We start from the raw sequence: 144,179 nt of genomic DNA on the forward strand, positions 1-144,179 counted from the left end.
AGGCATTTTATAGTTTGTTTCTTATAGAGATCTCTAAGTATAAATTAGTTAATTTATTGTTTAAAAAAGGCCATCCATATGCTAGCAGAAAATATATTTGTCTTCCTTTGAAAGTAAAAAAAAAAAATCCTACTCATTAAAGTAATTTGAAAAACTGGACTAAAGCTGATTTTCTCAACAGATTATGGCTTTTCTTATATTTTGATGAATTAAGTAGTCTTGGGGATTTTTAATCCACTTCTAGGAAGCCATGATGTCAGATATCACCCTTATTACATCACATTTGAAGATCTATATATAGAAGCAAGTATGGAAGGATTTTCTTTTTCTTTGTTGCCTCTTCCCATAATTCTGATGCTTTATCCTATTTTCTTGTATTTATGAGGATCTGCAGTTGTTACGATCTCATGCCAATGTTCTTCCTTTGTATTTGTAGGCTCTGACTCCATGAAAATGTATTGCATAATAAAACAGGAGAGATTTAGCTGTATAAATGACCACTTTGGGTAAATCTTCATCTAGGAAAGAATATTTTTGGCATTAAAATTTTCTGAAATATCCTTCACTGTGTCTGGATTCTGGTGACTTTTCATTTAGAAAGTGTTTCGTGGCTATCTTGCAACCATTAAATTAGAAGATAATAAGTAAATTTGTAGGAGCTTATCTCTTTTTTGTTTAAATTTGTTTAAATTTTACTATCTAGATAGTATTCTTACTTGGGGGGGGAGAAAAAAATTAATAATCTTTGACACATATCAGATATTCCTAGTGGAAAGGCAAATATTGCCTGCTGATCTTTGGTCCTTTCCAGCTGCTAATTTTTTTTCTTGTAGAGAAAAAATGAGGGATCTGTAGTAATTGGCCACTTTGTGTAAACTCTGCCTCCTAGATAGCCTATTATCTTGGCCAGGGCATGTTAGTTTAAGGCATAGAAACAAACACAAACTAGTGAGCTTTGTTATTTAATGGATAGAGAACAATATCTCAGTAAGATGCATCCAAGCTTATTAGAAACTGGTATTCAAGGAACCAGGAAGCTCAAGGATCAAAGCTCATGCCTTTATCTCATTTCTACTTTTTATAGATCTGTCAATCAGCCTAGTATTTATTGCATATTCATTCACTCATCCATTTACCAAATATTTGTAGGCCACCACTGTTGCTTCAATTGGGTGGTAGATGGGGAGTAAGTAATGAATAAGAAAGAATAAAAATATTAAATGACTCACTAAAGAGGTTATGTATATTTATAGGCACATAACCTTGATGAACACATAGCTTGGGAATTAGTACTAGTCTGGGTTACCAGAATTAGGCCAGCAGAGAACAGACCTTAGAGGGCCCTGTGAGCCAAGTTAAGGAGTTTAGCTTCTTTCTGGAGGCATATTGCCATTCCTTTGCTATTGATCATGAAAAACCACTTGGTTTCCAGTCTTTAAGATCTTCCTTTTCAAAAACCACAGCTTTCTATATTTTCCTGGGTTTTGTTAACATTCTCAAGAAAGAATATGACTGGTTATTGACAAACCAACAGATTGAATCTCCTTGTTTCAGATCAGATATGATTACCTTATGTTCAGGGGAAAAGATGGATTGCAAATATTCATGTAGAATATAAATGGCTACCCAAGTACCCAAGTACCCACGTCTGCCTCTTGTTTGCAGTGATGTGTGTGAAAGCCAGGTCTACGAGAATGGATTAGGACTGGGTAGGTACCATTACATACAACTACCAGATCTTCCTTAAAAGCTTCCACAGCTTTTTTCTCATCCATCGATGAAACCTTTGTGTTGAGGCATGTAGTCCTTTGCAAATAAATCATCAGCATATTTTAGCTCAGTGTTTTGGTATCTGAGGGCAATTACTTTAACACATTTCCTATGAAATTATTTCAAAGACTAGAAATGACGTTAAAAAACCTATTCCAGATGTTTCCCATGCATTCAGCTAGACATAGTGAAGACTCTACCAGCTTCATACCCCATCCTTGAAATTTAATAACCTGATTGCTTATTATAAGTGAGAGAGTAGGAGGAGGGCTGAAGAGTGGAACTTGACAAAATAGAGTAAGAGATTGCTTATAATGGTTAATTTTATGTGTCAGCTTGACTGGGCAGTGGGTTGCCCAGACATTTTGTCAGACATTATTCTGAGTGTGTCTCTAAGGGTATTTCTGGATGAGAATAACATTTGAATTACACTGAGTAAAGCAAATTGCCCTCCCTAAATTGAGTGGCTTCAGCCAATCAGTTTGAAGGACTGAATAGAACAAAAAGGCTGCCCTTCCCATGAGTAAGAGAGAACACCTCCTGCCATACTGCTTTCCACCTAGGATATTAGTTTGTTCCTGCCTTCAGACTCAAAACTGAAACATCAGTTATTCTTGGATCTTTCACTTGTCAGATTTCATAGTACAACTATACTGTTGGTTCTCCTGGGCCTCTAGCTTGCTGACTATAGATCTTGGAACTTCTTAGCTTCTATAATCACATGAGCTGATTCCTTATAAAAAGTCTTTCTTCCTCTCTCAGTAAACATGCACACATACTTCCCCTATTGTTTTTTTTTCTTTGTAGAACCCTAATACACGGCTTGACTGCTTGAACTTAAAGATTTGATTAATTCAAAGAGTGAACCCTTAAAGATGTATTTCTAACTTGAATAAAGTATATTGAGAGTAGTGTGAAAAATCTTAAGAAGTCAATGATCTTCAAAAAGCAATATTGACCAATAACCTTAAATAGTTGTAATGAGGTCACAAGCATTTTGTAAGCCCCACCTACTATTGTACTGTTTCCTTAGGAAGCTATATTTCCCCCAGTTTCCTCTCAGTCACACAGATCAGTCAGACTGAGATGAACTGACGTTATTATGTGAACTATTTTAGTCCAATTTTTAAAACCCAAGTACTCATGAAGGTTGGATCCTAACTCTGATGTGATCCACTAATGATACCTGCCTCTTAGATTTGTGGCATCATTGAGTGGTCTCCACACCTACCATATGGCAAGAAGCAAGGCTTTTTAAAGACAGACATTGTTTTTCTTCTCTGACTATATCCCTAGAATTTCAGATAGTGCCCGATGCCTAGTTCCCACTCAACAAACATTTGTCCAGTACATTTTTGTATGTTACGTACTGTCTGCATTGCCAGAAGGGAGGAGCGTTCAAAGGGACATGGTTTCTGCATATAGAGAAATGAGGAATGAGGAAAACTACAATATCTTAAATATTTACTGTATTTCTGGGACTACGCTAAGTGTTTTCATACAGTTTTACTTGATTCAGATGATAATTTTATGAGTTTTGACACTTAAGAAGAATAGTTGTTCCGGATGAACAGCAATGAGAAATAATTTAAATACTTCATTTAAAAAAAATACTTGCTATTCTATTGCTTTCATTTGTGACTTCAAAAGAGAAGGTGGTGTAATCTTCATTTGTCTCTACCAAATTACATATTACTGTTATATTTTAAACAGTATATAGTTACTGAATTTGGAGATCATTTAGAGTTTTACAAAGATAAGAGCATATTAGAAAAAAAAACTTTTAGTATCATTTAATGATACTATGTAATTATAGAGATAGGGCACCAAAATAAATACCAACTCAACAGGGAGTTTACTAGTTTATTACAATGTGAATATATCAACATTTGACACATTTTCTACAAACAACACACAAATAAATGGTAATTGTTCTGAAAAAATATTTTTTAAAAAAAGATTTTTATTTATTTATTCATGAGAGACACACAGAGAGAGGCAGAGACACAGGCAGAGGGAGAAGCAGGCTCCCCGTCCAGAGCCGGATGTGGGACTCAATCCCAGGACCCCGGGGTCACGCTCTGAGTGGAAGGCAGAGGCTCAACCACTGAGCCATCCAGGGGTCCCTGAAAGAAAGATATTTTTGATAAACTTCCCCCAGCTCCATCAATTCTAACCTTGCTTGTTTACTTTGTAAAATTAATGAGAAATCTAGATTGCACAAAATCGTTATCTTTAAAGGGAGAGAATAATTTTTTTCGACAAGTTATATTAATGGAAAATACTTTTTTCTTTTATTGCAAGATACCTTTTGGTAAGGGGATTCTAAGCACTAGCAACATGCTAGTTTTGTCTTTTTAACGTATAGAAAAAAAGTGACAAGAAAGTTGAAATTTAAGTAATTTCACTGAGGGAATTCATTTAAAGCTTTTCCCTTTGATGTGAATATTGTGATAATTTTCCTGTTAGAGAGTATCTAACTTCCACAGTGACATCTGATGTTTACAAATGCAGGAGATTTTAGTTAATCACATTTAAAAATTTTAATTACATCCTCTCAGGTATTTAAGATGTTGCATTATTCCAGCAAATCCTCCCAATGCTTATTTAAAAAACAGGAAACTTCCTCAGCTCTGTGAATTTTTCAAATTTTATTTTAAATTTGTTCTAGACCTTTGGGTTTTTAAATATATATATAAGCATAGTTTTTAACGAAGAATTCGTAGAGCACATAATTGAAGCAGTAGAGGTGGAATCCACTGTTGTGATGACATAGTGAATGGGTCCATCAAATTTCTTAGACTGTGTCTTGGAGCATTTGAATATCTCAAAAACATTCCTTTGAAACTATCAGATGACTATTTGATAGGGTTTTCTTATTTGTTAAGACTCACAAGTTCTATTTTTCTCAGCATGCAGTGTTGAGCATAATGTGCAATGTTGACTAGCCTTTATTTAGATAAGCTGGAAGAGCATTAGTTTTCCTTGGGAAGCCATGCACATGCAAAATTAATTGAGGAAACCAACTGATTTCTTCTTTCTCAGCAGCAATTCAAATGACCCAGGTGTAATACAGTGCAGTTGAGAAAAATCAAGCCACACAAAGCCCTGTATTAAACAGTTGCTACTCACAGAATGAGGTGTTGATTGTTAAGTCTCATTAACAAAATTAACAATTTCTAAATGGAGACAAAAAAAAATTTCCCTTTACTGTAGATTGCTGCTCAGCTAACATCTCTGAAGTCGAAGCCACCCATTTCAAAATTCTGCTTCATTTTCTTCTCAGTGTGAATTTGCTTTTAGGAAAGTTGTTTTCTCAGTAATAACATTGGTCATCCTAACAAGTTGAATAGCAGTTTTCAAGCACAAGTGTTTTCCAAACAATAGTTTCTTTGCTTTAAAGTGATATGAAGCAATAAATGTGTAAGGAACATGATATTTTGGATGGATTAGGTAAAGTTTTTTTCTCTTTCACGCATAGCCCATGCTCCACTAATCATCAAAAATGATGTTTTGTGAAAAACCATTGAACAATTCATTGAATCCTTTATTGTATTCAAAATAATCCCTTTTTGTGGAGTTATTCACATTGTTCATTGAGCTTCAAAATTGTTTTTAATCATCTGAAACATGGAAGGTCTATCTGTAATAATCACAGCTCTGCACTTAACCAAGATCCAAATGATAAGATCTGCTATTATCTCCCCTAACTTTGTTTTGTATGGTTTATTCTAACAGCAGATACTTGAATAATCTACTGCCTGAATTAGAGGTCAAACTTGTTCTTTCATTTCATTGAGTTTGCTCTTTAACACTGTTTAGTATCATACCACAGCTTTATTTTTCAAGTCCCTGAAGATAAAGCTAATTTTCCATTCAAAATGTTGTTTGTAAAAAAAAAAAAAAAAAAAAGTTGTTTTTGTCATAAAAAAACAGGCTGTGTTTATTTTGGCTTAAGGATAATACATTACAGGTGAATTTAACATGTGTTGAGATGGAAAATTTTTCTTTCTTTCCTTCTAGATTCTTTAGCTAGTCTAATACTTAAGTTGATACGAGACAGATTAACAGGAGAAAAACAAAAAATTAATAACATGTGTAACTCCTTTATATATGGGAGAGACTCAGGAGGAGAACTGAATAACTCTCCAAAATGACTGAAGCCATCACCTTAAATACCATCTAGTGGGGAGTCTGTTATGGGAGTGTACCAAGAAAAGCATGGCAAACAAGAATGAAGTTATTATGTCGGTTTAAGTCTATGACTTCTTCACTGATAATAGTTTCTAGAAACTTCTAGTTCTCTTTCTCTTCTTGGTACAGCCAGGGAGACACCCTTACAAATGAAGATTCCTGTATAAATCACTCTCACACAAGTATCATTTTTCTTTGGTTTTCAGAGCTTCTTCTGTATTTTTAAAAAAATAACCAGCTTAAAATAATCAGTATACCAAGAGGGATTCCTAGGGTGGCAAACTTTGCCCCCTTCACATTAACCCATTGTATTTAGATCAGCATCTGTAATTTCCTGACAATGCAGAAAACAGTTATTTTGCTTTGACTTACCTGAAGTTTGGTTAACTATGGTCATTTACTATGACTTTCTGTGACACATGATTCAGTACCAAAGAATTAAAAACCAAATGCTTCATCCTCAGAAATGACTCATCAACACATCTCAAGGACAGTTCAGAAACCACTGGGAGGATAATAATCTTTAAGGTAAGGACGTTAGGGCACAAATTAGAATCTGAGTTTGTTTCATTTTGGAGAGAATGGCCAAGGAAGTCCTCTGCCAGCAAGCTGGTTGTTTGTCTCTAAAATAACTTGATTTCTGGAGGGAAAATGAATAGAAAATTACATTGTTCAGAGAGTTGGTTAAAAGGTGAACCTCAGCACCACTCCACACTCCAAGGGAATGCTTTTAGTGTTGCTCCCTGAAGTCAACTAATGGATTGAAAAGGGACTGGGAAAAGTGGTCACCAGAGGAAACCCAATGATGGGCAGCCGCGGCTGAGCCGGTGCCAAGCACAAACCATTTAAGATGGAGAAGAAAATGTAAAGATATATCAGAGACAGCAAGAAGTGCCTCTTTCTTTCTCCTAAAGAAAAATGAAGAGAAAATGTGCAGGAGAATAGATGGGAAACATGTAAACACAGTAGAGAGAGAGATAGTATAGAATTCTTGTTCTAATACTGTAAGGTATTTCACAGAAGAAACCAAATCTCTGATAAAAATTTGAAAAATTAAGCCATTGTAGAAAAAAATCACACACGTGTATGTATCGACACATATACACATGTGGCAAGAAGGGCCAAGAGAGGAACTGGAGAAGACAAGACAGCAGTATGGAACTACTGATTGGATAATTTCCTGCGTGATTAAGATTTGATGGACACTAAGCATCTACTTATATGCTGTACTTGCAATATCTTTTGATTTAAGCTGTTTGGTTGATGCAGTGACAGTGTGTGCAATTTGCAATATTTCTTTTTTCAAAGATGAAAGGGACCAGATCTGCTCGATGTGTCCAAGTTAGTGAGGGCCTTACCCAGGTGCAGCTTGAGCCCTTGCCTCCTTGTTCAAACATTTTTTTTCTTTTTTTCAAACATTTTCTATACAGAATCAGTGCAGCACTGGACAAAGAATATGGGCTTTGGAGTGAGGCAGACCTATATTCTGCTATATATTTGCTATGTGACCTAAGGCAAGTTACTTAACCTTTCATAGCTTCAACTTTCCTTTCCTATAACATGAGGATTATAAACTCTGTTTTAGGGCATTGTGAGGATTACTGTAAATGACATATAAAATTCCAGTTGTCAAAGAAGCTCTAAAAAAGGAAAAAAAAAAAAAAACAGAAAAATGACCAACCAAACAAGGAAGCTTCTATTGTTACTGCTGTTGTTTTAGTTATTGTCTTAGTCCATTTGAGCTGTTACAACAAAATTCTTCAAACTGGGTAGCTTATAAACCACAGAAATCAATTTCTCCTTTCTGGAGGCTGGAGGTCCGAAATCAGAATGCCAGCGTGATTGGGTGAGGACCCTCTTCCAAGCTCCAGACTTTTCCTTGTATCCTCACATGGTTGAAGATGCTCTGTGGGGTCCCTTTTATAAGATCATAAATCCCATTCCTGGAGTCTCCATTTTTATGACTTGAGTACCTCCCAAAGGCCCCACCTCCAAATACCGTCACAGTGGGCATTTGGAGTTCAACATTGGAGTTTTGAGGGGATATAAACATCTAGACCATAGAAGTTACTGCTATAATTATTGAGAAGTAAGATTGTTCAATAATGTGATCATTTAGTGAGACTCCGAGGAAGCATGTGGAATATGAAATAGTCCTTAAATTATGGGTAGGATATAGACTCCTAGAGAAGAGGGAGAAAAAAAAAATCTAGCTAAAGGAAGAAGCATTGGAAAAGGCATCGAAGTGGAGTATGTATGGAAAATGTCAAGCAGTTTGGTTCCTTTGGCCATTTGGAGGCATGACCAAAGATCTCCCTCTGAAATGCATTATGCATATTTTACTTCTATATGGATTGCTGAACAGTCAATTTGATTGCAGTGCTTATGATAGGTCTGTGGTCTGCATGGTTTATATTCTTGTGGCGATTTTTCATTCTCAAGAATTTGCTGGAAGCGGTATGTAAATGCAACCTCTTTTGTATTGCCAAGGTCTGTCTGTTTCTTACAAGTCAGAGTGAAAATCTACATCAAAATATCACTTGACTTCAAAGAACAATCATTTTTCACTTGTTTGTATCAAGGGACAGTGAACATTCGTGAAGGCTTCTACATTTATTTCCAAAATACAGCTTATACCTAGTTGAAAGAGCTGCCCAAATCCTTTGCATATATTTGCAAAGCTGCAGATAGGCTTAGAACCTTCCGAAATGAAGGTCTTTAAATGAGCATGACTTCTGAATTTCAGGTGGAACGGATCCTCCAAAAAGAGACATGGTTTTTCACTAAGTGGGGCAAATTGGCTAAAAGCAAATCTTGGAATTGTGATGCTTTTGTAAATAGGCTGAACCGAAGCAAGGATTTTGAGATTAGATTAATGCCAGCCTTAGCTGGAATAATTTGTGCTCTTGAGCATCTGCAGCTGTGAAATCACTACAACATGCCCTAGTTGAGTATGTTTCTTCTGCCCTGATCCCTGCTACGTTTTAGCTCAAACAGAGATCCATATGTAGAAATGGGTCACTCAGGGGCATAATGAGCATTTTTGATACCCTCAAAGGACTTCAGATTTACACATTAGCAAATGACTTACAATGAGGCTGAGAGAAAACACAGTATTTCCATCTGTGGCATGAAGATTATTGACATTTAAGGGGAAATGGCACACATCTCCATTTTCAGCAACCCTTGAAAATAGAAAAACATAAGCGGTATCTCTAGTAAAGGCCAATATTTGGTCCATAATTTTTCTTGTCAGCTGGCTGCTAGGAGAGTGAAAGGTAAGAATATAGGCCCAAGGACATCTATTACCACTGTCTTAGTTCAGGCTTCCGCAATAGCATATGAAAGACAAGGCAGCTCATCAACAGCAGAAATGTATTTCTCATAGTTCTGGAGGCTGGAAGTTCAAGACTGGGGTGTCGGCACGGGCAGGTTCTTGATAATGGCCTGCTGCCTAATTTGTAGATGGCTGTCTTTACACTGCATGCTCACATGGTGGAAGGGCCAGGGAAGCTCTCTGTGGTTCTTTTATAGGTACCAATCCCATTCTACAGGGCTCCACCCTCATGACCTCCTCATCTCCAAGTCTACACCTTCTAATTCCATCACACTGTCAGGATTTCAACATACACATTTTCAGGGGACACCCAATGTTAAAAATCTTAGCATACACTGAAAAGAATATGCTTGTTTCAGATCGGCAAGGGCAGAAGGTACCAACCTATAGAGGGTGGGGGAAATGGTATAGCCTTTTCTTGACTGGAAAGAACCAACTGAGTTATGACGCTGAAATGAGTCTTCTGTAGAATCCTCATTTGCATTGTCAGATTTTAAGCTTTTAAGAATCCAGGGTGGTGAACTGGTGAACCACACCTATGTATGCACCAGTGCGTGGATTAATCTCACAATAGTGAGAGCACAAGAGCCTATGCATTATATATAAAGTTCAAAAAGGCAGAAACGAATCCAAGATGTGAGAAATCAGAATAGTGATTCCCCTTGAAGGGTAGAGAAGACTAGAAGAGTTTCCAAAGGTGGGGGTTGATGTTTACAAGGGGTGCAGATAAAAGTTCTGTTTTTGAACTGAGTTTTAGTTAACAGAGGTATGTTCACCTTATGAAATATCCATCGGGCTGTACCTCTATGGTCTGTGCACCTTTCTGGTGTTTGTTTTACTTCTTTTTTTTTTTAATTTTTATTTATTCATGATAGGCACACACACAGAGAGAGAGAGAGAGAGAGAGAGGCAGAGACACAGGCAGAGGGAGAAGCAGGCTCCATGCACCGGGAGCCCGACGTGGGATTCGATCCCGGGTCTCCAGGATCGCGCCCTGGGCCAAAGGCAGGCGCCAAACCGCTGCGCCACCCAGGGATCCCGGTGTTTGTTTTACTTCTATGAGACAGTTTTAAATTTTTTTTCATTTCTGTCAAACCCTCTCTTGAGAACTCCATCAGCATCCACTTTCATGGTGAGTCCTGTGGCTATGAAAACATATCGGTGGCAGTTGGGCACAGTGACTGCACCTCGCCACACGTCCTTATTATGCCAGATGCTTGCCTTTCAAAGGCTCAGCAGCTTCTTTAGTGGGAGTGAGCCAAATGTACAATGTTAACAGAGCAACTTAAAAGTAGAAAATCCAAAAAGTATCCAGGACCAAATAAAACAACCACAAGGCGAGTTAAGGGCTCACTTGGGAAATCTTACCACCTTTCTTTAAAGTCAGAATTTTATAATATTTTTGTTAAGATTTCCACTAGCAAGTCAGAAAATACACATCTGTATCAGGGGAAACATACAATTCCTTCCTAAAATAATGTAATTATAGTAAGAACGTTATTGGGAGGCAGTGTTTCATTCAATGCTATTTGTGGTATCAAAATGAAATGAAAACTTATTTTTAACCTAGAAACACCATATTCGGGGAACTAAATCTGTCCTTTGGAAGCATGGGGCATGATTTTATTTGTGGTCTGCCCATTTCTTTACCTAATGGGACCGCTTTCCAGCAGTCACTATTCACAAATGCTGAGGGAACTTATGTATAATTCACTGTTGTGTACATGCCCAGAGAGTCAAAACCAGACCTCTCATTTTACATTATGGGAGGATCATGCACAGTTTCACAGCATGAGATGGATGCTTTTCTACACATGAGGGCATTTCTCAGCATGATCAAGACGGCTGTCTTTAATATGGGTCACATCTGTGTCCAGGTGCTGCCACTCACCAACCGCAGAAAGTCTCTTCCATTTTTTCTGTAAGATGCGTATCTCCTGGGATTTTTCTGTTTTTTTAAGTAATTTGACAAATATGTTCCACTCCTTAGGTGTTTGGTAAATACACACCTATTGCAGGAGTAGCAGGTGTTATGCTACTAATGATAGTGGTGATGATGATGATGATGATGATGATCATAATAATAATTTAGTAGCAATAGCTAACATTTACATGTGGCACAACTGTCAGTGCTCCTTCTACATAGAAGTAGCAGTGGCAGTAATTGCAGGCAGATTAGAGTCCTACTCCAACTCCAGATTAGGAATCATTTAACTTAACAGCTTTTCCGTTTTTCACTCAGTTCCATTACTTTTAGATGGACAACTGTATATAAGACAGAACACAGTTTCATAATGTTTGGCTCTTTCTCAGACCTTTTGCGTATGGACGTCTCTTTTTTCCCATCAATACTGATATACAAGTTAAAATGTTAAGAAAGCATCTCCCATTTACTTCTCATTTTAGAACTCCTTCTCCACAGTTATGACGTGCCTGTTACATGCTGATCATAATTCTACATCATAGTGAGTAATGCAGTCAAGGCACCTGCCCTCGTGAGACTTACATTCCAGTATGGGGGAAGGGAAATAAATAAGCATGTACAATATTTGCTGATTTAATTTCTTTGAAAGGAGTACACAGGGAATTGGTGGGAAGCAGCAGTTGGTAAGCAGTCCTTCAGACACAGTTATGACAGGGCACCTCTGAGACGCTGACTCTTGAGTTAAAATTGGGAAAGAATATTTCAGAGAGAAGGAACAGGAAAAGCAAACGGGATTGCTGGGGATTGCTTGGCATGTCGCAGGAAAAACAAGGTCACCGGGCATGGTGCCAAGTGAAAGAAAGATGGGGAACAGTGAAGGAGATGAGGAGAGAGAGGTAGAAAGGACAAGGGGTGATGATACAAGACTTTTTTTTTTATTGGAGTTCAATTTGCCAATATATAGCATAACACCCAGTGCTCATCCCGCCAAGTGCCCTCCTCAGTGCCCATCACCCAGTCACCCCAAACCCCCACCACTTCCCCTTCCACTACGGCTTGTTCATTTCCCAGAGTTAGGTGTTTCTCATGTTTTGTCACCCTCACTGATATTTTCACTCATTTTCTCTCCTTTCCCTTTATTCCCTTTCACTAATTTTTATATTCCCCAAATGAATGAGACCACTTAATGTTTCTCCTTTTCTGATTGACTTATTTCACTCAGCATAATACCCTCCAGGTTCCTCCACGATGAAGCAAATAGTGGGTATTCGTCATTTCTAATGGCTGAGGAATATTCCATCGTGTACATAGACCACATCTTCTTTATTCATTCATCTTTCGATGGACACCGAGGCTCCTTCCACAGTTTGGCTATTGTGGACATTGCTGCTAGAAACATCGGGGTGCAGGTGTCCCGGCATTTCACTGCATCTTGATACGAGACTTCTAAAAGTATCACTGGAGTTTTGTGGGCAGAGGAGGGCATGCTAACTTAGTTTTGGGATTTTATTTTAAGATTTTATTTATTTATATGAGAGAAAAGAGAGAGAGAGAGCAGGAGGGAGAGGGAGAGAGAATCTGAAGCAGACTCTGTGCTGAGCTCAGAGCCTGACTCGGGGTTTGATTTCAGGACCATTGAGACCATGACCTGAGCCAAAACCAAGAGTCAGACGCTTAACCAACTGAGGCACCCGGGTGCCCCCTGACTTAGTTTTTGAAAACATCCTTCTGGATACCAGCAGGGAATGCCATGTAAGGCATAAGGATGAATTAGTACCTCATATGAGAGGTGGTAGGTGGTTGTAAGAGTTTGGACTTGGTTCAGAGAAGACTATTTTGATTACAAAATAGAAGCTATCCACCTTTTCATTAATGTGAGCAAGAGAGTAATAGCAATGCCAGTTTTCCTGTTTTTGTGGTTAGTAACTCTACCAGAAACTCAGCAGTAACTATAATTGCAAGTGACTAGCAACTGTCCACATAGATGATGTCACAGACGTCCTTCGTTAATCATGAGAGGGGCATGGATGAATCAGTCCAGGTCCTCTGGTGCACTGAAGAAAGAATCTCAAATTTATCCCCTGTTATGGAATGGAAACCATTTAGTAATGAGAAAAAAATGAAAGCTTGAGAAGCGTTAGGTAATAATAACATGTCAACTGTTAGTACAGTGCATGTGAGTTTAAAACACTTCACATGAGTTAATTCATTTGATGAACCCAGAATCCCCCAGAATCCCAGGAGCTAAATCCTAGGGCAAAGATTACTGGATGTTTCTCCCTACTTTGTAGATGAGAAAACCAAGACGCTAGGAGGATAAGTGCTTTTTCATGTTTCCACACCTAGAAAGTGACTGCAGTGGGATAGAAACATTATCTCCTGATTCCTGATCTATTTTTTAAAGATTTTATTTATTTATTTATTTATTTATTTATTTATTTATTTATTTATGAGAGAGAGCACACATGTGCACACGCACAGCAGGGGAAGGGCAGAGGGAGAGGGAGAAGCAGACTCCCCACTGAGCAGGGAGCCTGACCTGGGCTCCATCCCAGGACCCCAAGATCATGACCTGAGCTGAAGGCAGGTGCTTCACTGACTGAGCCACCCAAGCACCCCTCCTGATTCCTGATATTAAGAGTATTACTTCTAAATGATATGTAAACTGCTCCTTGTGGGGTTCTAGAATGATTCTAAAGGGATATTTGGAGAGTTAGGCTGGGCCTGCATTTGATCTTTTACTTTCTGTCCTGGGCGATTTCTATTCCCCATGGCCAAATCCAATTCTCTTCAGCCCATTATTGCTACCTTTGTTATCGATGAAAACATTTGGAAATATAAATATGCACTCATTATAAAGCAAGTTCTGATGACCTTTTAGTATTTGTTGTGTACGAACTGTAAGCAGCAGTTAAAGATGAAAAGGAATTGGCATTGAGCCTTCTTAATTATTGTTCCTGTTTCAGACCTTTATTATAGCTCTGGCTCTTGCTGACACATCTAAATGAGGTTTACAGAACCTGGAGCTGTGAATTCAGTGCTCATTAACAGAGGACTGACAGGACTGTGGTGTTTTCCTTTTTGCCCTTTTAGAAAGGAAATCATCTTAGATATCAGATTTAGATGTTTTATTTTACGTGTGGATTACCTACTGATTTGGAATTATTGTAAGTGCGTGCTTCTAAAGAAAAGCCTAAAATGAGATCATAGAAGCATGGTAAGAGAGAGAATGGAGGCTGTGCTTAGTTAGGCTTTCTGAATTCTAAGTCACAACCATTACAACGAGTATGAGGACTCAACGTGCCATTGTAAATAGTGCTATACAAGGAGCATTCAATGATGGAGGTTCCATGTCTGGTGAATTCCACCTCCGTGATACCATGACCAATGCCATCTTTTCTGGCTGCAGGTTGTTAGAATTCATCTTCTGACCTCTAGGGTCTTCTCATTTTGAACTCACCTATACCTCACTGCCAGATTTGACTTCTAAAAGGGGCAACTCTGGTCGTGTAATGTCTCCATATATCCTGTTGCTGGTGCCCTGTTTTATCGTGAATTATACATAAGTCCTTTTAGTAATTAACACCTTTAGGTTCTGGTGTACAAACAATTAAGTCAACTAGTGAACCTCAAAAGGCAAACTTCAAAATAGCGGATCTGCTTGGTCTGCTGTGGTTTGCATACTTCATGAGCATGAAATTCATTTAATACACTTTTACTAGAACTATTGTAGCATCCATGTTTTATAAATCTGGAATTTACATTTTCTGACAAAAACAACATGGCTTCCTGTCTCCTATGTGTATAGAGCACAGAACATGGGCATGAATAAAGAGGTTTATGAGAAGAAACACCTAGATAAGGAAGTGCGTTCCAGGGCAAAGCAAATGGAAAAAAAGATGCCATGACTAAGCTGAAAGTATCTGGTGGCAGGTACTTAGCATAATATACAAACTTTAAAAAATGTAATTAATGAAAAATATACACCAAAAGTCTTTAGTTTGAACAATGACTAAGAGAGTAAGAACTTCTTGTAATATGGAGTTTTCCATAAGTAAACAATTATCCCTGCACAAAACCATGTGAAATAAAGTGTGTGGAGCACTAGAGAAGGATCAATAAGACTTAAATTCTAAAAGAAGAACAATTGTAGGACATAGTAAAGGGAAATGATAATTTCTTGACCATGCCCACTTCTAATTAACCTGCTCTCTAGTAAGAAGACTCAGAGAAAGATATTGGAACTATGTAGTGTAGTCATTTTTGTATGTAACTGGTATTTATTTACATTTGCTCTATAGTTCTGATTTCAGCTGTTCTCAGCTCACTTTTCTCTAATCCATCTAAAATTCTGAAGATGAATACCCATATGGTTACAAATAGATACTGTCTTTATGCCCCTTAGCTTACCAGAGTTTATTCCTACGTGAGTGAGCTAGGTGTCACAAATGCATTCTCAATTCAACGTTCTGTTTCTGTCCTATATGATTGATCTTGTTAGGGGCTCCCTGTATCTCAATACTTTGCCATGGTCTCCTGACACATAGGCAACATTCTCGTGCCTTCATATTTTACTTTAGCCTAGTGGCCAAGAGAATTAGCAAATGGGAAAAATGCTAAAACAGAATATTCAGTTAGAGGAAGCAGTACTGAATGTAAATTTCCTCATTCTGAATCTAGAAGACCTCATGATGGCACAGGTCATTTGCTAATTTGTTCATTGAATAAACAGTTATTAGTGTCTCAAATACCATTTACTTTGCTTGGTCCTAGAGATATTTAGATGAATAAAATTGAATCACTGTCTCCAAAAAGTTCAGAGTCTAGTTAGCACCTAGATATGTAAATAAATAATATGATACAAGGTGTAAATGTCATAATGAAAAGATGTACAAGATATCCTGATGATAGATTTATTCAGGACAGATTGAGGAGGGATTAGTAACATCTTTGGGAAGTAAATGACTTTTGAGTCATAAAGGGTTAATTCAGGAAAGTCATTTGATAAGGTAGGAAAGCAACATCATAAAATATGGGTGTCTCAGCCCCCCCATCCTCTGCGTATGCACGCACACATTCATGTATATCTAATATCTGTATCTAATATCTAAAATTAGTTGGTCCTCAGGACATTTCCATCAGGATCATCTGTGACAATGTTAAACATGCAAAGTTTCAGACATCACTCAAACTTCCTATATCTAAGTTGCTGGGAATCAACTTGGAAATCTGCCATCGCAACCAGATTCCAGGTGATTTCAGTGCACGCTATAAGTGGAAAACTTATAAGAACTTAAGATAGTTCACTGTAACTTGTTCTTGTGGGGAATTTTACAAGTCATACGAACACTTTATCTTAGACATTTCATCCTGGCAGCCATATAGAAGGTATATTGGAAGTATCTTAAGTTTATGAAAGAATGATTATTATTTAATATAAACTGTGGATATGGATCTGGAAGAGAAAGAATAGACTTCAGAAACATCTAGAAAAGAAAATTATTAAAATTTATTGCTAGACTGCATTGGGTAGGAAGAATTAAGGGAGAAGATATATTCCACATTGTAGGAGGACTCACAGAACCTGAGTAACACAAATTATAAAAGGAAATTTAAGAGGAGATAATGTGACTGAGATGCTTATGGTATATACAGGTGAATACTAGCAGTGAGGAACTAGATTTCTTTTTTAAATTAATTTTTATTTATTTATTCATAAGAGAGAGAGAGAGAGAGAGAGGCAAAGACATAGGGAGAGGGAGAGCAGGCTCCCTGTGAGGAGCCTGAGCGGGACTTGATCCTAGGACCCCAGGATCATGACCTGCACCAAAGGCAGACGCTCAACTACTGAGCCACCCAGGTGCCCCAAGGAACTAGATTTCTAAACTTAGGAGAAAGACCTAGATATTTTTAAGCTACAGACTTACAGATGTCACTGCATTGATGAGATTTTAGAAGGCACACTTGTTAAGGTGTAAGAAGGTCAGTGGAGCTGTCCAGAGGACTACCATTCAAACTGTGCTCTGAAAAATCAAGAGGAGTTAATGGGGGCAGCTCAGAGGTCAAAGAGAAGTGGGAGAGAGGGGCTTTAGAGAGTAGGGAGCTCCAGCCCTGCCTGCAACTCCCCTCTCCACAAAAAATAACAGTAGCACATACCTAGGTAGGACTAGTTGTTGGATAAATATGATTCATGACTCAAAATACCATTTTATTTTTGTCTCTAACAGCCCCTTTACGATATCAAATGGATATTTCTTCTCTGGCCACCTTTTGAATGCTCCTACAGATGGTGACTTTTCTTCTTAGTTGTAGGTGACAAAGAGCTCTTGATTAATATTAAGTCATAAACAGAAGCTCAAGTATTTAATTAGAATGCTTATTCCTTCCTGTTTTTCAAAACTCCAAGCTTGTTATAGCATCAAGGTCTTCTCTCTTCTCTTGGCTGCACGTGTTTCAGGTTGAAAGCTTGTAGTGGGAAAGAGGGCTGTAAATTGGCTTCTTTGTATTTCATTGTTGGCTCCCAAAGCTGACATCTTGAGGTTTCATTCCTTCTGTGACTGGCACATGGGAAGGGAAGATGGGGGAAAAACTGGAAAGTACTTTGATGAAGCAATTCTTAGCAATCTGGCTTCTCACTCTGGTTCTAAGACATCGGGACTGGCTTCTTTCCTTGGTGGGACACTTTCATGATACCTTCATTAGTTCCCTCTTGGGACCTTCTATCTATAATGTTCTTAATCTCCATGGATGCAGCTTCGTTCCAGATGAGTCACCTCCTCTTCTGCCTCAGCCCCTCGGCTTATCTCCAGCTCCTTGTTTATGGGCTTCCTTTGGTGGTCCTCCTGAGTAGGACTCAGGGTCCCTTATGCTCACTCTTTCTCTCCTGTGTGTTCCATATATGGTCAGTGGGAAACGTACTCACCCTTTGCTCATATCCTCTGCAATTGCACAGTGACCCCAAGGCAGCAGAACTCTCTAGCTGTATACCTCTATCTTGTGCTAGATCCTTCAGTGGGACCTGGTCCTAGATCCTAAAGGATATGATAGAGTCAGTTTAGCTCAGGTAACCTTAGATGGGGGAATATACTAGACCTGGATTCCTATTCTGCTTCTTTGGACTCTGAAAGTCCTAAGAGGGGTTTAGCAAAGCTGCAGTTGGTCTGCACATTGAAGCCTCAGAAACCCGAGACTGGGGAGGCCAGGACAAAAAGACAAAATCATAGAGTTCCTTAGGAATCCTGAAACGTGTAGTGTTCATATAACTTGTAATTTAGTTTCGTTCACTGGTGTTTTCTTCTGTGTGTGCTGGAGAGTGATGAAGGATACAGTATAACACTTGCCAGAATAAGCATTGGCGGAAAGAAGAAAATCATGTGGGATGTATAGTCTTTCTTTTTAAGGACAGGTATACTTATTCCTACCTGTAGGCAACTCTAGAATATAGCATAATAATAGTTGTAAATGTATTTTAAGGACTTAATTGTTGTATTTTATGCTTAAGGAGAAAAAAAAATCTCAACTAAAAAATGAAGACTCTTTCTACTTCCTTCTTTGCTATTGATGCCCTGTGGGGGAGGTCAAATATACCATGGACTATTCGATTTTAAGAGACATTTAATTTTCATTTATCATTGGCATTTTGGAAGACTAGGTGTTTAATTTTAAACCGAGTTATGGATCCCAAGGTAATTATTCAGAGGGAATCTTGGACAGATAAAATAATTGTTCTGCTCAAGTATGAGTCTGAAACTATCCCTAGGTGTAGCTCTGTTAGGAGATATTTTCTTCATGTTTGAAAACTTTTGTTTTAAACATTAGATTAATTAATCAAGTTAGAGGAGTCTTAGTGTTGCTAATGATGTGTTATGGTGATGGTGATTCTAATGTTGACAACTATGACTCACTGAATTCCTAATATTTTCCTAACTTGTTCAAAGAAATTGAAATAAATATGTCTCTTCAACACTTATAACAACCCTATTAATATGCTAAGTCATAGAAGGGTGAAGTTTTGCTGTTGTTCTAGTAGGCTGTGAATAAGGGGTGAGGGCAAGTTACTAAGATAGTTGGATCCTGTGAGCCTAGACTCTGAACCTCTATCTTTATAGCTGGTTCTGAAGCTTCCAACTCTCTCATATTTTCCATCCAACATCATTATCTTAATTTAGCAAATCCTTCAACTTTCATGATTCTTATTTTGAGATTTGTGAAACAAAAAGGTGATGATTTTCTTCTGCTATATCTTAGATGAACAACAAAGGATCATCTCAAGCCTTCCCCATTCTCATTCAGGAGCACTATTAACTATCAATTAGTAGGTTATCCTTATCCCTTCTCTCAATGATATGCCTCTCTTTGGCGCAAGAGAAAATTATTCTTCTGGCAATTTGGCCAGTGAAGCTTCTTTTTAAAAAGATTTTATTTATTTATTCTTGAAAGACACACACACACACAGAGAGAGAGAGAGAGAGAGGCAGAGACACAGGCAGAGGGAGAAGCAGGCTCCATGCAGGGAGCCTGATGTGGGACTTGATCCTGGGTCTCCAGGATCAGGCCCTGAGCTGAAGGCAGTGCTTAAACCGTTGAGCCACCTGGGCTGCCCACCAGTGAAGCTTCTAGTTTAAATGATTTTTCATCCTTACTAATAACATGGGAGACTAAGCTTTGGATACACAGTCAGAGGTAAGTAATGCCAGTTTCTCCTACCATGTTCCTCTGAAGGGCATGAGATAGTTCTAAACCTAGGAAAAGCCATGCAGTTTCATAACCCACAAAATTAGGAAAGAAAAAGTAATTTCAAGTGCTTCATCAGATGACTCCTTCTTCTCCTTTTCCTTCTTTGAATGGTAAGTTGTATTTACAGAAAAATGTGCTTATTAACACTTCTGTAACAACCTTGCTCTATATCTTTAGCATTTCATAGTGTAGTATATAAACGTTCTCCTGGCTTTAATGAATATTCTAATACCATTCACATTGCTCAGTAATATTCTTTGGTATGTTATAAGACAATAATAATACATGCCTGTTTAAATACATTTATATCATCAGCTGTAATCATTCAGCTGGTACAAAAAGCTATATGTCAAGGCACATCTTTCCCTTCTTCTGATCCTCTTCCATGGCTTTGTGCTTCTGTGTTATAATAATAATGGCTAGGAAGAAAATGATCTCTCACTATTTAATACGCCATAAATTTTCTACAAAATTGAGGCTCTGTCATTCATAGATGACCTGCTTCTTGGCTAGGATCTGTTAGCAAAGTAGGCCCTTGTTGAGATTTTCTTCAGTTTAGTTTGTGACGAAACCTGCAGTCAGCACAAAGACTAATTTATCAATACGTATCTTCCAATTTAGACGTTCTTTTTGTTTCTTGGACAACTTGCCCCTCACTTTTATTCCCCACCACCACCCATGACCCAAAATACACAGATATAATCATTCATTAAATGATAGAAAATACCTAAAATTCATTTCAGGAAAAAGCCATTATTTTTAATCACAATAAAATAGAACTGAGTATTACTAGCAATATGAGAAATTAAAAGATAAAGCAATAAAACTCCAATCATTTGAAAGTTAAAAAAAACAAAATAGTTTTTTCCTGTATAACTATTTTGTTAAAGAGAAATATAAAATAACAATTAGGGACCATAAAAATAATACATGCTAGGTCTGTCAAGAATGACTGTGTGAGGATCTCAATGGTAATATTTAACATTTAAATAATTAAACAACAACAAAAAACATTTAAAGTCTCTGGAAAATGTCATAAGGACATACAGCAGATAGAGGCATTTATTTAAAAAAATGAACTAAATTTCTGTAGGAACAGTCAGGGTCTATTGTGATTGAGGAAGGGCATGTTCCCATTCTTCCTCCCACTCCCTCCACTCCCCATGTTATAGCAGCTCTACCGTGCAATGTGTGGCCAAGAAGATGGAGACTCTCTCTTCTCTAATTCTGAGTCTGGGTCTAAAGTTTAATCCTAGGAGGGATAGACCATTGGTATCAGTCATCTCTCTACCTTCACACCAGCTTCATGCTCTGAAAACTCTATTCCACACAGGCATGGCGAAGAAGACTGGGATCCCTTGTGCCACCCACCTAGCCCTTAGTGGTGGGGTGCAAGTCCATCCCACACATGGAGTTACAAATACTAAACTCCCATTGCCCCAGTCTAGTTTACTCATAAATTGGAGGTTCCAGTTTGGGAGGGATAAGCTGAGAAGACCAGCAGCTACTGTCTTCTTATTGATACAGACCATTTGCAGAGTGGAAGTCTCACCCTATGAGAATTTGGGTACTTTCTCTGACCCCAGCATGCCACAGTAGTGTCAGGGCTTTCCCCAGAGAAGGAGGCAGGCCATAAGGACTGAGATCTCCACAACTCTGCCTGAGGAGCTTTATTTATTTGGAACAGAGCTTAGACAAGTTCATGCCAAAAGGGCATTTTCAAAAGCAGTGAAGACTTCGGTGGTAAGCAATTAAGAGGGGCTTGGTAGCTCTATGATATTAGTAGCAAAAAGTAAACCAACCAGAAGATTAACAGAGAGAACCAGGTAGGTAAGAAGAGCCCTTTAGGACACCACACATCACCGTGGGTTCAGAAGGGTGTGTGCAGATGCCAGGCTGCAGTGAGGAATAATAAAAGTGAAAAGTGAGATATATTTGAAGGCCTTCTCTGAGTTACATACAGATCTGCTAGCAACGGGCCTGGAGCCTTATTGCCTCAAGGGGCTGAAAAACAACCTAACCAAACTCAGACTGAGAAATAAGCTACTCTGACCCATGGATGACTTCTAAGAAACCAGGCTTAAAAATAAAATCACACTCACTTCTAGTGATCTAGAATATTGTGTGCATGCCCAAGGCTACTCCGTCACACAGATGGCTATGGAGAGAATCTCCAAGCTACCAGTCCCTGGATAAAAATGAGTCAAAATCATAAAGTCTCTGAATTACAAAAGCAGTCTCCAAGCTACACACACACATGCAATGAGAAAGGGAAAGAACCTAACTAGCTCTGAGGACTTAAGCAGAAGTCAGACCAATAAGTGATTTATGTGGATACAGGGAGAAACTTACGAAGCCTGGCTAAAAGATAAAAGCAAAGAAAAAATAGTGAGCTATAACATTAGAGGCTGCATACTGCAGAGGAATGAATTTCACAGATTTATTCCTACCAGGTCATAAAGGTCATAAACACGCAAACAGTAACCAGAACAAGAAGTCTAAGAAGGAGAAGACTGATCAGGATTCAGAGTTGCTATACTATGTGTCGAAAGTGTCAGGTTTTCAACAAAAATTATGAGACATGAAAAGACATGAAAAGAAAAGAAAGTATGGTTCATATACAGGAAAAGAAAAAGCAGATGATAGAAACTGCCTTTGAGAGGCTCATATGTTGGACTTAGCAAGAACTTCAAAGCAACTATTGTATGTTCAAAGAACTAAAGGAAACCATGTTTAAAGAATTAGAGGCAGATATGATAAAAATTACTCATCATATAGTGAATATTAATAAAGACATAAGAATTATAAAAAAAGAAACAAGTGGCTATTCTGGAGTTGAAATGTACAAGAACTGAAATTAAAAAATCACTAGAAAATCTCATTATAGCTTTAAGGTAATAGAAGAAGGAATCAGCAAACCTAAAAAGACAATATAATCTGAAAAACAGAAGAAAAAAAAAAGAATGTAGAAAAACAGAAACTCAGAAAAATGCAGAACATCATTAAGACTACCAACATACACATAATGGGAATACCAGAAGCAGACGAGAGATAAAAAAAGAAGGATTCAAAAGTTATCTGAAGACATAATGATTGGAAACTTAAAAAAATTTATTAAGGAGGCACCTGGGTGGCTCAGTCAGTTGATCATCCAACTCTTGATTTCAGGTTGGGTTGTGATTTCAGGATGATTGGATTGGGCCCCGTGTTGAGTTCTGTGCTCTTGGGAGTCTCTCTCCCTCTTATTCTGCCCCTTCCTCCTGCTCTCTCTCTCTCTGAAATAAATCAATCAATCGATCAAATAAATAAATAAATAAATAAATAAATAAATTTTATTAAGAAACATTAATTTGCATACTAGGAAACTCAGCCAACTCTAATACATTTGACAGTAATACAATAGAGCAGGGTGGAATGAAGCCATACTGGAATAAGGAAATGACACCAGATGATAACTTGAACAAACAGGAATTGAATAAAAAGAAACAAATATGATAAATAAGAAAATTTACCTGTAAATATTTGTGTCCTCCTTTCTCCTCATAACTTCTGTAAAAGACATAATTTTGTGTGAATAAATAGTTAAAACAATGTATTATTGGGTTTATAACCTATATACACATAATATGCAAAACAATAAAAGTAAAAAAAAATAAAGGAAAGAAGAATAGCACTATCTAAGAGTAAGGTTTCTATACCCTACTGGGACATTTAAAGAATTAATACAAATTCAGTGGGGGAAAGAATAGCCTTTTTTACAAATGGTGCCAGAGCAACTAGATATATACAATTGAAAAGCATGGAATTAGACCTTTACTTCACACTGTACAAGAAATAACTCCTAATGAATCAAAGACCCTTAATGAATCAAAGACCCAAATGTAAGAATTAAAACTGTAAAAATTTGAGATAAAAACATAGAAGTAAATCTTTGTGACCCTAGATTAGGCAATGAATTTTTTTACATAGGTTTACATATGACACCATATAGATAAATTGCAGTTCATAAAAGTTAAAAACTTTTCTGCTTCAAAGCATATCATAAAAAACCCGAAAAGGTAACACACAGAATTGGATAAAATATTTGCAAATTATATATCTCTTAAGGGACTTGTTTTCAGGATATATAATGAACTCTGACAAATTCAACAATCAACAGATAAATAACTCAATTAAAAGTGGGCAAATGATTTTGAATAAACATTTTTCTAAAGAAGACATACAAAAGGCCAGTAAGTACATGAGAAGATGCTCAATATCGTTAATCATTAGGGAAATACAGCTTTATATCCCAATGATATTTCACTTCACATCCATTAGAATAGTTGTTAATGAAAAAGATAGACAGCAATAAATGTTGGCAAGGATGTGGAGAAATTGGAACCCTCACATATTGCTGGCAGGAATGTAAAATGGTACAACCACTTTTGAAAATAATTTGGCAATTCTTCAAAATGCTAAATATATAGTCATTGTATGACTCAGCAATCCCACTTTTAGAAATGTACTCAAGGTAAATGAAAACATATGTTCACATAAACACTTGCACATGAACACTCACAGCAGCATTATTCATAAGAGCCAAACGTCCTAGCAATGCAAATGTTGAATGGTGAATGGTCAATTGATGAACGTATTAAAAATGTGTCTTATTTCTACAATGCGCTATCATTCAGCCATTAAAATGGAATTCAATATTGGTACAGGCTACAACATGGATAAACCTTGAAAACACCGTGCTAAGTGAAAGAAGCCAGACATAGAAGAAGGCCACCTATTTTATGATTCTATTCATATGATATAGCCAGAATATGCAAAAAAACATATATATACATGGATATATGTAGAAAGAGAGCGAGAGTGAGTTTAGTGATTGTCTAGATTGTATGAGCTTAAAGGGATGGCATGTAGGAGGGAGGGGAAAAGAGGAGTGACTACACACTGGTACAGGTTTTTTTCTTCTCTTTATTTCTTTCCTTTTTTTAAAAAAATTTTTTGGAGTATAGTTGACATGTTATATTAGTTTCAGGTGTACAACATAGTGATTTGACAGATTTATACATTATGCTATATGTTCATCACCAGTGTAGCTACCATTTGTCCTGATACCATTTGTCCTGTACCATTTGTTATTACAGTATCATCAACTATATTCCTTATGCTGTGCCTTTATTTCCGGGACTTACTCATTCCATAACTGGAAGCCTGGATCTCCCACTCCACATCACCCATTTGCCTAACCCTCCACCACCCCTCCCCTCTGGCAACCATAAGTTTGTTCTCTGTATTTGTACTTCTGATTCTTCTTTTGAGATAATGAAAATGTTCTAATATTTAATTATGGAGATAGTTGTAAAATTCTGTGAACATGCTAGAAACCATTGAATTGTACATTTAAAATGAGTGAATTTTATGACATACAAATTATATTTTAAAGTTATTAGAATGCCAGCCACAAAATAGTAACTATGTTATGATTCTTACTATGTCATTGAGTATATTAATTAGAAACCTATCCAATCACATATAGTAATAGTTGTCATTGGGTGTTTCTGAGATAGAGTGGGGTTTTTTTCCCCATTTTTTTAAGTTTTCCACCATCTTCTCAATGAATATCAATTACATTAAAATAACTTTTTAAAAACTTTTATTTCAAGAGAATTAAAAAAATTAGCTTTCTTAGAGAACATAGACCTTGTTAAATTTTGTGGTTTTCTTTTAAATTGTAATAAATACATGATGTTGTTTTGTTTTAAATAATGCTTTTTATCTCTACTTTAGGAATAGAGATAGTGCCTCACTAGTGAGGTTAGGGAATTAGCCCTTGCTCTATACTCCCCCCTCTTGAGCTTAAAGGACAAGGTAATTTTATTGCCTGGTGCCCAAAATGAAGCAACAGGCAAGCCTCCTCCCTCAAGAAAACCTCCAACAAGATCTTATGTTTGGAATATATGGGTTTCATTGAATATATGGGTCTCAACTCCAGTTGAGAGAGCAGAGTAGTTGTCAGTACTTTTCATTTGAGTGCTGGTAAAGAAAGAAGACACTCAACTCCTATGGTTAAGGTAGGGAAAGATGAAGCTGGTGGCAGAAAAGGACAGACTCTACGTCCTGAGGGGTCTGAGTTCAGAATCATTCTGAGTACTTTTCAGTGTCTGCTGCCTTGCTAGAGTGGCTATGTGATCCCTAAATGGAAAGATGTGGGAATAAGGGAATGGTGCCTTGGAAATCAGGAAGAAGCATGTTTGAACAATTTGAGCTCAGAGGCCGAGCTCTTAGTTTCTGTTTAAATAATCAAGAGGTCTGAGCAGTGAGGCACCTTACATTATGGCCCTGGAACAGCTCTCTGTGTTGGGAAGCCCACCTTCACCAGCGATATTGGAGGCCATGTGAACTACAGCCAAAGAAGGTTAAGTAGACATCCATGTTCTTTCTCTAGACTATGAAAATCTTTCCTAAACTGGGCTGGATATAAGCTGGGAGTCTGTTTGGGGGGAAATACAGGAAGTGGAGTTGCTCATTAAAGAGATAGCAGGACCTGCCAGTTAGTTCTGTAGGCAGGAACTTCACAGTTTTTATTTAGAGAAATAAAAAACACTCATAAAACTGTCCCTGGTGTTCTGGGCAGTGCACTACAGTGCACATGATCCATGTATATTTTTAAATGTTATATTTCTCTTTTTATGATTGATATTTTATACCGTGTATTGACTGCAAGTTCAGTTGGGAAGAGGTGAAATGAAGCAGGGAAAATGGTGATGTGCGAATGTTATTTTATAATTAAATAATTTATATGCACCTCTTTTTTTCTTATGAAAAGTAATTATACTAAATGCAATGTGCTATGCTGGATCAGTTCCTAGAACAGAAGAACAGTGTTGTTGGAAGAAGTGGTGAAATCCAAACAAAGTCTGGAATTCAGTTAATAATGATATACCGGTGTTGGATTCTCAGTTTTGACAAATGTATTGTGGTAAGATGCTAGCAATGGAAGAAAATGGATGAAGGTATATACAGAAACTCTGTACTATCTTTGAAAGTTTTCTGTAAATTTAAAATAGTTCCAAAATAAAAATTTGATTCACAAAGTAATTATGAATCACATGTTATCTTCGGCGTGCTGTTCTTAAAAATTTCCAGCTGAGAATTATGAAAGTTTTAGCAAAGAGCCAATTCATGTGAAATTTTAACACTACAGGCTCAAGATGTTAGCACATGGTTTGTACAAGCGTTCCATCTAGTCGCTGCTTATTCTAAGGAAAACTCAGAATCGTTTCATATTTCCTGTAATTGATGAAGCAGGGAGTACAAAGGGACATAATTAAACCTACAAAGGAAGAGAAATCCACAGCTAACATTGTTAAATTTGACACACACTGTCAATTACAAATAAGCTACATATTCGTTCTTTGCAATTTACCTGGGATTCATTTCTCACCTGAAAATTTCTTCTTGTATTCTCTTTAGTGTATTATTAAGCAATATTAATTTAATGTGGCAGTAATTTTAGTGTAAGTTTTAGTTTAGTGGCCAGGGAAAACACACTTGGAGAAGAATACCTATGCACAGCACTGTCTCATGCACTCTAGCACTCTTTCTAAGTCATAACCCAGTTCCACCATTGGGATGGAATTTCTAACCTTCATTCTTCCAGTTTATCTACTCTGGAGGTGAACAAATGCCTCATAAAACAACCCAATGGTGCAATTATCACTTCAGTATTAGAGGGACACCAGAAAGTGCTAAAATTCTACATTTGATACAACATTTTATTATAACTATAAACGCACAGTGGCCTTTAGGTGTTTGCTACGGTGTTAGTAATGATTCATTCTTGGCATTTGCCAAGAAATGGAAGGATGTCTTACTGTCACTTTTGATAAAGCCAGTATAAGGAGATTAAGAGATGAGTTAAGGTAAATTGTGTGAAACATAATGGTACATCAAATATCCAGTGCAACACTTCAAGAAAGTGCTGGCAGTTTAGCATGTTTCATGGCAAAATGTGCTGTTCCAAGTTAAATATTACTATCTATGATCTTCAGAGTTTATAGTGATGCCCTGAGCAGTCTTCCTAATAGGTAAGAATATGCAGCAGGCCATCTTTCCATTTTTCTCCCTGTACAAATAGCTCACAAGATAATCCTAGGTTATATGATTGAATCGAACCTAAAAGAAAACACTGTACCTCTTACTTGATAGCGGGTAACCTTTACCTTTTGCTTACTTTAAATTACAAAATTCTTGTTTTGAATTAATTTTCCCTTTCTCTGGAATTTATGCTTCAAATGTTTTTCTTTACTTTTTGATAATGGAGACAATCACTGAAATAAAGGAATGTTTTGTGAAAAAATAAAATCCTTCCTCATCTTATTGCCTTAATCAAATGTGCTATTTATGTAGGATCCTCCTTCAAAATTCTTCCAGATAAAAAAACTAACATCATTATTGTGTGCTTTGCATTTTTTCAATTAACATCGATTAAAGTTTTCTATTTTCACATAGATTTTATAATTACAATGGATAAATGATATTACATCAAGTGAGCTACTGTGCCAGAATTGATTGAACTGTTCATCTGCCGTAGAACATTTCGATTTCCTTCAACATTGTGGATGATACTGCAATTGGCATCTTTATGCAGACTTTTTTGTGTAATTACTTTTGTAATATAAATTTCTCAGAAGCAAGATCATTGACTCAAAACAGCAGCTATGTTATAGTCCTCGAGATATATTTCCATATTGTTTTATCACTTTACTATACCAGTCGTATGCACAGAAATTTCATGATATATTCCTTATATGTTAACAGAACTCGTGTTTTCATTATAGGCCCCCAGAATACCATGTGGGTAGAGAATTTGGATACATTCACATATTTCTGTTATAAAAAGTGGTGTGCTTCTTTTATTTTTTTTTTAAAGAGAGAATACATCTGCCTAGGATATAAGCAATGTTTTCTTTTTGCTTTTCCAGATTTTAAGAATTGTCCTGTTATCAAGCTGCACATTTAGTATCAGTATTTGATAATAGTCAGTGTTGCTACTTGTTATGATGTTATATTGGCTTTTTTTTCCTGAGGTGAAATCAAATCTAGTTTCAGTGCTTACAGTACTCAGAGTTATCAGCTTAGTCAAATTTTTCACATCATTAAAAAAGTGGCTTATCAATGATTTTTCTGCTGAGTTTTTGCGTGCTTCTGTAAAGCTCCATAGTGACGTGCTGCTGAATAACAACAAACATTGTTACATAATTGGTTGTAAGGAATCAATTCAATTAAAGTCGCTTATAATCACCGAATATGCAAGACTACTACTCTTCTTAGGACTAGTGATAACAATTACAGAGACAGTTCGGTTGGTCTGATTCTAGAAAATTATAATGGTTAGATTTTCTTCCATTATTATTAGATAATAATACATTGTTGCTGATTAATGAGCTGTGAACAATACAATGATCTAGGAAAAGGTATGACAAGACCAGATAAACAAAAGGATCTATTTTAATTAGAATAATATAATCATTGATACACTCTCAAGACATACTTGCTTTCATTTAACTGACTTTCTTCTATCTCATCATTTCCCCATTAATTGGGATGATCTTATAGAGATTATAATATGTGAGGAGGAGGGTAGATTTCTGTCCTCACTCATCTATTATCAAGCTGGGTATTGTAAAGGATATCACCGAACCATTGATTTGTGTGAACATTGCCAACTCTAAAATTCCGGAATCATATGATGAAGAAAAAGTGGTACTCCTACAGTATAAGTTATGGGAAAAAATTGGAAATGGGTGAAAGTTCACTATTGTCTTGAGAGACACAGAAGAAATCAGTACAAAACAGTTTTCTCTGTGGAGCAGTTTTGAGGGTATGTTCGAGTGTAATTTGACCACTACCTGTGTTCTCAGGGGATTATTTTCTTATGGTTAGATATGCTGCATGGCTACCTATGCAATCACCAATTGTCTTCATTTTGCTTGTTAATGAGAGGAAAGACATTCATGTGTGAGTCCTAAGTCGATTGCTCCTCAACTGCTATGCAATGAACTGGATTTCTGGGGAGGGGATACAATCAAAGGTATTTCTCAGTAAAATTAAACCACTTCTTGCCTCCTAACTAATATAATGAGGGCCCTAATAAATCCACCTGGATTGAAATGTCCTTCATGTAAGGCAATTCTGTGCAATAAACAACCAAAACTTCGTAAGTCATTTGAGATTGAGCTGTCTGTGATAGAAATTGCCTGACGACTACTCCTTCCTGTGGAACCCCCTCATGGTATTTCTGCATAAGTCTGCCCCATGGACAGAAAAGAGAGATAGTCCCAGGAAAAAATGAGGCATGGATAAATTTGTTTCTAAAACACTTGCTTTTTCAGTAGTGACCTTAGTGTTAACTCCCTTTCAGCTTTTTGTATTTTCCAGAAATTTGAAGCCCACTTGTATTAATATATATTTGGTTAATTTTTTGTTTAGCATATATCTGTTGAGCAATTAATATATGTCCTATTGATGGTGGGGTGGGCAGGGTAGGGGGGTTAGACAGATTTGTATGAATTTTTCCTCAATGAAGCCAGAGGCTGTGGTAAGTTCCTATCAGAATTCCTGCCCACAAGCATGTCAATGCAGTGGGAAGTTGAGATTACAAGACCTTGTCTTGTTATAAATAGGCCTGAGAGAAACCCCATGAATTTTCCATGGACACCAAAGAGCATATCAGAGTTTCTGGGTCATTGAGAATGATTGTGAGAGTGTTTTGGTTTTCTCATCAGTGAAAGGGAGAAGTAATGTGAGAATTAAAGGAGTAAAAGACAGAGAATAGAGTTTCGAATAGTGTATACAGTAAATGATCATTATGTGTTATTATTATTATTACTACTATTATTAGTGTAGAATTGGAAAAAAATAGACTGAAATGTACCCTCACTCCACTTGACTATGGGCTTTGCAAATACCAAGATAGGAAAGATTATAGAAAAGATTATAAGCTAACAGCAATCCTGCATATTAATTATAAATACCTCTGTATATATTTTGTGTGCACACACCTACAGTTCATTTCAAAGATCAAGTGTAGTTCTTTGCCCATACTTTTTATAGAAATCCCTTATTTAGAGAATCTATTTAGTAATATTTAAATAAAAACACCTGAAATGGGTCTCCTCTGACACCACAGCCGCTAGTTTCATGTGGGTTCACCAGTTGGATATATCCATCACAGAGTCTTATTCAACTGACACTGTAGCAAAAAGAACAGAAGGGGACTTGATTGGAATTTATTTAATTGACCCTTCAATTGATTGGAGAATAATGCAGACTCACTGTGTTTATTTAATAGATTCCCTCTTCAAAGTAGAGGTCTGGATATTGGCCCCTAGCTATGCATCAAATATTCCCTGTAGATAATTGCATATTCCTATTAAATATCTGTTGAAACATACCCAAAAATCTCCAGATCTACAATTTTTTCATAGAAAGAAAAATGAGGCATGTATTTGGTCTGCAAGGTCAATTTAGTGGGTTTAAATACAGATACAATGGCAGAGAAAGAAAAATAATCTATGATTTCAAAACCCTATTCTGTCTTTTGCAAAGATCTTATATTAATGTTCCTCCTTTTTTTTGTGTATTTTTCAAAATGTTAAAACTCAATTACCAGACTGCCCCTTGTCTTTGCAAGGTGCTGTGTTTGGGGAATGTACATTACTCAGGATTTGGGATCAAGGCTCAGCTCCATTGCCATGTCCATAGGAATATTTCACTCAACATTGTGCAGGGAGGGCCAGTGTACTTTCAGGAGGAGACCTGTCCACAAGTAGTGGCAGAGGATGAAGAGTGGATGGTCATGTTGATGACAAAATAGATAATCCTGCTGTTCAAGAGCAGGAATTCCTAATTGTGGGGTGGGGGGGGGCCTGGGGTTTGGGTGGAAAGGAACTCTGTGGAGGGAGAAAACATTTTAATGCCAGGAAGGTGAGTGTGGACTTTCCTTGGCAGTAGTGGAGTATAGACTGTGATGGAAATCTTAAGACTTCGAGGAAGTAATTGATAGTATCGATCCAGATTTACTGGTTGGTCTCTCCTTGTGGCAGGTAGTTGAGAAGCTTTGAATGTGAGGGAAAGGTATTCTACATGAAATATGTAGCTATAGATTCAGGTGTTGAATTTGATGCTATTTAATGCAAAATCAAAAATGGAAATAAAAACAAAAACAAAACAAAAATCCTCAATGTATTAGCTCACAAACTAGTTGCATTCAAATCCCTCTGTATTAGCCAAAGAGATAGAGGAGCTTCAAGGGCAAATACCTAATGTGTTGCCCTCAAAGAACCATAATATATGTTGGCTTGTGTTATGCTCATAAATGAGAAAGAGAGCAGCCATTTGCAAAAATAAGATGTTATAAATATGCCACTGGTTGAAGAGGAGGAGAAGAATGCAGACCCACTTTTGTTACAGGCCTGTGGCTAACAACACATTTCTCCAAATCATGATGTGACATCACTTGTAAATTGATGACATTCATTTAATGGGCCCTTGCAAAAGTAAATTGCTGTTTCAGGTAATGCTACATGACTAAAATGAAAGAGAATGAACTTCCCCTTACTTAGTGACTTGCTGCTTCTTCTTCCTTCGTCATAATTCTAGAATTTCTCTGGTTCTTTTGGGTTTTGGAAACAAGAAAGTAGTAGATGGCTCTATAAACACTTAAATGCTAATAACTATATTGGTTCTCAGTCATACTAAAAAGCGATGAGGAACAAAATGGAGAACCAAAGAAAAGTGGGGAAGAATGTACATATTTCATAGCTCTAAGGAGTCATAAAATATGTGGATATAAATTATAAAGTTTTGAGGAAGTGCATTTTGATACATTTTCTATTTAAACAAATTTAGTGAAAGTATTCTAGAAAATTAGGAAAAGAAGAAAATAAAATTTATCCCTATTCCTATCACCTTTACATTATGTTTTGGTGTCTATAATTTGGTTTTCTTTTTCTTGTATATATGTGTATATTTACAGTGGAGTCATATGTTCTATAATTTGTTTTATAATTTGACTTTTTTGCACCACCTTGATTAATTACTTTTTTTAAAAATAGACTTTATTTTTAGAGTAGTTTTAGATTCACAGCAAAATTGAGTACTACCCTTATTGGCGTTCTATCTGCATCTCCTCTTTTAAATGATGGGTATTCAAATAATGAGGGCCTCATATTTCACACCAATTTACCCTTCCCTCAAACAATGTCTTCAAAAATACTCTGCTATATTCTATGTTCCCATTTTCTTTTAAGTAAATACAATGTATTAATCATGGTCCTCTGTTGTACCGAATTCCACCTGGAAGCTGTCATTCACCCTGCATCAACTGAAAATATTTGAGAGCCTTCTCTTGTGCTCTTCCCCTTCCCCAACAATTTCATGCATAATCTATGGGTAATTCTATAGTACTTTTTTTTTTTATGACTGAATGTATCCCTGATCAGGAAGTAGCAATCACAGAATAATAAGCGTAATCACATCAAGGAGGGCTTTGTTGTTGTGTCTGTGGAGCATGCCTATTGAAACCTGCACCTGCTCCAAATCAAGAAATGCTTTCAGGTTGTCAAATATCAATTGTCAATGACTTCCAATGGCACTGTACTGAAAACAGAGTTAATGTGTTTCCTTGAAAAGTTATCTGAATTGGCTTGTCCATAGTTATCTCTAATTGCTTTATGGGGAGGAAACGTACACCATATCACAGAAATAGAAAATGAACATGAGAACTTATGTTCATCTTTTGCTCCTTTTAAATTCTAAAGAACAGTTATTCTTTTGGTGGGTGGCTGTTTAAAGGAATAACATAAAAATATATGTGTTTGTATATATACATGCACACACACATATACATGCACACATACACTTTCCAAATCACTTAATCTCAAAATGCTAACAACTGTTGAAATTTGGAATCCTCATAGTACCTGTAAGACTAACTCCAGAGTGGATAAGTATTGACTTAATAGCTTTCGTTTGGCATTGTTAGAGAAGCCTTAAATCACCTAATTCAAGGTTATCTCCCCAAATATGTTATTGCTTTACAATGAAGTTACTGTCTTTCATGTCAAAATATAAGACATATTTCCTGTGAAAATTTGATAAAATAACTTCTCATTCCCTTCTAGGAAAAATGACTATAAAATTGTTTTCCAGTGTTATCTCTAAATCCTGTTTAATCAGTAATCTATGGGACATTTCCTTTTCATTCCCAAATATATAACCATTTTATAAGTCCCATTCACTTGATATATATTAACATTTACTATCAGTTACGAAAAGAAGATTTAAAATTTGTAAGATGGCTGACTCATATAAACAAATTGTGAATGAGGCAATGTTATAGGAATTTTAGAAAAAAGACCTGCTTACGGTCTAATATTTTTCATACTCTGATCGACCCTTTTCCCTCTTTTGCCGGCTCACATCTTGCTTAACAAAAGCTGGTGCTCAGATTGATGGGGACTCTCCCTACAGGAGACACATAGAGGGTGAAGAGCTCAATGAGAAAAGGGTGGATGATAGGCAATCAGAAAGCCTGCATAATTAAATGATGCTTTGCTGGCCTCAGCTGAGAGCTTTTAAAATGATTTTAATGGGCATTTGAGGTCCTTGATGAGATCCTAGTCGGCTGTGACATTATCCTTAAAGGAAGTCTTCTGTGATGTCTGGAGAAATACCATTTCAGAGATCAGACTTAGTCATAGCTATGATCATTTTTGTTAGCAGTCACTTCGAATGTTCTCTTTAGATAGCAAATTGGGGTTCTTCGACATAGGATTGCCTCTGTCTCATAATGGCCTCAGGCATTTGTCATTTTTCCAGGCAGATTTCTTGAGTTTAAGGGATCAGAAGTCAGGTTTTATGAGAGTCTTAGATTTTGACAATCATTTATTGGATGCTTATGATGAACCAATCATTGTTCATGGACTTACAGGGTCTACAAAAAATAGAAACATTACTACCTATAAATATTTCGTACTGTATTGATAATAAACAAATGCCAATAAAATAAACAATAACAAATTATATGAAAACTTGGAAATGGAATTTGTTTTCTAACTGTGTTAACTTGACTTGCTTGTCTACTAGTTGGCATTACTTTTCAATGGAAGAGTGTGCTGACCAAAAATGGGAGGCATCTAACTTTTTGTCTGTCTGTACATTTCTATCCTTTTATTATGAAAATTATGAAAATGCATGCTTCCCTTAAAAATATCATCGGTGCATGGAGCCTGCTTCTCCCTCCACCTGTGTCTCTGCCTCTCTCTCGATCTCTATGTGTGACTATCATGAATAAAAAAAAAAAAAAATCTTCTGTACATATATTATGTGTTTCAGCATCTTTACTGATAAACATTACATTTTAATGAATAACTATTATAATGAAATCTAGCAAAATAGGAGTAAAGTATAAAGCCTCCTGATATGTGTGTGTATATATATATGTATATATGTTAGTTTATTTAAGAAAATTGGGATGGAAATATACTTACAGAGCCAAACTTTGTTGTTTTAAAAACATCTTTACAGGGGCACCTGAGTGGCTCAGTGGTTGAGCATCTGCCTTTAGCTCAGGTCGTGATCCTGGTCCTGGGATCGAGTCCCTCATTGAGCTCCCTGCAGGAAGCCTACTTTTCCCTCTGCCTGTGTCTCTGGTTCTCTCTCTGTGTCTCTCATGAATAAATAAATAAAATCTTAAAAAAAAAAACAACAATCCATACTAAGCTAAGAAAAGGAGAAACCTCATTGCAATTTGATTTTCCCTTCTTTAATTACTCTGAGACTTACTTTAATATTTGTTGTTTCATGTTTGTTATTTATTTAATTTCTTTGGTGAGTTCTTTTTTAATTTTTTTAATTTTAATTTTTTTATTTGATTTTTTTTTTTTTTTGGTGAGTTTTTATTCTTGTTCTTTGCTTATTTTCCTGTTAGGATGAAGTAGTGTCTATTTTCCAATAGGAATGAAAATATGAAGACTAATCTGGCTTGTAGCTTAGACTGCTGTTTCTGCTATCTCCCATCACAACTCAGGTAGGAAAAGTACCTTCTCACTCATATCGCTATCACAAAAGTTAGGAACTCTGCTTTGAATGATGCTTGATGGATTTCCAAAAAAACACCTCCTTTAATTTAACTCTCTTGTCCTCTTGCTAGGACTCAGGAATAAGCCCTTCCTCTGTCTTTCTCATAATAATTTTTAATATCTGAAATGATGCTAGTTACTGATTTGTTTGCCTGTTTACCACTTATGTACTCCCTCATCTTCAACCGCAATAAGAGAACATTGTTTTGAAGATGGAGACTCTGTATTTCTTGGTCACTGATGTCGCTCTTGGTAACAACAGTATCTGGAACATAGTAGGGGTTCAATAGTTATTAATTGACTAATTAAGTGGCTGACTGGTCTAAAGAACATTCCAACTTACAATATTGAGTTTTGATTCAAATCTGTGCTCCTTGGTCATCTCTTCCATTGGAATTAGTTTTCCCCCTGAACAGTTTTCAGTTTGTCTGAAGAACAGAGCCCAAAGAGTGAGGAGGGCTGTGTTTTTCCAGGGTGGGGCTAACTGTTCTGCATCAGACCACAGAGTTAACCATGGCTGCAACCCATGTCAGTGGTCTAACCTTGGGCACTCTATTTAACGTCCTTAGTGTCTGCTTTCTCTCAACTACCTAACTTTCCTCAACTGAACGAACAAGAATGTCTGCCCCATAAGGTTAGTGTGAGGATTAATAGAGGTAATATATGTAAAGCACTTAGAGCAGCGCCTGACACATAGTAAGTGCTTGATAGATGTTGTTATTATTATATTAGTCTGGGCTCCTAGCGAGAGTTATGTGTCTGTCTCCCTCTCTTGAGGTTAACAAGGAATCTGCATATATAAAGGTGGTGGCCAAGGTAGATAGAGCTTGTTTGCAAATTTCTGCCCGGGAATTATTTTTTTCTAAAGCCATTTTATGTAAAATGCCAGACAGTTTTAATTCTGATTTTTTTTTCTACAAATGCCTGTGATGGGAATAAGTATTATCCTACTTCTTAGAAAAGTCTGAGGCACAGAAAGGTTAAATGATTTGCTCAAGGACGTAACAAATGAATGGTGGCTGGGAGATAGAAATTATATGACTTCTAGTCCACTGCCCCAGACCGGGCTCATTCTATTTAGATGTTATGTTCATACTTAATATTATAGATCCAAACGACCTGGACTCATCTCCCATTTCCTGTATCGTAGAAGTATGCAGATGGTGCACATAAAGGGAAGGTTACAAGTCAAATGTTGTATCATGGACAGAGAGGCTATAAAATTGAAACATGATCCTCTCTATTATTCCACTTTTATTTGAAGCCTATTCTTTCTTTTTATTCACTTGAAAATACTATTTATTTGCTTTGTGGAGAAGGCATATTCTAGTTTGAAATTATTTCTGTCAATTGCAAAATAAAGTTATCAACTATATAAAATAAAAGATCACCTTGGCAACTTCAAAAATAATAAAGTATGCTATTATAAGAGGTAAATTTTTACACTAGCAGCAATTTATAATAAAACATTAAATCCATATTTATTGCATGAAAAAATAAATTGGACCACATTTGTACCCACTACTTTATAGCCACATACTATATTAGAGAAGCAAGCTGTAATACAGAATGGAAATACACAAATAGAGAAATATTTCCTAGAGCTGTTTTAGTGACTGAGACTAAGGTAAGCTTCTTTTGTTAAAATTGCATATGGTATTTCATGGATTGAAACTAGAGTAGAGGCTTAGTGAAAATAGCACAGTGGGTTTTATCCAGGGGTATGGAGTGGAATTATTTAGTGTGGGGGTGGGGAACAGAACAGACTGGAACATCTGATTGTGGAACCAAAGCAGGGCAGCTGGAAACAGATGAGATGTGGCAAGGGTGATACTTCCAACAGCAGCAGGAAGGGCAATATCCAAACATCAAAAACAGCACTGAGGTCCAACAGATGAACAAGGTGAGTAATGGGTTACCAGCTTTGACCCAGGGGAAGAGAAGAGTCCAGTTGCCAGCACCATCCCTGAGAGGGCCACAGGGCCAGCGCAGAGCTGCCTGGTGGCAGCTGTGCAAGCAGGGACCAAAGCAAAGGAGCACTTGGAATGAAGCCTGGGTCCCAGCAGTGGGAGTGAGGAGCCAGCCAGCAGACTCAGGGGCTGGTGAGTGCACACAAGCCATATTCTTCAGGTCTCTCTCCATTCTAGATGAGGAAGGAAATACTAAAAGGGAAAAATACCAAATTGAAAAAAAAAAAAAGTCATGTGTAATTTATAACATAAAATACCCCAGGCTAGTAAAACCTGGGGCTGTTTCTGTTCACATGATGATTTTTTAAGGCAACACATGCACAAACACTGCTTTTTTAAATAAAAAGAAATATCATAATGTTCTGTGATCTGGTGAACACTTATTCTATGTGTTCACTTCTTATCTCATACAAGTCTTATAAAAACTCTGCCCAGGAGATGTTATAATGCTTATCATAGAGTTGATGAAAATGGGTTCAAAACACATTATATAAATCTCCCAAGGTCACCCTGTGAAAGCATCAGGATTCCAGCAGATATCATGAACTTGCTACCTGACCCTACTATCTCTGCCATTTAGAACCATGTCTCAGGAGTTTAAAATCCAGATGTGCTCATTAAAGCAATACAACCAATTGAAAAGGCCACACTTTCTGTAATACAGCCTTAAATTCTACACACATACACACTGAAGTTATATATATACCAGTCACAATGTGAAAGCACTGCTTTGCTTATACTTTTCTTTCTCCCAGGGATGGAAATTGCTTGGCAAATTCCTCCTATGACAAGGAGAGGTGCTTCCAGTTAAGGAAGTTTGTACAGCAAGTAAAATAAGACCAAACTCACACTGACTTAAATAGAAAACAGATTTGTTTATTCAGATAGTGAAGTGTCACTGAATAAGTCTGAAGCTTCAGAAACGGATTGAATCAGAGACTTCAGTTATGCCACCAGAGCCCCAGCCTCTTTCTGCACATTTTCCTGCTGTCTTCCTGTGTACGCCCAAGTATGCTAATGGCAAGGTAGCAAAATAAATGGAGTAGTTCCAGACCTTACATTCTTCACATTCAGGAGACAGTGGGTTTCTTGGTCCCATCATTCCCAGCCAGAGTGTTGGGACTCATGATTGGGTTGGCAAAAGTCATTGGCAGCCAAATGTGATTGTTTGCTGGTTCACCAGGGTTTGGGCATTGTCAACAATTCCTCAAACTGAAGTGGAACCCCACTCAGCTGTGAGCACTGAGACTATGAGAGTATGGGGTTCCTCTAGTTGGGAGGCAGCACTAGGTACTAGGACAACAAACATTGGATGGTGGGCAACAAAACATAAAACAGCCCTATAGGGGATAAGACACAAGAGAGGTAGAGTAAAAATCTGAAGTACAAAGTACCAGGTGTTTACCCTGGGCTCTGTGTGTACCCTGGAGGCCACCTCTAATACTCTAAAAGTGCAGATGGGATGAGTTTATATTTGTGGTAAATAAAAGACTTTAATTCCTCAACATTTTTTTCTTTAAGTTTTCGTGTAATATGTGAACATGATGAATAAACCAAACAGCTCGGAAAGATTACAATGAAAATAGAGGTCTCCTTCTCCCTTGTCATCACACTATTCTCTAAGTCTTTATCCTTCTTCCCCAGGGTAAGCACTATAATAGGTTTCCTGTGCAATTCCAGACATAAAAATTCATATAGTGATATATTTTTTTCCTCCAAATTTCCATAGTAGAAAAAGAAGAAAGCATTACCTAACTCATTCAAGAAGGCTAACACAACCCTCATCCCAAAACAACAACACAAGATTTATTAAAATAGAAAAGCTCAGCCTATTTTAATTTTTAAAATATAGATGCCAAAAATCCTAAATGAAATTGCAGATTAAATGCAAATATGTATACAAAAGATAATATACCATAAATAAATGAGTTTACCTCAGGTGCACGTGAACAATTTCTATCAGAACATCCATAAATATTACTCATCACATTAAAAAAACTAAAAGAGAAAAATCAAATAATCATCCCATTAAATGGAAAAGACATCTGATAAAATAACTATTAAACAAAAAACTTTTATTTCCCTAGAAATAGCCAGATGAATACTATCTATAATAAACAAGTGCAAGCATCGATCTCAATGTATGTGCCAAAGCATTACCTTTAAAATTAAGAATGAGAAAAAAATGTGCCTTTCATGACTTCTAATGGCAATCTTAGCATAGTGAGATAAGAAAAAGGGATTAGAGGAATAAGTGAAGTAGAGGAAATTAAAATACCACTTTTTACAGATGATAAGATTGTTTTCATGAAGACCCTAAAGATCCTATAAACACATCATTAGAAATCATAGAAAAAAAGTTTCCCAAGAGGAATAGATATAAAAATAAATTAAAAAGACAGTTTAATTTCTATATACCAGTAACAAAGTACTTGGAAACAATTAAAAAGAAGAAACAATTAAAGAAGACCTTTATTATGGTATCAGAGAATATAAAATATTCTTAGAATAAATATAACAAAAGGTGTGCAAGAAATCTATAGAAACATTATGAAACATACTTTAAACACAAAAAGCCCTAAATAGAGAATTACCATGATCATGCTCAGGAAAACTGAATAAAGGTATAGATCCTCATATTACAATAGACATTACATTTCCAGTACTTTTAAAATCAAAATCTAAATAGTTTATTGACTTAAGATGATATTAAAATTTTAATGAAAAAGCAAAGAGCCTAAACTAGGGATACTATTTTTGAAAAAGAGAATAGGAATTTACCCTATTAAATACTGGGATTTACTAAGAAGCTAATAAAAGCAAGTCAGTATATCTAGTACAGAGATAAATCAATTGACCAGTGGAACAGGGAATCTCGAAACAGACCTATACAACTATGGAACTTTGGAATATCATACATGAGGCATTTTAGATCAAAGGAGAAATGAGGGACAGTTCACTAAACAGAGCTGGAAAAAAAGTTATACATATGGAGAAAGATGATTTGAACCTCTATCTTATCTAATGTATAAGAAACTTCAGAAGGATTAAATACTTCAGTGTCAAACCCAAAATGTTTAAACTGTCAATAGAAGTTCTTTATGACTCTTTTAGATATACTGGAGTCTACTTAGAAACATAAAAACATAATGGGTTATTGTATAGTAGTCAAAAGTCATGAATTAGGCTGACACACAACAATATGAATGACCCTAAGCAATCTAACATTAACAGAAAAAGTAAGTCCTAAAAGATACCCACAACATAATGTCCTTTTTATAAAGTCAAAAAACGAATACATACATAAACAGAATATTTTTAGGAAATTATTTTTAGTTTTGCATTTTATACTTTAAGTCTGTGTTCCACTGAGGAGGGAGGGAGGGAGTGAGTTATTTATTTACGGAGATGTAAGTTCTGTGTCTTACATTGATTTGTTTGTGTGGGGGATGTTCAGTTGTTCCGGCACCATTTGTTGGAGAGTATCTTTGCTTCATTGCAACTTTGTCAAGGATCAGTCAACTCTATGTACATGGGTCTATTTCTAGGCTCTTTTCTTCTGTTTAGCTGACCTATTTGTCTGTTCTTTCGCCAGAACAACACTGTCTTGATTATTGCAGCTTTATAGTAAGTCTTGAAGTCAGGTGGTGTCAATCCTCCAACTTTGTTTCTCTCCTTCAGTATTGCGGTGGTTATCCTGGTCCTTTGCCTCTTCTTACAAACTTCAGAATCAGCTTGTCAGTATCCTCAAAATAACTTGCTAGGATTTTGATTGAGATTGCATTGACTAGATAGATCAAGTTAAGGGGAACTCACATCTTGATAACACTGAGTCTTCCTCTTCAACAATGTGGAATATCTCTTCATTTCTTTAGTTCTTAGATTTTGTTCATCAGAGTTTTGCAGCTTTCCTCATATAGATATTGAACACATTTTTGTCAAACTTATACCTAGGTACTTCATTTTAGGTGGTACTAATATAATTGGTATTGTGTTTTTAGTTTCAAATTTCACATGTTCATTTCTGCATAGAGGAAATCACTGGATTATGTATGTTAAACCTCTGTCTTACAACATTGCTATAACTCTTATTAGTTCCAGGAATTTTTGGTCAACTATTTTATTTTATTTTATTTTATTTTATTTTATTTTATTTTATTATTTTATTTTATTTTATTTTATTTTATTTTATTTTATTTATTTTCGTTCTTTTTATAAATTTATTTTTTATTGGTGTTCAATTTGCCAACATATAGAATAACACCCAGTGCTCATCCCGTCAAGTGCCCACCTCAGTGCCTGTCACCCAGTCACCCCCACCCCCCGCCCTGGTCAACTCTTTTAGAGTTTCTATGTAGATGATCATGATCATCTGTGAATAAAGGTGGTGTGTTTCTTCCTTCTTAGTCTGTATATCTTTTATTTCTCCTCCTCCTCCTCTTTTTTCTCTTTCTTCTCCTCCTCTTTTTCCTCCTCCTCCTCCTTCTTTTCCTCCTCCTCCTCCTTCTTTTCCTCCTCCTCCTTCTTCTCCTCCTTCTTTTTTTTCTATCTCATTGCACTGGCTAGGACTTCAGTATGATGTTGAAAAGGAGTGGTGAAAGGAGACATCTTTGCATTGTACCTAAACTTAGTGGGAAAGCTTTGCATTTCTCACTATTAAGTATGACAGTAGTTGTAGGTTTTTGTGGTTATTTCTTTTTTAGGTCGAGGAAATTTCCCTATATTCTTAGTCTACTGAGAGTTTTTGCCATGGATGGGTGTTGGATTTTGTTAAATGCTTTTTTTGCATCTATCGGTATGTTCATGTCACTTTCTTTTTTAACATATTGATGTGTTGGCTTACATTAATTGATTTTTGAATGTTGAACCAGGCTTGCCTACCTGGGATAAGTCCCACTTGGTCATCGTGTATATAGGCATACCTTGGAGATTTTGCAGTACCAGACCACTGCAATAAAGCAAATATCACAATAAAGCAAGTCGAATGATTTTTTTGATTCCCTAGTATATATAAAAGTTATATTTAAACTATAGGCTATTAAGCATGCACTCTGCACTAGCATTATGTATTTTAATATTTTGCCATGTTCACATTTGCCTTCATTCCCTAGGTGTGTATGTGTATGTATGTATATATGTGCATGTACATGGATATAAATACACACCACATGAAGGTATGCTGTGAGTCCCAGGATCAAGTTCCGCATTGGGCTCCCTGTATGGACCTGCTTCTCCCTCTGCCTATGTCTCTGCCTCTCTCTGTGTGTCTCTCATGAATAAATAAAATATTTTTTTAAAAAAAAAGCACAGAGGTAGATTATGCAGTGAGTTGTAATCTTTTTGCTCATGATGGTTCTTGCCTGGATGTTGATAGCTGCTGACCAGGGTGGTGGTTGCTGAGGATTGGTGGCTGTAGCGATTTTCCTAGTATAAGGCAACAATGAAGTTTGCTGCATCATTGGACTCTTCCTCTCACAAATGATTTTTCTGTAGCATGTAAAGCTGTTGGATAGCATTTACCCACAGTAGAACTTCTTTAAAAATTGGATTCAATCCTGTCAAAGCCTACTGCTGCTTTATCAACTAAGTTTAGGTAATATTCTAAATGCTTTGTTGTCAATTCAACAGTCTTCACAACATCTTCACCAGGAGTAGATTCCATTTCAAAATACCACTTTCTTTCTTTTTAATTTATTTATTCATGATAGACATAGAGAGAGAAAGAGGCAGAGACACAGGCAGAGGGAGAAGCAGGCTCCATGCAGAGAGCCTGATGCGGGACTCAATCCTGGGTCTCCAGGATCATGCCCTGGGCCAAAGGCAGGCGCTAAACCGCTGAGCCACCCAGGGATCCCCCAAAATACCACTTTCTTTGTTCATTTGTCAGAGTTTCTTTGCTAATTCATATGAAGCAGCTTCTCATCCCCTAAAGTTTTATCCTTAGATTGTGGCAATTCAGTTACATCTTTAGGCTGCACTTTTAAATTTAGTTCTCTTGCTATTTCCACCACATCTGCTCATACTTTCTTTACTAAAGTCTTGAACCCTCAGATCCATGACGGCTGGAATCAACTTCTTCCATACAACTATTGATGCTGATATTTTGACCTCTTCCTATGAATCACAGATGTTACACATGTTCTTAATGGGATTTAGAATGATGAGTACTTTGTAGAACATTTTTAATGTACTTTTCCCAGATGCATCAGAGGAATCACTATCTATAGCAGCTATAGCCTTATGAAATGTATTTCTTAAGTAATGAGACATGAAAGTCAAAATTATTTCTTGATCTGTTGATTGCAGAATGAATATTGTGTTAGCAGGCATGAAAACAACATTAATTTCATACATCCCTATCAGAGCTTTGGGTAACCAGGTGCATTGTCAGCGAACAGTAATATTTTGATAGGAATATTTTTTTTCTGAGTGGTAGCTCTCAACAGTGGGCTTAAAATACAAACCATATTGTAAACCATAATTCTTAAGGGCCCTAAGATTTTCAAAATGGCAAATGAACATTCTACTGGAAGTTACCAACTGCAACAGCCCCTAACAAGAGAGTCAGCCTGTCCTTGTGCTGTCCATAATTATAGTCAAATAACATGTGGTGGTCTGTATGATGGGCTGAGCCATTAATAAATGTCTTTAAGATTTGGAGAACATGGAAATTGCCATCATGAATGGAAATTGTCCAGATATTGATCAAGATGTACAAACTGAAATAAACTACCTGTGTAATGGAAGGATGAAAGAGTCTATATGGCAAGGCGGACTCTGAAGGAAGCCATCCAAAGGGTGAAAAGCATGACTTGCAAATGGAGTAGGAATCTTCCAGAGATGATTTGGTTTGTATATGTGCTTATACACAAGTTCTATGATGAAGGCCTCTATGAATCCAGTAGATCAGCATATTAGTGAAAAAGAGGAGGGGGAGTATACTAACAATGAGCCCAAACCAGCCACCTGGAAACTCTCCAGGGTCATCATATAGTTTGCTGTAATCTCTCAACTCTAGGAGAAACAATGAAACAGTGGGACTATTAAATTATGGCAGTAATTGGACAATAAATGTAATCTCTCTATAGACTTTATTTTTAAAAAATCATGGATGCTTCATTAATAAATGATCACAGACAAAATAATAACTCAGTGTTGCAAAGATGAAATAAAGTATATAAGCACCAAGATTTGTTACTTGATCTGGAGACTAATAGTTTATCAGAAGAGGTCATCCTCGGACCATCAGGCTGGATAGAGGTATGGCGTAAAAAAATAATAATCTGCAAAACTGAGCACAAGATCCATCTTAGCTCCTAGAGAGGGTCTGCAGATTCAGTCTCTGTGGGATTGTAGGATGCCCTTTTTCCTTAAACCTTATGATCCAACCTCTGCCAACTTTAGACTTTTCTTCTGCAGATTTCTCACTGGTCAGCCTTCACAGAAATGAAGAGAGTTAAGGCTTTGCTCTGGATTAGGCTTTGGCTTAAGGGAATGCTGTGGCTGGTTTGATCTTCTATCCAGACCACTAAAACTTTCTCCAAATCAGCGATAAGGCTGTTTTGCTTTCTTATCATTCACATGTTCACTGGAGTAGCACTTTAATTTTCTTCAAGAACTTTTCCCTTTTTTGGCTCACTGCTGGGTGTAAGAGGCCCAACTTACTGCCTGTGTCAGCTTTTGACATGCCTTCTTCACTAAGCTTAATTATTTCTAGCTTTTAAAGTGAGAGATGGGTGGTTCTTCCTTTTACTTGAACACTTAGAGGTTATTGTGGGGTTATTAATTGGCATAATTTTAATATTCTTGCGTCTCGGCAAGTAAGAAGGCCAGAGGAGAGGGAGAGAGATGGTGGGGGCGGGGGGGGGGAGGTCAGCCAGTAGAGCAGTCAAAACACATACAACATTTATCAATGAAGTTTGCTGTTTTATATGGCCACAATCGGCGGCACCCTACAATTGCTATAGTAACATCAAAGATTACTGATCACAGATCACCATAACAAATATAATAATAATGAAAATGTCTGAAATACTGCAAGAGTTACCAAAATGTGACACAGAGACATGAAATGAGCAAAATGCTGTTGGAAGAATAGCACTGACAGGCTTGCTCTGTGCAGTGGCCACAAACCTTCAATTTGTGAAAAACACAGTATCTGTGAAGAACAATAAAATAAAAGCATGTCTGTACTGTGTATATTTTATTGTACTTTCTCTCTCTCTCCCTTTTATGGGGAGAGGAATAGAAAGAGAGGGAGAGAGAGAGAGAGAGACTCTTAAGCAGGCTCCATGACCAGCACAGAGCCTGACACGGGGCTCGATCCCAGACCCAGAGATCATGAGCCAAAATGAAGGCTTGGGCATTTAACCTACTGAGCCACCCAGGCACCTCCTACTCTACTCTCTTCTTGCTTGCATGGTTTCTGGAGAAGTTGCATGTAATTCTTATTTTTGTTCCTCTGTAGGTAAGGTTTCCCTCCACCTCTTTTCAGGGCTTTTCAAGATTTTCTCTTTAATTTCAAAGTGATATGTCTGGGTGTAGTTTTTGGGGCAGTAATTCTGCTAGGTGTCCTCTGAGCTTCCTGAATCTGTGTTTTGGTGTCTGACTTACTTTAAGGTAATTCTCAATCATTATTGTTTGCACAGAATTTCTTCTATTCCTTTCTCTTCCTTCTCCATCCAATATTTCCACTATGCATAGGTTCTCTTTCATAGCTGTCTTACAGTCCTGAGATATTCTGTTATGGTGTTTTGTTTTCCATCTTTGTTCTCTTTGCTTTTCAGTTTTTTTTAATAATAAATTTATTTTTTATTGGTGTTCAATTTGCCAACATACAGAATAACACCCAGTGCTCATCCCGTCAAGTGCCCCCCTAAGTGCCCGTCACCCAATCACCCCCACCCCCCACCACCTCCCCTTCCACCACCCCTAGTTCGTTTCCCAGAGTTAGGAATCTCTCATGTTCTGTCTCCCTTTCTGATATTTCCTACCCATTTCTTCTCCCTTCCCCTCTATTCCCTTTCACTATTATTTATATTGCTTTTCAGTTTTGGAGGGTTTTGTTAAGGTATCCTTAAGTGCAGACTCTGTTCAGTCTACTAGCAATCCCATCAAAGGCATTCTTTATTTATGTTCTGGTGTTGTTGCTCTCTAGCACTTCCTTTTGGTTCCATCTGAGGATTTCCCTCTTTCTGCTTACATTACCTATCTGTTCTTACATGCTGTTTACTTTATCCATTAGAGCCCTTGGCATATTAATCATAACATTTTAAAGTCCTGGTCCAATAATTCTAACATCCGTGCCATATCTGGTTTTGATGCTTTCTCTGTCTTTTCAAATTGGCCTTTTGGCCTTTTGGTATGCTCTGATGATATACCAGCATATCAGACTCTGCTTAACTAGTTTCCACCGAGAGCAGGTTTGTTAAGAAGAACAGTATCTTCTGGTGTATTTCAAAATGATTCATCTTCTCAAACACCCCTTTTGGACACACAGGGGCATTTTTATTAGAGATTTACTGTAGGAACCTGTTCAGGCCCCTACCGGTAAATCCCATGAAGTTATGGGGCCTCCTGATGACTAGGTCTCCATAGGGCTTCTAACTCTCAGACTCATCTACACTGAGCCTCCAGCAACGTGTCAGTTACAGTTCAGGTTTTCCTTCCCCAAAACTGGCTCCTGAGGCAGGCAGTTTCTACTTGTTAGCCTCTATTTCAGGAAATTGTTATTCTCTATATTTGCTCTAGGTCTTTCCAATCACTGGGGTAGTGATTTGCTGTGTGTCCCTCACCTCTCTTATGTATCCTAGAATTTTGTTGATATATCCATTTGCTCAGCTTTTTGCTACTTTGCAGCTTCAAGTCTCCTTATGTGCAGAGCCAGAAACTGGAAGTGTAGTTGTATTCGTTTTTATTGCTGCTGTGACAAATTGCCATAGACTTAATGGCTTAAAAACAACACATATTTATTATCTTATAGGGTTGAAAGTCAGAAATCTAAAATGGCTCTCACTGGGTTAAAATCAAGGTATCAGCATAGCTGTGTTCCTTCTGGAGGCTCTAAGGACATCCCTTTGCTTACTTTTTCCAGCTTCTCGAGTCCACCTGCATTCCTTGGCTTGTGGCCTCTTCCATCTTCAAAGCCGGCCTTGACTGCTTGAGTCTCTCTCCCATCACTTCACTCTGATACTAACTCTTCTTACCTCTTCCACTTTTGATGACCGTGGTGATTTTGTTGGGCCCACACCAGGCCCTCTTGGGTAATCTTTCTATTTTTCAGTCTGGACATCAGCATCCTCACTTATATTTGCAACTTTAATTCTTCCTTGTCATATAACATAATATATTCCCATGTTCTGGGGATTAGAGCATGGGCATATTTAGAGTGCTATTACCTTGCTTACCACAGAAGTCACGTAGCTTGTGACTTTTAAGACAGCTTTTCAGATAACTAATGACTCATATAAACAAGTACTTGTAGTGGTGGAGATCATGCTTTGTTTCCTGTTGGCTGTTAATATTGGCATAAAAATGGCCATTCTATTTTAGTTCTTTAGCTTTCTGATTTGACTCCTATCAATTTTAATTTACAAAACCTAATCTACGTTGTGTTTTAATATATCTAGTATGGTACCTCTTTATTTTATTGAGGTCACCCAAATAGCTCAAATTAGTAAAGAAATCAGTGGACTTAATTATATTCATTGTTTTGGACACATTTGTCACATTGGTCCAATTTGTCAGATGAGCAACTTTTGTATATATGTCTAAGTTTCACGGTTACATGTTTTGATCAAAGATAAAGGAACAACTGCTAATATAAAAGTTTTTTAAAGAAATTATAAAAATTATATATGTTTTAAAATATAATTTATCTTACATAAGTTATAAAAGTCATATATTATATAAGCTTTTAAAATCATAAAACAAATTTTATAATTTAATTGGTATTCAAGTAAAGTAGATAAACAGTAAAATATTTTTTGTTTTTTAATGTAAATTTTTGCCCAAGTGGAATTTATATTTATACCCACCATGTGGGGAAAATGACTAATGATTAGATATTATATTCTGTCTATTTATACATAATTGAATATTTCAAGACATCCATCAGTTATTCCTAGAGGCAAAGTCAAGCACAAATACCTACATTAAAAACAATTCAAAAATTTTATTAGCTTTTACGGTGTTCTATCCTGGATACACTTAGGATTTTTTCTTTCAATAGCTTACCTATATTCTCAAAGAATGGTTGCCATTGACTTAATTTTTTAATTTAATTCAATTTTAACTTTACTGAAATTACATTTTAATAATTTACGATGATCTCTGTTTAACAAGCTGTAAACTTTATAGGCATATCTGTCTTTATCTTAGCAGCTACAGATGGCTGATCCCAACTGCTAGCAACTTTTACAAAATATAAATCATAAGTGGGTAGAAATGATCCTTTGGAGCCCCTTCTTATGTTAATCTACAGGTGTTTGCGTTATATATGTATGTTTCAATGTTGGAGTCTCAAGATCTCAAAAAGCCTTAGTGAAAGCATCTTTAGAACCAAATAGAAGTGTTCTGTATTTTAACTGTCTTCCATTTGAAAATCAAATCCAGAACAGGCTATTGCAGGACCTAAAAATTTATATAACGTAACCCTTGTTTCTGTCATGCTCCATTATTTATGTACTATATTCCGCCACCACTGGTTAATTAACTCCCTTTGTCCTTGGTATCCATGTGGGTGTTACTACCAGTCACATTTTACTCCTAGGCACCTTGGAAAAATGAGTATGTGAATGCTATGCCTACACACGTTCTGCATACAGATCAGGTTGCACGCCACTAAAGGAAAGCAGAATGTAAGGCAGAGCTTCCCTGATGAGACAAGAGAGGTAAGGAAATGTTTTAACCAGTGTTTTGAACCTAGTTTGTTGAATTTAATTGAATGAACCTGGGTTAGAAAAGCAAATATCGTAAGGTCTGTGGAGGATGCAAAGATAAATATGATGCAGCTCTACCTTTTGGGGTGGAAAATCCAGAGAGGCAGGTGGATTTGTAACTAACTCTAAGGCAGTCAAGATGTTATAATAGAAGTAAGGGAAGAAGAGATTGATTTCAGTTTTAATTTTGTTTTTGAGAAAGGTTGTGGGGTTTTGAGATGGGTTGTGTGGTATTTTTTGAAAATCTTTTTAGTATTATTAGTATTAAGTAATTACAGACTCATAAGTTGTAAAAATAGCATGGAGAGATCCAATGTACTCCTTGCCCAGCTTCTCTTAATGGTACCATGTTATAGAACTAGTACATTAATCAAAACTAGGAAATTGACACTGATACAATTCAATTAAGTAGACTACAGACTTCACTGAGTAATCTTTTAGTATGCAGAAATAAAAGAGGGAAGGAGAAAGGAACTCTAGGTTGAGGAAATAGCATTTGGTTGAGTATAGGTCATGAGAGACTTTGGATTATTCAAGAAACCTGCCGGAAGGGACTTTAACAAGTAAGCCATTCCCTTTCACTTTATAAATGAACTAATGAGGCCCAGAGAGATTAGACAACTTGCTTATTTCGTTTTCTTTCATTGGTTAGTGACTGAGTTTAGGTATATTTATACAGCATACACCGGAGTGCTGGTCTCCAAGATCTTAGTCTAGGAATATTCCTTCCCAAACTGTTTTCTTAGGTGGAATAAATAGATGGTTATTCTTTGAGAACCTCTGTTGAGATCCTCCCTTAGGCATAATTTTTCCTCCGAGTCCCTGGAGCCTAGTGCAATATCTGACACACAATAGATGCTCAGTAAATATCTATTGAATGAATGAACCACCGAATTTCTTTTTTAACCCCTACAACTGAAGGAGAGGCGCTTCAACCGAGGATAAAAAGAAAATAAATCACACCCACAATTAGCTCACTGCAGTGGAATTCATTACTAAAAGTCAATTTGCAGTTGGGCAAAATGACAGCTGGAAGAAGGAATTTGAGCAGAGAAACACGTTTTATTTGAATTATGATGAATTAAAAATGTACACAGGCAATTACTCCTATTTCAGCTACACTGTGCAGTAAATGTGTAAATAAAAGGTGTGAGTGTCCATTGTGGAAAAAGGCGTATTCTCCTTTTCTGATTTTGAACACATGCATCAGATGTCCCTTCATAGGGATCATTATCGTTTTTAGCTTAATTCCAAGCTAAAAAACAGAATCATTACGGAAATACTGCTTTTCTTATTGAGCAATCTGTAGGATAGCTTGTTGCCAAATTAAGCAGCACACAGCACTTGTTAACTTAATTAGCAACCTAACGGCTGAACCTCAGCCTGACAAAATGCACGTTGCGTCGGATGGAAATTGCAGTGAAACTACAGCCACTTCAAAAGAAACACAATCCTGCGAATATTTAATATCCCTTTTGGGCTAAAAGGAAAACCTGATCACCTGGGAGAATCTCCCACTTCCTGTTGCAGCCCAAACCGCGTTACCAAGAGTCAGCACCTTAGAGGTTGTGCAACACTCCTTTTTCAAAGGCTGTGTGCAAGAGAACTCCCAAAGGGCTAATGGATATACTTGTGCCTCCATTAATAGCATGGAAAGCAAACTAATTAATTAGAGGACACACTGAATAAACTCCATTTATCACCAAATGGCCCAAGTGATAAACAAATTATTTAAGAGCTTATTGAAAGCAGACATCAAGAAGGCAATTGTCAAGGATTCAAACTGATGTGTTTGTGAATATCTCTAGAGTAGCAGCAGTTTCAAGGCCCCTTGCTGGGAACAGACATGGAGATTTTATGTGACAGAGGATTTGTGTAGGTTGACTCACCAACAGATCTTAAATTGTTGCTGGGTTCTCTCTCTTCTTTAGAATCTGTTAGTCCTTCTGGCTCAGATGTAATCCACTGGAAATAATCCTCCTGTTCCTGATTTTTGGAAAACAGAGGCTCAGCTCTGATATGCTGGTATGAAATGGGCAAAAGTGTATTCATGATGTTATTCTGGCATTTCAACATGCAGAATTTTCTGCCTTCAGGCTGATGTGTACTTTAAGTGAACTATGAGAGAGAGGGAGAGGAGGAGAGGGAGAGAGAAAAGAGAGACCTAGGAGCAATGAAGACTGTCATCATTTTTATTATATACTGACAATATCTATGTGATGGGGCTTAGAGATTTACCTAACAAATGCTTGCTAATTTCTATAACTATTATATATTTTTTTAAAAATTTCCCCATCATCTGTTTTTGGTATGCTTTAGGTCTCTGGTAGATAGAAGAAAACCATAGTACATAAGATAAAGTGGGTTTTCCAGACGGGTCACTTATTCCTATTATTATTATTATTATTATTATTATTATTATTATTATTCTGTCTGAGCCTCTTTTCTCATGTAACCTGTCATGTCACTGCATTTTGCCAGAGCCTTACAAGCCTTCATTGATTCTTCTCTCCCTCTCACATATACAAAAACGCTGACGTGTCTGCAGTATATTTTGTGCCACTGAACACTCGGAAAAGGCCTTATAAATGGATGGCATTGTTGTTGTAAGTGGTTTACCCAAACTAATTTCAATATTTGTGTGTGAACCTGAGTTAGTTTTGAAAGTCTGCTACTTGTAAATGATATTAGCTATTATGAAACTAAAGAAAGGAATTTCTAATAATTTGGGGAGTTATTGTGTGCTGTTTGATTATGGGGGTTAACATTGATTTTGATATGTGTTACAACTGAAAAAAAAAATGAGAAGACGAGTTCGTTCCTGTGTAGGGATGACACAGATTTCTCATGTTCTCCCTCTACGTTTCATGGCATTTTGTGTCTATCTTCATGTAACAGTTGATACTTTATAGATCTTCTTGATCTGATATGATGGCTCAATGAGAATATGAATTCTTGGGTGATAGGGACTATGTCCTTTTCATTTTATTAGTTCAGCCCTTCCCATATACGTGGTACTCTAGAAACTGGTGATGGTTTTGTTAAATGAATTACAAGTTCTCCTAATCCCTGTGTACTCTGAAAATGGCATCTGATAATACACCTTCTGTAAGTCAATGTTTATTAATTCAGCCAGAGTGAAGCATGTAGTTCTCGGGACAGAGATAGCTGATGAGCTCTACTAGTTACCGGGGCTTCTTTGTCCTATCAGTATGCGGTCACCTAGAAGTGGAAATGGCTCATGTCATGGCAGCATCCAATTTAGACTTCGCCTTATCTTATGGAATAATTCTAATTTATATCCAGCATACCTCAAGGTATCTCTAAAACTATTTATCCTGATATTAGGGAGGTGACATTGACATTATGCAGTGGAAATTATTGTCGATTAAGGGTCAGTGGATTATAGTCCTATAATCCTGTCGTAGTTTTAGGTCTATGATTTTTGGAAAGATTCTTAACTTTTAGCTTTCAGTGTCTTCGTAAGTCTGGAAAGAATGTTGTCATTTCTTTGTAGAGCATACTTTCTTACTCTTTGTTTGGATCTAACCCTCTTTGGCATGTGGTTTGTGGTGTGAACAGTAGAGAAAAGTGAAAGAATTATCACCAGGGTGGGAAAAGAAAACATTCACAACACACTTTCCAGTGTCCATGCCCTCTTGTGTTTTCCAGATGGGCACCAGGTCATTTCTAAAGAGAGCCATCATAGATGTGATCACAGCACAGCTCTGTGGCAGTCCTACGTTAACGCTTACCGTAAGTTTTTGGGATGGGTTGTCAGCTTCTGATAGGCTCAGTGACAGTTGTTTTGCTCATTAGGTGTTATCTGAATAATCAGAATGATTCTGTGTACTGCTGCTTAGTGCCCCCCAAAATAGCTCCTGAGCTGGACAATCTGAGTGAGCCAAGACTGGTATGATATCAGCATCCCTTCTACTCACTCTGGAAGAGTGAGACTGAGCCCCAAATACATTTTGAACCAACCATCTGAATTTTCACCCCTCCATATCAGCATCTTTTTCTAAGTATAAAGATACGAAGTGTGCTCAGCAGCAGCTTGTACTTTTTACAACTCTGAAGTATGTGTTCTTTACAAAGATAATTTCATATAAATGTTAGGGCTTTACCGTTTTAATCATTTTCGGATATTTTTTAGTTGTCTTTTAGATGCACGCTTTCATACATTTGTTTTCTGTAGATTAGACAAATAAATGGCTGTTCTTATTTTTTTAAATCTGTCCCAACTGTTAAGCTCCTGGTGTTTAGCTTCAAACTCACGCTTCCATGCTCTGCTTCGTCGTGCTGGAGCTGGGACTCTGCAAAACACATTTCTGCTCTGCAGTTAGCTCCTTGCAAGACTGCCAACAGGGATGCCAGACGCAGACCACAAAGCTGAAGGAGAAAGGAGTGACTTGTCCTCTTCGTTTCACACTTCTTTCTTTAATGTGTTTTTATTGAGATATAATTGACATATAACATTGAAGTGTATAACGTCGATTCGATACATGCGTATATTGTAGTATGATTACCACTGTTGTGTTAGTTAATGTAACGTAAGCATCGTTTCTTTTTTGTGGTGGGAAAATTAAGCCCCAGTCTCCTAGCAACTTTGAGGTTTACATTACAGTATTGTTGTGTGTAATCACTGTGCTGTGCGTTCCATCTCTAGGCCTGATTTATCTACTAGTTACTAGTTTGTATCCTTAAGCATCTCCCCACTTCCCTTAGTATTACTTCTTCACCCCAACAGCAGCAGTTCCTTGGGGAGGCAGCAATTAACTCTGTTTTGGAATTTATGTACCACTTGCCAAACCAGCACCAGAGGATCAGTGTACCCTCCTGAGAAGTCTGATTTTTCAGCCCCTAACAGCCCCTCTGTAAGATACCTTGGAGGTATCACAGCCGGGGCTGTGGTCACTGCTTGCTACAGGTGCTCCCTCCATCATGTCTTAGGGCTCTTGGTTTTATTTGCCTTTTCAGTTAATATAGTTAACAATTATTTCCGCCAACTTAATTTCCATATTGAATTCTCTCTGTTACAAAAGCTGTTCTGATTCCTGTCTCTTGATTGGACCGTGACTGACACAGACCTGTTAGTCATTTACCCCAGCATATCCACTCCTGGGTCTCTTCTGGAAGCCAGTCCTGGAGAACACTTCAAGCCATTTCCTGGCCTGTTTTTCTGACCTCACAACAAAGAGGTCTAAGCAATTGCTTTAATGGGTTTTGGTAAAAACCTCATGAATACATGTAATGAGCCCCAGTCCTTCAGCAAAGGGTCACATGTCCCTTACTCTGGAAGTTCTGAAGCCTCATCTCTATGGGAGAACACTCACTGCTGACAGCCCGTCCACACATTTTGTGTTTAGTCATCTTTCACATAACCTCATTAAATCATAGGACTTGGAAGGAAAATTGAGAAATCATTTAGTTAATTTGCTTGCTTCAGACAGGATTAAATCTCAATACTGGCGTAACTTAGTTTTTCCATCAAAACTAGATGCTACACATTCGTAAAATGAGTACATGAAAGTATTTTATAATCAAGATATTATAAATTATAATGACTTGATAAGAAATTTCTTATGTCCATGGAGGATTTTTACCCCAAAATCTACATATTTTTTTTCTAAGTTACTTTATATTGATACTGTTTTCTTGAGTTAATACACATATTCTCTTGTTTGTATCGAAGATTCAAATACTTTTAAAGATACAAAAGAAAGTACTATACAATTAATCTTAAAATATCTAAATGGGGGTAGCCCAGGTGCTCAGCGGTTTAGTGCCTACCTTCGGCCCAGGGTGTGATCCTGGAGTCCTGGGATCGAGTCCCACGTCGGGCTCCCTGCATGGAGCCTGCTTCTCCCTCTGCCTGTGTCTCTGTCTCTCTCTCTCTCTCTCTCTTTCTGTGTCTCTCATGAATGAATAAATAAAATCTTTAAAAAATATATCTAAATGGTTACTTAAAATAGACTATTTAAATTTTGCTTGGCTTTTTATAATATACATAGTTTTCTGTATTCATAAATATCATTGTTATTTGTGGCCAAGTCAATGTAAGGACACCACAACTTAGATCCAGAGCATGAGTTTTCCTATAATGGATTACATCTTGCTCTTAAGCATACATTCATATGGTTGTCAGAAACCACTTAATCTTTTTAAATTAAAACATCTCATTCTCTTTTGTGGGTCATGTATCAGAAGGTAACCTACTTCTTAAGGAATCTCCCTCACCCCTTCTCCTTCCCAAGATGCTGCCTGGATGTGGGTAATCTAAGATAACCCCCAGTACAGGGAGGGGTGGCTGGGTATCTGATCTTTATGCTGTCCTCTGGTCAAGTTGCTATGCATTCTGGGTTCTAAGCCATTAGCTTCAACCCTCATTGTATCCACTGTGACATGATCTGGCTTGTTTATTCAATGCCTTTCCTGACCTGATTTGCTGAAGTGAACTGGTTTGAACTTTGGTATATGATTTGGTAAATGATACAAGTAACAGTTCTTAATCTTAAAAAGAGGATATGGTTCCATGATGAGACTTCCTTGTGTTTATCTTTTCTGACTACCAATCTATGAGGCCATGTCGTCACTTCCTATCACAATCCTGTAATCACCCTATGAGTTGTATACCCAAACCTAAGGTCTAATACAGAAATTTCTATTTTGACTTAGTATAGGGTCTCCCCATAGGATACACAAGTCTTAACCAAAATAGATTAGGCTACACTCTACCACAAGTTTCCAGCTAGTATTATTACCTCTTTTTATGAGATTCCCAAACATGAGCTTTGATATGACTCAGGCCTCTTCCACTTCTCTATCTTTGAGAAATCCCACACTCTCCTTGGGTTCTGGAAATTCAATATCAATGGAATTTAATTTATTTTGCTTGCACACCCCTAAAATATTGTTGGAAATCTATATACTGCTCACACATTTTTAGTTCAGTTTCATCATAAATTTAAATAGTTGCAAAGAATGTAAGTTTAGTATGTTATAAATATTGACATTTTAAAATAGAACTGCTGCATCACTTTTAAAAATATATCCAGCGTAATTGAATCCATAATGATTGGATACTCACCATCATCCATATTAAAAACACTGAACAGACTCTTGAAAAGTCACAAATTCCACCTTGGCCCTTTACTTCTTCAATTCATGTTTGCATTTCACTTCCCCTTTAGAATTTCTTCTTATATATTTTAATACTTGAAAGTCTTTTAGTTATCACACTGTAGTACATTGTAGAAATGGCCCTAACACTTCACCCACCTTTGCCGTGTTGCTTTGTTCCACCTTCCCATTTTGACTATGGGATTGATTGTGTGACTTGCTTTGGCCAGTGTGATGCTGGGAAGTGTGACGTAGGGGCTTATACAACTCCTGAGAGTTGGGGATTGTCTTCTCTCTTCTGCTACTGCCAGAATTCGTCTACTGGAGAGTGAAAGACACCTGAAGCAGAGCTGAGTGTCCCCTAGATCAGTCAACAGACGATACAGATGTGTGAGCAAGACCGCCAGCTTGGCGGTCACCAAGCCAACCTCCAGCTGCTCCAGATGAGTGGACAAATACATGCTTACTGCTTATGATATTTAGGTTTTATGATGATTTTTATGCATTAGTGTTGTAAAATCTGAAATCTGATTCAGTCTATGATGTTTTCTATAAAATGTTATTAAAATTGGTGTGGTTTCGTTTTTGTTTTTGTTTTGTTTTGTTTTGTTTTAGTGTCTGTGACCATAAACTCTAAATTTAAAACAATAAGTGTCTTCATTTTGGGCATCCCGGGTGGCTCAGTGGTTTAGCGCTGCCTTCAGCCCAGGGCGTGATCCTGGAGACCTGGGATCGAGTCCCACATTGGGCTCTCTGCATGGAGCCTGCTTCTCCCTCTGCCTGTATCTCTGCCCCTCTCTCTCTCTCTCTCTCTCTGTGTGTCTCTCATGAATAAATAAATAAAATCTTAAAAAAAGTTTCTTCATTTTTATCAATTCCATTATTAATAGTACCTAGTTAATCTAAGGAGCCTAAATATATTACCAAATTTAATGCATATTTATTAAATAAAAAGGTAAAATTTCATTTAGAATCCATTCCATATTGAGAGAAATGAGGATTCTTCCAATTATCTCAAGAATTTATTGATGAACGTTGAATGAAATGAGACTAATAATCCATGTTACTCATTGTTTGGAAATCTTGCCCATACATAAGTTTATGGGAATGATAGTAGTTTTATGATAGCAATGCCATCCAATTGTTTTGTGTCTTTCCTGGTTATAAGCCAAATTTCACAAAGCTATCTCTAATCATGATTATTTTTAATGATTTAACAGTTGACAGTTCTATAGAGTCTACCTGAATTTTTGAACATAAAGAACAGATAACCACCTGACTTAAAAAATAATCTTTTTATTTTCGTTATTAGAGGCATTTATTTTCTCAACAGACATTACCAATCTTTCAGACTGTCTCTTTGATTTGTGTCACATAGGTTCTTACAACTGGGGCAATGTGCCAAAGACTATGTTCTCATTTTGTAAAATGGAAGAATTGTCATAAAAAGAGAAGGAGTGAATTCTTGGTGAGTTCTCAGACCAGTAAAATTTTGAAAGGAATACATTTGGCAGTCAAACATCTGGAAATCTTACATTAAACCTTCAAATACCATGGCCCTTGGAAATTTATCTGTACATCAGGGGCAAGCTTACCCTGATGATCACTGCTCTTACCAAAACCAGAAAGGTAAGGCTGCTTCCAGGCTCACCTACCCAAACCTTAATCCTATTTCTGCTCTTTGGTTTTGGTAGCATGTTATATATAATGCTTCAAATGTAGAACTCCTTTGAAAGGCCTATACTCTTCCTAGGCCAGGTATGGGGAGATTCATCCAAACGTATCTAGATGTGTTTTTATTCCATCCCAACTGAGATTTCTATCCTTACTGTTAAAAATTGTGACTCTTCTATCTCAACCCTTCTGTCCCTCTTCTCCATCATAGTCCCAGGGAAATGGTTTTCTTGCTGTCAGTCAGAACTTCTTAAATAACAGAAATAAGATCTTGTCTGTCCTCTCCCCTGCCCCCCACCTCACCCCACTGCCATCTCAGCATTGATTCTTTGGGGAGTCCTCTGAGTTTTGTTCTTTTTTTTTTTAAGATTTTATTTATTTATTCATAGAGACAGAGAGAGAGAGGCAGAGACACAGGCAGAGGGAGAAGCAGGCATCATACAGAGAGAGCCTGAGGTGGGACTCGATCCAGAGTCTCCAGGATCACGCCCTGGGCTGCAGGCGGCGCTAAACCGCTGCGCCACCAGGGCTGCCCCAGTTTTGTTCTTAATATGGGTATCAATTCTCTCTTAAAAGACTGGGCATAAAAAAAAAATCGTGATTGATTTCCAAAAGGCTGGTGAAGGCTAGACTAACGTCACTGCTTTGGCTGTGTCTGTTTTCCTTTTTGAAAGGTAGCAAACTTCATGGTCTATTGTATGTGGAATAACTGAAGGAGAAAAACAAACACTGTATGAGAAGGGGGAAATTATGTGATATTTCAAAGCATTCTCCACATTCCTATAACCTTTAACTGTATTTAAGTGTTTACATTGTGTTTTGACCTATGGTATTCTGAAGTATATATTTTGTATTCAGTAACATGTTTTGCTTAATTATGTACTCAAAACCATGCCTCATGTCACTGGGACCCCACGTGAGGCTGCGTGAGCAATTTTCAGCACATTGTCAGTACTCACTAGAGTACTGAAGACAAAGAGGAGGACGCAAAAGACACCACTTTGGGTGGCTTTTCACTACCCACAAAAGAAAGCCTAAATTCTTTAGTGTGGTATCTACAGCCTCCCTTACCCTGTTGTATCTAGCTCTCATGTACAAACTAAATCTGACCTGACCAACATATTCAACCTCTCTCATTGTCCTCTCTTAAACTGTCCACTCTAGCTAGGCTCATCTGCTCAGAAACTCTGAAGTGGGGTGCACATCCTTTGCAGTACCAAGAATGTATGCCTTCATCCTATCTATATTCCTTTCAAGGCATACGTCTTAAGTTCTATACCTTGAAAGCTTTGCCTGTAATGTACCCTTTGTGACTTCCTATAAACTGAACACATTCTACTTGGTATTTTTATTCACATATTTATTTTGTTCAGTCTCTCACCTGAAAGAACAAGTTACTTGAGAGGTGAGGAACTGTTTCATGATTTGAATGCATATTATTAAACACTGAGTTTTACACAGAGTGGGTATTTTAGTGGGTGTCAGCAAAGGCCTAACGTCCCTTTCACAATTTCTGCCTCACTGTCAACATATGACATCACCTTCAATTTCTCAGAGACAGCTGAGATAATCTCGCAGAACTCATTAACATCTAGCAGAACTCATAGCCCTCTATGTCTACACAGTTGCCCATAGCTGCCCCATTGTTGCCTCCGTATTGCTAGTCATCAGAGAGACTGATGCTCAGGCTTTACCCAAGACCAATTAAATCAGAATCTCCAATTAAATTAAGCCCAATTAGATCACAATGAGGATAGAGCCTGGAAATTGGAATTTTAAAAAAGCCTCTCATGATTGAACACCAGTGTTTTCAATTTCTAGAATAGATTCTAGTCTCTCTCATCTTCAAGACTATTTCTCTTTCTGGTACCTTCATCCTATGTCTGTATTAATTATTTCTTTCAACTTACTGCAATGCTGAACTGTTTTCCCCCAAGCCAAAGCAAACCAAACTAAAACTATTACTTTTGATTCTTCTTCCATCCCTCCAATTATAGTTTAAGCATTTTCTTTCCATTTATAGGTTACTTTGGGTAATATAACAGTAGCAGTTTAGGTCCAATCAGAAGATAGGAACCACACAATAGGGTAAATAGGAAACGTTTAATATAAAGAAGTACTGAATGTGATAAAAGAGTAAGATGTAAAATTAGATGTATTCTAAATGGCACATGAGGGCTATAGCAGGGGGTAGGGGAAGGGGTTGAGATGTATTTGGAGAAGGTATGGTTCAGCCATCAGATAGCAGAGAAGCTTGCTGGTTTAGCCAGGCCAGAGTTGATCTGGAGTTTCTGGGATAGCAGTAAGTCCCTGTGGTAGGCAGAATAATGACTCCTCAAAGATGTCCACACCCTTATTCTGAAAACCTATGAATATCTTATCATTCACTGTAAAAGGAACTTTGAAGATGCCATTCAATGAAGGACCTTGAGATGGAGAGATTACCCTGGATTATCTGGATGGACCCAATACAGTCACTTGGGTCCTCAAAAGGGAAGAACCCTTCTCACCTGTAGTCAAAGAGAGATGTGGCAACCCATGAATGGTTAGAGAGATGCACCATTACTGACTTTGAAGATGGATAAAGGGACTATGGGCCAACTAATGTTGACAGCTTCTAGGAGCTAGCAAAGACAAAGAAACAGATTCTCCCTGAGACCCTTCAGAAGGAACCAGCCTTGTTGACACTTTGATTTTAGTTCACTGAGATGTGTTGGACTTCTAACCTGCAGAACTTGGAGATAACAAATTTGTGTTTTGAGTTTATGGCAGTTAGTTAGATTTGCAACAGAAAACGAACATACTCTTCAGAGCGCGAGAAGGGAGCAGGTGATCCACAACTGGTGGCATAGGTGTATATAAGTCATAGTGGGAGTTCTGGAACTGGAGATTGTAGGACACCCTCACAGAGTATAGGACTCTGGTTTCTGAGGTGTGTGGGCTACAGAAAGGTCATCACGAGGCTGAGGCTACAAGGTCTCGCGGGGACACCAGCTAGGGCAAGCTTCACTAGCTGTCTTCATACCTACTAAGCCCACTTGTAGATCCCAAAAAAAGAAAACGATGAAAGAGCCCCTTCCTTTTTCAGTATCCCTCCAATGTCTACTACTGAGAAAGATTAGCATCATGCTCACTTGAAAGGAGACATATTTAAAGGAATTCTGTCGTTTATCACAAAGCAGATATTGAAAGGTGTATTTGGAGCAGAGGTAATTGATAACTGACATTTATTTCCAAAGCATGGCTGTCCTTTCATTATGTCCCATGGCAGCTTGAAATCTATGCTCAGCTCTCCCCTGAAATTACCCTTGTCAAGGCAATCAGCTATAAACTCTATTTAGTACTTATTTGTGTAATAATCGACAACATTAGCTAATATATTCTCTGCAAAACTGCCTTTTCTCTTGATTTCCTGACATTATTCCTCATTCCCCTCCCACATTTCTGAGTCTTTATTCATAGTCTCCTTCCTGGGGTCTTTTGTTGTTGTTTTTCTGTGCTATTTTTCTTTGTTCAGCTCACCATTTACTTTACATTCTCTTTTTGAGTGAACATAACCACATCTGCCCGTGGAAATTAAGTCAGTGGTAGATGGTGATAATTCTCGAATCTATATCCTCTATATCCTCTGCCTGGATTTCTCCTCAGTTCTAGTTCTCCAGGTCCTTCCTGGATATATATCAGTAGGAACCCCAAGTCACCACGGCCAAATCAATGCATTATCTTCCCTAATTCCACTTCACAGAGTACATATAGGTGGATAATACCAGCTAGGCAAATTTTAAACAGAACAGAGGGAGTCATCTCTACTTGTTCTCTCATGAACTCTATCATCAATTTTTGACAAATACAATAAAATTGATTATATTTTCTGAATATCTCTCGAGTCCAGCCATTTCTACCATTCTCCTTGCCTCAGTTTAAGCAAGCTTTTCCTCCTTGCCTAAGTTTAAGCAAGCTTTTCCTCCCGTCTGAAACATCCTGAGAGATTCCAGCTCATCTTTAGCTCTTTAAGAAGCGCTTCTGACCTATCTATACTCTAAAATGAATAGTGTAATTTTTTAATTAAATGATCAACACCCCATCTGCTCATCATCACCTCTAAGGTATAGGCTTCTGCACAAGTAAAGGGATTTTATTGAGGGGAGAATTTGCACTAGGCTTGCACGATAGACCAAACTCGGATACGAGGAGACACTGGAAAGAAATAGGGAGGATAGAATTATGGTGAGAATTTTGGGGATATGGAACTTTTTTCTGGCTAGATTTATATATTTATATAAAGATGCATGCTATAATATTTTTTAAAAATCCATACTGGAGTCTCTTGAGTGTCTGGTTGAAGACTTTGAAGTGACTCTATAATTAAAAGGTATTGATTGAGCAAGGAGATTGTCAATTTTAAAACCTTTCTTAAATCTACAAATTTAACTGCATCTTTATATCCTTTCTTTCTTGCTGTTGTAATTGATGCCATGTCCCTCCTATCAAAAAAGCAAATCCTTTCGTGTGTGCTCAGGAGCTAAATTGATCCTGCCCTCTTAGATATTCTGTGTGTTATCTCTTCCCTACACTAAATCTTCAGCCCTGCTCTGTACTCTAGCTTTCTCTCATCATTTAAATAGGTTCTTATATCTCTGATACCCCACTTGCACTTCTTTGGACCCCTCCTTCCATGATATCCCCTGAAAAGAGCTGTGCATGTATACATTCTTAATTTTCTCACAGAGGATTTCACTTTTCAAACACTTCAATCTGGTTTCTGCCTCCAACGCTTCACCAAAACCAGCCTTGCAAATTTAACGAGACGTCTCTATTATCAAATCCTATTGATATTTCTCAAAGTTTTTTGATGTTTCAGTCCATTTTCCACATTATTCACTGGCTTTCTACCTACCTTTCTGGCTACTCCTTCACAGGCTTCTTTGCTAACATCATCTTCTCTAGTAGAAGTGTTGGCAATCTTTGGGGTTCATTTCTGGGTCAGCTTCTCTCCTTACATTATATTTCCGCCTTAAATGTTTCATCTGCGTCGTTGTCTTCAAAAACCATGTGCTAATGACTGCCAGGTTTATCTCAGGATTGCAGGCATCCAGGTATGAGCCCAAGCTAGAGGCAGTCAGGTCTAAAGCAAAAGGACAGATGGAGAAGCATTTTGAAAGATGAGTCAGGCTGATTTCATTTGTCATTACTTCAAACCAAAGCTGAATTTTGGAGAAACTAGCTAAATTTTAGTCCAATGCTTTAAAAATCTTCAAGAAATGAATATTCATTTAGATAAATGAAGAGTTCCTCTCTCCCCCATTGCATCATAAACCCTTTGTAAAATACCTTAATTCATCTTCTAAATGTGCCTTTTTTTTTTTAAACCATATCTTGAATATCTTAGAATATTTGTGGGCAAATCACAGCAATTTTAAGTGTGCCTCAGCTGCCCTTGTGAGGCATTCTTTCCTGGGTAAATACACCTCTTCAATCCTCCCTCCCAGCAAAACTCACAGCTATCTCCTAGGACAGTTGCATATTGATATTATTATTAAATCATGAATGAGAAAATACTGTGGTTTTTTGTTTGTTTTACTTATATAATTTATATTTGTTTTACCAAATAATATGCCTGTTGGTTAGGTCAGTACAACTGACATCCAGTTGGATCTTTTAAACAATGTTTGCATTTCAGCAAGACTTAAATTTATTGCTCTTTTTGAGGCATCAGATTTAAGGAAATTTTGACTGAAAATTAAATGTTTTAATTATCTTACAGTAATACTGGGATTATATTTTTATATAATTAATATGATATTTTACATGATTAATATTTTTCTATTCATTAAGATGATAGGAAGTCGTAGCATGGTTTCAATCAAAATAATGATCAGGTCCTTAACACTATGGTCCTTAAATTAGCATTGCAACAACCAAGTTCTGCTTTTCTTTATTTTACAAAATTATTTCTTCGTTTTTTTTTTTTAATATTTTATTTATTCATTTGTGAGAGACACAGAGAGCGAAAGGCAGAGACATAGGCAGAGGGAGAAGCAGGCTCCCTGTGGGGAGCCCGATGAATCCCGAGATCATGCCCTGAGCTAAAGGCAGATGCTCAACTGCTGAGCTACCCAGGTGTCCGCACAATTATTTCTTTGTGTCTGAGTGAGATTATGTCAGTATGAGAGATGGGGTGGCAGTCATTCTAATATCACAAATATTCTTTCTTTGTAGTAACTTCTGCATTCTATTTTTTAATACCAATAGTTATCAAGTACAAGTCATTAAACACATTTTTCTCTAAATCACCATTCTTCTCTGAAGCTTGACATGATCAGATTCTCACAAGTTCTTGATTCTTTCATAGATAATGATGCAAATTCATTAGCTTCTCTCTTGTGCTCCCTTTTTTACTATTTCACATAATTTTTCATAGAAACAGTATTTGATCTGAACATTGACAGCAGTTGGAAAGATTTTTCCAGTGCCTACTATTGTATTAGCTGTTCACTCACAGATTTGGTCACGCTTCTTAGTATTAGTACACACACATCAGTTTTGTCTATGCATTGGAAGCCTTGATTAGAATTAATAACCAACTGGCTGTTTCAGTATCATACTTAAAATTTTCTTATTTGGTTGGGCATCAAATCCTGCCAATCATTTGTTCTGCTATTACTTTAAAGATTTATTTATTTATTTATTTATTTATTTATTTATTTATTTATTTTTATTTAGAAGGAGAGAAAGCAAGCATGCAAGTACAAGTAGGAGGAGGGGCAGAAGGATAGCATCTTCAGGCAGACTGAAGCTGAGCCTGAGCCCATCAGGCGCTTATCTCATGACCTGTGAGATCATGACCCGAGCCAAAACCAAGAGTCAGATGCTCAACTCAATAAGCCACCCAGGCACCCCTGCATTCTGCTATTACTTTAACATTAAAGCTACAAAATCACATTTCCCCAGTTAGCATACCAGCAGCTATCCGCGGTGACTTAATTCATTGAATACCTTCTGCCTATAGGCCCTTAAATTCATAATCTCATTTAATCCTATACTAAATGTACATGCTAAACACAATGAAATTGAGACTCAGAAAGGCTAAATCACTTCCCCAAAGTCACAAACATATGTAAGTAGCAAAGCAGGCTCAAAATCATGACTGAGACTTAAAGCCATAACCTTCCCGCTGCTGCCATTCCGAACCTTCCCAGTGCCACTTACAGCTGACATGGATCTGTTACAGCAACTTTAGGTTAACAAATATAAAATATGTTTTGATTCGCATAAAGGATTTAATCATTTTGTTCACATGAAAATCATTCTCCTTTAATTTCTCTTTCTCCAAAATTAGATAGGAACCCACTTGAGGGGGCTCTCACTTGGAAAGTCTAAGAAAATTTGAGCACCAAAATAAATAAGGGCAATCCTAGACTATAGTGAATTCCATGAGATAAGAATTGTGAGTCTATACTGACAATAGATAAGCAAATAACTAAGTAAGTAAATAAGTAAATATGGAAAAAAGAAGGTGTTTTCTTGTAGATAAAATGCCAACTAATAAATGTAAACAGAGTAATAGAATTTGGAAAGCACTCTCATAGTCATCAATAGATACCTAAGGGAAAGTTTCCACCTAAGGGAAAGTTTTGATAATATTTACATGACCTTACAGTATTGTCCAACAAATCACTCATTGATTACACAAGAAAAAAATACTAACTACAGAGTGAAGAAACCAGATTAACCAAGAGATCAAAAGTAACAGCACCAGTAAGGAGCAGAAAGATGTCACGTGCCTCCAGTTATGAGGCATTGAAAAGAATATAATATCACTTACATAGTTTTCCGAACAATTCATCACTCGAATATAATCATATCATAAGGAAAGCAAAGAAACTCAAAGTAAGAGATATTCTAGAACAGCCATCTCCAAACCATTAGGATAAAATGGGCCAATTGGTTTAGATTTGAAAGGTTTTATGGCATTTTTAAAGAGGTTTTTTCTTTAAAACATATGGTTTTTATCACATATCTTTTGTGTTTTGTTTTAAAACCCTATAAAATCATAAAAACCATTATTAGTCCTAGAGCTGTACAAAAACAGGCCAAGGGCTGGATTTAGCTTGTAGGACGTAGTTTGTCAATCCCTATTCTAGAAACAACTTTCAATATTCTTCAAAAACAGTGGATTGAAAGACTAAGGAGAGGCTGAGGAGCTATTTCAGGTCATGGGAAACTAAAAAGACATGACAGCTAAGTGCAATACATAGGTTCTGGGCTAGATTTTCATGGCAAAAAAAAAAAAAAAACTATAAACGATATTATTGAGGCAATTGATGGAACTGGGATATGAATTATAAAAAGTATAATATCAGTGTTAAATTTCCTATTTTAAAAAAGTGCACTGTAGACATGTAAGGAAATACCATTTCTCTTAGTCAAATTACACTCAGTTTTGTGGGGTAAATGGACAAGACTTACACAGCATACCTTCATGTGGTGTGTATTTACATCCATGTACATGCACGTATATACATACATACACATACACACCTAGAGAATGAAGGCAAATGTGAACATGGCAAAATATTAAAATAGGGAAACTGTGTAAACTGTGTAAAGCATACACCGTATGCTGTATACATATGGTGTGACCCCCGTCACTCAGGGCGAGGAGCCCTGTGAGGTCACTCCCTGCTTAGAGTAGGCTATCTGGCCAACGTGAAGAGATGTTGCAGAGGCAATTAAGATGCCAAATCAGTTGCTTTAAGTTAATCAAAGGGAGGGTCATCCCAGGTGGGTCTGATCTCAACAGCTGAGCCCTGTAAAGAAGAGTCTAGATGTCAGAGACACTCTTCTGCTGACATTGAGGAATCAAGCTGCTGAGTTATGAGGGTCTGTGAGAAGCCCACCTGGCAAGGAATGGCAGGTGAGCTCTTGGAGCCGAGAGGGACTGTCAGCTGACAGCCGTCAAGAAAATGGGCAACTCACGTTTTTACCTGCAAGATACCAGATTCTGCCAAAAGCCATGTGAGGGTGGAAGATGATCCCCAACTCCAGGAAGGCACAGTACCTGGCTGACACCTTGATTGAGAGACTCTGAGCAGGAGATCCTGCTCAGCTATGCTTGGACTCCTGACTCACGTAAATCGTGAGGTAACACATATATGCTATTGAAGCTGAGATTGTAGTAATTTGTTACCCAGCAGAGAAAACTGATACAGGTAAACAGATGCTCTTCGGATTATCCTCCTGTCATTTGTATACATTTGAAACTACTTCAGTAGAAAAGCATTTTTAAAACACCTTGTGCATCTCTGCACTTTTTCTTTTTCCTGCTTAGAAAGTCATAGGCTAGCTAATCAGCATAACCAGTATCTCAGACTTTCCATTTCAGTAGGTCAAGTAAGAATGGAGACTAACAATAGTAATGTGGCCATTAAATGTCTTTGAGATCTTACATAGTGTTTTCCTATTAATGTAACTATTGCACTAAAGTGTAATGGGTCTATTTATTTTAATATGATAATTAAAGTTTGTACTTTTGCTTTTGGCATGATGAAGAAATTCAGATTGGATTTCCTTCTTGCCACAAACAACTAGAAAACTGGACAATATAAGAAATACCTGGGCAGCCTGGGTGGCTCAGCGGTTTAGCACCGCCTTCAGCCCAGGGCCTGATCCTGGAGACCCGGGATCCAGTCCCACGTCGGGCTCCCTGCACGGAGCCTGCTTCTCCCTCTGCCTGTGTCTCTGCCTCTCTTTCTGTGTCTCTCATGAATAAATCAAATCTTTTTTTTTAAAAAGAGCAAATGTTCTAATGTTCAAATTACATCCAAATATTAAAAAAAAATACCTACTTTAAAACACTGGAAAGCAAGAAGTGAATGATTGTAATCCCTAAGAGAACAGGAAAAAAAAATGGACTAAGGCACACAATCATCCCTCTATCTTATAGCATTTACTAAATTTCATTTCAGATTGGGAGATCTTAAGCAGAGTGCAGAGGTTTCGATGAATTGTAGAGGCTGAGATAGAAGTTGAGAGTGGCTGAAATGGCCAGAAACATGAGCAGAATGTCATCAGAGAGGAGGAAACTATACAGAAAAGTGCTGAAAATACATAGGTTACCTTGAATTTATTTACTGAATTCTAGGCTTCTACATTTAAAAGACTGGGAGAACAACTGGGAAACCCAAAGCTGAACAATTCTGGAAGATCCTGGGAAGATGTTGGAGTTCTGATAGAGCAAAATTGACAGACCATGTCAAGTAACCAATGCATTTGGTAGAAACCCCCCACTGGTCAAGTTGTGGTAGAAGGCAGTATCGTGATTGTATTTTGACCTTGTATAACAGTAACCTTGTTAAACTCACTTTTTAGTTTTAGAGATACTTTTTGTAGAATCACTGGGATTTTCTACATAGACAATGTTTTTATGTGCAAATAAAGACAGTTTCAAATCTCTAAGCCCTTAGCCATAATAATAGGGCTAAACCTTAATCTATACAAAAGATAACTTCCATAGGACTTGACAATGTGTTTTTAAAATATGCAACAGAGTAGGAGAAACAAAATAAAACTACATTGAATGCTGGATTTGGTATTGGAAAACGCTTATTTTAAATCTGATTTTACCATATACTCAATATGTGAAAAAGTGAAAGGCATTTAACTGCTCAGGACCTTCTTATTCCAATTTATAAATGAGGAAATGAATACTTAATCCGCAGAACTGTTGTGAGAATTGAATGAGAAAATATATACATAAGAGCTTTGTAAGTCATAAGATTAATATAAATAGCACTGTTTCATTTTTTGGTAAAGCTCAGCAAGAGTGAAGATGTAGTGTTTAAAAATAAAATTAAAAGATTTTAAATACAATTTTTCAAATAGGAGCCACTGTTTAGAAAGAAGAGTATTACTGGGATTTACTTTTAGTTGTTTTGATATAAGTAACACGTAAATATAATAGATTCATTTTTTAAAAATGTTAGTTGTAGAGAGTGAGAATTTTATTTTATTTTATTTTAATTAATTAATTAATTAACTTATTTATTTATTTTTGAGAGTGGGAATTTTAAAATAAAACTTTGTATTAACCAGTAAGAAATTTTGTTGATGTTTCTCTTAACAGTTTAATACACACACAAACACACACACACACAGAGGGACAGAGATATGTATATGTATAGATTTTAATATGCACAGCTATTTCATAAATACTTTCAATCAGGACACTGTTCAAGTTTCCTAATTGTATATATGTTTCTTAAGTGCTTTCATATTCAATATTACCATTTTGTTACTTGACGCATTTTCCCTTTATGGGCTCAAGAGACATACACCGTCACATCTTTATGATGTTTTACTTCTTTTTATGAAATCAAAGGTATTAAGTTATAAAATGTGGGTAATTTGTTTGAAAAATACTCCTATTGTAACATTAAAACTGTTGTGAACATGATTGCTAAATGTCTGTGGGAAATTTTCTTTCAAGTTTTACTAAAACTCCAGTTAACAGTGTCATATTAGTTCCAGGTAGAGAATTTAGTGATTCATCACTTACATACAACACCCAGTGCTCATCACAAGTGCCCTCCTTAATCCCCATCACCTACTTAAACCATCATCCCCACCTCCTCTCCAGTAACCATCACTTTGTTCCTTATAATTAAGAACCTGTTTTTTTGGTTTGCTTCTCTTTTTTCCCCTATGTTCATTTGTTTTGTTAAATTCTGCATGAGTGAAATCATATGGTATTTCTCCAAATGACTTATTTCACTTACCACTAGACTCTCTAGGTCCATCCATATTCTTAAAAATGGCAAGATTTCGTTCTCTTCATGGCTGAGTAATATTCCATTGTGTATATATATACCACATCCTCTTTATCCATCCATCTATTGATGGACATCTGGGCTGCTTCCATGTTTTGGCTACGTAATTAATGCTGCATATATCTTCTCAAATTAATGTTTTTGATTTCTTTGGATAAATCCTCATAGTGAAATTACTGGATCATATGGTAATTCTGTCTTTAATTTTTTGATGAACCTCCATACTGTTTTCCATGGTGGCTGCACCAGTTTGCATTCCCACTAATAGTGCAAGAGAGTTCCTTTTTCTCCAGATCACTGCCAACACTTGTTTAACCTGTGCTTTTTATTTTATCCATTCTGACAATGGATAAAATAGTTCATTGATAGCTCATTGTAGTTTTGATTTGCATTTGCCTGATGATGAGTGATGTTGAACATCTTTTCATGTGTCTTTTGGCCCATGTCTTCTTTGAAGAAATGTCTATTCTTGACTTCTGCCTGTTTTTTAATTGGATTACTATTATTTTTTTGGTATTGCTTTTAGTTGTGTAAGTTCTTTATATATTTTGGATATTAACTCTTTATCAGGTATATCATTTGCGAATATCTTCTCCCATCCATGTTGTTGTTGTTGTTGATTGTTCACTGTGAAGAAGCTTTTTATTTTGAAATAGTACCTGAAGTTCATTTTTGCTTTTGTTTACTTTGCCTCAGGAGACATACCTATCTTTGACATACCTCTATGATGAAGATAGAGAAATTACTGCCTGGCTGTCTTCTGGGATTTTCATGGTTTCATATCTCATATTTAGGTCCTTAATCCATTTTGAGTTGATTTTTTTGTGTATGATGTGAGAAAAGTGGTTCGGTTTCATTCTTTTGCATATGGCTAATTTCCCCAACATCATTTGTTGAAGAGATTATCTTTCCCATTGCCTCCTTTTATCAAAGATATATTCTTGCCTCCTTTTATCAAAGATTAATTGATCACATAATCATGGGTTTATTTCTGGACTCTCTATTCTGTTCCACTGATCTATGTATCTGTTTTTGTGTCAGTTCCATACTGTTTTGATTACTACAGATTTTTAGTGTATCTTGATATCTCCAGCTTTGTTCTTTTTTTTCTCAAGATTGCTTTGGCTGTTCAGGTTCTTTTGTGGTTCCATATAAACTTTAGGATAGTTTGTTCTAGTTCTGTGAAGAATGCTATTGGTATTTTGATAAGGATTGCATTAAATTTATAGATTGAGTAGTATAAACATTTTAATAATATTTTTTCTTAGAAGCCAGGAGCACAAAATATCTTTCCTTTTATATGTGTCATCTTCTGTTTCTTTCATCAGTGTTTTATAGTTTTCAGAGTACAGGTCTTTTATTTCCTTAGTTAAGTTTATTCCTAGGGTATTTTACACTTTTTGGTGGAGTTGTAAATGGAAATGTTTTCTTCTTTCTTTCTTTCTTTCTTTCTTTCTTTCTTTCTTTCGTTCGTTCGTTCTTTCTTTTCTTTTCTTTCTTCTTTCTTCTTTCTTTCTTTTTTTTTTGTAAGATTTTATTTATTTATTCATGAGAGACACAGAAAAAGAGAGAGAGAGAGAGGCAGAGACACAGGCAGAGGGAGAAGCAGGCTCCATGCAGGGAGCCTGACGTGGGACTGGTTCCCGGGTCTCCAGGATCAGGCCTTGGACCGAAGGCGTGCTAAACTGCTGAGCCATCCGGGCTGCCCTGGAAATGTTTTCTTAATTTCATTTTCTGATACTTCATTATCGGTGTATAGAAATGCAGTGGATTTCTGTATATTGATTTTGTATCCTGAGAACTTCCTGAATTCATTTATCAGTTCTGGAAGTTTTTTTTGGTAGAGTCTTTTGGGTTTTTTATGTATAGTATCATGTCATCTGCGAGTAATGAAACTTTTACTTCTTCCTTACCAGTTTCAATGCCTTTATTTCTTTTTCTTCTGTGATTTCTGTGGCTACAATATCCAGTACTATGTTGAATAAAAGTGGTAAGAATGGATATCCTTGTCTTATTTCTGATCTTAGGGGGAAAGCTCTCAGTTTTTCACCATTGATATGATGTTAGCTGTAGGTTTTTCCATATATGGTCTTTGTTATGTTGAGGTATGTTCCTTGTAACGCTTTGTTGAGGGTTCTTGTCATGAATGGATGTTGTACTTTGTCGATTGCTTTTTCTGCATCTAGTGAAATGATCGTTGGCTTCTATCCTTTCTCTGTTGATATGATGTATCCTATTGATTGATTTGTGAATATTGAGCCACTCTTGCAATGCAGGAATAAATCCCACTTGATCATGATGAATGCCTTTTTAAATGTATTGTTGGATTCAGTTCACTAATATTTTGTTGACAATTTTTGCATCTTTATGCATCAGAGATACTGGCCTGCAGTTGTCTTTTTTGGTAGTGTTTTAATCTGGCTTTGGTATTGCGATAGTGCTGGCCTCCTTGAATGAATTTAGAATTTTTCCTTCCTCTTTTTTTTTTTTTTTTTTGAATAGTTTGAGAAGAATAGGTATTAACTCTTCTTTGAATGTTTGGTAGAATTCACTTGTGAAGCCTTCTGGGCCCAGACTTTGGTTTGTGGGAGGTTTTTTTTTTTCATTATTGCTTTAATTTCATTGCTGATAATGAATCTGTTCAAAATTTGTTTCTTCCTGATTCAGTTTTGGGAGGTTTATGTTTCTAGAAATTCATCCATTTCTTCTAGATTGTCCAATTTATTGGTATATCATTTTTCATAATACTCTCTTATAATTCTTTGTATTTCTGTGGTGTTGATTGTTATTTCTCTTCTGATTTTTTTTTTTAAATTTGATTCTTCTCTCTCTCTCTCTCTCTCTAATGAGTCTGGCTAAAGGTTTATTAATTTTGTTGATCTTTTCAAAGAAGCAGCTCCTGATCTCATTGATCTGTTCTATTGTTTTCGTAGTTTCTATTTCATTTATTTCTGCTCTAATAGTTATTTCCTTCCTTCTACTGGTTTTGGGTTATGCTTGTTCTTTTTCATGCTCCTTTAGTTGTAAGGTGAGATTCTTTATTTGAGATTTTTCTTGCTTTTTGATATAGGCATGTATTGCTATAATCTTCCCTTTTAGAACCACTTTTTCTGCATCCCAAAGATTTTGGACCATTATGTATTCATTTTTATTTGTCTCCATGTATTTTTTATTTCCTCTTTTATTTTTTGGTTGACTCATTCATTGTGTAATAGCAGGTTACTTAACCTCCATGTATTTGTGTTCTCTCAAGATTTTCTCATGTGGCTGATTTCTAATTTCATAGTATTTTTTTGTCCATTCCATCATCCTGTTTTTTGATGGGAGCATGTATTCTATTTAGATTCAAAGTAATTATTGATAAGAAGACTCAAATTAATAAAATCATGAATGAGAAAGGAGAGATCACTACCAACACCAAGGAAATACAAACGATTTTAAAAATATATTATGAACAGCTATACGCCAATAAATTAGGCAATCTAGAAGAAATGGACACATTCCTGGAAAGCCACAAACTACCAAAACTGGAACAGGAAGAAATAGAAAACCTGAACAGGCCAATAACCAGGGAGGAAATTGAAGCAGTCATCAAAAACCTCCCAAGACACAAAAGTCCAGGGCCAGATGGCTTCCCAGGGGAATTCTATCAAACGTCTAAAGAAGAAACCATACCTATTCTACTAAAGCTGTTTGGAAAGATAGAGAGAGATGGAGTACTTCCAAATTCGTTCTATGAGGCCAGCATCACCTTAATTCCAAAACCAGACAAAGACCCCACCAAAAAGGAGAATTACAGACCAATATCCTTGATGAACATGAATGCAAAAATTCTCAACAAGATACTAGTCAATAGGATCCAACAATACATTAAGAAAATTATTCACCATGACCAAGTAGGATTTATCCCCAGGACACAAGGCTGGTTCAACATTCGTAAAACAATCTACGTGATTCATCATATCAGCAAGAGAAAAGCAAAGAACCATATGATCCTCTCATTAGATGCAGAGAAAGCATTTGACAAAATACAGCATCCATTCCTGATCAAAACTCTTCAGAGTGTAGGGATAGAGGGAACATTCCTCAACATCTTAAAAGCCATCTACGAAAAGCCCACAGCAAATATCATTCTCAGTGGGGAAACACTGGGAGCCTTTCCCCTAAGATCAGGAACAAGACAGGGCTGTCCACTCTCACCACTGCTATTCAACATAGTACTGGAAGTCCTAGCCTCAGCAATCAGACAACAAAAAGACATTAAAGGCATTCGAATTGGCAAAGAAGAAGTCAAGCTCTCCCTCTTCGCCGATGACATGATACTCTACATAGAAAACCCAAAAGCCTCCAGCCCAAGATTGCTAGAACTCATACAGCAATTTGGTAGCATGGCAGGATACAAAATCAATGCCCAGAAATCAGTGGCATTTCTATACACTAACAATGAGACTGAAGAAAGAGAAATTAAGGAGTCAATCCCATTTACAATTGCACTCAAAAGCATAAGATACCTAGGAATAAACCTCACCAAAGAGATAAAGGATCTATACCCTAAAAACTATAGAACACTTCTGAAAGAAATTGAGGAAGACACAAAGAGATGGAAAAATATTCCATGCTCATGGATTGGCAGAATTAATATTGTGAAAATGTCAATGTTACCCAGGGCAATTTACACGTTTAATGCAATCCCTACCAAAATACCATGGACTTTCTTCAGAGAGTTAGAACAAATTATTTTAAGATTTGTGTGGAATCAGAAAAGACCCCGAATAGCCAGGGGAATTTTAAACAAGAAAACCATATCTGGGGGCATCACAATGCCAGATTTCAGGTTGTACTACAAAGCTGTGGTCATCAAGACAGTGTGGTACTGGCACAAAAACAGACACATAGATCAATGGAACAGAATAGAGAACCCAGAAGTGGACCCTGAACTTTATGGGCAACTAATATTCGATAAAGGAGGAAAGACTATCCATTGGAAGAAAGACAGTCTCTTCAATAAATGGTGCTGGGAAAATTGGACATCCACATGCAGAAGAATGAAACTAGACCACTCTCTTGCACCATACACAAAGATAAACTCAAAATGGATGAAAGATCTAAATGTGAGACAAGATTCCATCAAAATCCTAGAGAAGAACTCAGGCAACACCCTTTTTGAACTCAGCCACAGTAACTTTTTGCAAGATACATCCAACGAAGGCAAAAGAAACAAAAGCAAAAATGAACTATTGGGACTTCATCAAGATAAGAAGCTTTTGCACAGCAAAGGATACAGTCAACAAAACTAAAAGAAAACCTACAAAATGGGAGAAGATATTTGCAAATGACGTATCAGATAAAGGGCTAGTTTCCAAGATCTATAAAGAACTTATTAAACTCAACACCAAAGAAAGAAACAATCCAATCATGAAATGGGCAAAAGACATGAAGAGAAATCTCACAGAGGAAGACATAGACATGGCCAACATGCACATGAGAAAATGCTCTGCATCACTTGCCATCAGGGAAATACAAATCAAAACCACAATGAGATACCACCTCACACCAGTGAGAATGGGGATAATTAACAAGGCAGGAAACCACAAATGTTGGAGAGGATGCGGAGAAAGGGGAACCCTCTTACACTGTTGGTGGGAATGTGAACTGGTGCAGCCACTCTGGAAAACTGTGTGGAGGTTCCTCAAAGAGTTAAAAATAGACCTGCCCTACAACCCAGCAATTGCACTGTTGGGGATTTACCCCTAAGATTCAGATGCAATGAAACGCCGGGACACCTGCACCCTGATGTTTCTAGCAGCAATGTCCACAATAGCCAAACTGCGGAAGGAGCCTCAGTGTCCATCGAAAGATGAGTGGATAAAGAAGATGTGGTCTGTGTGCACAATGGGATATTCCTCAGCCATTAGAAATGACAAATACCTACCATTTTCTTCAACTTGGATGGAACTGGAGGGTATTATGCTGAGTGAAGTAAGTCAATCGGGGAAGGAGATGGAAAGATTTTCTCTTGCTGCTGAGAACATTGTATGTTCTCATTCATTTGGGGAATATAAATAATAGTGAAAGGGAATATAGGGGAAGGGAGAAGAAATGTGTGGGAAATATCAGAAAGGGAGACAGAAGATGAAAGACTCCTAACTCTGGGAAACGAAGTAGGGGTGGTGGAAGGGGAGGAGGGCAGGGGGAGGGGGTGAATGGGTGACGGGCATTGAGGGGGGCACTTGATGGGATGACCACTGGGTGTTATTCTGTATGTTGGTAAATTGAACACCAATAAAAAATAAATTTATTTTAATAAAAAAGTAATTATTGATAAATTTGCACTTACTGTTTTTTTTTTGTTGTTGTTGTTGTTGCTTGTTTCATGGTTGCTTTCATAGTTCTTCTCTGTTCCTTTATTCCCTTGTTCTCTTTTGTCATGGTTTGCTGGCTTTCTTTAGTGATATGCTTGGATTCCTTTCTTTTTATTTTTGCATGTGTTAATAGTTTTTGATTTGTGGTTACTATTAGGTTTATATATAATGTACACATAGCAGTCTATATTAAGTTAATGGTCACTTAAGTTAGAACATATTCTTTACTCCTCTCTCCTCCCCCGACATTTTAGGTATATAGTGTCATACTTTACATCCTTTTATTTTGCGAGTTCCTTGATTGATTTTTACAGACTTTCTTTCTTTATTTCTTCCCTTTTTTTTTTTTTTTTTTTTTAGAACTTTGTTCCTTCCTACTTGTCTTACTCATACTTATGGTCTTTCCATTCAGAGTCCCCTTTAACATTTCTTGTAGGGCTGGTTTAGTGGTGATGAATTCCTTTAACTTCTGTTTGTCTGGAAAACTCTCTCTATTCTGAATGATAGCCTCACTGGATAGAGTACTCTTGGTTGTAGGTTCTTATTCTTTCAGCCCTTTGAATATATCATACTATTCTCTTCTGGCCTATAAAGTTTCTGTTGAAAAATCAGCTGATAGCTAAATGGAGTTTCCCTTGCATGTAACTGTTTTCTTTTCTCTTGCTGCTTTTAAACTCTTTCTTCATCACTATTTTTTGCCATTTTAATTACTATGTGTCTTGGTTTGACCTTCTTGAGTTGATTTTGTAGGGAGTTTTCTGTGCCTCCTGGATCTGTATTTCTGTTTCCTTCCCCATATTTGGAAAGTTTTCAGCTATAATTTTTGCAAATGAATTTTCTACTCCCTTTCTCTCTCTTATCCTCCTGGGATGCCTAGAATGTGGATGTTATTATGCTTGATGATGTCACTGAGTTCCCTATTTTCAATTTTTATTATTTTTTTCTCTCTCTCCCTTTCAGCTAATTGCTTTCCATTACTCTGTCCTTTGAGTCACTGATTTGTTCTGCTTCCTCTAGTCTACTATTTATCCCACTAGTGTATTTTTATTTTAGTTTTTGAGTTCTTCATCTCTGATTTATATATATATATATATATATATATATATATATATATATATATATATATTTTTTTTTTTTTTTTTGTTAAGGGTCTCATTGAGGTCCTCCACTCTTTTCTCAAGTTCATTAAGTAACTTTATGACCATTACTTTAAATTTTCTATTAGGCATATTACTTATCTCTGTTTTGTTTGGCTTTCTTGCTGTGATTTTGTCCTTTTGTTTCATTTGGAACATATTCCCCTATATCCTTATTTTATCTAAATCTCTGTGTCTGTTTCTATGTATTAGAAAAGTCAGTTATGTCTCCTGCTCTTGAAAGTAGTGCCTTTATGAAGAAGAGGTCCTATAGTGCCCTGCCATGCAATATCCCCTGTCCACCAGAACCTGACACTTCAGGGGTTTCTCCTGTGGGTATTATGTGTGTCCTACTCTTGTGGCTGAGCTGCTTTTACCTTCAGTTCAGTCATTTGCCTGCAATGGTTCTCTTTGTTTGTGTGGTCAGTTTGGCCCCTGTGGTATTAGTGAGCCAGTCTGTGGCAGCTTTGGGCTTGAGCTCAGTCAGATCAGGCATTTGCCCAGAGATGCAGTTGCACCAAACTGCAGGTGTCTTCCTTGTGTTGTCCTCTGAGCAGCTTGCATTGGTAGATGGGGCCTGCTTGTCAGACCAGATTCCCCAGTGGGATCCAGCCCACTATTGGAACCACAGTTGGTTTGGTGTGTGTAGTTATTTTCCCCTCTGCCTAGGGCAGAAGGCAGTTGGCATGGTGGTGGTGCTGGCCCCTGTTGGGACTGCTTTCACACTGCTAGGCTTGTGTCACTGCTTTTGTTGGGATCTAAGGGTGTATCGGAGAAAGGAGGTCCACAGGAAAACTCAGGGGCTGAGTGTATGGTGTTAGCAAAATTTGAGTAGATCTGCTGTGGAAGGGTACCTGGAGCCTCTTTAAAAAACTGCCACAGGGTTCAAGACGGTTGAAATGCTGAAGGGTGTGGGGGTGGGACACACCTTTAGCAAGGTAGGTGGAGCCTCCTGGCACTCTGGTAGTTCCCACAGTTGTCTCTGTGTCTAGGCCAGGGGGCAGAAGAAGGAAATGATGGCCCAGCTCTTTTTTTCCTGGAGGAGTTTCCCCAAGATCACTATCCCTCCAGCTCAAGCCCTGAGATTAGTAAAACAAATCTCCCTCCAGTATGCCCTAGGTGCTTTTCAAACTGCTGCTTCTATGGTGTATCTTTGTGGGGATGTTTGGTGTACTGTCTCTTTCAGGGTGGAGATTTAGTTTCTTATCACCCTCCTGGCTCTCCCAGAATTGATCCCACTGATTTTTAAAATTCCAGGTGTTAATTTAAGCCCTACTGACTTTAGCGTATTATGTCCCTCTGCTTTTCAAAGTCAATTGTTATGGAGATTAATCTTCCCTGTTTGGGTTTCCCATCCCTGGGGTACATGGTGTGAGGGTCTGGTCCTCTGCCTTTTTCCTGCCCACTTTCCCTCCCTCTTGCAGACAGTTCTTTGTTTTAGAAAGTATTTATTCCTCTTCTACTTATAACATGCATTTTTTGTTGGATATACAATTATGGCTGGAATTTCTTTTCCTCCTCTCAGTCTTTGACTCTTTCTATTGTCTTCTGCTAGGAATCATGTTTGATAAAAAGTCTGTTGTAAATATGGTCTTTTTTTTATGTAGGGAACATGTCTTTTCCCCCTAACTATTTTGAAGATAATCTCTTTTGTCTTTTTGTTACAGTAGAATGAATAAAATACGACACACTTGTATTTGTTTGGTTTTTGTCTGTTTTGGTATTTATCCCCTTTGAGCTTCTTGCATCTATAGATTGTTATTTAATTTGGAAAATTATTAGTCATTATTTCTTCCAATATTTCTTTTGCCTCATTTTCTCTTCTCCTTCTGGGATTTCAGTTATGTTTATGTCAGCAAACCTGATATTGCCATATAGTTTTTGAATATTCTATTTTTTCTGTTGTTTTATTATCTTTCTTATTTCTTTTTAAGATTTTATTTATTTACTTATTTGAGCAGGAGAGAGAGAAAGATAGAGAGTGCATGTGAGCAAGAGCAGAGAGGGAAGGAGAAGAAGGGGAATGAATCCCAAATAGACTTCTTGTTGAGTGTGGAGCCCCACACAAGGCTTGATCTCATGACCCATGAGATCATGATCCTAGCTGAAACCAAGAGTGAGCTGCTTAACTGACTGAACCACCACTCAGGTGCCCCTATTTTATTTCCTAAACTGTTTTTTCCCCTCTCTGTTTCAGTTTGAGTAATTTCTATGGACTTATCCCCATATTTACTGATCTTTTTCCTCAGTAAAAAGAGGAATCTATATCTATATCTATATCACATCTACTGATGAGCTCATTTTTCATCTGTGTTATTGTGTTTTTCATTTTCAAAAGTTTCACTTGATGTTTTCCTTATAATACCCATCTCTGCCAAAATTACCCATGTGATCTTGCTGATACTCCACCTTTTCCATTAGAGCTTGATAATGAGCACTCTTTTACTTTTGCTAAGCCCTTAGTTGGATATTTGTATGAAAATAGGAACTGAGTTGGGTTTGAAATTTGTCATTGCTGTGGTACTCTCTCAGTATATATTGAGTTCAGAATTTTTAAAGATATGTGTTAAGGAGAGTGGCTGGTTTGCTAGAGGGCAGGGTTGGGATTAGGGTGTGGGAAGTGAAAGTTTGCCTCAGGTGCAAAATTTAAGGACATGCAAAAACTCAGTCATCAAGATAAATATTTTATTTTTTATTTTTAAATTTATGATAGTCACACAGAGAGAGAGAGAGGCAGAGACACAGGCAGAGGGAGAAACAGGCGGGCTTCCATCCTGGATCTCCAGGATCGCGCCCTTGGCCAAAGGCAGGCGCCAAACCACTGCGCCACCCAGAGATCCCGATAAATAATATTTTAATTCAATATTTAAAAAAATTAAATTAATGAAAAAAATCTATGTGAACAATAGGGAACTTTAAAGACAAGTTCTTGTCTGTTTTATTATTTTATGTCATTGTCCCTGGGAACAGCCTGTGGTTTCCAGGCATTTCCTCCTTGCTGGGTGGGTTAATGAACATTGACCTTGATGTGCAAACTCAAGGCAGCTTGGGCTTTATAAATAGTCATATGTATTGATTGTTGGGCTTTTATCTACTTTTTCCACTTGGTTCACAATATGAAAGGATATTCTGATGAGTGTAAATAGGGACACATTGTTTCTTTTGCCTCAGGCTCCAATACGGTTAGTCATGGACTTCCAGCAGATTTTTCTCAGTAGCTCCTCCACACCCAGCTTTAGGTCTCTCCTTTGTACTCTCCTAGGAAGGTCTCTCTTCATGCTCCTATAACTCTCCTAGCAATATTTCACTGATACTTGTGACTTAATGCTCATTAGGTTGGTTGGAGCAAGAGAGATCTCAGTCCTAAGCAGGCACTCTGCCCCTGGCTTGGGAGTGATTGCTTACTGGTCCCATTCTCCAACTCTGGGCTTAGCTCCTATTCCTGTCCCTCAGCCAGGGAGAGGGAGTATTTCTTTTTTTTTTTTTTTCTCTCTTTCTCTCTCTCTTTATCACATCAGTGAATTCACAGAGGTGCTCTAAAGATGATGGCTTTTGTTGCCCTTTCCTCAGTTTAATGCTTTGGACCATAGGGGATATAGATGAGAAGAATTTGAGTGGGACTGTGCTGCCTCCACACAGCAGCTGTTCTCCTGCCCTAGGCCTGCACCATGAGGAATGCCTTCTCTGAACTCACTCGGTGAGGTCCAGTGAGAAGAGCTTTTGAATGGGTGAAAACTTCCCTGGACGCTCCACACTCTCATCAGTCTGTACTCAACATACACCAGTTTGGGAACATTTCTAATTGAGTTCTTTGTATCACTGTCTGGCCATAGATGTCCCAGTTGAACAGCTGCTTCTAATCTATGTCTCCCTGTACATACCTGCCTTTCCTTAGATTTTGAACTAGTTTATTTCCTTGCAACCTAAGTTTTATGATGAGTTCAAAAGAAATTGGTAACTTGGCAATTTGTAATTTGTTGTTGTGATAAGGGTAGAAATGCTCTTTCCAGCTCTCTACAATAGAATAGAAACCAAAATCCTATATACATTTCAAAAGATTTTTTTTGTCTCTTCTTAACCTCTCCAAGTTCATACTGAAGACATACATCTTAGTTTATTTCTTATACCACTGACAGTTAGTTTGACATTTAATCTTGCATTTCTTACACTATTTTTGTGCTACTTAAAATTCTTATAAAATAAACTTTTTTTTAACTCTTCATAGTTGTAAATATGCAGATGCTAAAAACAAATTTATGTCCTTTAGAATTTGTTTCAAGTGAATACATAATTTTTAACTGGAATGCAACTAATTAATGTATAATGAAAAATGTAAGTGCAAGTGAGCTGGAAATTTGTGTGGAATGGTCAATTTTTTCTCTCCCAGTCTATAAAAAACAATTATAGTCAGAAGTATATATATTGAATCTGAAACTGAGGGAAGAAGTTACTTGAAGGATCACAGTGGCTCTGATAGCTGTGTTCACTCATCAAATGCTGGAGTCCCCCATTTGGGGCCTCCTCTCCCCCTCTATCAGAAGCAGACTAATAAATCATTATTATGTGGCATCTTTTTTTTTTTTTATTTCAGGAAATGGATATTCAGTATGAGTAGAGACTATGTTAAAAAAAAAAGTAAAGGGAATTTTTTTCAGGATTCTTGGGTGTGATCATACTATGCTTTGGTTTTGTTTTTTTTCCATTCCATATCTTCGTAAAATCATTTATCTTATTTTGTAAAGAAGACTTATCCCATATGTTAGTGGGTTTCACTTGTTTTCAGGTTGTGTGGACATTTATGTTGTGGATATTCTTTTCAGTAGTGATTATTACCACTACCCGTTCCCCCCGCCGCCCCCAACACATTTTGAAAATCATGAATAATAGGGAAGGCTATTTGGAAATATATTTCCTGTACCTTCCTTGTAATTTTGCTGTGAACCTAAAACTTCTCTAAATAATTAAGTCTGTTATTATTTCATATATTTCTGAAGGCACAGTTCAAATAATTTTCACTTTTAAGACTTCTGATAATTATTTGATATATTTAAATTCCAAAGAACTACGCACCTCCAAATGTATTTCCTTACTTGATTCTTTGTACCTGCATCTCATTAGATTTTTATCTCATAATATTTATCCACTTGGATGACTCTTATTCTGAGATTGTACTTTCTTCTGGGTAATAAAATACGTGGTTCCCTTTCTCTTCTCTGAGCATTAATCTATTGTATCCCTTCACAGTTTGGGCTGTCTTTCATTATGTATGTCAGGCTGTCAAATTTTTGACATTGTTGAAACTGAGAATCTTTTTATGCGTTGTTATGGTAGGTAAAGAGTCTGGTTTATTTGTTTTCTTCTGTTTTTAAGAAATAAGCGGGGTATATACTGTGAGATAAATTATCTTGTATTTTGTTTCTCACCAAAAGACAATGTCTTACACCTAAAATCCTTCCTTCAAGGGCATTATTATTTTTTCCTTTTCAGGTTTTTCACCTTTGAAATATAGCACAACATAAAAGTTTCATGGATTGATAGGCATTCTATTACAGTTCTGGCTAGAGTGTAGTACTGTTTCCTCAGGGATTGCCCACTGTAGGATTTTCCCCCCATATTTCTAATGACAGCATATTCTAAAACAGTTGCACAGAAGTAATCAACATCTATTTCTTTGCATGGATTCAGTATACATATGCTCAGGATTTGATCACTCAAGTCTTTTGTGTGTTTTTCCTACACATGCTGAAGGTCATGAAACATGACAAAGTAGTTGAGTGAAATATGCAATATTCACATAAATTGTTTTGTGAATCTATTCCACAAAATTGTTAAAGCCACATAGCTCAAAGTACATATTCTCTCCTACATCCTCAGTCTCTCCAACCTATTAAATGATGGCTCAAATATATTATACTAATTCAGTAGCATACCAGTAGTACATGAATTTCATTTATATTAACTCTGTTTTAATATAGGGACTTCTTTATCATTAATTCTTTTTTTAAGATTTTATTTATTCATTCATGAGAGACACACAGAGAGAGAGAGAGAGAGAGGGGTAGAGACATAGGCAGAGGGAGAAGGAGACTCCATGCAGGGAGCCTGATGTGGGACTCAATCCCGGGACTCCGGGATCATGCCCTGAGCTGAAGGCAGATGCTCAACCGCTGAGCCACCCAGGCATCGCTTTATCGTTAATTCTTTGGAAGTTTTCCTAAAATTTGGCCAATTAGGCTAGATACCTGTACTTCTAAATCTAGGAAACTATTATGGTTTATGAGAAACTTATTGTTTGCTTTATATGAATAGGCTTTGAAAACTTTCTACAATTAAAATGTGACAAAAAAAATGAGTGTTATTCATAAGCATGTGGCTGGAGTGAGCCATAGTTTTTCTCCTTACTAGAGTGGAAAATCCTGGCCAGTTCTGATTTATAATAATGAGTATAAAAGCTGTCATGTCTTAAATTCCTATGTACAAATTCCTTTATAAATTTTATGTCTAACTTTCACAACAACCTTGTAAGGTAGATAATATCATACCTGTTTTAACTGATGAGTCTTAAGGGGATTCCTGTTAAAATTGCAGCCTTTTAAATGTTGACAGTGTTTGATCAATTCCTTCCACCCTAAGATCTGTGGATTTGCCAAAAGCAAATGCAATGATTGCAATGCTCTAATGATTAAACAAGAAAGCTTTATATTTTAAACTAAAACTATAGCGTACTCTTAAAGCAGAGATTCATCCTGGCTTGTGGTGGCTTGGTGGGGTCTGACTGTCACCTGACATTTTCTTGTCATGGCCATCCAACATTGGGCCTCTGTAATGCTCACCATAGAAGGATAAAAAGAATCTGATGCACTGGCAGTCAGCTAAAATATAAAGCACTAGTCACTAACTCTAGTGACCCCTCTAGGTATGGTGGATGTTGCCCAAAGGGTCACTTTTTTTTTTTTTTTAACTTTGTGGGTTTTTTTAAAAAATTTTTATTTATTTATGATAGTCACAGAGAGAGAGAGAGAGAGAGAGAGGCAGAGACACAGGCAGAGGGAGAAGCAGGCTCCATGCACCGGGAGCCCGACGTGGAATTCGATCCCGGGTCTCCAGGATCGCGCCCTGGGCCAAAGGCAGGCGCTAAACCGCTGCACCACCCAGGGATCCCCAAAGGGTCACTTTTATAGTTTCCACTGAACTGGGGGAGTACAGTAGCTGCTACTGAAAAATGTCCTGTGGACAGTACAATTCTAATTGCTAGAAAATAAGGAGAGAATGGTGATGAAGTCAGCAATTTTCTATACCTCAAACATAAGGAAATGTCTGGGATTGCCTTACTGTATATAATAGCAGTTGGCATCCTAGGACAACATGGGAGCTGGTGAAATAATATACAAAGATCAAACCCTTATTATGTATCCTTTGCTTAGATATTCCCTTAATTCTAGAATGAGGACCGTTTTCTTTATGAGAAAATCCATTCTTATTAGTGCAAACAGCAGGGCACATGTGCCATCTAAGAATTTAAAAAAGAGCAAATACCAAGTTAATGTGTGTGTGTGGGCATCTATGTGTGTGTTAAGCATTTAAATTAAGTCTAGGGACTATCTCAATAATGTGTAGGCTGCATTGGTGGTATAGTGGTGAACATAGCTGCTTTCAGTAACACAGTTGTCATGCCATTATGAGTGTCTAAACCTGGGTTAAATTTCAATTTTTTTTCATATGAAGTTTGTGTTTTAAATGTTCTCCATACAGCATATTGCCTCTATATAGTTTGATGTTCTTCCTTTGGTGTGTATGTGTTTTCCTCTTAGCATATTTGTTGATTATAATACAATATTGTTGTTTATATTCACTAGACTAAACATTAGATCACTAGGACTTATTTACTGCTCAGGAAGTTAGTTCTTTCATAGTTTTGAAAGTGAATACTTGATATATGATCTGATTCTCAATTTTCCTTCTCCATGAATTTTTATTTTGCTAGCATACTCAGACTTAACTGGACTCAGGGAACAGAAGAGGGTAACTAAACTCACAAAAGACTTACATAGAAATAAGAATGTCAATTTATTGATTTATAGTGATTAATATCAGTGCAAAGAGCACATAAAACTTGTGCCAATTGATCAATTTGGTTTCACCTCTGTAAGAAATTCTATATAGAAAGAAAAATATAACAAGCTACTTAGGACCAATTGAGTCAGGAAAAGGGAAGGTAAATTGACTGGTTTTAATAGCTGTGATGTCTACTGTATGCATTTCTATCATAGGAATCTATTTGCTATAAGTACTGAATTTTGAGTATTATGTCAATATATCCACTTATATCCACTTTCCTGAAGTAAAAGGAGCCCATTTTGGTTTGATTTGGATAATTTTATCATCTAAGAACAAGAATTATATATTGACTGGGAAGGGGATTATTAAGGGGGGGTATCAAGCTTAACTAGTAGACATAGAAGGGGTTAAATTATTAAATCCAGAAAAAAATTGTTAGATCACGAGGAGAGAAAAGTAAACACAAGAGAAAAGTGACAGACTCTGACTACAGGACTCAGAGCAGCAAAGACGACAGCATATATAGAACCCAGTAGAGAAAGTGAAGTGTTGTCATCTTAAGTCACCTAAGCATGCACCACTCATGGAGGTCCAAGAAATAGACCCTCTGCCTTGTGACAATTACATGGTAGTAAGAAAAATCTTCTGCAAATGAAGTAAATAGTAATTAGAGATGAGTCCATAGTTGGTCTAGTGAGGTTTCTTTTAGGGAAAGTAAATATATATTCCCAAGATGCAAATGCTTAGACATGACTACACTGGGAGAGCTAACCAAGTGGTCAGGTCATTTGCACCTATAGGTAGAACCACCATGAGTGTGACAACTACAGATTGGCAGTCCGATGTGGGTGCATTGTGTTGCAATTCACATTTCACAAGTGGCATTTCCAAGGATCTACTGGTTTTACACAATGGCAGTCAACTCTGCCATTTTGTAAGGATCTAAAGAAGGTAAGGATCTAAAGAAGGTACAGTCTTTTGATTCTATTTACACAGTGGTTGCATTCCTAGAAAAGTCTATGTAAGTTAAACCCATACACAAAAATCTTATGTGTACACTTAAAACAGAATTATACCATAAAATTAGGAAATTATAAACAGACATCTTTTCTCTAAGAATGTCCTGTGGGCTATTTGAAAGTCTTGCAAACTGTAAGGCAATCCTTCAGTTGTACAGGATCTTAAGTATACTTCTGGCCATCTAATATCCCGGACCCTTCTACATTAAATTCCACAAATGACTCCAACCATTGTCATAATCAAAATACCCTTTCAGATTTTTAAAAATATTTTATTTATTTATTCATGAGAGACACAGACTGAGAGAACAGGCAGAGGGAGAAGCAGGCTTCATGCAGGGAACCTGATGTGGGACTCAATCCCGGGACTCCAGGATCACACCCTGGACTGAAGGCAGGTGCTAAACCGCTGAGCCACCCAGGGATCCTCAGATTTCTAAAGCACTAGAGGCCACAGAAGGGTCACTAAGAATAATTCTTCTGATGTTAATAAATGCATTTTGGGGGGTATATTTTATGGAGGAGTTTCAAAATTTTCAGAACCCTGGAGTGTTCTTATTGCCATAGATGACTGATCAATCTGTGATTGTTTTTTCAAATTAAGTATCTCTATGTGGTCAAAGATACAATTAAGGGTAAGGATTAGGGGTTAATAAAAAATAAGTATCAAAAATGAAGAAGCTGTGTGAGTCGGTCAGGACAGCTGTTAATATCTAAATTTTTGAAACAAAAGGAGGTGAAACTAGACTTAAGTACCTGAGATCTGGAGAGTGAGTGTTGGGATAAAGGCATGTGGGACTTGGGGAATAACAAATCGGAGGTCATGAGCATATTTTCTAGCAGCCTGAAGTCTCAGAGCAACTGCTGCTTTGATCCTCTCTGATTACAAAGAACATGGGTTCTAAGAGCCTCTGTTATCTCAGCTTGACTTCAAATACTGATGTTCTTCTGATGACACTTTGGCCACTAACTAGGATCCACAGGTTAACCATGGTTCCTTGCTGCACATGGGAATTAGCAACTATGAACCCAGAGCAGGGACCTAAGAACATTTTGGCCTTGAGCCAGAGAGATGTGATATGCAAGCCAGTGTAGAACATCTGTACCCGCTCCCCTTGTTGATTTGTCATCAAACCCAGTGGATGGGTGAGGCAGCGGTTACCAGTCGCCTCGCTGCACCTTGCATTTCCACCTCCATCTGAATTGATTTCTCTTCCTTTACTCTTTTGGATTCTTTCTGTTGTCTTTACCCTTAATCTGTCTTTTCTCACTTCAAATCATGTTAACAAATTAGAACTATTAAACTTGACTTAGGTAAGTAAAAAAAGCTCACACTTTTGTCATGGAGGTAACTGTGACTTCCCATCCATTTCTTTCCATTTGGGGGCTGTGTGTGGATTTTTTTCTCCATCTCCCACCCCTCCTTTATCAGTTACCAGAGTTTGCACTGGTTTTTAGGCTTTCCTTCCTCCCCTCCCACAGCCAGGCTTTTGCCAACCATCCACCATATACAATATTGCAGCTACAAGCTGTTCTCAGAAAATCCACTCAAAATAGCTGAGGAGCAGCTGCTTCTGTGATATTTTCAAAAAGAAGAAATTTGTATTTGGTTTTACAGGCAAAGGGTCTGTTGGTTTTACACAGAGAGAAATAAATGAAGTCCTTCACTCCAGCTGAAATCCTCTGCCTCTCACTCTCTAGCTCCAATTTCAATGTATGGATAAGTGGGCAGGGAAATGGAAAGATGGTCCTGGAAAAAGTGTGCACCATTTGTTTAAAGACTGTTCATTTGCTTCTCATATTTTTGTAACCGATATTTACAAGGAGATTAACAAGAGCTAATTTATGGGTACAAATTAGAAAAAAAAAAAAAAGGCCAGTTGAATCTGATTAGCATTTTTTAGCATTTTTTGACTCATTTGTCAGTCACCTAATATAACACTGGTGGGAGCACTTTAATAATGTAGAGGAAACGTATCATTAACGTGTGGCATGCTTCTTCTACTCTTGAAATTTAAAAGCTTTGGGAAATTTTGGGAGTGGGGCTAAGTATCCTTAAATTTTTTAGTCTGCTATTATAAGTCTCTTCTTCCCCTTCCCTCTCACACCTCCCCAGGAAGCATTTGAAAGAACAGTGTGGCTGTCAGGATTGGAACAGAACAATTAGATGTCAAGGATGCAATTAGTCTAAGATTAGAGCATTAGGGACTCAAAACCATGGCATCTGAGACCAGGCAGCTATGAACTAGTAATTAAGAAACTACTTTCTACTTATTACTTCCCGGAAAAAAAAATGTATTTATGTATTTCCTGTGAGATCATGTTTAGTCGCTGTACAATTATGGTTCAGTTGAGCACTTGATGCCATATCTTGATTCTGGAAGACTTGCAACACCTCTAGAAGGAATACTCCTGACAATGGGTGTGTATTAGCAACATATCCCATTGCCTGCAAAGTAGATTTTATGCTGCAGATTAAGCAGAGCTGCAAATAATCACACTTCTTGTCACACGCTGTGGGATCACATCAAGCATTATAAATTATTAGAGAATTCACATGGACATCATGTAATACCACAGGAGTTCCATTATGATTTACCGTTAATTAACATCCACTGACTATATTTCAAAGTGCTATTGCTCTGTCACACCACAGGCTGTTATACAAACCATAAATGCTATCAATATTCCTGCATTTATCTAAGCTCCAACTGATTAAAATGTGATTTGTCCCATAATACCTTCTTAGTTTGATATGTGACTTAGATTGCTGACCTAACATTACTTCTATCTCAAGTTGTCACGCAGTCAATTATACTGAATAACTGCAGGGCTTAAGAGCACAGAGGAGAACCAGTATTGGAGGGAAAACATTATTCCCATAATTTAAAGAGAGAAAAGAAATAGTAGGCCAAAGACGGGTGGGGGGAGGGAAGGGGGCTTTTCTGTGCCAATGAAAACAAATTGTAAAGGTTGTTAGTTTCTAGGGAAAGATCATAATTCAGTCTGTCTCTTACAATTTAGGTGAATGCAGATGTTCTCAATTTTGAAGAGAAACCTGCTTGCTTGCTTACTTATTTCCTTTCCTCTCTCTTTCTTTCCTCTTTCCTCCCTTTTGTCACATATATTTATGTAAAGCATATTCCATGTCTTTCCTTAGTGAGCCAAGGAGAGGTCAATTTTTTTTTTTTTTTTTTTTTTTTTAGGTCGAAGAACACAGAATAAGCTCTCTCCCCACTCACACTAGATTAAATAGTAGTATAGAACACTTAACAAAGAGTTTGTTTTTGCTCTAAAGGTATATGCCAAATAGTAGAGTTTTGTAGGATGTTATAATTAAGAATCTCTTTAGAGATGACCTAGTCTGACACTTATCAGAGAAATGAAGTCAAGGTTATTAAATAAAAGATCAAACACCAAATGGTAGGGCACAAGAAAATCAGGACAAGAACCCCAATGTCTTAAAACTTATTCAGCCTATGTTCTTCTTTTTGCACTTTCTTTTATATTTCGCTAGCCTAGAAAACAAATACCATTGCAAGACAGGCTAATTTTCTATTAGCTTAAGCACTTATATTTCTTCAAGCAAAAACTAATGAAGAAATCATGGTGAGCTTAAGCCTTGTGTAATAGGAAAGATACAACTAAAATAATCAGGGAACAGACTTAGCTTGCTGCATGATTTGGGGTAAGACACAGATTTGAGCTGGAATGCAAATTGAATGTTGCTAAGCTTCAAGTGCTAGAACACCACGTGCTCTTTGGGTATGAGCTCCCATACTTGTCCATCAGATGAAACCCGCCCCCAGAGTGAGAAAACCATTGCATAAAACTGTATTTTCATGTTTAAAATGTTAAATGTTAAAAACTTACAAATGTTCAAATGTCTAAAAGTTCTAGAGTAAAAAGCAATGACCCTCTGATGTGTCCTGACTGTTGAATAACCAAATTATAGCACTGATCAGACAGGAGAGGTTAATCAAGAGGAGACAGGTTAATGATTAATTGCAAATGAGGGGAATGTTGGCTGCATCCAGTCTATGAAGCCTCAAGTAAGAGAGAGGAAGCCTTAGGAAAAGGAAAGACATTTGGTGGTAAAGTCTTACAGACCCCTTGCTAGTTTTTAATTTTTGAAGGTGAAATTCAACGTAGAGAGGAGATTTGATTCTCTGTGTCACAGTGACTCCCATGTGTCTTCACCAGTACAGGGACTAATTGGAGCCCTGCTGTAGATAAAGCCTGAATGGAAATAAGATTAGCTGCCAAGCAAGAGCCTCCCTGGTGCCTGGTTGGGTGAACAGAATCCTGGACTTAACAGAAATTTGGAGTAGGCGGAAATGATAAGCCTCCATACACTTCAGATACTCTGGGAACAGTTCTAAAAATAGAGCCAGGAAGCAGTGTGCAGTGTAGGTCTGACCAGGGTTGGGTGGGAAGAAGAATTTAGACAGGAGGAACTGAAGTGGAGCCCCTAGGAGCCTGCATGGTCTTGGTCTGTAACACACTCTTGACAGCTCTAATGCAAGTTTAACGTGACTGCTCTTCCAGCTTTGATGTTAGTTTTTATCATTATGCTTCAAATGGTATTTTCTTAATATAAGGTGTAAATGTAGATATTGAAGTTTTAGATGTTTTTATTTTGACATTTTGGCAATTAGAGAGTTTGTTTCCGGGGGGAAAAAGAATCAAACCCATGACTGGATAATGTATTTTCATGTCTCTTTCAGTTAACCTTGTAAAGAAAAGAGAAAAAGGAAGGGAGGAAAGGAGGGAGGGAGGGAGGGAGGGAGGGAGGGAGAGACGGAGGGAGACAGAGAGGCTTGGAAAATTAAGATTTTATGCTATCCTCAATGGTGCCTCCTGGTGGCACCTACCTTGGGGTTAAGTTCCAATTTGGAAAAAAAAAAAAAAAGTCCTGGGCAATATGTCACATGTCCTACAAATCTAGCTTATTTGTGGATAACAAATGTCACACTCATTATCTTCTTTTTTCTCATGCAAACAAACAGATATAGCGTTTAAATATCAGGCACATTTAGAGAAAGTTATTTTTGTTTACTTTTTAAAGGCTGTATGAAGGGCTCAGCTGATTTCACAAGAAATTAATATTCATTCATTCAACAAATATCTAGTGAGTACTTTTACCATGCCAGAACTGTGACTGTTCAGATGTAATATATTTCTATATTTTCTATATTCACATTATTTTTTCTACTTCTTTAAAAATTATTTTCACATTTCAGGACTTATTTTACAGTGAGTTGAATAAAAAATAAAAGTACAATATTTAAAAGAATTTTTTTTTTTTTTTTTTTTTTTTTTTTTTGCATAAGGGACTTTCTGATAAACTCAAGGATGACAGAAATTGAAGAATAAAAGGAGGATGAAGGGAACAGTATGGGAGCATTGACTAGATCTTTGTGGAAATGCCATTGTGTTCAGAAGTGCGCATCAGCCTCCTGGGTAGCTCAAATAGTTCTGCACTCTGAAGATTGATGGGTTCCCTGTGCTCCCTTCACTTAGAATAATAGTGAGTCATTGGGCACAGCTCCAGCTCAAAGCAGAACTTTGGAAAGAACATTTTTTTGTGCCTTTTTGTCTTTTCCTAATAAATCACATGAAGCTCTCTTATAGTTAGAGGGTCCCCAATTAAGGAGGACATGGAACCAATTGGGTAAAGGAGTTTGATGTATCAGTGACATTCTTCATAATCTAGGCTATGGACTTGGAGAAAAAAATATTCAATCTGTGCACAATCTAGGTAATATATTTCCTCAAATTGTCTCCAATCTTTGGTCTGTGGAAAATGGCATCTGAACAGCTAAGGGAGTTATGTTGCCTTTGCACTGGTCACCCTATTGGTGACTCCTCTCCTGAGAAAGTCACTCAGACTTTTAGGAATGTCCCTCTTCCTAATGGACTGAGTGAGCCATACCGATGAGGAAGTTTTATTTTTTTAAAGAGATACTAGTTATTATATAAAAAGACTAAACCTATGCTGAGTAAACAAGCATCTCTAATCTTGAGATTTCTTCTGATGCCATACTATTACCTCCAGATGTATTAACCATCTCTTAGAGAAATTTTTGTCAATGGACTAGACCAGGCTCCTCCCCCTAGCGTTTGTCTTGTGTTCAACTCTATCATTAATGTTTTTCTTTAATGTGACCAACACTTCACCCCAGAATGTAATATTCTTCTAATTGTTTTGGAATTCTGATAAACTACCTTTCCCCAAATGACTGAGCTCTATTTACCTAGAGTTGATAAGTGAACATGCTTTCCTAAGGTTTCCTCACCAATGTGGGAAGGACTATAAGAAAATAACTGGCTGATCACAAGGCTTGGATTGCAGGAGAACTTCAAGGCTAGAGGATTGTGTTAGCAGTTATTTTATTAACGAAAGTCAAAACTCAAAAACTTGGGTTTGTTGAATGAATGCATGAATTCAGTAGTCATCGAATCCTTGCAATGAGCTGAAATTCAAAGCAGATCTTTGGAAGACAGAATAAAACCAGTCAATGATTTCAAGGAACAGGAACTGAGACACACATATAAATACATAATTATGGTGCAGAATGATAGGTGCTAAAGTAGTTCCCAACTGTAGAGCACCAAAGAGAGACAGTTACAGCCTGGAGAAGTAAAGACACTGAAAATAGGAATTTTGGCAGTGGCATTTAATCTTTTAGTTAGGGCATCACTAATTTCTCAATATCATTATGTTCAAGTTATTTCTTTTATATGTCTCTTGCTTGCTTTTGCAGACACAATTGGCTAAGAGTAGTGAAATCATGGCTTTAAAATGCATTTTGATCGGACTGCAGTCTGTACTAGTTTACTTACTGAACAAGCATTACTGGGCTCATGGTTTATTTTCTGTTGTTTTCTAAGCTTTAAAATATTTGAAAATCACCCAAATGATATCAGGAAATCTATAATATGCCTATGACCCTAGAATATGTAACAAAAGACATTCATCGTTTTAATTTCCTCATTCTTGCCCTTTTTTCTAATATATTTTCCTAGACAATCATGTACTTTATTCAGGTTTTAAAACATATTTTCATAATGTTTAAACAATGATTATCTTAATTTCCTCTGTATCTATGGTTCATTCTCATTACCAATCCTGATTTTTGTGATTTTGTCCTTTTTCCTGGATTTTAAAGTTAAGTTTACCTATTGATTGATCTTTTTGTCTCAAAGAACACTATTCTGAATACATTCATTAATGTCATTGTTTTTATTTATTCATTTCTGCTTGTATATTTATTACTTCTCTCCTGCCACTTTCTTTTGGTTTATTTTGCTTCTCCCTTTTCAAGTGTTTTTGTGTGGAATACATTTTTTTTTTTTTTAACATACCTTCTTGGGGGAGCCCGGGTGGCCCAGCAGTTTAGCGCTGCCTTCAGCCCAGGGCCTGATCCTGGAGACCTGGGATCAACTCCCACATTGGGCTCCCTGCATGAAGCCTGCATCTCCCTCTGCCTGTGTCTCTGCCCCTCTCTCTGTCTGTGTGTCTCTCATGAATAAATAAATAAAATCTATAAAAAAAAATAAAAAAAATAAAACATATCTTCTTAACTTAAAGCTTTGGGCTTTTGTGTGCACAAGTTTAGCCACTTCCCATAGTATGTAATTTTTATTTTGGTTTCTTTTTTAATTCAAGATTTTTTAGAGAAATTTTTCCCAAAATTTCGGGTCAGGGAGTTTTCCTCACTAATTTATAGTCTTGTTTCATATTAATCATAAATTTTGGACTGCTTTACTTCCCCTTATGGAATTTATTTAAAGTTTTTCTTATGGAGTAATATTTTTCATACTTATAAACTATTTCAGTGTCATACAAAGGTATATCTTCTTTATTAAACATAGTATTTAGTTCTACACATTTTTGTTAGTATAAATGAAATACTTCATTTTGTCAAAATTTTCAAATGCTTCTCTCCTGCCTGTGGTATATCTTTATCATATTGTAGGTGAAAAGTTCTTTGAAAGAATCAAAACTGCCTCCTCCAGGCTACCAAAAAGTATTGACCAGTACCGTGGAGATTTCAACAGGTTTACAAAGAAAAATAAGAGGTTTAATGTTCCAATAATTTTGCCTAGTTAATTTTGGCTAACAAAAAATTTAAAAACTGCCTTATTCTGGGTTTCTCAAGACCTTTAATATGTTAAATATGAATTGAATATCCCCAATGAGAAACTCTGTTATATGAGTTTCCCAAAGTTATTTTGTCATGAAGAGTTGTGTTGTGGAGCAAGTAGGGTAAGACGATTGTATTTCAGGAGAATTTTTTAACAAGGAAATAGAAACTGTAGCAGGTGAAGATTTGTTGTCAAAAGCAGTAGCTTTTTTTTTTTTTATTGACAGAATCAGGTTTGGATCTGATGTTCAGTGGCATGGCCAGTACCACATCAAGTATACCAATAGGTAGATGAACTATCTCCTACCAAATTCACTATCTGAGCTGCAGTCAGCCTAACAATCTATGAAATTCCAGTCTGTAATCTTTAGCTTGGTGGCTCAATTTTCAAATGCTCTGATCTCGAATCTATTTATATGAATGAATATTATCTCCATACCAGAACTGTAATTCATTTATTAAATAAATAATAATTGAGCCCCTAGTCATGTGCAAAGCACAGTTCAGTGTTAAACAGGACATTAATAAGTTTCCTTCTTGAAGCTGATGTTTTTAGTTGAAATAGATAATAAATCAGAGAATATTTGATAGTCAATAAAGTTATGAATAAAATCAAAATAAGTCTGCGACAGAATTCCTGATAGGCTGCTATTAGGTTGGCAGACATGGAAAATCTTGTATTCTTGAATCACCCTATTTCCTAATGACTTAATACAGAAAATCTGCTATGTAAGCTGATAGTCTCAGGCAAGCATAAGAGCATGAGGAGTTCAGAAGAAATGTTTAGCACCAACCTGTAATAAGTAGAATCAGCTTCTGGTTTGTCTGAAACCAGGAAATAGTAGTTCTGTTTAAATAATATTTTCTAATTCTCCTTTGTTCAATGGGGACAAACACTGACTTAATTTTTTAAACAGACATGTGAAATCAAATTCACATGTAAACATGTTTATGGCATGTAAAAGTTTCGGTATTGGAAATGTTTGGTATTTAGTAGAGCTTTTTCAAAAATAATAGTAACAAAAATATTTCTCTATTCATGTGTGATCATGTCAATTCATGATCACATGGCCCTCATTAAGTTAAAATTAGCAGTTTCTTTTAACATATATGATAACTGCAAGAAAATATAAAAGGACACATTTTAAAACACATTTAAAAGTCTGATCTCAAGATAGGTTATTAGATCCAACAAAATTATCAGAAAAAGACACACAAAATTATATTTCAGTGTTAAGTTCTGTTACATTGTTTCTGTTTTATTTAATCTCTTTTATAAGTAATCATTCCTGGTGCTATTGTTTTTGAGAGGGGAAAAATGCATTCATAAAGGAAGGTGAAGTAATGTAATTTTAGATTTTCAAAAAGCCGTGTGCAAATATCCCTGCTCAATATATTAAACATTTAGTCACAAGAAAATATTCATATCTGCAATTTGTGATAGATTGGTGAAAGAATGGACTTTTATGAATTTTATAAATATGCAAGAAGCTGTATGATTTTGCATCACTTTAAATGCTACTGGTATAAATGTTCTTCAAATATTAATTTACCATTTGTATTTCTTCCACTGTGGTATTCATCCCAAAATAGTGTGCATGGATTCTCCTTGAATCCTTTTGAAAAATCTAGATGCTATTATAATTTTCTTTCAAATCTTAAACTGGAGCACGGGTAAATCATCATATTTAAAAGAATTTGGGAGGAACTAGGACCATAGATTGTGCCAAGGGAGGAAATTCAGATCTGCATGGTGGTTTCTTCATTGCTTTTGTGAAAGCTCTAGACCAAGGGTCAAGTTTCCATTTTGGTCTAGCCTGAGATTAAATTACATGGTGAGTTTTATATTTTTCCCAGTCTTGCCTTGCCTTTTGGAAAATCTCTGTGTAGCATAAGAGATAAGCTATGTCACAGGGAAGCCCTACCATTCCAAAGTTTAGTATGACCAGTGACTGCTATTGTAACAAAATAATTTCCCATCCCACCCCCTGTATTCTTTCTTCATTTCAGCACCTGGTCACTCAAACCAAGAGCTATGTTTAAATCTTTTTTTCCTATAGCCAGTGTCAATGCACTTTCTTCAAAGGAAAAATGACTACAATTTGTCTTTTATAATTTTCTCTGAATATGTGAGATTTCTTAAAATCATGTAGTGTTTATTCTTAAATTTTTTGTCTTATAGGTGGTACCTTACACAGGTTCTAGCATTAACTAAAATAACTCTTTTAAAAAATACATGTGGGGGATCCCTGGGTGGCGCAGCGGTTTAGCGCCTGCCTTTGGCCCAGGGCGCGATCCTGGAGACCCGAGATCGAATCCCATGTAGGGCTCCCGGTGCATGGAGCCTGCTTCTCCCCCTGCCTGTGTCTCTGCCTGTCTCTCTCTCTCTGTGTGACTATCATAAATAAATAAAATTAAAAAAAATACATGTGGGCCTTTGAATTGAGTTCTATTGTGTGAAGGGGGTGAGGAGGTGTGGCAACAGACAATATAAGGATAGTTAGGCACATATATAAAAGTGCATTCCTTTTTTATTGCTACATAATAAATTACCACAATCTTAGTTGCTTAGAACAATACATATTTATAATATCACAGTTTCCATGGGTTGAGAGTCCAGGCACACCTTAACTAGGTCTTCTAACTGCTTATTGTCTTACAAAGCAGCAAAGTGTTGGCTGGGCTGCATTCTCGTCTAGTGACTTGACTGGGAAAGACTAAACTTCCAAAACCATTCAGATTGATGACAGAACTCAATTCCTTGCAGCTACTTGGGGACACCAGCTTCTGGCTGACTGTTACCTGTTTACCACAAGAAGGTACTGGGAGCTGCCCACAGTTCCTTGCCAGATGCTCTTCTCCAGTGTAGCTGCTTACTTCATTAAGCCTGCAAGATGAGTCTCTAATCTCAAGAACCAAATTTTCCCTTATGAACTCTTTACTTAGTCAAGCCATCCCAGAAATCTATTCCTTTTGATGAATTCAAACTCAGCTGATTTGGGAGTTTTCTTCTTCAACATCTCTTCACCTTTGGCATTTTCTACTGGCCAGAAGGTATTCACAGATCCTAGTCACACTCAAGAGACAGGGATTATTCAAGATATAAATATCAGAGGGAAGGAACCATAGGAGATCCATCTTAGAATACTTTCTACCGCACCAAGCCACCATTTTCCCAAATATATATCTGTATATATTTAATTTAATATATCTGTATATATTTTATTTCATATGTCTAAAACCAAAATTTAATTTTAACTTGAATGGTGTAATTTATTTTAGGGGAGGAGATGAGTTTATTTGGGGGAAAACATTACTATTATATAAAATTTTCAGGATTTTATTCAACTTTCTAAAATAATGCAGGTTATTAAAAATATACTCAAAGCATCCATGAAATGTTTATGAACTAAGTATTAGTTTTACTTCTTTAATATTCTTCCTGTTTCATCATTCCACTTTTTTTCAGCCTAAATTTCAAATGCTCTGCTTCCACTCAGGACAGAATACACATTGCTCTCCAAATCATAAAAACAAAGCACTGAGAGAGTGACCCATCTCAAATATGCATTAACGTCTAAGAAATAGTCCTCCTGTTGTGTTTTTTTTTTTCCCAGTAATTCCACAGATCAGTGACTTCATTTTTTTCAGGTATTAATTATGGAAATTTTAGAAAAATTGAGGATTAGAATAAGATATGAAAATCAGTAACACTTAATTCTATGAATTTGGCCAAGCAGAAGGAAGATGATAAAATACTTTTTTAATTAGCCTTTGCTCCTCCAGATTGTGCCCCAAGAATCATTCAACATTTCAAGCTGAAAATAGCTGTGGGCATTTTTGCACTCAAAGCCACTATTTTTTTCCCACACACTCAATAACTACATGCATAGAGATGTTATAATGGCCTCTATTTCATTTTACAAAATGGAAGCCATAAATAAGGACAGAGTAGATGACATCACTAGTGTGATTTCCTAACCAGGATTGCCATGGAGCCTATTAGATGCCAATAAAAGCAATTTTTTAGAAGTTGTAAACTCACATGGACCACTAGAAGACTCCCTTTGTGAAAGTGGGAGAAATTGCCTCTGACTACAAGTCAGCTGATACTACTAAGTATGGCAGGCAAATTAGCTTCAGGCAAACCCCTCTGTGCTTCCTCTTATTCTGACTTGCCAGTAGAAAGGGTGCAGGAAATTATGGTATTCATTAAGAAAAGTGCCTTTCAAACATCCCTGGACTCTAACCCCAAGTGAGCTGACTGCAAGTCTGCCTGTTTTAATGCTGGAAAAAAAAAAAAAAACAACCAAAAAACAAAAAAACAAATTTTGCAAGAAAAAGCAAACAACTTTATCAGCAGGTGGCTGAAGCAAAGCCTTCAGAAAGCTGTTAAGAACCATTTTTGTCTGTGAAACAAAACATGGTTGCAAGCAATGTTATTTGCACTTATTGATTCAGTGAAAGAAGTCACCTTATGTTTAATTCAAATTGCAGTCCTGACATGGACAGGCTTAAAACAATCATGTTTTACAAATCCATTTGTTTAAATGATTCTCTTGTTGGCTGTTCACACTGTGCCCTGTGTTGTTATAATATCACTCACTGCAAGTGCTATTTAAAGAAGTGAGAAATCAGCCACGCACATTGCTTTAAGCAACAAAGGTTGGACTTAGTAGAAAAAAAGCAAAACAGAGGGTCCAGGGGGCCTAGTAATTTCAAGGTGAAATATAGTGTTCATTAATTTCAAGGTGCATCTTTGTCATTTCCTTAGCCCATTTCAACTGTTAGTTTTCTATTCTCGCTGCTGAATGGGTTTGGCCATGTACATAACTTAATAGCCATATCTTTTTTTTTTTTGGCCTTTGGAGATTGAGGTGTGGCATGAAATTGCACAAAACCTTTTTTTTTATTGTTAAGATTTATTTATTTATCTGACAGGGAGAAGAAGAAAGGGAGAGAGCATGAGCCGGGGGAGACGCAGGGGGAGAAGCAGGGAGCCCGATGCGGGGCTCAATCCAGGAATCCTGTGATCAGGACCTGAGCCAAAGGCAGACACTTAACCAACTGAGCCAGCCAGGTGCCCCTGCACAAAACCTTTCAACTAAGTTTCCTATTAGTTCTATCTGTGTGGGAAATCATAATTCTTTCCAGAAACTTTAGTTCTATACTTTAGAGGCTAAGGTTCTATATTGTAAGGGGGAAAAAATGTTTGTCCAAAGTTGACAAGCGGTTGTAGGCTAATTCTCTGTGATGCGATTATCCTTACTATTTACATTAGAAAATCTCCTTGAAATTGCTAAGAAATTACTGCACATTATGTTTTTGCCCATTTTATAGAAGTAATTCTGATCTTAGTTTCCCCCATGGAAGCTTCTCTGATGGCATTTGTGAAGTTCTGCAAGAGTGGAGAGAAAGGTTAAATAAACACCCTCAGATCCTAAATATTAATAAGGAGAAACTGAATCTTGTTTTGATGAGGTTTAAAACACCAATTGGAACAGATGGCTGATGTATGTGTGTGGAATTATGAACCCCAGGCTGTTTAGAGCCTGAAGAGTCTGATAGGAAGTCCCAGTGTTAGTTGCCCAGGGAAAGGCACTAGAAAACACTGCACTGTACAGATAAACCGAGTGACTACTAGGTACGAAACTCAGATTGTAGAGGAATCCACAGCTACTCAGTATGGTGCTTGCTGGCTTGATTTTCTTCTTTCTTTCTTTCTTTCTTTCTTTCTTTCTTTCTTTCTTCCTTCCTTCCTTCCTTCCTTCCTTCCTTCCTTCCTTCTTTCTTTTCTTTTTTCTTTTCTTTTCTTTTCTTTTCTTTTCTTTTCTTTTCTTTTTTTCTTTTCTTTCTTTTCTTTTCTTTCTTTTCTTTTCTTTTCTTTTTTTCTTTTCTTCTTTTTTTCTTTTTTTTTTTTCTTATTTTCCCTCTTGATAGGCAAAAGAAAACAACCCCCTGGAGCCCATTCCATGTCAAACAAATCACATACATAAAGCTGTTTAAAACACACACACAACAACCCAGCAATAACACAACAGTGACATTAATGTCAGATAAACTCATATTTGCATCCCAAATCTTCCGCTTCCTTAACTACATAACCTTGGGCAATGAGGAGACTCTAGGAATCTCAGATTCTTAATCTATACAAACTGAGATAACACTTCTCTTTAGATATGCCTGTGAGGAAGTAAATGGAAATAAGTTACAAAACCACCTATCAGCATGCCTCATTCATTGACTTCTTTCATTCCTGAACTTGTAAAGCTGAGGGTCATGGGAATCACCCCTTCATGAGACCCTCCCTGAGCACCTGCTTTACTCTCCAGGACCTATAGCTCCACTTGCATAGAAATCATTATTTTCATAGACAGGGCCAACATGCACATGAGAAAATGCTCTGCATCACTTGCCATCAGGGAAATACAAATCAAAACCACAATGAGATACCACCTCACACCAGTGAGAATGGGGAAAATTAACAAGGCAGGAAACAACAAATGTTGGAGAGGATGCAGAGAAAAGGGAACCCTCATACACTGTTGGTGGGAATGTGAACTGGTGCAGCCACTCTGGAAAACTGTGTGGAGGTTCCTCAAAGAGTTAAAAATAGACCTGCCCTACAACCCAGCAATTGCACTGTTGGGGATTTACCCCTAAGATTCAGATGCAATGAAACGCCGGGACACCTGCACCCTGATGTTTCTAGCAGCAATGTCCACAATAGCCAAACTGCGGAAGGAGCCTCAGTGTCCATCGAAAGATGAGTGGATAAAGAAGATGTGGTCTATGTACACAATGGGATATTCCTCAGCCATTAGAAATGACAAATACCCACCATTTGCTTCAACGTGGATGGAACTGGAGGGTATTATGCTGAGTGAAGTAAGTCAATCGGAGAAGGACAAACATTATATGTTCTCATTCATTTGGGGAATATAAATAATAGTGAAAGGGAATAGAAGGGAAGGGAGAAGAAATGTGTGGGAAATATCAGAAAGGGAGACAGAACATAAAGACTCCTGACTCTGGGAAACGAACTAGGGGTGGTGGAAGAGGAGGAGGGCGAGGGGTGGGGGTGAATGGGTGACGGGCACTGAGCGGGGCACTTGATGGGATGAGCACTGGGTGTTATTCTGTATGTTGGTAAATTGAACACCAATAAAAAATAAATTTATTAAAAAAAAGAAATCATTTTTTTGTCCATATCTGTATGTGCTAAACACATCTTTTGAAAAATGAATGTGGTTTCATTCTGTGAAATTGGCTACATGGCCAAATAAGATACTCTCAGTTGTATCCTCCCCCAACAACAATTTGGCATCCATCCATGGACAGAGGTACCTTTCAGGCAGCACTGGGATTCAGCACCACACACCGAGGAAACAGGGGACTCTCGCTCACCCTTGTGTTGGGTAATGGGCATACAGACCTCAGGCACAGCTGTGGGTCCTGTGTAAACCATCCCCAGCCCCTCTTGGCAGTAGTCTGGAAGGCCCTGGAGAATGCTGTCTCAGGCAGTTAGCCATGGGTGAGAGAGCCTTTATGGAAATCCAGGTTTCCAGAGGAGAAGTTTTAGTGCACCATTGGAGCAAAACCAGACATATTTGGACACATTGGAGAGGGTAAGAGGAACACTTTATCCACATCACCCTTCCTCCAAGGTGGCACAGCTCAGGGCCAAGAGATATCCTTCTCAGCCTGTGATTTTTTTTTTTTTTCTCCAGCTCTGTGGGGAGCTATGAGAGGCCCATTTCTCTCTGGCCCCATCCAGAATACTGAGTCTTGAGCTGGATGACTGGGGAACAGGCTGGTAGCAAAACAGAGCACTGAGAGGACATTAAAGGGAAGCAGATTACATCAAGAAGCCCACCTATGAGCTTCTAGGGATGCCTCACTCCCAGATCCCCCCAAATGGCACACATGCAACCCCCAAGCTCTGTGTACCTCACCCATACCTATGCTCCCCCAACCCGTGGCCAGTTCCCTGTGCACACCCCTAATGGAGGTGAGAGCAAGCTTTGGCCCAGGGCTACCAAGCATGCTCAAAAAGCCAGTTAAACCTGTGGGCCAGGAAGAGCCCACACACTTGAGCTTTGGCTCTGCCCTTGGGAAAGCAAAAGAGAGATTGTGGGCATGTGGTCTGGTGCACTGCAAGAGGGAGAGAAATTATCCAAACCTAAAAAACTGCCACAAGAGGGAGCGAGAATCATGGAACAGCCTTATTCCCAGGTTTGAGAAAGCCTCAGAATCCCTAGCAGAGAAACAAAAAGGTATTCCTGTCCAGAAGTTAGTCAGTATAGACTGGGGAAGTTGACTTGTACTTCAGATTTGAAGGCAGTAACAGGAGACTTCAAGACTTCAATCTCAGAAATCTTCTGCACAGCAAAAGAAACAAAATGAAAGGCAATCAGAATGGGAAAAAATCCTTGTGAATCATATGTCAGCCAAGGGGTTAACACCCAATATATACAAGGAACTCCTACAACTCAATATAAAAGTCCAAATAATCTGATTAGAATGCGTGGAGGGACTGAAGAGAAGACTATACAAGTGGCCAACAGGTACAGAAAAGATGCTCAACATCACAAATCAGGGAAATGCAAATCAAAACCATTCCATTCCCAGCCACAAACAACCTGAAATTCAGTCATTTTCTTTTTTACTTCTTTCATTGAGTAAATCATTTTTTTAGTATCTCCAAAGCACTCCAAATTATTGGGATAATTGTTGTAGGAAGTACACAAATGAATCAGCTTAAGCTTGCCATCTAATAGCTGAACCGACATATATAAATATGTATTGAAGACATGAGAAAATGTTAAGAGACTTAAAAGAAGTACTGATGTGCTCTATTAATTAGGCAAAACAATTTGATATGTATATACTATGGTTCCTGGGTGATTAGAATTCTGCATATTGAACTCATTGAAAAACTGCAAACTTGTAAAGAAAGCAGAGCGAGCATTACAGTCCTTTGTTCCCATGCTTCCCCCAGATGAGGAGGCAGGGCGTTGAATTGTTTCTTGTTTGAACATTTAGATCTTTGTATGTAACTTGCACACATTAGAAATCAAGCCATGAAGGAAGGAACAAGCGGGAATAAGAGAAAATCGATAAGGCAAGAATGAAGGTGGTATACCCTCAGCTGGCACAAGGAGAGATTTCCTGTGTCTTTCCTCCATTAAAAATTTGCTCAGTCATACCCTGTCCTTGGATGATAGCAGATTCCTGGCCTCAATTTTCCAGGCAGCTGAGTTAAAAGATGCCATATTCTCAGAGTGGACAAAATGATTCCTATGACCTTCAAGAATTTGCATGTAAATAAATATATAAATGAAATATGTAACTATGAATAAGTAGGTCTGTCCTCTACTGGCGTGGTATTACATTTAGAAAAGAAATTTTCAAACCGTCTCCTAACATATAAAAATCTTCTTTAATAATCAGTGTTGATACCTTAAGTCTGATAATAAGTTGCGGTCAAATTGTAGCATCTACTGTTTTTAAAGTGACTCAAAATTTTAAGCCTGCAGGTGCTCTCCTGAAGACAAATATAGTTGTGATTGGACATTCATTGTCACTCAGCCAGAAGGTTGTCATTAAAATAAATTGACAATGGGAATGTTGGCTGAGCTCTCAAATAGATGCTTCATATGTTTGGAAAACCTCTCTGTGACCTATCAGCATCTATCTTGACAGATTCTAGAATGAGAGTGAAAGGGATCTTGGCTCATATGAAGAAAGGTGCCCCCATGGAAGTCAAATTATAAAGTAACCTCAATATGACTAATAAATCTGGCCCAACCTTTCGTTCCTTAATTACCTACCTAAATGCAGCAAGGAAATGTGTACCACAATATACTGCATTTCACAAATATTTTATAAGAGAAAACTGAACGCTCCAGTTTTTAGGATATATGAATATGATTAAATGAACATATAAAACATTTAGATCTCTGCCTATGCATGTAAGTACTCAATAAGTGCGGCTGTTGCCATTAGTTAAGTACGCTTAAGAAAAGTCATTTAATGCAATAAATGCTTTTTATTTGGTTCTCTTACTTGATCTGTTCATTTTTAGTCAAATTTTAGGTGAAAATGTGAAATTTACATTTATTGAAATGTAATTATAATTTTATAATATGATTATGATTTCTTCTTTTGTGTCCTATGTGCCATAATTTTATCATATAAGGATATATCTATATTCTAGAGATTATGCTGTATTATAAAATTATATTATCAAAATTATATTTTAATATTTAAAGTTATTTCACACCTACAATAACCTTGTTAAGTGCTCAAGAAAAATTCTATGATAGCCTCTGTTTTTAGACAAGGATTGGCATCTTGGAGAAGTCGTGAGTTTCCAAATGTACACAATTATTTTAGTCCATTAGGACCCAGTTAGGAAAAGATTACACATTGCCAGTGGCGAGCCAAGGGATCTCCTACCACCTGTTTGATCTTGGAGCGATGCCGCCAAACTGGGCATTGTGTTTGTTCTGTTTTGCTTTGTTAATAAGTGAAAAAGCAACACGGTATGCTGAAAAGAGCTTCTGGGGCAAACAGACCTGGGACTGAATGCTCTCTCTGCTGCTCTGATAAGAATTACTTTTACTTAATAAGTACCTCTCATACGACAGGCAATTCATGGAAATTTTAGCTAATTTTTAGACAATTGTACAATATAAATGCTGCTGCTCTCCTTCTATAGGTGGGAGGACTAAATTGAGCCTCAAAAAACAAACAGACAAAAAAAAATCACTTTGTAAATGTCAAGCAGCCAGTGTAGCCTGGGTTATAAACTGGTCCTCTGCATTTTATCATTCTGACTCCTGTCCAACTTTGTATGAATGCTTGTGCAATGCAGTTTGCTTCATTGAGCCTTGGTTTCTTTCTTTGTAAAATGGTGATGATAATATGACCCACTTTCTATGGTTTTTGTGAGGGTTAAATAAAAATGTGTCTAAGAATTGACCACAAAGCCTACTAAGAGTAAGAATCCAAAAACAGTGGTTGCTCTTATTTTAGCCAGCTCTCTCATTACCTTCTATTCATAGAAATATTATTTAAACTATAAGCCATTTAGTATTTTAAAGAAGACTTGCATTTGGCTGAATTTTTCAGTGACCAATCAAATATTCATTTCAGACAGACTTTTTTTTTTAAAGATTTTATTTATTCATTCATGAGACACACAGAGAGGTAGAAACATAGGTGGAGGGAGAAGCAGGCTCCACACGGGGAACATGATGTAGGTCTTGATTCCAGGACCTGAGCCAAAGGCAGATGCTCAATCATTGAGCCACCCAGGTGCCCCAGACAGAGATTTTTTGATGCTACTTTATATTTAATATCCACTGTGACCAAAAATTATGTGGAATGCAAGTTATTAATTATTTATTTCCTATATGAAAATATCTTTAGATATAATCTTACTTATATATGAACCAGGTATTTTCAGAAAAGCTTCCAAAAAATAAACATTTTCCTCACCAAATTCTCTAACTTAAATATTGCTTTACTTGGCAGATGGCTGTTAATCTTGTAGCTCTTGTGTCTTTAGAGAACATTGTGGAATCAGATCTCAGCTTCCAAATCTACACATATTTATTTGATAAATTATAAATTTCAAAGATAAACATATGGAGTCTTACAGATCTATAGAAACCTGAGAAGCATCATTTTGGTTTTTGTGAAACTAAATAAAATGTTCAATTTCAAATAAAAAGTTTAAAAGTGATTAGGTATTTGCTTATCTTTCAATTGCATATCAGTAAATTTTCATTAGGCCACTTTCTATATGTTTCTATGTTCTCTTTATTAAAAAAAAAAACAAACAAATCCCTTTAAATCTTTCAAAATTTGCTATTTGCATATTTTTCTGTATTTGCAAATTCAAAATTTGGCCTGTTTTAATTAATATTGACACTTAGCAAATTAAATATTCATTGCAAACTATTAGAAACTATGTTAAATAGATTCAAGATAACATTGAGTATTCAACCCAATTCTGAAGCAGACTTAGGAAGGCACGCAGTGAAATTCTTGCCCCGAAATGATGCATTGTGTTTATATGTAAGCTTGTTCAATATTCTCTTAAAACATATGTTGTGAAGCATATAAATGACATCTCTGACAGCAGAAATTTAGGGCTGATAAAGACTTCTCAGATCAGCAAATCCAATGATTTTATTTAATAGGTGAAGAATCTGAGAAAAAGAGAGGCTAAATTAGAACCACATAGCTAATTAGGCTATGAGCTACAATTCAAAACCAGGGTTTTTAGTTTTTCAGGTCTGTGTCTGTGTTATTTCCAGTATACTAGACCACCTCAGTTTTGGTAGCAAAACAGCTAATTAATTACCTTCTTATTCCACTCTTCTTTTTGAATAATTTGGCAAATATTTTTATGATAATGCAGGCACACAATAAAGGGTTTTATATGCATATACATATAATTGTAGAATATTATGACATTTAATTCTGGTTATACTAAAAAAAAAAATTCCATCACTGTAGAGCAACTTACATGTTGTCATGAAAATATTGCATTCCAAATGATGCTTCTGGGATATTGGTTAAAACGGTAGAATAGGTAACTCCAGGGATATATCTCTCCAGAAATCAACAAATTGAGGAAAAACTATAAGAATCAACTTTGTCAGAATTGTGGAAAATAGTCAAAGGTTTACAGCCACCAAGCAAATGACAAATCAAGGAAAAGATAATTTTAGGATAGTAAGAAGATTTGTAGCAATTTCACTTGTCCTGTCTCCCCCGACCCCTGCCCCATCCCTAGCCTAAAACTGGTGTTGAATATGGCAGCCTGCATTCCCAGTGTGGGATCATGATTTCTGGGATCAGACCCACCTTATTCTCAAAGAATTGTGTTTGTCTGTTTCGACATGTCTGGGGGCTATCTAAAGAACTGAAGCAAGAGACTTGTTTTTGTCTTATTTGACTTGGAACCCTCTCAGGGCAGTAAAGCAGCTATACAAAATATATTCTTTATAAACATTGTAAGGCAAATGAACAACCTGCTAGTGCTTGGAGCCAAAGATTACAATTGAAAGGAGCAATAGACATGCCAATGCCTGCAGAAAAAGTAAGGGAGAGTTTCTTTGGGAAATCAGGGAATTAAAAAGCACTAACATATACCTGAAATTTAGAAAGCCACATACATGCCCAGGACAGAATGCAAGCACAGAAAAGATGTAAGAAGACCCTAGACTTTCACTTATGGCTGAGCTCTACACTGCACACAAGCTGAAAGGGAAGGCTACAGCAGAGTATAAAGGACCTGGCTAAGACTTGAAGAAGTACCCCAACACAGAGCCAAGTTACAAAGACTGAGATGGGTTTGTTTTCTTTCTTTTTTTTTTTCTTTCTTTCTTTCTTTCTTTCTTTCTTTCTTTCTTTCTTTCTTTCTTTCTCTTGGCTTCAGAAATTCAAGAAAATCTGTGTCAAAACAGTAGCTAACTAAGAGATAAATATTCTAGAGACCACACATAACTAAGAAGACAGACTTATAAGAATAATTTAAGAATCACTAACCAAACAAACAACCACAACTCATAGCAAGCAACAAAAACAAACCCTGAGAGGGCGGGGGCAGAATATGATTTTAAGAGTTCCCTTTTTATAATATTTAAATTTTCCAATTTTCAACACATAAAGATGAAGCACACAAAGAAACAAGAATGTATGGCCCAATCACAGGAGATATTAACAGAAATTGTCACCGAGGAAGCGTAGATATTGGACTTAATAGAAAAAGACTTTAACTCAACTATCTCAAATATGTTTAAAGAACTAAAGGAAACCATGGACAAAGAAATAAGAAATGAAGGAAACTAAGAGAATAATATCTCCACAAATAGAGAATATTGATAAAGAGACATTATAAAAGGAAGCAGAAAATCTGGAGCAAAAAGTATAATTCCAAAACTGAAAATTTTACTAAGGGGTTTCAGTAGAAGATTTGAGCAAGGAGAAGAAAGAGTCAGTAAACTGAAAGGTCAGTTGAAACTACCAGTCTGAGGAACAGAAAAGAAGAAGAAAGAAATAGAAAGGAAAAGAAGAAGAAGAAGAAGAAGAAGAAGAAGAAGAAGAAGAAGAAGAAAGAAGAAGAAGAAAAAGTAGAAAACAAAAGAGGAGGAGGAGGTGGAGGACAAAGAAGAAAGAAGAAGAAGAAGAAGAAGAAGAAGAAGAAGAAGAAGAAGAGGAGAAGGAGGAGGAGGAGGAAGAAGAGGAGGAGGAGGAGGAGGAAGAAGAAAAAAACAGAATATCAGGGATCTATCTATGGGATACCATCAAACATGCTTTGATGAGAGGAGAGGACGACCAAAAGAGCCACTTAAAGAATAATGGCCACACTCTACCAATTGTGATTAAAAGAAAGAAAGAAAATAATCTACATACCCACCAAGATCAAGAGCCTCCAGGAAGCATAAATACAAAGAGATCAACATCAAGACACATTATAAGTATTCAAAGACAAAGCAAAAAGAGTAGTCCCTTGTCACATAAAAGGGATACTTAATAAAATTAGCAGCTGGTTTTTCATCAGAAACCAGAGGCCAAAAACTAGTGATAACGATGTATTTAAAGTGAAAAAAGAAAATCCTGTCAATAATGAATTCTGTATCTTGAAAAACTATTTTTCAAAAATGAGAGAAATGTTAAGACATTTCTAGATAAACAAAAGCTAAGGGAAATTTTTGCTACTATAACTCTCCCACAAGAAATACTAAGAGAAGTCCTTCAGACATAAATACAAGGATACTAGCTAGTAACATGAAACCATATGAAGAAATAAAGAAAAAAAGTAGCTACATAGATAAATACAAAAGCCAATGTTATTGTTTTTTGTTTCAATTCTGCCCTTTTTTCCTGTCATTTAAAGACAAATGCATATGAAATAATAATATGTATTAATGGTACACAATGTATACAGATGTAATGTGTGACAACATGAAGAAGGAAGGATAAAACTGTATATGAGCAGAGTCTTGTTTATTATTGAAGTTAAAATGTTATTAATTCAAAATAGATTTTTACACTCGTAAAACAATCAATGTGATTCATCATATCAGCAAGAGAAAAACAAAGAACCATATGATCCTCTCATTAGATGCAGAGAAAGCATTTGACAAAATACAGCATCCATTCCTGATCAAAACTCTTCAGAGTGTAGGGATAGAGGGAACTTTCCTCAACATCTTAAAAGCCATCTACGAAAAGCCCACAGCAAATATCATTCTCAATGGGGAAGCACTGGGAGCCTTTCCCCTAAGATCAGGAACAAGACAGGGATGTCCACTCTCACCACTGCTATTCAACATAGTACTGGAAGTCCTAGCCTCAGCAATCAGACAACAAAAAGACATTAAAGGCATTTGAATTGGCAAAGAAGAAGTCAAACTCCCTCTTCGCCGATGACATGATACTCTACATAGAAAACCCAAAAGCCTCCAGCCCAAGATTGCTAGAACTCATACAGCAATTTGGTAGCGTGGCAGGATACAAAATCAATGCCCAGAAATCAGTGGCATTTCTATACACTAACAATGAGACTGAAGAATGAGAAATTAAGGAGTCAATCCCATTTACAATTGCACCCAAAAGCATAAGATACCTAGGAATAAACCTCACCAAAGAGATAAAGGATCTATACCCTAAAAACTATAGAACACTTCTGAAAGAAATTGAGGAAGACACAAAGAGATGGAAAACTATTCCATGCTCATGGATTGGCAGAATTAATATTGTGAAAATGTCAATGTTACCCAGGGCAATTTACACGTTTAATGCAATCCCTACCAAAATACCATGGACTTTCTTCAGAGAGTTAGAACAAATTATTTTAAGATTTGTGTGGAATCAGAAAAGACCCCGAATAGCCAGGGGAATTTTAAACAAGAAAACCATATCTGGGGGCATCACAATGCCAGATTTCAGGTTGTACTACAAAGCTGTGGTCATCATGACAGTGTGGTACTGGCACAAAAACAGACACATAGATCAATGGAACAGAATAGAGAACCCAGAAGTGGACCCTGAACTTTATGGTCAACTAATATTCGATAAAGGAGGAAAGACTATCCATTGGAAGAAAGACAGTCTCTTCAATAAATGGTGCTGGGAAAATTGGACATCCACGTGCAGAAGAATGAAACTAGACCACTCTCTTGCACCATACACAAAGATAAACTCAAAATGGATGAAAGATCTAAATGTGAGACAAGATTCCATCAAAATCCTAGAGGAGAACACAGGCAACACCCTTTTTGAACTTGGCCACAGTAACTTCTTGCAAGATACATCCAACGAAGGCAAAAGAAACAAAAGCAAAAATGAACTATTGGGACTTCATCAAGATAAGAAGCTTTTGCACAGCAAAGGATACAGTCAACAAAACTAAAAGACAACCTACAGAATGGGAGAAGATATTTGCAAATGACGTATCAGATAAAGGGCTAGTTTCCAAGATCTATAAAGAACTTCTTAAACTCAACACCAAAGAAACAAACAATCCAATCATGAAATGGGCAAAAGACATGAAGAGAAATCTCACAGAGGAAGACATAGACATGGCCAACACGCACATGAGAAAATGCTCCGCATCACTTGCCATCAGGGAAATACAAATCAAAACCACAATGAGATACCACCTCACACCAGTGAGAATGGGGAAAATTAACAAGGCAGGAAACCACAAATGTTGGAGAGGATGCGGAGGAAAGGGAACTCTCCTACACTGTTGGTGGGAATGTGAACTGGTGCAGCTACTCTGGAAAACTGTGTGGAGGTTCCTCAAAGAGTTAAAAATAGACCTGCCCTACGACCCAGCAATTGCACTGTTGGGGATTTACCCCAAAGATACAGATGCAATGAAACACCGGGACACCTGCACCCCAATGTTTATAGCAGCAATGTCCACAATAGCCAAACTGTGGAAGGAGCCTCGGTGTCCATCGAAAGATGAATGGATAAAGAAGATGTGGTTTACGTATACAATGGAATATTCCTCAGCCATTAGAAACGACAAATACCCACCATTTGCTTCAACATGGATGGAACTGGACGGTATTATGCTGAGTGAAGTTAAGTCAGTCGGAGAAGGACAAACAGTGTATGTTCTCACTCATTTGGGGAATATAAATAATAGTGAAAGGGAATATAAGGGAAGGGAGAAGAAATGTGTGGGAAATATCAGAAAGGGAGACAGAACATAAAGACTCCTAACTCTGGGAAACGAACTAGGGGTGGTGGAAGGGGAGGAGGGCGGGGGGTGGGGGTGAGTGGGTGACCGGCACTGAGGGGGACACTTGACGGGATGAGCACTGGGTGTTATTTTGTATGTTGGTAAATTGAACACCAATAAAAATTATTTTATTAAAAAAAATAGATTGTTACAAGTTCAAGAAGCTAACTTTAATTCCCTGGGTAGGTTGTAAGGAAAAAAATCTAACAAATATACAGAAAAGTAAATGAGACAGGAATCAAAATAATACAGCACAAAAATTAATTAAACATAGAAGACAGCAATAATAACAGAATTAAGGAATAAAGAGGTATAAGACATATAGAAAAAATTTAAAAATGACAGAAATAAGTTCTTCCTTATCAGTAATCATAGTAAATATACATGAATTAAACTCTTCAATTAAAAGGCTGTGATTGAAATTAGAGGGAAATGGTCAAAAGGTACAAAATTCCAGTTATAAGATAATTAGATACTAGGTTACTAATACATTAGGTATTAATGTGCAACATGATTACTGTAGCTAACATTGCTATATGGTATCTAGGAAAAAGTTAAGAGATAAATCCTATGAGTTCTCATCCTAAGGAAAAAATGTTTCCTTCTTTTTCTTTCTATTGTATCTCTATGACAAAATAGATGTTAGATGAACCTATTATGGTAATCATTTCATAATGATTACAAAATATGTAAATCAAGTCATCATGCAGTGTACCTTAAAATTACACAGTGATATATATATATATATAGATTGGAACAAAAAGCCTGAGAAGTTAATAGTTAACAGTTAATAGCATCAATAACAACAACAAAAGTCTGTGATTGGTAGAATGGTTAAAATAACATGTTCAGCCTTTATTTTTAAATCTACAAGATACTCACCTTAGATCCTAAGACACAAATAAGTTTATTTTATTTATTTATTTATTTATTTATTTATTTTTGACACAAATAAGTTTAACAGATACTCCACACAGTGGTAATCAAAGGAGAAATGGGTGGCTATAGTAATATACAAAATAGACTTTAAGTAAAAAAAAAAATGTTGCAGGAGACAAAGAAGGACATTATATATTGATAAATGGGGCAATATATCAATAACACATGATTATGAATATATTCATATGTAATATAATGTAACATTGTCCCAAAGAATATGAAGAAAAAATTGACAGAGTTGAAAGGAATGATAGATAGTTCTTCAATTATACTTGGAGACTTCAATACCCCACTTTCAATATTGGGTAGAACAACTAGACAAAAGACAATAAAGAAATGAAGACTTGCATGACTGCATAAACCAAATAGACCTCATAGACATATATAGAAAACTCCACCCCCAAACAGCAGAACACATATTTCTATCAAGTGCACATAGATTTCTCAAGTGCACATATTCTTTAGGACAAACTTTATGGTAACCCACAAAACAAGTCTCAGTTAATTTAAAAAAAATTAAAATCACTCAAAGTATCTTTTCAAATCACAATGGAATAAAACTAAAAATCAAGAACAGAAGGAAAACTGACAAATTCAGAAATGTGTGGAAAGTAAACAATATAGTCCTAAACAACTAATGGATCAAAGAAAATAAATCACAAAGGAAATTTTAAAAATATTTTGAGATGAATGAAAATGAAACAAAACATACTAAAGCCTACAGGATGCAGCAGGATGGAATTTATGGCTGTAAAAACTTAAAAGCAAAGATCTCAAATCAATCATACAATTTTTCACTTTAAGGAACTAGAAAAAGAAATGTAAGGTAAACCAAAGGCCAGCAGATGGAAGGAAATAATAAAGATTATAGTGAGATAAAAAAAAAAAAGAAAATAGAAAAACTATAGACTCAATGAAATTAAAAATTGTTTTTTTGGAGTTTGACAAATCTGCCAAAAGTGTAGCAAGAATGATCAGAGGAAAAAAGAAGGAAGACTGTAGTTACTAAAATCAGGAATGAAAGTTGGAAAGTTACAACTGCCCCTCCAGAAATAAAGAAAAAAGGAATTATAAGAGAATGCTATGAACAACGGTATGCCAAGAAATTAGATAACCAGATGAAATGGACAGTATCCTAAAAACACACAAACTACCAGTACTAACCCAAGAAGAAATAGAATATCTGAGCAGACTTATAATAATGATAGGGATTGATCAATAATGAGAAACCTCTCAACAAAGAAAAGGCCAGGACAAGATCACGTCACTGGAGGATTTCACCAATTATTTAAAAATTTACACCAATCCTTCTCCAGCTCATCATAAACACAGAAGAGGAGGTAATACATCTCAATTGATTTTATGAGACCAGCATTACTCTACCAAAACTACACAAAAATATCACAAGAAAGGAAAACTATAGATGAATATTTCCTTAAAATACTGTCGAACTGGATCTAACAGCATATTAAAAGCCTATGAAAACACCATGTTTATAAAAGTTTTATGTGTGCCTGCAATATAGTTGTTATTTTTCAACTTGAGTATAGATTTATTCACAATTATGCTATTACAATCTTCTGTGAACTTGCCTGTTTTGTCAATTATGAGATATCTTTTAAACTGCTTCTATAATGATGGACTGATTAATTTTGCCCATGTAGTTATTCTACAAGTTATTCTAACTTGTTGGCTGCATAGGTTTAAGTTTTTGTATCTTTTTGGAAAAGTGAAACATTTATCCTTTTGTAGCAATAGCTTTTATCTCTAAGAATGCTTTTTGCTATTCTTTCTAATATTAGTATAGCTCTATCAGCTTTTCTTTGTCCAATATTTGCCTGGCAAATTTTTAACTTTCAAACATACATGTATTCTTTTATTTCAGATGTGTCTCCTTTAAGAGATGTGTAACTGGATTTTGGGTTTATCCAATTTGATTTTATCAATAGGGTAGGACAAATATTGCTATAAAAAATGTATAGTATTAAATAAAAGTGTATTTGTTTCTCAGGTAATAGTCCTGACTCCACATGGTCAATTCTGTAGGGCCTTTTTGTCTTCATGTCAGACAGTGAAAGATAAGAGTGTGGAAATACTTATGTGTGAGATCCTTGTGAGAAAGGCCTGGAAATAGAAACTGTGCTCACAGTTCATTGGCTAGAACATAATCAACAACAGACCCGAAGAAGACATCTAAGGTGTGGAGTCTTTTTGTAACCAGGAGGAAAGGGGGACAGATTTTGGTGAGCATCCAGTACTCTTCACAATAGTGTTAATCTGATTCTTCTGGTTGATCATTTTGGTCCTTTTATATTTATTATGATTACTAATGGTTTATTTAAATAATATATTTATTTACTTATGAGAGACATAGAAAGAGAGGCAGAGACATAGGCAGAGAGAGAAGGAGGCTCCCTGTGGAGATTCCAATGTGGGACTGGATCCCAGGATGCTGGGATCACACCCTGAATGGAAGGTAGATGCTCAACCACTGAGCCACCTAGGTGTCCCAATTACTAACGGTTTTTATTTTATTTCCCTCCTGTCATTCTGTGCTTTTCTTTAAAAAGTTTTTCCTAAAACTTTGTTTTCATCTTTTCTTTATGTGTTAATTTTTTTCCTGTTTCTTTGGAAGTTATATACTCTTACTCTACTTTTTTTTTTTTTAGTTTTTTCTCTTTATAACTAGTACTTTATATATCTAATGATATTAAATATTTTACTCTCTTCTTAAACAATATTATGACCATAGAGTTTAAATCTTTATCTTAGGGCAGCCCAGGTGGCTCAGTGGTTTAGCGCCACCTTCAGCTCCGGGCATGATTCTAGAGACCTGGGATAGAGTCCCACATCGGGTTCCCTGCATGGGGCCTGCTTCTCCCTCTGCCTGTGTCTCTGCCTCTCTCTCTGTGTGTCTCTCATGAATAAATAAATAAAATCTTTAAAAAATAAATAAATCTTTATCTTAGTATCATCTTGATGTTATCCCCATCTTAAATGTGATTATTCAAAATATTTATTTTATCTTTTATTTACACCCTTAAATTCAACACAATTTTCATTATTTACTTTTAAAAATACTTTCTTAAAATATTTACTCACATTTTAATCAATTTCTTTGTTCGTCTTCTCCCCTACCCCACCTTTGTCTCCCAGACCTTTGTTTTGGGAGTTGTTTTTTCTTTCTAAAGGTCACCTTTTAAAACTTCTTTCAGTGAGCAATTTCCTGAAGCTTATTTTAGTTTCTTTCATTAAATGTCTATAGTTAAATTTCTGGGCTTTTAACTGTTACACATTAACTGCATGTGTCCTTTCCTTATGAGTGAAGTTTTCTTCTATATTCATTATTTCATTATATGGGAAATGGCAGAGGTAAGAGAGAAATGTAAAACACTGTTATTCCAGCATTCATCTCCAAAGTACTTTCATCCACATTTACTTTCCAAGTGTCTTGAGACAGTAGAGTATAATAATTAATGGGACACAAGCATTGCCCTCAGACAGACTTGTTTTGAATATTGGATCTGCCATTTACTATTTGTATTAAAGGGAAAATTTCTTGATTTCTCAACTTCAGTTACCTCATCTTTAAAATATGGATAGTAGTACCAAACTTATGGAGTAGCTATGGGAGGTAAATGAGATCATGTATTTAGAATGTATTGCAGAATATTTGGCAGAAAATAATAGCTACTATTTATTGAGGGCTGTGATGAGGAGGAAGAATATATAAAAAGTCTTTCTATATCATCAAAGATTTAATTCACCGGAACATTAGTGATCTTACTTTACCATAACTGTAGTATAATTAAATTTCCTGAGGCTTATGTGTCTGGATCTCATTGTTTTAAATGCTCTTGGTAGAAAAATTCAGGGAAAGGCAAGTCCACCTTGAACCCCAGCCTCACAATAGAGAATCCATCCTTAAGTTTATTTGACTGCATTGAATCTACAAAAAAAGCTATACTTAAAATTATACTTTTTGCTGATAATATCAGAATTCTGTCTAAAACAGCAAGAAATGGCACCAATATTTTACTGGTACATAACTTACCTTTTTTATATTACATTCTCTTTTTTTCTTCTGCTTTTTTATTGAGTTATAACTTACAGTAAAGAGAAAAAACTTTTAAGCATATAGCTCAGTGTTTTACTTTGTATGCATTATATAATGTAGATCAAAATATGGATCATTCTCAAAATATCAGAAGATTTTTTTCATGCCTCCTCTCAGTCATTATTCCCTGAAGGTAATGATTCTTTTATCTTCTAGAAATAGATTAATTTTTCCTATTTTTGAATTTAACATAAATTCACACAGTATGTACTCATTTTGTCTGTGAGATTTATTCATGTTTTTACATTTATTGTTTTACATAGTTGTGTAGTGTTCTATTGTCTGAATATATGATTGTATTTTCTACTTTATGGACATTTGAGTTATTTCCAATCTTGGACCATTATATTTATTGTATTAATTAACTAATTCCTATCTGACTAGAATCCTAAGTGAGTAATATTTTCTACTCACACAATAATTATTTTTCACTCACCAACCAGTGTCCATTCCTTAATGCCTTTGCATGTACTGGTTTATTTTCTAAGAATAACCTCTCTTCTCTCTTCCTTCCTCTGATTTTCTAAATCTTAACTTATACAAAGTTCAATTCAAGTTCAGTCAAATATAAGGGAGTGATAAATATGAACGTGGAAAGGGCCCAAGACTATTACCATGAAATTGTTTCTAGTGACAGGTATGTACTCATACAGTCATATCATCCTTATTATCATCTTCAATATGACCAAGGAAATATTTATTAAGACTACTCTGTGTAGAACACAGAATATCATGTTAGGTAATAGAAGGAAAAAAAAAAAAGGAGGACTTTCCTCCAGAAGATTACAATATACATGGAGAGAGAGATTTAGGTATACTGTTATTGTGTACATGCTGAAGACATATGACAGATAGTAAAGTGATTTAGAAATTGAAAATAAGGAATAAGGGAGAGGCTTGAGAGAAATCATTAGAGTGAATTGTGGGAGGCCTTATGGAAAAAAAGGAAAATTTTATTTAAGGAAGTAGAAATAGCACAGTTGAGGTTACTGTTGTATGTCATGCCCAAGAAATCTTGGATCAACTAAAGAGATTGTGGAAGGAAGTAGTGAGAGACAAAGTTGGAAAGAAAAATAGAATTGGGTTTTTAAGAGACTTGTCTGTCAGATACCTAGAGTAAGCTTTATCACTAAAGAAGTGGAGAAACATTAATGACACTGAATCAAGTGTGCGATGGGAACAATATCACATTTTTTGCAGCAAGTTAAATAGGTGATTCATGTGCAGGATGGGTTGGGATAGGTAAAGTGAGGTATTAGGAAAAATGATAAAATGATCCATATGAAAAGATGTTGAAAGTCTAAAAAATAGTGTTTTTGGAAAAGAAAGGGATTTTACACTTAAAAAAGTCAAGCTTAGTAAATAACTAATGTGAGGAGAGAATAAAATGTTGGAGTCAAGCATCACCCCCACCTCTTACTGGGAGATTGGAAGCATAATAGTAAAATAGGCTGGAATTGAATCTCTTGGAGGAAATACTAATCTTATAAAACATAATGATACTGGAGTTAGATAAGTTGAATTTAAGGTAACACATGAAATCCAGAATGTCAAGCCCAGCAGGCAATTAGAGAAATGAGACTACTGGGTGAAGAGGGTGGTTAGAGCTGGCATTGTAGAGATAAATCAGGGAGATGTCAGAACTGAGGTTGTACAAATGCATAAAAGCAACAATAGTGTGGGATGGGTGGGTAAGGAGAACAAAACCAGCACAAGGTCAGTGTTTAACCTTCAGGAAGTAAATCAGTGAAAGAAACAAGAGGGAAAACCTTTTACTTACAAAGAGTTAATGCTGCTCTAAAAAGCACATTACTTAGAATCGCACCTAGTTTGTGTGCTGGGAAAATATGACTCACATTTTCATCCCATTACTAAAAGGGAGACATTTTTCATGTTTTTTAACAGTAGCAGACCTATGACATTAAGAAATTTCTGACATGTTAGATTTTAAAGATGAGGTCTTCAGTTCTTCAGTACTTTAAATTTTTTTTATTTCTAGTCTTGTTTCATATCCATGTTGCATTCAATTTCCTTATTTTTCATGGAAAGGAGAAACATGAGCTGGAGCTGAAAAATGCATTTTATATAATCCAATTGATTTTAAACTCTGCCATTTGATAGGTAGTGAGAATGCCTTAGCAGCCCTGCTATGGAGTTCTCTAATTTGTTTTTTGCAGCTTCATGCTGCAAGCAATTTGTCACCTAAAATTCTAATAGAACTTTCACATATTGAAATGAGAGATGGAAGCAGCCTTGTAGATCATCATGGTTATGGTAGGACAGACTTTTAGACAGGAACTTATAAAATTTTAAATTGATCCTACATTTGACCTCAGACAAAAAGTCAAAAATGCACAACTAGGTACTGCACTCACATAAAAGGAAATATCTCATCAGCAAACAATAAATCTGTTCTTTAAATGCCAGTTTTAACAGACCCATGTAATGCTTGAAGGTAGATATCAGTCAAGTTTAAGGTCTTTGTCAAACAGCAGAAAGGAATTCAATATTCAAGTATTATAAGATGTGTTGTTCCAAAACATGAAATTAATTGACATTTTTATCTGTAGCAATAAAGTCATTATATACCTCTATTAGTATAGCTCTCGGAAATTTGGCAATTTTACAGATACACAACAGAGAGATTCAAACATATCATTGTTTTGAATCTGCAGCTAAATATTTATAAACTGTCACTGGCCAATCAACACTTTAATGGACATAATCTTTATCAAATAGCCAAAGAAATAAGAATACATGTTTTCTATACCTCCTCCCCCATACAGAATGAGCACAAGGATTGTAGATAATTATTACCCTTAACTTCTGAAGACATAGTAGTCTAGGGGAAAGAAGAATAAGAATAAGAAAGAATAAGAATAAGAATAAGAATAAGAATAAGAATAAGAAGAAGAAGAAGAAGAAGAAGAAGAAGAAGAAGTTGTCGTCTAATAGGGTCTTTGTTCAGATCCTGGCTCCAGGTGAAATTATAACGTGGGGAAGGTATGATACTCAGTTTTCAAGGCTGTAATTCATAAACCCTTTCTGCAAGTGTGTTGTGAAAATAAAAAGATAATACATGAGAGTTAAGTAGGATCTAGTAAGAGCAGTAGTTGCTTTTATTGCTGAGCCCTAGAAATTTATCAAATCCAGACAGCAATGGATACATGTGAATATATAGAAGCATTCAGTAACAGAATACAATGATCATACTCATAAACATGTTTAAAGTGTAGGCATATATTCATCCATATAAATGACAAAATTGATCTCGTCTAGAAGTGGTGAACAAAGGTAATCAGTAACACTACAGATTTAGCTAAAAGTGAATTACATAACAGGCCTGGCTATGTAATCATTCTGTGGGAGCTTACAAAGGGTAGGAGGATAATGAAAATCATATCCTAAAACAGGCAGCTAGGGCTGCCATACACAGTAACACAGACTGGGTGGCTTAAACAACAAAGTTTAATGTCTCACAGTTCTGGAGGGTGGAAAGTCCAATCAAGGTGGTGGCTGATTTGATTCCTGATGAGGGCTCTTTTTCTGGCTTACAGACAGCCACCTTCTTGCTAGATCCTCACATTGCCTTTCCCTGGTGTGTGCATGTAGGGAGTAGGGAGAGTATGCACAAGAGGAGCTCTAATTTCTTTCTCCTCTTATAAGAAGTCCAATTATAGTGGATTAGGGCCCCATCCTTATTACCTCATTTAATCTTAATTATCTCATTATAGGCCCTATCTCCAAATATAGTCACTTTGGGGGTGAGAATTTCAACATATGAATTTGGAGGGGACAAAATTCAGTACATATAGATGTTAAGTGTTGAAAGAGGAGGGTGTTTCAGGACTTCCAATGACATTTGAGGAAATGTTCAAGGAGAGCTATTGATGGATTTGGGGGATGAGACCTGAAATTGCTGGTTATTAAAATCCCTAAAAGTTACTTGAAAAGGCCTGAAGTGTATGATATAATAGAGAACAATTACATATGTAATAGAGGACCAGTGAACATGATGGAAAAGAGGATTGAGACTGTAAGATTTAATGCCTATTAAAATGGGAAGTAAGATTGTGTTGTGGTGTTGTGGGTAGCATGATCTGAGGTGCAATTAGAGGAGATTTGGGCAGCAATAATGAAGGAAATGAGTCTGGGGATGGGTGGGATGCTGAAAAGGAAGACAGAATGCTTAGACAGAAATACATCTAAATACTTTTTTTGACATCTACAAAAATAGTTTATGGATTGTTTCTGCCTCTCAGTCTTCCTCTATAATAGTGTGCCACCCCCTACAATGGGTAGAGCCTACTTCGCCATTCCCCTGATTTTGGGCTTAACCGTGTGACTTATCTTTTCCCCCAGTGAAATGAGAGCAGGCATGACAGAGAGGTATAGGTACTTGCTTGTTCCAGTTTGGCTCCCTGTGCTCCTTCTCTGCCAAGAGAAAAGCATATCTCAAGTAGCCACTGGTTGAAGAATGAGATACTAGAGCACAGCATAGCCCAAAGTTGAGCTCTCCTGGCTCAACTGCAGACCCCATGTAAAAGAAAAGAAAATTTTAGTTTCTGGGGATTTTTTTTTTTTTTTTACTCAGCGTTATTGCAAAAATGGGCAGACTAATACATTATGGCTGTAGATATACTTTAATATAAATAAATAAATAAATTTATTGAGATCTCCAATTAGATTACAGTGGCCATGAAAAGAAGCAGTAGATAGTGGGCCCTCAAAAAATATTTACCAAATCAATACATCAGTGATGAAAGTCAAACTCAGAATCTAGCAATATACTAAGTATACTGACTATGACAAGACTCCAGCTATTATTGGTTTCATGATGGTGCAGATGCTCAATAGATCTTTGTTAAATAGGAAAGGATGTGGTGACTTTACAAAATTGTGAAACTATCCAGTAATGTGAATAGTCTTTCTGAATTCCTACCTCACTACTGCTTGCATCCCATAAGAATCACATTAAAAGTTTAAAAAGAAAAAAACCTCTTCCCCCTAGCAATATTATAAACTACAAGAAATGTGGGCAATTTCCTATTTTCTTTGTAGCACCACCCCTTATTTAAACTAAAAGTATGTGGTATGTGCATATTTTGGACACTGACTGGTAAAATAGGAAGTTGTTGTCGATTGGAGAAATACTTGAAACACACGTGGGCCTGCAAATCTGTGCCTGTTATCTATTAGTTTTGTAATTCTACAAGATTTCTTTTATTCTTCACCCTGGTGTACTTACAAATGGCAATCTACAAGTAAGTCATCTTAAATGTTTAGCATGTTGATAGATCTACTTTACATTACAGAAAGAGATTTGAGTATTATGATATAGAAGCTAGACAGAGGCACACACAGCACAGTGATGTATAGCTCTTCTCCTGAATAGTTGCACGGGACAAATCACACCTATTTTATGCCATCAGGAAAAGTGTTTTACTGTACAGAGTAGTGGATAAGAGCACTGTAGAACTGAATGATATGGCTGAATTGATACTGACTGAGTTCTTTGTAATAAATGACATTACTCAGCTTCCTTATGATTAGTAAAAATAATAACCCATGAATTTGCAAAATGAGAGGCATGTTCTAATACTGGAAGGATGTAAATGGTTCTCTCCAAGTGTGACTAAGGACCACATGCACTTTGATTATAAGGCCATTTCCTGATTGCCACTGTAGAATTAATGATTTAGAATATTTGGAGATGGGACAAAAATGTGCATTTTAGCAAATTTCCCAGATGACTTAATGCACTTCATCATTTGAGAAGAAATAATTCAGGGTGAATAACTGTAGGGATGATAGGAAAAGTGAAAGACAGCTTAATGAGGAGGGTACCTTTTGAGGAAAGTAGCCTAAAGGAATGTGAGAATCATGCAAGCATGAAATATTTTTTTCTAAACTCAATAACTGAGAATTTTTTAATGGAAAATCCCAAAGATAAGTAAAGTAGTAAATAAAGAGAATTTTAAAAAAATGGGTCTTTATAAGGCAAATGTTTATTTTTGGCTCCAATCCAACCAGAAGCAATAACTGTTGTGTTTATCTCCCCATCTGTATTAGTCAGGGTTCTCCAGAGTAACAGAACCAATAGTATGTGCAGAAAAGAGATTATTGGAATTGGCTCATGTGGTTATGGAGGCTAAGCGCTTCCGTGATCTGTCATCTGCAAACTGGAGACTTAGGAGAGCCAGGGTGTAAATAAGAACCAGTCAGAAAGTCTGAGAACCAGGGTAGCCAGTGATGTAAATCCAGGTCTTGAAGGCAGGATATGCGATGAGATTTCCCAACACAGTCAGTGAGACAGGGGAATAAAGGGAGAAGGATTCATCCTTCCTCTACCATTTGTTCTGTTTAGGCCCTTAGGAGATGGGATGATGCACACCCACACTGAGGAAGATAACCTACTTTATTGAGTCCACTGATGCTGGTCTCACCTGGAAACACTCTCACATTAAATAATGTTTATATAATGTTTAAAAAATTAATGGTTAAAAATGTCTCCTTACTACTATAAATAAAGTCATTACATCTTTAAATCTAGCCAGATCAGGGATGCCTGGGCGGCTCAGTGGTTGAGTGTTTGCCTTCGGCTCAGGGTGTGATCCCTGAGTCCTGGGATCCCGTCCCACATCGGGCTCCCCGTGCAGAGCCTGCTTCTCCCTCTGCCTGTGTCTCTGCCTTTCTCTCTGTGTCTCTCATGAATAAATAAAATCTTTAAAAAATTTAACCAGATTAATAATCCCACCACAGAAACCCCAGGAACAATTAAGAAAACTTATCCTTAAAATTTTGTTCCTCTAGACCCTTCTAGTACCAACTTCTGTCTAGTCTGTTTGGGCAACAGTAGTAAAAATACCATGGCCTTGGGGGCCAACAAACCTTTCTTCCTCACAGTTCTGGAGGCTGATTCTCGGATCAAGGCACTAGTAGGTCTGGGAGTGTCTTTTTGCTGTGTCCTCACATAGCAGAAGGGTGAGGGGGCTCCCTGGAATCTGTTATTAGGGCACTAACCCATTTCATGAGGTACCCTTATAACCTCATGAAGCCTCCCAAAGCCTTCACCTTCTTGTTTTATCACACTGGGGCTTAGGGTTCCAATGTATGAATTTTGGAGAGATGCAAATATTCAGTCCAGATCACAATCATTATTCTCATTATTAAATTGATCAAATCTTTTTTTTTTTAAAGATTTTATTTATTCATGAGACACAGAGAGAGAGGCAGAGGCACAGGCAGAGGGAGAAGCAGGCTCCTCATAGGGAGCCCAATGTGGGACTCGATCCCAGAACCCCGGGATCATGCCCTGAGCCAAAGACAGACACTCAAACACTGAGCCACTCAGGCATCCCAATCATCAAATATTATTGATTATAACTCCAAATATCTATATTGTGGGCTCTCTCCTCTTCATTCCCATGGTTATTGCTTTCACTGAAGCTGGTAGTGACTTACCCATACTGTTCCAGTAGTCTCCTCACTCACTGACTATGGTTTTCGTCTCCATCAACTATCAACTACAACTCTAACTGCTGTAGTAGTGATTGCTGTGGGATAAACTATGCACCCCCAGCCCCCTTGCAAAAAAGGGAAAGAATATTATATATATATATATATATATATATATATATATATATATATATATATAATATATTTAAGCCCTAACCTCCAGTACCTGTGAGTGTGACCTTATGAAGGAATAGGGACTTTGTAGATGTCATCAGGTTAAGATGAGATCATTAGGGTGACCAATACCACTGGTGTCCTTAAAAGAAGAGTGATATTTGAACATGGAGGCAGAGATACAAAGGGAATTCTATGTGATGGCAGAGGCAGAGATTGGAGTTCCATTAATACAAGTCAAAGAATATCAAGGAATGCTGGCCAACCACCAGAAGCTAGGAGAGAGGCATGGAACAGATTGTCTCTGAATCCCCAAGAAGGAACAAGTCCTACTGACACCTTAACCTCAGACTTCTGGCCCCCTGAGCCATGAGAAAATAAATTTCCGTTGTTTTAAGCCATTAGGTTTGTGATATTTTGTTACAGCAACCTTAAGAAACTAATGCAGTTGTCTTTCTAAGACTAAACTTAAGTGTATATTTCTTCAAAGTTGTCCAGTAGCTTCCTATAGTATACTGTAAATGCAAGATGCACAAGTCCCTTGGTCTCCATGTCATACCTATTAAATTAGTCCCCTCTCCTCTCTCACATATCAATTTGTCCTTCTTTGATTTTGACCCTTGTCATTCTTCCATTCCTTTGCACATGCCAATCCTTCTAGCAGACATGTGAGCCTCGCTTCTGAAACATCCATCTAGAACCATTCTTTTTTTCTAAATTTTACTTATTCATGAGAGACACACACAGAGAGAAGCAGAGACACAGGCAGAGGGAGAAGCAGACTCCCTGTGGGGAGCCCGATGTGGGACTCGATCCTGGGACTCTGGGATCATGATCTGAGCCAAAGGCAGACGCTCAACCACTGAGCCACTCAGGGATCCCCATCTGGAAATGTTCTTCTTGAAGTATTAATCCAAAGGACACTTTCATTGTCCTTACCTCTCCCCATCCCAACACAGTCCCAGGTACCCTCTTCTTTCTTTCTTTTTTTTTTTTATTGCATTTTATAAATCTCTCCACTTCAGCATTTATCAGATTATCTTGTAAAGGTCTGAAAATGTGTCTGTTTTCTCCATTACATGATGAAGTCCTCCTTGAAGCAGAGAACTCCATCTTTATGTTTGAGCACTAAATAATTCATCATGTCTGAAACATAGTAGGCCCTTAATAGCCATTATTTTAAATGAATGACCAAGTGAATGAGTGACTAAAGGTATTATAGATCAAAAGAGATTTTATCATTATCATCACAGGGGGGAAACTGAGTTTCTGCTAATGGGTGTCACTGTCCTTATTTATTTTTTATTTTTTTCACTGTCCTTATTTAATACAGAAAGTAAAAATAACTTTGAATTTGTCCTTTTAATGTGTCTTTCCCATTGCTTTTTTTTTAAGCTGATTAAAATCATCATCACCAATGGGGCTGTTGGTAATGAATATGCACTGCTGCCATGACAGCTCAGCCAACTGCACTCTGCTCTCTCTCCAGCGCTACTTAAAAGATAATCGTTCTGATTTACAAAAGAAAAAAAAAAGTGTTTCTGGTAGCTATCCTTAGCATTCCAGAATGTGTAAGTACTGATGGACTAGAACACGTAGTTCTGTGCCTTGCTGCACTTTAGTTTGCCCTCAGCTGCTTTATTGAAATGAGCCATGTGACATCACCCTGATTCATGTGCACTCAAAATTAGCTTAGTTTTAAAGTTATTAAATGTGGTAATTTTGCAACTTGAGTTGGAGCCAAACAAAATTATCTCAGTACAGTACGAAATGAACCTCTTAAAAAGCACCAGTGGTAAAAAGGGAAGTTTAAAAAAAAATTACCTGATCTTGAAAGATCGCTTAGTTTTCTAATTTTCTATAAGGTTTTATAAAAATAGATAGATGATAGTTGATGGATGATAGATGGACAGATGGACGGACAGGTAGGTAGATAGATACATAGATAGATAATACACAGACATATATGTATACTTAATTACTTACACAAATACTTAATTGATGTTGTGAGTAAGAGAGAAGGGCGAGATTCCAATTCGAAGAACATATGCCTTGTTAACTTTTCCCTCTCTTAATTTTCTTTTCATTGCTGGTTCTCCTACAGTGGCTCTCGGAGAGAGTAAAACAACTTGTGCTCTGAAAAAGCACTAATGGAAAGGGTGTGCTGCAGCCTAACAGATGGATAAGTGTGCTCTAGGATGAGCCTCGTGCTGATTCAGAGCTGCCATCACCCCCTCCTGGTTCCATCCCCAGCGGCTCCCAACAGTGTGCACCTGTGGGTTGTTGGCACAGCTCTTTTGACTACAGCATGAGAGATGCCCTTGCTGACTGGCTAACCTTCTCCCTCTGAGCAAGGTTTCCCTCTGTGTGCATTTTGATTTTTTCCCACCTCCCTCGTTTGAATTTGGCTGTGCTTGTTGTTATAATTATTTTACAAGTGTGTGTACAAACAGTGTGTGATCTCTTTAAATTTCCTAAATACCTTGCATACTCCAGCTTCCTGAGGGAGGGCTACTGCTCCAGCTACCTGTGGTGGTGAAGCCCTAAGGAACAATTTGGAGACTGTCAGGTGTGGGTCGGTGATGGCTTTTTTTGCGTGTGTCTGTTATTCTAGAATGATAGGATGTTGTAACAGAAGCAAATTCAGAATCACATCCAACTTTGGCAGTTTGATGTTCTTGAAACTGTGGAGTTTGGAAAAGATAAGCACTTTCTTCAAGTTCACAGAGTCAACTTTATCCTCTGCTTAAGTGACCTCTTTGAAAGCGATCGTGCTTCTCAGAGTTGAATAATCTCAAGGAGGGGCTTCCCTGACCCCTTCTCTCATCTCTTGTGCTTTACCCCTAAAACCGAACTGGTTTCCTTATTGATATTGAAAATATACTGTTGCATATCACTATCACTGCATCTGCACGTTGAATTATAATTGCATGTTTATAAATAAATTTCTCCTAACTATATGATCCTTGAGGGCAAGGACTCTGTCTTATTCATTTCTGAATCTTTAGTCCCTGTAGTAATAGGTACCAATAAATATTTGTTAAATAAATCATTAAACAATATATTCATTGTTGAATAGAAAAAGCTGAATAAATGAAAGAGTCAATAGATGAATGAATGAATGAATGAATGCAGAAAGAGCAATAACCTGTCATTCTGTACCTCCTTATTTTATTTTTCTTCTTTTTCTTCTTCTTCTTCTTCTTCTTCTTCTTCTTCTTCTTCTTCTAGCTTTAAATAGATTTTATTTATTTATTCATAGGAGACACAGAGAGAGAGAGAGAAAGAGAGAGAGGGAGAGAGAGAGAAAGAGGCAGAGACACAGGCAGAGGGAGAAGCAGGCTCCACACAGGAAGCCCAATGTGGGACTTGACCGCAGGACCCCGGGATCATGACCTGAGCCAAAGGCAGATGCTTACCCATTGAGGCACCCAGGTGTCCAGCTGTACCTTCTTCTTAGAGGATTGGTATTATAGGAATTAACCTCATGCTCTTGGGACTTCATCCAGCTTTACCTATAGCTGAAGGGTACTTCCAAGCTAGGTTTAAAAAATCTGTTTGAAAAATCCTTTACCTCAGGATACATATCAAGAAGAATTTATTTCTGTTTCTAGCTGAGTCTATCATATTTTCATCTGTCCATGAATAAAGATGAAATAATATGGTACTTACCTAAGGATAATTTCAAGGTAGGTTTAAGTACATGATATTGGATTGTTTTTGGTGACTTCATCAAATATACTCTGTGCTGCTGGACCTACAAAAAGCATTCATTTTATTTACATTAGAATGTTCTTTTCTAAATTATAATAGTAAAATATATGTTTTCAAATATCTAGACTCATGGTAAAATATACTTTATATCTTTATCAGTAGTAAGGATATGGTCATGTGTCTCTTCATCATTATTTACACCAATATTTGTTTGGAGTCTCTGCAGGGACTGTGCTAGGTCCTAGCAAGATGATAAAAAAAAAAAAAAAAAAAAAAAAAAGATTCAGGAAACCGTACTTTAACTTTGTTCTCAAAGTGCATATGATTTACTGTTACAGTATTTGGTCAAGTTGGAAAAGACCAAATTCCTGTCTCTACCTAATATAAGTTATCAAATAAATTATATGTATTATATCATATCCATACATATAAACATGCACTTGTGTGACTATACCTAAGTAATTGTGGTATCATTTTGATAAATCATGAAAATTTCATTGATCAATTAAAATTTTTTTAATATTTCTTTTTTTAAAGATTTTATTTATTTATTTATAAATAAATAAAAGAGAGAGAGAGAAGCAGAGACACAGGCAGAAGAAGCAGGCTCCATGCAGGGAGCCTGATGCAGGACTCGATCCTGGGTCTCCAGGATCACGTCCTGGGCCAAAGGCAGGAGCTAAACCACTGAGCCACCCAGGAATCCCTTAAGAATATTTCTAATACAAATGAGTGATACCAATCAAGCTGGATATTATATTTACCAACTAAAAGATTAGCTGCAAAGAAGTCTCAGACAAAACAATTTCAATATTTAAGAAAAATTTAAATCAGCTGTCCTATAATTTAAGCAAGCAATTTGAAAATTAATGGAAAATTCAAACTCATAAAAACCGCAATGGAAGTTAATAAAGGGGCATGTTTCCTTACAATGAATTTCATGTGAGGCAACACACAGTGTTTACCTGCAAATAGTTTATTAGAGATCAATGATGTGGAGCAGTCAGAGCAGAATAATACTTTCTTTTAGAAGTACAGAATTTACTGTGGGCAATACTTGAAGAAAATGTAAAGCCTAAAAGTGGTTTGTTGGTGTTTAGAAAAGCAGCTAACAACTATTGGAAATACACTGCACCCCATCCGGGTTCCATATTAGCACAATATGTTATAAAGGGCTTACATGCCTTAAAATCCCAGGAGTTTTCATAATTTGCACCTTTGTCACAGTTTACACCAAATAGCAACTGAAAATACCTCTGATTTTCTAATGAGAGATAAAAATACACTAGAAGATGTGAAGTTTGGGGCAAGCATATTAATCAATGACAGAGCCCATCACCAACTTGACATCAGAACTCACACTGTAGCTTGCATACTGATGCAAAATTAGACAGAAGATGTCTGCAAAGTCACAATCTCCTTTTCATCATCAGGAACAGGTGTTCAGAGTCGATGTAAATCAGTGCAGTTTGGATGTGTGGAGGCAAGGCTGCCTCTGTTGTGCTTCAGGCCTGACGCGGATCTCAGGAGCTGAACTTTGACCAAATCATCATTCTTCTCTTCCAATCCATAAGCCTATTTGACGCTCTTGTTCTTGATGCTTTTCATCTTGTACACTAATGGTGAATAATGCATTTCCTACCTAATATTATTGGCAAGTCTAAAGCCACGTATTTCCTAATTTCTTAGTTGTTATGGCAGTAGGTACTTGAGAAAAATTTGGAAAGAGTGACAACTCACTATAACATTGGAGTGCTCTATAAAGAGTACAAAAATAAACATAAATGTTCAGTCTAGCATTTTATTGGCTGTATTCATATGCTGCATTAAAATGTGCTTATTTATATAAATTTTCCATCTCCCTCCTTCCTGTTGAGTGATTTTATAAGCAAGTAACATGTAATTGTGCAAATGTTCATATATAGTACTGAGAGTAAAATTTTATGTAATTATTTGATATTCATATACCTCATAACCTTGAGATATCAAGATTTTTTTATTAAATAAAAAAAGGGGACACAGAATAGCAAGACTAAATTTCATGGTCTCTGGTTTTTCAGTCCTCTATAGAACTTGAAATTATTTATAAACGTTATTTCTTTATGTCTTTCCAAAAATGAAGATGGCTGAGGGATTAGCCAAGAGACTATATTTACAACAGAAAATGATGTTAGATAGTATAAGAAAATTGATAAGTTGACTGTCCCATCTTTCCAGTACTTCCCAGAGACAAACTCCATCAAAGCAGAGACCTAGTTTCACACTCAACAGTTCTGATCATTTGTAACCCATTGGCTAACCCATTATATGGGTTATTCTATCTGTCAGTCTATCTATCATCTATCTATCTATCTATCTATCATCTATCTATCCATCTGTGTCTTTCTGTCCATTCATATGTCCATCTATTCAATATTTTTATTGAATTTTAGAATATATTGGCAAGTTTATATTTATGTTTGATAATTACCAGTGAAGCCATGGGTGCAAGTGACTTTTTTTTTTTAAAGGATTTTATTTATTTATTCGTGAGAGACACAGAGAGAAAGGCAGAGACACAGGCAGAGGGAGAATCAGGCTCCCTATGGGGAGACTAATGCAGGACTCGATCCCAGGACCCTGGGATCACGACCTGAGCCAAAGGCAGTCGCTCAACTACTGAGCCACCCAGATGCCCCTAGTGCGAGTGACTTTCAATTCTGCTTTTCCTTTCTCATGAATTAGTACTGAACGTTTACTTGGTGAAGACCTAACTCTGAATTTTCTTATGACTAATTTTTTAGAGGTGTAAGACAAGTGAAGAAAAAAGGACACATGAAGTGAGTTGGTTAAAGACATGGAAGTAAATAAAAAGGAGAGACTACTAACCTCTCCTACACAGGGTTCTGTATGTCCTTGGGTTCTAGCAATCAGGTTGGCAACATAAGAGGTACAGTTTTTTCTACTGGTTAGTTATCTGCTCCTTTGAATCAAACTAATTCCTTGATTTCAGGTGATGTAAAGTAAAAAGCTTAGCATTGAATTAGGAAAACCTTACTTCACATTTGGCTTCACCACATACTCAACTGAGATATAATGTAGATCATGCTTTTTAGAGCTCTGTTTTCTTATATATTAAACAGTGAAACAAAACTAAAAATATATAGGATATATATGTAGATCTATCTATAATATATAGATATATATCTCTTTCTATCTATATGTTAATTTATAGAATTGAGCACCAGAAATAATTTAAAATTATACTCTTGACTGTGATCACAAGCTCTGATGTATAGAAAAATCAGGAAATTGTTTCCCTCAAAGGAAATATAAAATTGGTAAATTTATCAAAAACAAGCATTTTAGGAGCACTGGAGATGGACCAAAGGTGGACAAAAGAAATTTAGTGTTTATTTTTTAAAAACAGCGACATCTTTGGGTAAGAGCACTATGAATCTGTTGACTTGGGACTTCTTACCTAGGGCTCTCCCATCCCCCAATCCATAGCTCAGTTGGTGAGAACAACAGTTTTACCAACGTTTGGTAAAAAAACATGCAAAAGCTATCCACTTTGTTTCTAGAGAGGGTGGATTTGATTTGTGATGGGAGGCAAAAACCTATAACATTGTCAGCTAACTGTGACAAACAGGAAAGAAATGGAGGGAACCTATAATACTGTTAGCCTGAGGTGGTTGTCTCAGTTGGGGTGAGTGGCAGGATAACCAAGAATTTGACAGATCCTAGAGATGAGTGAGCCATACATGAACTAAATCACTTTTCCATATATCCCCACCTGTCTAAGAAACTACATGAGCAGGGAGACCCAAGAGCGCCTGGCAGAAAATAAAAGCCAAAGGAGACTTACAAAATAGCTCAGTTCTCAATGTGTTTCCCAACCCTGACTCAGACAGACCAGCAGTGGTGGAAACCTTACTGACTCAAGGTGTTGGAGTATAACTTTTGCCCAACTCACTGGTTGATCATGAAGCTTTGCAGACACATGGCAAAACACTGGAAAGGCATTTTAAAAATAAAAATAAAATAACTAAGTAAAAACATCAAGAGATTAAGCACCACTCAGGAGGCAGTTGCCAGAGTTTAAATCTAGGCAAGTTACCACAAAACAAAGCAAAATAATTTTGTTTTGTTTTGTTTTGTTTTTTAAAATTTTAAAAACCTATTGGAATTCAGAGACCTGTGGGAAACATCAAACATATCAAGGGATGTGTAAGGGTCACCTCAAAGGGAGTGGGCAGAGAGAAAGGGAAGAACAATTAAATAAATAATGGCCCCAAACTGATGAAAAATATTAACCTGGAGAGCTAGAGAATTCCACCAGCCTTAAGTACGATAAACACAAAGAGAGCCATACTTAGATACATCATAACCAACCCCTCAAAAGTCAAACATCTTGAATACAAGAAAGGAAACCTGACTCATCACATACAGGAAAAAAAGATTAAGTTTAGCTGACTTCAGAAAAACTGGACAATGGAAGGCAGTGGAATGACATTTTCAAACTGCCAAAAGCGAGAAGAGTTAACCAAAAAGTTTAGGTCCAGCAAAACTATTTGTTGAAAATAAAGACATTCCCAAGAGCCGGAAATGGGAAGAATGACTACTCACTGATGGCAGACGCGGCCTACCAGAAACAAGAAACTGGGAAGTCTTTCCGGGTGAAAGGAAGTGATCCCTCCCATTCCAGGAAGTTGATTTTATAAGCAAAATGAAGAGTCTCAGAAATAATACAAATGTCATGTGGACAAAAAGACTGTGCGTGCATCTATATTCTCTTTCTTTCCACAAGGTTGTTGGAAGCAATAATTCTAACATCGTATTATTGGATTTAGACCATAGGTAGGCAGGACAAATATCAGAAAAAGGATGGGGGGAAAGACAGGATATTGGAGCAGATTTGCTCTATTAAGTCAAAATTAAGTCAAGATTAACCTGAAGTAGATTGTGGTAAGTTCAGAGAACAGACACGCAGAGGACAAGGCAGTGTGACCACAGAGGTAGGGATTGGAGCAGTGCAGCCTTCAGGCCACAAATCAAGGAATTCCTACCGCCTCTTGAAGCTTCGAGAGCCAAAGAACTTGATAGATTCTCCCCTAGAGGCTCCCAAGGTAGTGCAGCCCTGCAGACATTTTGATTTTGGACTTCTGAACTCCAGGGCTGGGAGAGAATAAATTTCTGCTGTTTTAAGCCACAGAGTTTGTGGTAATTTTCTGCGGCAGCCACAGGAAGCTAATGTAGCCCCCATGGAGGAATTTTTAGAAATTCTTCCAGAACGTACATGACCTGAATAGGTATAGAGATGTTTCTATTGATTAATGCAACTCCTCAATGTCTTTGTTGTGTCGGTTCTTCCAAATGATTCCATAAATGCAGGGCAGCTGTAATAGGAATTCTAAGTAAGGACATGAGAAATAGCCAAGGATAATCTTCACAAAGAATTAGGACCACGTGGGCAGAGGGGCTCGTCCTTCCAAATACCTTAGAACCCCGTTGCCATATCTCATTGTTCAGCAACGGTCAAATATTTGCATTTCCATGCTGCTTGAGAAGAATCATTACTATGATGAGCATTTCCTCTTCCCTAAGTGCTGGTTTTCTGTTTTGAAGGCACATCGTTCCTGATCAAACAATTGTGGGGAGGAATCCTATTACTCTCTCCAAAGTGACTCTAACAAGCTGAAATTGATATTACAGATCATTTCAAAAGCCAGTCCTATTCCATGATTATCACCCCTCTTCTAGAGATAAAATGCACTAGATTTGCCGTTTGCCCTTTACTCTCCTTTTTCCTTAATTATTTTTATTTTAATAAATTCATTAACTAAGGGTGTAACATGGAATTACATTTTGTGGCCCAAATAGTCCATAAACCCGATCAAACCCCTTATGCAGAAAGTCTGCTGTCTTTATTCACATGAAGCTTTTGAGAGAAAGATCAAAGTTTCAGATGCTTTGAGGCACGAAGGAGATAAAGAGCCCGTGAAAGGTCACTGGAGGCCAGGAAGAAAGAGACTAAAGACAGTTTGCTGAAAAAGAAGTTCATTTAAACACAGTAATTTGAAAACAGACACAACAGGAGACAATCTATATTATCTTTTATTTGCTCAATCTTTTTGGTTTTACTACTGCCAATTCCACCCCTGCAGTTCAGACCTGGCAGCAAAATCTGTGTTACTTTCCAGCAGCTTTTCACAAGCTGATAAGGAACAAACTGGAAGGGGGGGGGGGGGAGAGGGGGGAGGAATGGACTCCAATCTCTGACTTTCTCTTTTTCTCCAAGTGCATCTTATTTCTTACAGCTTCATCCAGGACATGGTAAAGCTTGACAATGGAAATTTGGGCCTGGCCTAGAAATGTCTCTGTCTATGATGACCACAAACCCTCATCTTGATGGCTTTATGCAACCATATGAAGCCTTTGGCAGCATCGTGTATATCTTGGAAACACCATGGCTGTTCGTTCGTCCTTGCGTCCTATCAAAGGTGAAATCCTTTGATATGTGGAGCTGCAGAACTGGAGAACTGTACCAGGAGAAATAGCATTCCAACTATTATCTTACGCAGTGCAATCATTTATTTGAGTAAAGCCATCTGTCGTGTTTTGGGTGGAAAATGACATACTCACGATGGAGTTTTTGAAAACATACTGTTTCCATGCTTTGGCAGACAGGGGCTTATTTTTCAGATCGAAACAGTAATTCTTACTCATCGTCAATGTGATTTTTGTAAAAGGAATCCCAGCGGACTGCTGCATTTTGAGTATTTCATTGTGATTCACACTAGTGACATTCAGGTCACCTTCCCGAAGCATCAATTCTGGAATCGACTGATCAATACGTCTGTTTGAATCGAGTTCTTTATTATGGTTATTTCAGAATTAAAGAATTGCGTTTTCCAAAGTCCTTTAGTTTGCCAAGTGAGTTGAAGAAATGACTCTGAGATCATTTTTAATCTTAGTTTGTTGAAAATGTTTTCTAATGAGACTCCCTGAATGCTTTGCAAAAGGAGTTGTCTAAGGTTTTCTTCATGGCCCCTAATATGCTTCTCCTTACAATTTGGATCCTTTCCAGGGGCTTTTTACTTATTCTGTGATATTTCTCTGATAGGTTCTGCACTCGAGTCTCTCCTGAAGCTAATCATTTATCTTCTGATTAGCCAGCTGCTGCTTCTTTACGGTAGCCCGTGTCGTGGATGATAAACCCTAAAAGGAAACATTAGAAGGGAACTTGTCTTCCCTGTAGAGCTTTTCTGGGACTAAAAAGAAAAATTTGAACATTGATTAGATATTTCTTTCTAAACATACTGGATGGTGTAGAAATTTCCCAGTACTCCATAGCAAGCCATGACATCTTGCTGGCCTAGTATTACCGTGCATTGGAAAGACTTGAACTGAGAGGCCCTGATTTGGTTGCTGCTACAACTCAGGTTTCCTTAGAAGCCCTCCAGTGTTCTTCTGGAGCTACAGAGAAGGGGATGGGTAGAGGCAGAAATGGAGGTGGAGATGAGATGGACACAGAATGAGAGGAAAGGAACTAGATTTTATGCAAACATGTAACTCCCTTCCTTGAATCATGCTTCAACTGCAGACTAACGTTTAGGGTATGAATTCTGAAGAAGTTAATAGAACCTGGAGTATTTGTCATCAAAATGGTGATGTAGGTGGCTTAGAGATAATTATGAGGAGAGCTGAATAGCAAAAACTGTATTTTCTGACAAGATTATTCACTTACTCAAAACTTACCTCACCTGTTTAAAATCAGTTAGAAATCTTTTTTTTTTATTTTGTTTATTTATTCATGAGACACACACACACACACACACACACACAGAGGCAGAGACAGGCAGAGGGAGAAGCAGGATCCCTGCAAGGAACCCGATTCAGAACTCGATCCCGGGACTCTGAGATCACACCCTGAGCCGAAGGCAGATGCTTAACCACTGAGCCACCCAGCCGTCCCTAAAATCAGTTAGAAATCTTGATGTCATTCTGAGAGATTTTCAATGCAACAGCAGCCCATCTTGGTGAAAATCTGTTCTGGGGATTCAATACTCTAAATGTCCCAAGAACAATTATGATTCTAAATTGTATGTTATTATTATAGGACACTTTTGTTCTCCCAGATAGTTTAGGATCAGTTTTAAGTTAGCTTCTCTCATTAACTGTTACAGACACATACATATTTTCTATTTGCATGGACTTTGGGATTAATGCTCTCCCACAGAGCAAAATTTTACCTCCAAGACCATATGAATTGATAACAAGGTGTCAAAGAACCATGAGTGGGATTCTTATCTTTGTAGTTTTATCCCATTTCTTTTTATTAATATGCTTAGTGTGTTTCATGTTGTCTGTTCACTTCATTTCTTGCTCAACATCTGATAAAGCCTGATCTTTAGCCCTGCAGAAGAATCCATGTGGAAAGTAAAACAATTAAATGAGCAAAATACAAGTTAGTAGAAACAAAGCTACTTAAAAATGTATTTCAACATTTTATCATTCTTACTGTTTTGTAGAATGTATAGAAAAAATAGACAAAACCTATTTTATTGATTTTTGCTTTTTTCTTCATTATTTTTCCCTTCCCTTAGTATATTTTATTGTTATTCTAGCTTCTTAAACTGATCTGTTAATTAATTCATTTGTAAATATTTGTTAATTTCTAAAAAAAATATTTGTTATTTTCTAACAAATGCCTTTAAGGCTTTGTAACTTCCACAGACTAGCCCTTTTACCACATACATATTTTGTCTCTCTCATGGTGTTGATAATCCAGGTCAACATAAAGTGTTAGAAACGGTGCAGACTGCCTGCTTACTGACCAAGTGAAAATGCAGCTCTACTGTGTTACCAATAACGACTTGGGTACTACTCCTACCCATAAATAAAAATATGCAATCAATTTGCTGTACTTATGGGCGTCGGGCTATTGTGTTTACTATACCAGCCAAATTGAGGGTGACTTTTTAAAAAGACTACCTGGAAATCTTCAAGTGCCTTAATAGGATTGACACTTTTGGGAGTGTGTTTCATCAATTATTATTTGTAATCTCAGCAGGGGTTTATTCCTTTGGACTCTTTGTAAGGTGATATTATTGGTATTGGAGAGTCTTAAGGCTTGAAAAAATCTAATTGATAGTTCCACACAATAATTAGCCTTCATTCTGTTTTGCCACTGAAGATCATGATCATGATAGAGGGAAAAAAAATGAAAAGCCTCAGTCACTTTTAAGTCGTATTGTTTTTGATCAATAGTCCTTTTTGCATGTTGCACTTTTTGTAGTGTAAGGACTTTTTCCTTTACTTACATATTGTCTAAGAGTGTAATGTAGCATTATTGGTAAGGTTACTGTGCCATATCTTTATATCATTGTTTTAATTGGTTGCACTAAAACTGGCCAGGAGAACTGAAGTAGAGAGCGAGGGTGATGATTGCTTCTAGTAAAGCTTAGATGTAGGTCATTTTTATTAGTGAGCAGAGTATCGTAGGCTGACTCAGAAGTGTAAATGTTTAAATAAGTAAAGAAGAAAAGTGTGCTAAAAAGGACAACAAGCAATAGCATGCAATCAGAGTATGTCCCCTAGCATACTTTTATTCCAGTGGTTTTAGGAGATGCTGTGTACTTGCTACAATGATTGCCTTGCCCTGAGAATCTTGTGTTCCTGGCAACTTTAGTGGATTATTTTGCTTCTTAACACTCTGAATAACCTCAGTTTAGGCTCTTTACTAAAATATCACTTACAAGTTCTGCTAAGTTTCCTGCCTTTTGTCCACAAGTTCAGCAGTAATTAGGTGAGTGAGGCCCCTGAATAAATGGCAAAGCCTTGCACAACTCAAGAATGTTCTAGTTAAATATGTTCCTATATCATTGGATAGAAAAGTTGCAATGTCCCAAGTGGCTAACAGGAACTGTAAATGTTTTTTAACACTGTAAATGCTGTGACTCTTTAGAAAGGAAAGTGCTTCAAACTATTCCCCAAATAAGCATGTTGTTAGTAATTCATATTTGCAATCTGTGGAAAGAACCAATTTTACAAAATTTATTTGGAGATGATCACTGTCCTCTAGGCAGGGTTCCTATCCATGTCTCCCTTTTATTGTTTTCCCATAATTGTATTAGTTACAGTGAGGTATGAATTTCTATTCTAGAAGTTTCCCCACTGCTGTTTATTTAATATTACAGCCAATTTATCTCTACTGCGATGGTTTGCTTCATGGAGGATTTTGGCAAGCATTTATTTGAGAGTTGTGTGTGTGTGTGTGTGTTCTCGTGTTAACTAGTAGCCATTCTGATTTTTGCCAGGTCTTATTTTCATGGATCTTATAGTTTAGTGATTCCAGTACTTCTTTCTCAGAGTTCGAGGAGCCACACTTTTCACACCCCTAATAGAATGAATGGCTTAATTTCTTCATGGACCTGTTAATTTTTTACTTTTTAGGGGGTTCTTTCCCTATGTAAGAAATCAAAACAGCTTGCTTAGTGTGCTGATCTGCTAACATATTTCTGTAGTCTTTCTAAAGTTACTTTTATTGTATTTTAAAAATATTCTCATAGTATCCATAATGAGTCTTTAATTAATGACAGTAATTATTTTGGTAGCATCAAGGCATTACATACTTCACTTTTGTTGTTCATTTTTATAGAGTACCGGAGGAGATTTGTTTCAGTAACGTTTCAAAGAAATACATTATTCCAAAAACATGCCAGCTATTAGTATAGTAATGTGATGTACCTTAGAAAGGACATTGGGTTTGCCATTTGGATTTATTTGGCTCCCAGTTTAAAAAGAAAAAAAGGAGGAGGATACCCTAAAGAGACTAGATACTGCTTACCAAACTGGTATCTTCATCTCTCTCTCTCTCTCTCTCTCTCTCTCTCTCTCTTTTTTCATTCAGATAAGACCAGTGAACAAAAAACATTAACTCAGGATTTGGTAGACTTGTTTCCAAAATAGCTGTTTCTGTCCATGCCTAAAATAGCCAAGAAGTAAAAAAAAACAAAAAACAAAAAACAAAAAACAAAACAAAACAAAAAACAAAAACAAAAACAAAGAAGCACACACACACACAAAACCAAACCCACATAATTCTCCTGTATCTAGTAAATGTTATGGAGGTGTCACTTTAAGAGTATTATACAAGTGGACAGTGTTGTGGGAAGGATAATACATCAATAATTCATGATAAGTAACTAGTAGAAAAAATACCAGTGATTTCTTTTAGCACTAGGTATTCATTCTATGTAATAACATGAGATTTAATGATCCTTGTACAAGATCTGAAAATGTTTTGACTAATTTATTTGAGGTCTGTAATTGCTCTGAGGCAATGGAGTCTCAGCCTTGGCCTCTTATTGAGCAGTCTACATTTTTAAACACATATGAAAAGAAGGATCTATGATTGTACTAGTTTCTTAGGGCTGCTGTAAGAAATTACCAAAACAAATTCATTCTGTCATACTTTTGGAGGCTCAAAGTTCAAAATCAAAGGGTCAGATGGCTTGATTCTCCTAAAGGCTTTGAAAGAGAGCTGGTTCCATGCCTCTCACAGAGCTTTTGGTGGTGGCCTGCAATCCTTGGCATTCTTTGGCTTTGTAGATACATCCCCCCAGTCTCAGCTCTGTCTCCACTTCTACCCTTGTCTCTTTTGACCTCTTCTTTTTTTATAAGGAGTCAGTCATTGGTTTTAGCATCCACTCGATGCCAGTAGGACTTAATTTTAAAGAATTACAGCAGCAAAGACCCTATTTTCACATAAGATCACATCCTGATGTTCTGGATTGACATGAGTTTGGGGGAGGGGGTACTATTTGCTGTATATACTGTAGCGATTATCCAGGATCAGTGATTCTGCTATGGTTAGGCGGCCTATGCTTACAGATTCTTTTGCCCATAGAGATACTGTGACCATAGCTAATCCTTTGGCCATAGCTTGATCCATAAGTAGAGCCAAGTATTCAGCCTAGACCCATGATACTCTGAATATGTATAAGAAAATCTATAAAAACTTCTAAGATAATTTCTCTGAAATGTGTTTTGTCTGGAAGTCCCATTTTGTAATGTAATTCCTGTCTATTAAATCTAGTGGAATCATGTCACGTGGGAGAAAGGGGCATTCTACTAATAAGAATCCAAAAATAAAGGTTACAGGTGGGGAGTTGAGAAAGAATTTAAGGATTGTTAGAAATTCCTACTACTCAGGTGGCTCTAGCCAACCAAGTAAATAAAGGCCATTTATCCTTAAGCTTTTTACAACTGGTAGGACACCATTGGTCTCACCTTTTCCAGGTTTTTTTTTTTTTTTTTTTTTTTTTTTATTGACACCAGGCATTTTTACTTTGGGACACATTTTCTCTCTCTCACCCTTGTTCTCACCCCCCCCTCTCTTTTTATACTTTAATTACAAGTCCAGTCTTCCATCTTGTTTTTCAAGTGTCTTCAAAATTTTTCTCTGCTGCGTCTGATATTTTGTAGTTGTACTGGCCTGTGGTAGATATCGTGACAGCCATATCATGAATGAAGTTGTCATGTTTTATAATTTATAGTTTTATAATTGAGAGTAAAGAAAGGACTTGATATCTTGAAGTACTAATACCACCCTCCTAGTGGCATTGCTGGCAGTTTTGGAGACATTCTTGATGTTTCTCACCCAATGTGGAGCAATGGTCCTTCCAGTGGCCTTCTGTTTGTAATATTTGCAGCTCTCCTTACAAGTAGAATTTCTTGGTTATTTTATCTAAATAGCTTTAAGTTGTATTTATTTACATTTTGTTAACTTTTGAAGATTCTCTGGAAATTTTCACCCACATATGGGATATTTTCTAATTGGCAAGTTTTCATCATCCCCAAATTCAGTTTTAAGTACACTTATAATGAGAAAGGATAGGTCTCTCTTTACTTTCACTATTAAGACCTTTCTTGAATACTGTTTGAAATTTCCTAACACCTATTTTAATCTTTATTTGGTTTAGAATTTTGAATCTGTCCAATTTCCTTTTTTAAAAAGCTCCTGAAATTTCCTTTTTCTGTAAATTTGCTCTCTCAAGGCAATTGCTTTTACACATCTGGGTCACTTTAATCTTCCCTTGCTGCTTTTAAACAATTTTTCTTACCTGAGAGAAAAAACAAATAAACTGGTTTAGGTACAGATCTGCAGTCCAGGACTAAAAGAATCTAGCAGAATGCTCAAATCTGCCACAAATTCATGTCTGTCTTCCTGAGGTTTAGAAACACCCATAATTTGTAGTATTTACTTGGTTCTTTACCGGGGTTTTAATGTAACTGTTATAGATTTATTTTCTGCCCTGGGAAAGTGATTGTTCTTTACCCAAGAAAACTCTGAAAAAAAGGGACACCTTTTTGTGGGATCAGGTAAAGCTAATGAGAAAGAGAAAGAGAGACAGTGAGAGAAAGAGACATAAGCAGGATAGACTTCAGAAGGTTACGGAGTCTTTGCAAGAAATTATCTTGGATTTGTTCCTGCAACATGTTTCACAGATGAAGGACTAATCTCTTGCAATAAGATAAAAATGACAAAATTAAAACTCAATTAAAAATGGGCAAAACACAAAAACAGTTCATATTACCACCAGAAACAAAATTATTATTTCGCATGGCTTTTGAATACAGTACTCTGCCCTAAAGACCTAATGAGAATATTCTGAGAATGATAATAATTAACAAGAGTGATTTTTAACTTCACTTAGAATTTTTATTATTGTTAGTGGTATTAATATGGTAAATCTCAAATTATTTTGAGTATTATAGGAAAAAGCAAGTGAGTACATTGTTTTGAGAAAAGAAATAAAATTATGGATTGGGGGGGTAGGTGCAGTAAGAGGGTTGAATTTGAATTGGAGGTGTGAGATGGAAATCCCATAGAGCTAACTGTGAGGACCAAAAGAGCCCAGAATCATCTGTGTAACAGCCATATAATGATGAGTCCAGCTTGCTCCCAGAGTGTGGTTTCTAAATATCACATCTCAGTAAATGAATTCAGGACTCTTTGAAGAAGTATTTGTTTCCATGTCTGGACACAGATTACACATGGTTATCATTAACCATCTTGTTGCATCTGAATGGAAGAAAGTGATGAATACATGCCAAAAGGACAGAATCCAGAATCCAGCATGAAGGGCTCCCAATAACTAAATTCTGGGCAGTCTGAAATAGTGATGACTGCAATGGATTTTAGATCAATGAATTTTAAAAAGTCGATAGTCCATAGTTATAATAAAAAAAAAGAAAAAGGAAGAGAAAGGAAAGCTCTTTACAGAAACATTACAGACAGTAAATGTAGAATAAAGAAAATTATAAAATTATGATCTTGCAAATATCCAGCATAATAATTGATTTATCAAGGGTTTTCAACAATTGTTAAACCATTGACAAAAATGTTACTGGGGAATAGGATTTTCATACAGTCTCAAAGTTTCACAGCAGAGACTACTTATTAATTACAAAAGGAAAATGTCCTTGTGCAATGGAGAAATATTGTGTACACTGCCTTAAGCAAATGATCAAATAATTAATTTGCCAAAGAGTGAACAAAATACTTTTTATGTGAGATGCAATGGGAAGTATATCACCTATGTAAAATTCCTTGTCAAAAACGTATAATCTAACCCTAATCAAAAGCAAACAATTTAAACAAATTCAGATTGCGTGACATTCTTCAAGACCACTGACTTTCACTCTTTAAAAATGTCAGTGTAGGGGATTCCTGGGTGGCGCAGCGGTTTGGCGCCTGCCTTTGGCCCAGGGCGCGATCCTGGAGACCCGGGATCGAATCCCACGTCGGGCTCCCGGTGCATGGAGCCTGCTTCTCCCTCTGCCTATGTCTCTGCCTCTCTCTCTTTCTCTCTCTGTGACTATCATAAATAAATAAAAATTAAAAAAAAAATGTCAGTGTCTCAGATAAAAATGGCAGTCGACTGCTTTAGGTTAAATGTGATTAAAAATATCAGATGATGAATATGTGATTCCATATGTATCTGATTTTTAAAATAGGAATAATATTGGAATAATCAGTAAGTTGAATGATTTAGGTAGAAAGTATTATTAAGTGGCATATTATTTATATTGATTCTGTGAGTATGTAGGGCAACTTTTTTTTTAGGAAATACATACTGAAATATTTAGAAG

The 144,179-nt window shown here is 36.8% G+C and overlaps 1 long non-coding RNA gene and 1 pseudogene across 1 annotated transcript; both read right to left on the reverse strand.

The window, feature by feature from the left end:
* Positions 1-12,324: 12,324 nt before the first annotated feature.
* LOC144310429 (uncharacterized) lies at positions 12,325-64,027 on the reverse strand. Its single transcript, XR_013376158.1, has 4 exons — positions 63,703-64,027; positions 23,474-23,510; positions 23,088-23,236; positions 12,325-13,306 (listed from the first exon to the last, which is right to left on the reverse strand). It is a non-coding gene; the product is annotated as an uncharacterized LOC144310429 (long non-coding RNA).
* Positions 44,594-45,378, reverse strand: LOC144293786 (lathosterol oxidase pseudogene; annotated as a pseudogene).
* Positions 64,028-144,179: the final 80,152 nt, after the last annotated feature.

Source organism: Canis aureus, chromosome 1 (assembly GCF_053574225.1).
Source record: "Canis aureus isolate CA01 chromosome 1, VMU_Caureus_v.1.0, whole genome shotgun sequence".
Lineage (NCBI taxonomy): Eukaryota > Metazoa > Chordata > Mammalia > Carnivora > Canidae > Canis > Canis aureus.